Source organism: Molothrus aeneus, chromosome 5 (assembly GCF_037042795.1).
Source record: "Molothrus aeneus isolate 106 chromosome 5, BPBGC_Maene_1.0, whole genome shotgun sequence".
NCBI classification, from domain to species: Eukaryota; Metazoa; Chordata; class Aves; order Passeriformes; family Icteridae; genus Molothrus; species Molothrus aeneus.
Genome location: NC_089650.1, coordinates 11,831,922 through 11,961,984, shown reverse-complemented (window position 1 = coordinate 11,961,984; position 130,063 = coordinate 11,831,922). Strand labels below are relative to the sequence as shown.

The following is a 130,063-nucleotide window of genomic DNA, read 5'->3' as shown; positions in this document are numbered from 1 at the left end:
TTCAGAGGAGAGAGACTCTTGCTGCCATCCTCAGCAGCAATCAAGACCACAAGGACAGTAACTGGATCTCTTAGATAGCCCTCTTTCTTGCTATTATTTCATGCAATGGATTGATATCAAGTGCCTTCTGGTCAAGTGGAGTCCCATGGCAGGTCTCCAGGCAGTCAGATCACTGTGATCCACACCTTCAGGTCAGGGCTTTCAAGGAGTGATAGAGTGAGCCAGATCCCCTACACCTGGTGTTACTGATCAGAAGAGAAGCACTCCAGGAAGAAAAGTCTCCAGTGTTGGCATGCTTGCCCATCACACCAGGCTGTCGTGCTCTGTTCATGCAGAGAGCCAGCAGAGTGGGACTCAACATTTTATGTTAGTCTGGACAGGGCTTCTCCCTTCCTGACTCCCTGAGCACAAGAGTCAACCTTTTCAAGTCTTCTCTTGCTCAAAGCCATTTGACTCAGGGCCCAGACCTGCACCTCCTCCCGAGTCAGATGAGAAAAACCAGAAGCTTTGTTGCTCACACTGCTTCATGATCATGGATGATGTAAATTGCCCCCAAAGCAATTAATTTCGGGAAGCATCCTCTTGCCCACTGAGTCAGGAACACAACCACTAAACAAGACATAAAGATACACATCACAGCCCATTATTTCACTAATCTCAGAAGAGCTGCAGTAGCATGTCTTACTTGTGAGTCACAAACCCACATTGTTTGGATGCTACCTGGTAACTTAAAGCCTTGAAATGCTGTCCCGGGTTTCTCTTCTGGATCAGCTCAGGACTTGCATCCTGGAAAATTGCAGCCTCAAGTCTCCAAGGGGGTTCAGCATCTCAACCACTGATAGTTCCAAGTCAGAGCAGTCAGCCCACAGGAGATTTAGAAGATTTAGGGAAGGTGCTGACTGACTGTAATGAGGCTTGGGCAAAGTGGAGGTGCCCAGGTAAAAAGCTGACCTTGTAAAGGAGGGGCCTCATTAGCAACTGACAGGACACACTTGGATAGTTTCTGTGGAGAAACATGAAACAACATATGAATCATTAACAAAAGGAAGTGTTCTGTGGCAGGCTGCTTTCCCCTCACCTCTACCTGCCAGGCAGGAGAAAAGCTGGAATTCTGCTGCTCAAACTGCCCCTAACTAGTGCTACCACACCTTCCTGCTGCCTCCTCAGTCTTCCTGAACTGTCAGGACCCAGGCCCTCCCTCTGGCTCTCCTGAGCAGCCAAGACCCCTGCCAGGGGTCTCAGAGACCCTGGCATAGAGCCCAAGATTATGACCCGTGGAGCAAGTTGCCAACCTTAGATGAAGATCTGCAAGCCAAAATAAGTAGAATGATAGTGAATTTATCACAAGGTGAAAAAGTAGATTTTGGGGTTTTTAGAATGGGGATTCAGGGGGGCAAGATGGAGGGGTCTGGGCTTGTCCAGCCTTTCTTCTTCTTCTTCTTGGCTTCCATCTTCTGCTGTGATGTTGGCACTTACAGATTGGTTTAGAGTAGAAGCTCACTGTCTAACATAGGTGATAGGTATTGGAAAGTAATTGTAAACATTGTATATGTAGTTTTAGTATAAAGACATAACACCACCCTGGGGGCTGGCAGCGTGCCCTGGACTGTCCTGCTGGATGGACCTCGGCAGGACAGGAGAAAGAATTTTACAGATAAGATACAATAAACAACCTTGAGACCAAGAAATGAAGAGCTCTGACTCCTTCTTCAAGCACTGGGCTGGGAAAAGAGACTTTCTAACACATCTTGGGGTCATTCTGACCAACTAGAGACCCCAACACTGAACCAGCCTTAGAGGAAGGAAACAGAAAAAGCATCTAAGAGGGAGTGTGCCTCAGCTGTGCAGGTTTCAGCTGCTCCAGATGTGGGATGGGAATAGGGCTGCAGGTCTCCAAGTGCCACCCTCAGGAAGGTGCTCTCCTTGCTCCAAGGCTGCTGAGTGCACAGGAGGTAAAAGCTCAGGGTGGGGTCACAATGTTGACACATTTGGTCTGTGCCATATGTGCTCAGCCAGGAACTGACTGACTGGGTTTCACTCCCTGGCTCCTTTGTCTGCGGCTGTGATTGCTGCAAACCACAGCTGGCCAACTGAACTCCAGTCTGGAAAGGCACACCTATCCTTTATTTTGGTTTAAATGGATTGCTCCTTTTTTTTCACAGGTTATTTCCATTGGAAGTCTCTCTGGTGCATTACTGCAGCCACAGAGAAATCAGTGCATCTCTTGGGGCTTTAGCTGGTCAGAGTGACCCCAAGATTTGTTAGAAAGTCTCTTTTCCCAGCCTGGTGGTCGAAGAACGAGTCAGAACTCTTCAGTTCTCATTCTCAAGGTTGTTTATTGTTTCTTATCAATAAAATTCTTTCTCCTGGCTAGCCAAGGTCTGCTCAGCAGGTCAGATAGAGGCACTCTGTCTGCCCCTGGGGTGGTGTTATCTTTTTATACTAAAACGATGTGTACAATATTTACAATTACTTTCCAATACCTATCACCTATGTTAGACAGTGAGCTTCTACTCTAAACCAGTCTAAAAGTGCCAACATCACAGCAGAAGATGGAGGCCAAGAAGAAGAAGGAGAAAGGCTAGACACGCCCAGATTCCTCCATCTTGCCCCCTGAATCCCCAAAAATCTACTTTTTCACCCCATAATAAATTCAGTATCCTTCTACTTAAACTGCCGTGGCTTGCAGATCTTCATCTAAGGTTGGCAACTTGCTCCACGGGACATAATCAAAACCACAGGCATCTTGGGCTCTGTGCCAGGGGCTCTGAGCCCCCTGGCAGGGCTCCTGGCAATCCAGGACAGCCAGAGGGATGGCCTGAATTCCAACATGCATCCATGTGAATTCCCAGCTGTACAGGAAACAGAGGGGAGTGTTGCCCCATCCTGCCAGCCCCAACCCAGCCCCAGCTCTTCCCTGCTGCTGGGACTATCCCAGGATGTTTTCTGGAAGCCAGCCCAGGGCTGTAACAAAGGGAAGGCATTGGCCCATGCCTGGGCAGTGCCAGCACAGCCCCTCTGGTGACTCACCTGGCACTGCCACCTGGGCAGGTGAGGGTTTATTAAGTGGGAAATGATTTCCAGGGCAGTCACTGATGCCAGGATCCAGCCTCGCTGCAGGGACCTTGCACTGCTGCCACCTCAGCGTGGCAGGATGGCTGCAGCAGGGCCAGGTGCAAGGGAACAGCAACGTGGGGCACATCAAAGCCTCTGCTCTGCTGTGCCCTGGCTCCCCAGCAGCAAGGTGGAAGAGGAGGCACAGCTTCAGAAACCCTGATAAAGTTCCAATTAGGATTTATAAGAAAAGAGGAACCATCTCATTTTAAGGAGGGGAAAAAAAGGCATTTTGGACATACTGAACATAGTATTTCCTACTTCTAGATTTTACTTTTTCTTTTGTGAAAAGGGAAGTGGAGGACACAAATAAATAAAATGCACCAGAGACCCACAGAAGTCTCTAGTGATCTCAGAGATAACTCAGCCCAAAGTTGAGAGATCCCCAGCAAACCCTTTGCCCCTCTGTGGTATTTTCAGGGTCCCCTGTCATGGGGAGGAAAGATGAATCTGACTCCATGTTCTTAGAAGGCTAATTTATATTATATTATATTATATTATATTATATTATATTATATTATATTATATTATATTATATTATATTATATTATATTATATTATATTATATTATATTATATTATATTATATTATATTATATTATATTATATTATGCTATAATAAAACTATACTAAAGAAGAGAGAAAAGATACTTACAGAAGGCTTAACAAGATATTAATGAAAAACTCGTGACTCCTTCCAGAGTCCCAACACACCCTGACTGCAATTGGTCATTAAGTAAAAACAGTTCCCATGAACCAATCAAACAACCACTTGTTGGATAAAAAATCTCTAAACCACAGTCCAAAGCAGCAAAACACAGGAGAAGCAAATTGTTCATAGCGAGAGATCATATTGTTTCTCTTTTTCTCTGCGGCTTCTCAGCTTCCCAGGAGAAGAATCCTGGGCAAAGAGGATTTTTCAGAAAATATGATGGTGACACCCCTCACCTACCCAAAGAGCTCACAGGTGTAACATAACTGTTCCAGGAGCAATTTGCCAGGAGCCATCAGTCAGAATTCCTGTACTGGTGAATAGCAAATTTCCAGAGATAATTGCTTCCTCCCCATGCCTCATCCCAGGAAAAACTCAAGGCCAGGTTGCATGGGGCTCACAGCAATATGATCTAGCTGAAGGATCTGCTCATTGCAGTGGGATCAGACTGGATGGCTTTTGAAAGGTCCCTTCCAACCCAAAGCTTTCTGTGAGTCTCATTAAATCCTTTTGGTTAAAAACGTTCTAATAACCCCACCCTTTCTAGTAAATCCTAAGGGTGAACTCATGTGCTTTCCTAATCACCAACATATTAATCACTTTTCCAGGAATTCTGCAAGAGGAGACTTTGCAACATAAAGCAGATTTAAAAGCAGATTTAGTTAACATAAGCTGGAGCCAAGAGCATTTTGATATCAAGGTTAGCAGCCTTGACATAACAGAATTAAACTATTAAACTATTAAAAGCATTTAGGGTGTGGAGGTAACTCGAAGCAAATTTAGGAAATCAAACCCAACAGGCTACCACATAACAAGTTAAGAGCATTGTTTTGGAATCTTGTAGGGCCCCTGATTCTGATAAGAAGGCATCCAAGTAAAACAAGAAGAATTATGAGAGTAAAATCAATGTATACCCATCAAAGTTTAAGACCTATTTCCTCCAGTTTCATGTGCAAGCACTCTTATTCCAGCTGTGAAAAGAATCTTTTTTTTTTTTTAAGCCTGATGAGGTAAACACACTTTTAACTAAATACTCATTCCTTTTCATCATACACCACCTTTGATAGGTGAAATTCCTCCATGACAGGATTATTGGATGGTGTGCAGCAAGTGAGACCCTGTGGGGAAAAAGAAAAAGTTTTTGGGATCAGAGAAGCTGCTCTTGGAACATGCTGTGGTTTCCTACAAAAGAAGCATGCACAAATGACAAGAGGAAGGAATTAAGCCAGAAAAAGTCACTTTTGGCCCAGTTGCTCTATTTAACTTGCAATACTACTGCTGAAGTATGGGTTTCTCTGGGTCTTGATTGAAGGCACTTGAGACAGTATTTCATATTTGCACTCAAGTGTTGATTATTTCTTATCAGTAACACAGTCTCATTACTGTGAGTTTGGCAGCTTTTCTTTAGAAGGCACAAAATGGCCAACAATCTTTTGTTACAAGGTCTTTTCAGACTAAACTATCCAATTAAGACCTGACACCTGGATTATTTCCCTTTTAACCCAATAACTGATCCTAAAGAGCTGCAATGCAGACTTTTCTGCCCAATTACAAAATGACACCCAAACCCATGAAGAAGAAGGAAGAAGCATGAAGAAGAAACCCAGGATGACACCCTGTGCCCTCCATCTTGCTTCCATCCACAACATACTAAAAATCCCAAAACCTGAATTTCTCACCAAGTGATAGACCTACACTACTCTCTATGATCTATTTCACACTTTAGTGGATTCCAGTCTATCTTGAAGTCTGGGAACTTTCTCCATGAATGAGGGTCAAAGTCAGTGCTCCCCTGGGGGTCAGGGCACCCCAGAGCAGACAGAGAAATATTCCCTGTGCCCTGGGTTTCCACGCTGAAGAAGTAAAAGCAGTTTAATTACAAACTCCATGTATGCCAACAACTGTGCTTTCAAAGGCATGATTGCAGTGCCTTGTATGGCTCCCTGAGAGTCTCTTTGTAGTCACCTCATATTGGGAAACCAACAGACAAGTGCTCAAACCATGGAAAAGGAGTAGCCAAAGAGTTACTGGGAAGGGCATCACTCCCAGCACAAGTGCTGTAATGTCTTCTGAGACAGAAGAAAAATAAATCACATTTCAGATGACAGGAATGCTGTAAAAAAACCCAACAAGAACAACCAAAACCACCAAAACAAACAAACAAACAAAGGCAGTAACATGGAAGGCTAAGTAGGGATCTGCCTGATTAGCACTCCACAAGTGTGAGAGGAGAGCTTGAGGCTGGGCCCTTCACCAGCAGTCCTGAAGCCATGAATTTCTGGTGCTTAAAGGATAACACTCCTGGGGGTCACCCAGACAGGAGACCTGGGAAGAAGCAAAGTGCTAAAATGAAAACCTCACATTCCATTAAAAATCTCCCTCTGCAGTTGTTCCCTCTGTGCCTCAGACTGAACTGCATTTCTGTATTTTTACCAAGTAGCTTTTCCTGTATCATATATCTTCAGGGTTAGCCAGACAAAGGGGAAGTAATAAATTGGAGCATATAGAACAAGATAATAAAATGCAGAAGTTTTTTACTGCTGGCCCATCAGCCTGAGAAAATATATGAGATCTTGGCTCGAGCAATGATCAAGAAACACATTAAGGAGCATTCATTCCTCTCAAGTGCTTTCTTGAAAAACAACTTCTCTTATCTTAGCCCCAAAGTTACCTCTGTCCCTTGCAAATTTCTGCCTTAATTCCAGCAGAAGGATGGCTATGATTGCAGTAGTAAAAAATTATTTGCAGAGATAACAAACCTATCGTAACTGAAATGACTGATGGACCCACTAATCTCAAAGGGAGGAAATTCACAGAACTTAAATTTCCCATTTTATTCATTTTTATGCATCTCTTCAGCAGTTCAGCCCACATTAGCAGTGACAGGGGGATCACAACAAGTTCAAGGCACACTTACACCATTACCTGAACAAGGTTTTTTGTGCTGTGAAATCTTATTTCCTATCTGGGTTACAGGAGGAAACATGACCTGTGCTTCTAAAACTGGTTTTATGTGGAGCCAAATAAATGATTTATCTATCTTTGACTTAATCAAAAAGGTATTTCCACAAAGGGCTAGCCTCTGCCTCTTCTGGTTGAAACATCTGGGCTATAACATCCTGCAAGAAAGTCTGTTCCACTGCCAAAATTTCAGCCAGATAGGCACAAACAGGCATTGAGTGAGGGTCCTGGGTGTGATTTGTGTCAGGGGAGTGTCACTGTCAGTGCCAGAGCTAACTTGATGGAAGCTGAAGTTCTGCCCTGCCATGAACCCGCTGAGAAACTGCTGTGGTATTTTCAGGGTCCCCTGTCGTGGGGAGGAAATATGAATCTGACTCCATGTTCTTAGAAGGCTATATTCTATTCTATTCTATTCTATTCTGCTATACTAAAGAATAGAGAAAGATACTTATAGAAGTTTTAACAAGATAATAATGAAAAACTCATTACCCTCTCCAGAGCCTTGACACAGCTGGCTGTGATTCTGTGATTGGTCATTAAGTCAAAACAATTCACATGAAACCAATGAAACAATGACCAGATGGTAAACAATGTCCAAACCACATTCCAAAGCAGCAAAACACAGGAGAAGCAATCAGATAATTATGGTTTTCATTTTTCTTTGAAGCTTCCCAGCTTCCCAGGAGAAGAAATCCTGGCAAAGGGATTTTTCAGAAAATATGACAGTGACAAACTGCTGCTGGCTCTGAGCCCCAGCACACTTTAGCTCCTCAAGGGCCAGCACAAGGACTATGGAAGGCCAGAAAGAGCAGCATTAGGCTTTTTACAATGCAGTGTGCACATACAGCCTGTCCTGAACACCCCTCCACAAAAAAAGAGCAAGGCAGGGGCAACCCATCAGCTCTGTTGGCTCCCCTAAATTGTTCCCTAAACTGGGCTCCATTTATTGCAAGGAGCTGGCTGGCAGGTCAGGGCTTCCAGGGCTGATTCTGGCATCCTGTAAAAATCACATTCCTACAGAGCTCAGACAATGAGATCCATGGTTTTAATACAATGAAATGAAAATTCCAGTTTTCACTCTCTCAAGGCCTGTGTGAAACCAAGCAGGCAGTAAAAAGACTGTTTGCATGGGGCACTGTACACACTTAAAAACTAACTGTATCTTCAATACTGAAAATTGATATAGATTTAATTTGCCTTTTTTGCTGTACTTGAGAAACAGTAATGGGACACCCCACAGGGCTAATTTAATATAGTTTTGTGAACAAAGCATCTGCTTCACATCTCCAAGCAAATGAGTTTGAAGTCTTATACAGAGTGGATTGCATTAACCTTTCTAATTATTTTTCTCCTGAGAAAGCACTTCCAGATTTCTTCTGACAAAACATATTTCACTCCTGAAGTGTATTTACTGCCAATAATTAAAATAAAAACCGAGCTAACACACACACACTCTTGTAAAGCAGGCAGCCCAAGAGCAGAACCACAAATGCTAAAGAGCCTTACAGCTCCACAAAGCCTTGGAGCAGCCTGTAAACACAGCTGATAACAAATTCCACCCAGCACAAAATGTGTGCCAGCCACAGATTAAATAACCAAACCCCTGGAAGTTAAGGTCTGACACCAGCAGTGTGTTCAGTCCTCTCATTAAAAATGTTTGTGTTAAATGCAGAGGCTTGACATGCTCCAGCAGAACGTGTCTGTGCATTCAAGCACAGCAAAGGATCAATATTTAAACATCAAAACAAGCCCAGGAACATCCATGGGGTTGTTAAATGACAGACAGCAGAACGTGTGTCCTCCCTCTCTCTCCCTACCCCAAACTGTGAATTGTGCACAGCTCTGTGTGATGCTGCTCCACAGGGCAGCTGAGACACTGCATGGTGCCTTCCTGTGATAAATAGGCACATTTATTGGGAACTCAGCACATTCAGGAAAACGAACTGAACCAAAGCAAAAGCGCAGTGAATCACCAGTGGCTGGTTCCTTTGAAGGGCAATGGGAATTGGAGATGGCACACTGGAAAAGATCACCTTTCCTCTGCCTCTGTCAATGCCATTTACATGCCACTTCCATTTTTAGCTCAAATCTACAAAGGAAAAAATTCTTTCATAATGGCTGCATTGAGCTGACAAACAATGGAAAATTGCTGATTTGATTCTATTTAAAAGAAGCACAGAATTATTTTGGACTAGGCACAGTAGCACTGAGTTCTGTTTTAACTCGGTATAATTACAACTGGCCATTCATATGCTGAACTGACATCAAAGAACAATTTATTTTGAGTAATAGCCCATAACTCACCCTAACATATGTAATTAGAAATGAAGTTTAATATGTGCCCAGGCTATTGAGAGAGAATGGGAAGTGCAGACTTTTGAATTCATACTGTGTAGGAACTGCTTAATAATATGACAGCTAAAGATTAATCACCCAGCACAGTGCAAAAGATCAGGTAATATTAAACAACCAAACAAAAATCGAGCTGCTGAGCACAAAGGAAACACATTATAAACACTGTGGAAATTATACATGCCAAAGCTAAATTAATTTATGGTATAACCCAACCATTATGAGAAGAATATTTGCACAGAGTGGTTTGTCCTGGTTCAGGGCAAATTTGGGAGATAAAAGCATCATATAATCAACCCAGGACATGGCCATAGTCCTTTAGGTAAGCACTGAAGGACCATACCATAATGTACCAGGCAGGCAACAAAAATAATAAATAATCTGGAAATGCTGACGTGGAAACCTCTATGTAAACAGGAAAGGGTGAGTGAAGTACAAATGTGCAAAAAGGCTTTCAACTGTTAAATTGCTGTCTTATGAAAAAACCTGCTGCCTGTGAAATACAGTGAGTTATCTGCTTCAAATAAAAGAAATGAAGTAGAAAAGTCACTGTGATAAAACATCTATATTAGGTAGCACATGGGGAACAGGTACAGCTCATGGCTAATAACTCCCCACCTTTCTAGCACTTTGTCCCTGTAGCTGCTGCACATTTTCTTGAGCTGGTGTCTCACTGAAGCTTTTGTAACTGACTGATAGTCCAATAATTCTGATTGCATTTAATGGATTTTGCATTTAAATCTCTTTTATCCTGATCATTTCTCAATGTATTCTGTGATTCTGCTTTGCTCTCACATCACCTTGCTATCCACCCCCTGAGACAAAAATGCTGTTTTACTGAGGCATTCAGGCAAAGGAGTACAGTGAACAGGAAGATTTCCCTTTGGGTTTAAATGTTGGGTTTGAGGGTTTTTTGGCTTGGCTCTTCTGCACTCTTCCCATTCTCCAGCTCTGAACTTGTTGGTTCCCAGGACTTGTCACCAGCTCAAGCTGAAACAATACCTTGTGGAGGGCACCTTGGGACAGGAGTTTTGGGGTGGAAAGCTCCAAAGAACCAAATGCAGTAAGTCACAAAAGGTAAAAAGGAGGACTTAAAATGTTTCTCAGTCCCTAGTAAATATCTCAATATATTTTGGAGGTAACCAGCAGTTGCTCTGGATTATTGAGCTTTCTGTAGCACTCAAAGTTCCATCAGAGAAGCTGCCAAAGCCGCCTGTGCTGACTGTAGGGACCACACTTGTGGGTTTTTTGGTGTGGTTTATTTTAAAAAGTTGGCTTCTGAAGTTACCTCTGCTCTTCCTCTTTATTCAAATGCATTTGACCAAACAAATGTCAGCAGACAAAAATCTAATTCAGTGGAAGACAGAGAGCAAGAGCCAGCTGAATTGGTTTTAGCCAGCTGGGAAGGTCTCCAACAGCCAGGGTGACTTCCCTGCTTTTTGCTCTTCCTTCTTCACATGAGTTTCTGCGAGCTTTAACAGGACTACAGGGCTGTATTCATGTATATGTACATATTTTATATATATATATATATATATATATATATATATATATATATATATATATATATATTATTCTTATATACACTTTAAAATTAATCCCATATATGTGTGTAGAGGTATAACCTGCAATCCAATCATAGGTTATATAGTAATATATAGTATAGGTTATATAGCAATCATGGTTAACCCTAATAAATGTTAATAATGATCCACTGGTTGTACATAAACACAATACCAAGGCCACACACACAAGAGGCTCCTTTACCTACCACTGTTAATGAAAGTGTTATTTATAGAAACCATGTTTGTTTGTGTGCTCATGATAAAGACTGAGTAATGAATTCCTCAGGGTTATTTCAGGTTCACACACACACAAAAATTTGAAGTGCTTACACAGCTGCACCTGGACTTCTTCCCTTCTGTTTGGCAGCCAGGAGTTATCCTGGGCTCTGAAATAGTTTGTCTTGTTTAATATTAACATTAAGCAATGCAAACAGCTAACAATATCCCACAGTTAGCCATGATGCTAAGATACACATAGCACTGAGGAACCCTCACTCTCCTTATTGCAAAGACAATTAAGCATTGTAGACAGGGATATACAGGGCCATTGTTTGCCTGGTTTTTAGGTCACTGGAGTCCCGCATAAATAAGGAAGACTGGCCATTGCCAGATCCATTTCAACAGGCTGAGGAAATCTCTTAAGTCTCCATCACCCAAATCATGACTGAGAGGCTTCAATTTCCATGGACATCTCTCAGCCTGCAGCTGCTAAACAGGGATGGCAAAGAGAAGGCAAATAATGGAGCAAACCCCACCACTTAACATCTCTGGGGACATGTGGGACCACAGACACACTTTCAGCTGATAATGAGAATGAGCATTAGGCTGATCTAATGCTCTTTAGCAGACCATCCAGTTCACTCCTGCATGGATTGAACCACCATGGAGTGTGGTGTTGTGAGGTCCCCAGGACAGGGTGAGAGATGAGAACTAGACTCCAAGTTCTCAGAAGGCTATTATATTATATTATATTATATTATATTATATTATATTATATTATATTATATTATATTATATTATATTATATTATATTATATTATATTATATTATATTATATTATTAGCCATACTGAATTTGTACTAAAGAAAGAGAAAGGATACAGCAGAAGGCTAGAAAAGAATGAATAAAAACCTGTGACTGACCAGAGTCCCAACACAACTGGCTGTGATTGGCCATTAATTAAAAACAATTCACATGTTTGGATAAACAATCTCCAGACCTCATTCCAGAGAAATGCAAAACATGGAGAAGCTGAGGCCTCTCCTCTTCCCAGGAGAAGAAATCCTGGCAAAGGAATTTTTCAGAAAATATCACGGTGACAATGGAGAAGGTGCTATTTCAGACTGCTCTTCCATCTCTGCTGGTTTGGCCTGCCCAACATTGTAATTTCACTTCTAGAACACTTCTGGGCTGACAGCAACTTCACCCAGACTCTGACTGCAGCTCCCAGCCAGCAAAAGCCACTGCTTCTTGCAAAGCTCAAGATTCTGGGCTGTCAGTTTTTAGCAGTGTCACATGGAAGGGCAGAAGTGTCCCTGCAGTGCTCATATCCTCAGCTGCAATGCAGCTGACCTTGTGAGCTGCAGGTGAAGGTAGGCACTTTTCAGAAGAGACAAGAAAATAAAGCCCACCCTTCAGAGTCACCTGGCATCCCCAGATATCCTGTGTCTCACTGATAGACCTGCCTTTCCTATACATAACCCTGTGGTGCCCCAGGAGAGGGGACAAGCAGGGGGACAACAGACCTCTGCCACACCGGGTACATCAAGGAATGAGCCAGGACCAGGGGGTTCAACAGGAGCAAAAGGAGGCCAGGCAGGGCTACCCCTAAAAGTAGCCAGAAGAGGTGTTCTGGGCTGTAACAGGGTCCTGGACCTTGGATAAGGTGGAGATGCTCCAGGGCAGGGCTTGTTTCTTCATATTCAATGGCTGTTTGTACCAACTACTGCTTTACTCTGTATTTAAACTACAAACGCATCTGGGCACAGGTCAAAGTTATTCTCCCTGTTTGCAAATGGGTCTTGTAACAAAGCATTTCTGGTAACAGAAGGAACAAATGTTTTTTCTCTTAGAAATCTTCTAAAGCAGGTTTCAGTTTCTTACAAACCTAGCAGAAACATTAATTTTAAGGTTTCTCCTCCTCCTGAATTCCATGCAGCCTGACAACTCCATGATGGCTGAGAAGCCAGACCAGATATGATAGCACCTCAATAGACAGCAAATCTCTAAACATGATTAGGTTGGAGTACCCTGAAATGTCTTTGGGAGCTGATATCATCCCCTCCTCAACAACCATTCACTAACCAACTACTTGCCCACATTGTTTATAGGTATTTCAAACAGCACTGATCTTAACATTGATCTGTAAAGGATTCCAGTTGGTAATCCCCCTCTATTGTGAAAAACAAACATTTTTCTCTATCTTTTATCAGTATTTGCAGCTTGCCTTATCACATATCTGAAGAAATCTGTGACATGTTGGGGGAACTCCCACAGGCCTTGAAGATTTCAGGCAGAATCCCACTCTGTAATTCCCCTTTATCACATAAGAATACACAAGACATGAACAGCCTGAACCAAGTGCATTGACTAATGATTCCTGGCAAGAAAGTGCAAGCTTCTCCCTTCCAGGAACAGAGCAGGAATATAAATTATTAGCTTTCAGACCACAAAGCCATCAAATTAATAATCTGTGAACATCAATAACATATATATATATATAGATATATATAGATATATATATATATATGGAAAACAACCACCAACCCGGAATGAACACTGACACTGTTGTCTATGTCAGGGGACATCATTTCATGTCTTGCTTAAGTGGTCTTAACCTTCTGTTAGGTTTAAATATATACTAAACACCTTAAATCAGAATCAGAAATGAGCAATACAACAAATGTTCAGTATCCATTTCAAGATAAACATGAGAAAAACAAACTACATGATGAGAGAAGACACAGCACTGTCATCATTTGTTTTTCTGGAAGTATATGGTGTGTGGCCTCTCTCTTTAGCACTATACTTTCAGGCTAGTGGTCACATTCTTCTCCTCTTTTCCCTTTCAAATTCCCCCCTCCCACAGGCACATGCTATTCTGTACAGTCATAGCTATCAGGGTAACATCCAAAACCCATGGATGAATAGAAGTATGAAATTACCTTCGTCATTTGACACTGCAGAACAATTTAGGTGGACAGAAATATTATCCTATCAGCTCAACACTGAGTTATCCTTCTGCTGCTACAACCAGTTCCTTATTATCCCTGAAAATGGCTCCCACTGGGATCAGTGTCCAGCATCTTGCTCCCAGGCTGGTGATTATAACTGGAGAAAGCTGCAAGGGAAAAGCAGTAGCCATCCAGTTCCTCAAGCATCATGTCCCAAAGCTCACTTTCATTTCTTCAATCACCAGCCAGCTCCTCAAAGCTTTTCTTTATGTAACCTGCCAGAAGCATGGCCTGAGGCTGTGCAGTATCTGAGCAAGAAAGCTGAGACTGCATACAAACAACCTCAAGAAAGAGAAGAGGCTTTGAGGATTGTGCATGTTTTCTCAGGGGAAATCTGTTGTTATCAGCTTTGAAGACAAAGTTTATTTATCAACTGCCTAAGCAGGCTGCTTGATGTTAACAGAGAGGGTTAGAGATCCTTTTGAAAGGCACCTGGGCTGTGGTGTATCTGCTCCTGCCAAACACAGGTCTTCATTTCTGCAATTCCTGTCAACTGTTAAATCCCACGGTCAGCACTGTGCAGAGGGCAAATCAGCCAATTCAGTTCCTTCAAGCTTTAATAGTTGTGAATCTTGAATTCTGAGGGCACAAGGGCACACGAGGGCCAGTGCCCCTGGTCCAGCAAAGTGCCCAAACTGAGAGGAGCTATCACTGCCCGTGCAGAAGAGCTTTGTGTTATTCAAAATACAAGGCATACCCAGCATCTGTGCCCACAGCACTTCTGACACACTGAACACCCAACTCACAGGCAGAATCTTATCTCAAATCTTTCTTAGGGAAGTTCCCTTCTCAAAAGTTATTTACTCTTTCAAGACTTCCTACTATGCTCCTCTCCTTACATTGCTATTTATTTCCTAAACCACAAACTTGCATGTACTTGAAAGACATATTTGCTAACAGACTTCACAGTGCATTGTCTGATTGAAAGTAAGATTTCCCATAAAGTACTGAGAGGAAAACTCTTTCCATGTCAGGAAACGACAGTAGCAGGCTGTTAACACTTTCATGTGAAATAACAAAATGCACATCCATAATTTCTCTACGTTCAAATAAACACTGTGGTGAATTTAGTGACATGAGACATCTGCCAGGTCCACAATACATTTCTTGTGCTAGAAGCTTTTTCATCTATCTGAATGAGAAAACAGAGAACTCCACCTTCTGAAAAGCTGTAGCACTGACTGCTACTGAAAGAGCTAATGTCAAAATAAAAAATGTCTTAAAATACTTTCTCCATTACAGTGGGTGGAAAACTAGTCCTTGAAAGTACAGAGATATTATTACTTTCCCTAATGCCTGAAAATGACAAGAAAAGATGAAAAAGACTGGGAATTAACTATTTCCACCAGACACCAGTGTTGAATGCTCTTATAAGGCAGAAAAGCAAGCATCAGCCCTGATGAGAAGTGAATGAAAAAGACTGGATGGAAAAGGCAGATGTTAACGTTGTGAAGCAATTACATCTGGAATTCCACACATGTGAGGTGTTCAGGTTTCCTTGGCCTTCAGGAAGGTCAGAAGTTAAAGCCAGGAGAAAACTCCCAGTGGGACAGCTGTATGTTACCAGTGCATCCCCTTTCTTAAGAGATTTTGCTTGAGTTCACAGCTGAGTTCCTCACACAACATCTCTCATCCACTACTGAGCCACTTAAATAAAGATATCAATTATTAGCCACATAAAAGGCTTCAATCATTGATCCAGAAAATCAGCTTAGTCTCCCTTGGCTGTTGCATGAAGTCAATTATGCAGATGCGGGGCACTGGCAGAGAAAGCCAAACTCTGCAGAAACACTGCAGTAAATATATTTACTTAGCTAATACCCCAAAGCTTCCCCGGCACGAATAGCACCAAAATTGAGCATATCGAGCTCTTGTATTGCCACCTGGTGGCTGCTGCACGTATAACTTGGCTTTACCGGCAGGAGAGTGGATCAGGGATTCCTTCTATTGCACAAGGGAATAAATCGAAATAAACGATTTCGAAGCAGAGTTTTAAAGTCAGTTACATTGAATAATGATACCTTGCAATGGAACGAGGATCTTCTCTGAAAGAAGAATAGGAATCAAATACCGGGTGGAAATTCAGGCATGAAGTGGAAGCTTCAGCAAACACCTCACCCACGATGTGCCAGCTCTGCAGTCCCTCAGCCTGGACTCTTCCTGAGGGGGACACAAAAGACAACGGCGCCACCTACAAGTGACTTCAAAATATTTCCAGTTAGGTAACCTGGCTGGGAAATTCTTTTAATCGTTTCCAAGACCCCAGCTGATTTGATATTCAATTGACACAGAGAGAGTTGTGGTTTCTAGGAAATGTTACCTTTCTTTGGGAATGACATCCCACAATACTGTAAGGGCTGACTTTGATTATATCTGCATCTGCCTGAGAATAGTGAAGGGCAAGGGAGCCATGGGCTCAGTGAAGAACAAGGAGGAAAATACAAGTGGAGGGGTGCCTAGCACTGGAAGTGACATCAACTACTGCCCAGAGAACTGTGTGGGTGCTCCCCAGGCTCCACCCAGGCCTTTCATACCAGCATTTTATACTTACTCTAATTTCACATAGCACTTCCCTGAACTGTCCAAGTAATTTCCTTCAAACCACCAGGAAGTTTATACACCTGCAGTGGCAAGCAGAGGGAGTTTCAGCTTTCATATTTATTTTTATATTCTGAAAGCAGAAGGGTTTTCTCTTTTCCATCAGCATCATCCAGAATACTAAATCAGCCAGGATAAAGGATTCATTCTCAACAACTGAATTAGAAAAAGAAACATTCTTATTCTCATTATTATGTCTTGTTAGTTCTTGTTCTAATCTGTGTTATTTTTCAAAGTACATTGCCATGAAAATAATGATCCTTTCATGACTATTTTATTTATCATAATGGAAGCTAAGCCTTTACTATCAGTTCTGGATTTCCTTGTGTGAAAATGCTTTCAAAATGCACGAAAAAAAATTTGCTTACAAGACTACAATAAATTGCTTTATGATTTATAGGAAGACAATCACACCTAAAGACTGATGATTTATAATGGAAAGACTAAGCACCTTAATCATCTCTAACAGCATCCACATTTCTTCTACTTAGGCTTAGCCTGTCTCCTAATGGGATTTAGTCCTGAACACTTCCTACTTTCCCTGGTTACATTACTGGTATCCCATTATAGAGCCAAGAGAGATCACCCTTGCCTTTGCCTTAATCTTTTAAGAGAATAGTTCTCAGAATGAATAATTTGACCATCACAGTATGGCAGGGTGGCAAAATAGTCACAAAAAGTTTTTTCAGTTGTGTCACAAGCAAATACTTTGTTAGTGAGTGATGCCAACCCATAAGCTTTGGGGAAAAGATCCCGTGTGCCAATACACATTGTGTAATTACTTAAATTCCATGGGACATGCAGAACTTTCTTCCCAATACTTTTATTTTATTTGCAAATTAACTCTGTACATGACTGTTTGTGGAGAATGGAGAGATTTTGGACTTGGGATAGTGTCATATCTAAAAAAGTGTGTAAAAAAAGAATAATTGCTGAACACTAACAAGCCACAGATAATAACATTGTCACAACAGTATTTTAAAAATGAAGAGGATTTTTAGACTTGATTCTGGGTTTGGGGTTGTCTTAGAAAAACCCAATATTGAAACTGAATTTGATGGAGTCTAAAATCAAGGACAAAAGCAGCTGTCAGCACCATAGTCTGCAAATCCCTGGGTCATTGTAAAGTCAAAAAATTATTTAGCATGGACAAATATGAAAACATATTCCATATTAATTGGTCTGGTGTTTGAAGGATGGATATTAAATCTAAACCGAGATCAATATGGCACAAAGACCAATTAAAAACTGCTATGCACCTATCAGAGGACATATAAAGAGGTCCATGAAAAAGTAACAAAATTAAACCAATTATAGCAGAGAAAGAGAGGAGAAGAAAGGAACACACAAGCACCAAATACCCCTGGGTGGAGAGAGGCGAGGAAACAGGGAACAAGTTAATTTTCAGCTGAAAAAGATGACAAGAAAAAAAATTAGATATACTGAAAAATAAGAAGATCAAATGAAATAAAATAAACATGAGGGAGGGAAAAGAAAACTATTTGTCAAAGGAAAACTATTTGTTCAAATGCTCTAACTAATCTGAGAGATAAAAGCTGCAGAGGGATTAAGGACTGCAGAAAATAACAACTGTCCTCTTGCCTACAGACACCACAGAGCCAGGCTACCCCTTAGATGTACATTGAGAGCAAAAGCTTTTCCCATCCCTCATAAAGAAAAAAACCCTCAGAGTACAGCATAAGCAATAATAAGAAAAGAGGTGTATTGGTATGCTCTGGAAGGCAGTGGGCACAGCCAGAGCATCTGCCACCACAAAGTGATTATCCCAGCACCAGGGAATTTACTGGAGGGGCTGGGAGAGGTGGATGATAAAGCTCCTGCTGATGTTGTGGAGCTTTATGTTCACCATCCCAGCAGCCACAGGCTGGCCCTGTGAAATGAAAGCAGAAGCACAGGAGACATGAATAAAGAACAAAATGGCAAAAATTAGCTCTGTAACAGAATTAACTGGTTCACTGTTGGTAACACAACACAGCATCTCAGAGATTTCAAAGAAGTAAATTCCTGGTCCTTCTCCCTTCTCTGGACACGCTCCAGCACCTCAGTGTCTTCTGTGTCAAGGGCCCAAAACTGGACACAGGATTTGGGGTGGGGCCTCACCAGTGCTGAGCAGAGGGACAATCACTGCCCTGGCCCCCTCTTGCTGACAGAGGCCAGGATGCCATTGGGTTTCTTGGCTGTCTGGGCCCACTGCTGGCTCGGGTTCAGCTGCCCCCAGCCAGCAGCCCCAGGCTGATTTTCCCCAGGCATCTTTCCTGTAGCATGGCAGGGGGTTGTTGTGAGCCAACAAGGGAAGAAAAAGGGATTATGTGAAGCCACTGGCCCCTTCCAGCACAAAGGAATCAAACCATCTGCTCCAGCTGGGCATTTACCTGAACCTACAGCAAGGAAGAATTGCCATAGTCATTGCTTTTGCTAGCACTTAAATAGGAATAGAGAGTGCTAGAGAATAGGAATTTCAGCTGAGTGTGAAAGTGGTGCATGGAGAACCAGGCTCATTATGAGACAATGGCTAGCTCTTGGAATCTAGTGTGTCAGAATTACTCTTCTTGTCAGTATTGTTTGGAGAGTTAATAATCCCAGCTTTTCCAAGTCTGCATATTTCCATTTATCGATCTTCCTGTTGTATTATCACTTCTAACACAGAATGGCAAAGATCTTGACAATGTCTACCAAGTGCTTGCCATTGTCTCAAAGGTAACCAATGACCAACTGAGCCCCTTTTCCAGTCAGTGGGAACCTCACCAGTCTGCCACAGCTCCTCAAACATGATGGAGAGTGGCTCAGACATTTCACCCAACCATCCCCTCAGGTCCTGTGAAAGCATCCCATCATGTCCTAGGACTCGTGCACTCCCAGGTGTGATGGTGTTCGCAGGGGTCTTAGGATGAGGGAAGAGACAAGGATAGACTTTATGTTTCAAAAGGCTTGATTTATTATTTTGTGATATATATTATATTAAAACTATACTAAAAGAATAGAAGAAAGGATTTCATAGGCAGGCTAGCTAAGAATAGAAAAGCAAGAATGATAACAAAAGCTTGTGTCTCGGACAGAGTCCAAGCCAGCTCACTGTGATTGGTCATTAATTAGAAACAACCAACATGGACCAATCAAAGATGCACCTGCTGCATTCCCCAACAGCAAATAATCATTGTTTACATTTTGTTCCTGAGGCTTCTCAGCTTCTCAGGAGAAGAAATCCTAAGGAAAGGATTTTTCAGAAAATATCATGCTACACCCAGGTTCCCTACACAGGCTCAAACCTCATCTTCTCCTGCAGGAGGTGGTTCATTCTCCTCACCCTTACCTTTCCTTCTGCAACTCTGCCGGGGTGCTTGAACACCTGCCAGTGAAGACTGAAGCAAAACCCATTGCATACCTCAGCATTCTCCATATCCCAGGTGCTCCACTCCCCTGCAGAGGGCACATGTTTCCTCAGCATTCCTTTTATCACCCAGAGCTGCACACCTCTTCCCAAGCAGATATGTAACATAGCTAAAAATGTCTAGGAATATAGCTAATCAATTCTAGTAACATAGCTAATAAATTCTAGGGTCTGTAAATTCTAAAGCCCCGCTGTGAGCAACTCAGGCACGCGGTACCCGCTCTGCCAGGCCGATTCCCACCGCCTGAACTCCCGGTACTCCGGGTTGAGAGAAATGCAGCGGAGCAGGAGCCAACACACGCCGGTTTTGTCGCATCTTTAAAGTGGCGGAGAAGAACCGCCAGCCGGCGCAAAGCCGACGGCAGCCCCGCCGTCCCCCGGGCCTTCCCGAGCCGCTTTCCCCGCCCGACCTGGGCGGTTCCGGGGCGGTCCCGGCGCAGCGGCCCCGCCCTCCCGGCGCTCCCGGCGTGCCCCGCGCACGATGGCGGCGCCCGCGCTGTGCCGGCGCTGCGGGCGGGCGGCGGGGCCGTGGGGCCTGCGCCGGGCCCCGCTCCCGCCGCCGCTCCGCCGCCGGGCCCACGAGCAGGCGCGGCGGGCGCGGGGCGCGGCGGGGCTGCTGGCGGCGCAGTGCGAGCGCGGGCTGTTCCAGGAGGTGTTCCCGGCGCAGAGCGCGGAGGAGCAGCTGCCGGCGCTGCTGGAGCCGGGCCGGCCGCCGCTGGCCGCCTACTGCGGCTTCGACCCCACGGCGGACTCGCTGCACGTGGGGCACCTGCTGCCCGTCATGGCGCTGCTGCACTTCCAGCGCGCCGGCCACGACGTCATCGCCGTGGTGGGCGGGGCCACGGCGCGGCTCGGGGACCCCAGCGGGCGGGAGCGCGCGCGGGAGCCGCTGCCGGCGGGGCGGGTGCGCGCGCAGGCGCGGGCGCTGCGCGCGGGGCTGGAGCGGCTGTTCGGGAACCACCGGGAGCTGTTCTGGGAGCCGGGGGCCGGGCGGCTCGGCCGCGCCGCCCTGCTGGACAACGCCCGCTGGCTCGGCCGGGAGCCGCTGCTCCGCTTCCTGGGCGGCGCCGGCGGGCGGCTCCGCATGGGCACGCTGCTGAGCCGGCAGAGCTGCCAGGCGCGGCTGCGCAGCGCCGAGGGCATGAGCCTGGCCGAGTTCCTGTACCCCGCGCTGCAGGCCTACGACTTCCTGCACCTCCACCGGCACCACGGCTGCCGCATCCAGCTCGGCGGGCACGACCAGATGGGAAACATCATGTCCGGATACGAGCTCGTCACCAAGTACGGAGGAGCGCGGGGCGGGAAGGGATGGGCAAGGTGTGGGCAGCGGGACCGGGGATGGCATTGTCACCCTGTGCTGGGCACGGGTGAGGCCGCAGCTCGAGTGCTGTGTCAGTCCTGGGCCCCTCAGTCAGGAGGACTTTGAGGTGCTGGAGCAAGTCTGGAGAAGGGCAGCGATGGAATGGACTGCGCAGGGAGGAGTGAAGTCGCTGTCCCTGGCGATGTGTAAGGAAAGATGCCCTTAGCACTTAGTCTGGCCATGCTCCAGGTGACATGACAGGAATGGACTGCCCAGGAAGGGGGTGGAGTTTCTGTCCCTGGCACTTAGTGCCATGCTCCAGGTGACATGGTGATGTTCAGTCACAGGGTGGACTCGACGGTCTCAGAGGTCTTGCCCAACCTCACCAGTTCTGTGATTCCATGACAGAATGCTGTGCAACTTGGTGCTCAGTCTCTAAAGCAACGAGAGGTTTGGCCACACACAAATCCCTGTGATTTGAGAGGAGTAATTAGTTTGTCTGACCATAAGCTTGGTACATGTGTACATTTTGACCAGGTTTATATGAATTTTTAAGAAAAATAATAGGTTCTTGTATTAGTGAATCCAAGAACCAAAATCAAACACCCTGAAGCATGGGACAAAATTAGGAAAAGTCTGCCAGCATGCACATCCTGGTGTAATCACACCAAATATGATTATGAGATAGTTGCAGTATATAACTCCTTAAAGGACATAAATGTCTTTGATACATACAAAAAAACTTAAAAACTTATGGTGCTGATTTTTCCCTAAAGCTCTCCTTCACACAGCAGTGTTCTGGCATCTTTTTGCCCATCACCCCCAGCTTTATATCAAGGATAGAATCTTGCAGAATGCTTGTATTTTAGTCAGCTTTACCAAGATATGATTTCTTTTTCTTAACATGCAGTGACTCTTCTTTCTCAGGATGACAGGAGCAGAGGTGTTTGGAATTACTGTACCTCTTATTACAAGTACTACTGGTGATAAACTGGGAAAGACTGCTGGAAATGCAGTTTGGCTGAACAGGGAGAAGACTTCTCCTTTTGAGCTCTATCAATTTTTTGTCAGACAGCAAGATAACGTGGTTGAAAAGTAAGTGTTTCTCCATCTTGCTTTTTGCCCTTGTTTATAAAACCTGATTCTAACTGTTCACTGTAACTGTTTCATTTAATTATGTGCAACGCAAGCTCCATGTAGAAGTATGTGTTAATTATAAGTGTTCATGAAATAAACAGGCATGACTGGTTCTTAAGTAGACAGGATAGTGGAACTTCCATATGCTGAAATATGCATCAGAAAATTAGAAGGGGGATGACAGAGGAGTGAATAACACATTTTGTTCTGCCAGTGGGTTGACTCTCTTATATGGCATGTTAGTTTCAGTACTGTAGAGTCACAGTTTTTTTCAGTACACTACATTGGTACATTGATTTTAATAAGTTGCTCTGTGTTCTTTTCTAAATCTGTTTTACTTTAAACATCAGTGGCACTGTTAAATCTGAGCTACTTCCTTTTCATATTGGGACCTGCCTTATAACTTACTTACCTCTCTGAAAGGTTTATCCCCTGATAATTCAAATCCATGTTCTAATCCCAAACACCTTTCAGACTGAAAAGAAGGGTATGTGGACTAAAATCTTTCAGCCCTTCAGACTTTTTACCAGTAAAGGTACCTTTAATACACTGCATGGGACTGACAGTTCATTAAAATGGACTTTAAAGAGTAGGCTTAGGGTGCTTCTTTAAATTCTTGATTATCCTAAATAATCTTCCTGCTGAGATACTTGCTAATACAAGTATGCTTCTGTCCCATGATGGCCACAGACTGGCAGTGGGATTTTGCATTTTATTTATCCTAGGAGATCCATATTGTGGATCTACTAGGATAAATACAGAACCTTGTTAGTTGACACACGATTCCAATAAATCCTATAAAAGCTTCAAGAGAAAATGAAGTTGTTGACTGGAGTACAAGCTTCATAAAAGCATCTGACACTATCTTATGCCTGAAGACTTGACCTTAGGCAGAATATTAGGTAAAATACGAGTTTTAAAGATTTGATTGAAAGCACAGAGCATCTTAATAATTGACTAAGAATCATTTTCATGCAGTTGCTGAAGTTTGAATGACAAAGGCAGGAGATCTATGATGATGGCTATATAGACAAAGTATTTTTTCCCTGCTCATAGATACCTGAAACTATTCACCTTCCTTCCTCTTGAGGAGATTGCCCACATCATGGAAATGCATGCTAAAGAACCTGAGAAATGGGGCCCTCAGAAACGACTGGCTGCTGAAGTAACTAAGCTTGTCCATGGTAGAGAGGGGCTGGAATCTGCTAAAAGGTAAAGTTTGATTTATCAAGCAGTTTGGTTTCAGATTTCTATGGGAATTCTCCATAGCTTTTCAGGAACTATTTTCATCTATTAAGTTGTTGCCTAGATGTTAAAGGAAAAAATTGCAATAATCCTATAGACTTAAAAATACACAGAAAATATTTAAAAACCTTGCAGGGCAGTAGGGTACAATAAAAAAATGGGGTTGTATTTAAAGTATTTCTCTTTGTTTGTGGACTCCCAAAAGAAAGTGGGGAGGGGAATCTGATGAGTAGCACTTTGTGTGAAGAGAAGACTAGCTCTGTATTTTGAATGCTCTTTGTTCTCACAGGTGCACTAAGGCCCTTTATTACAGCAGTGTGGAGGCACTGGAAGAAATGTCTGACCAAGAGCTACAGGAACTTTTCAGACAAGCTACTTCTGCTGAACTGCTGCTTGAACCTGGCATGACTGTTCTTGACTTGTGTCGCAAAGCAAATGCCATTCCAGATGGACCTAGTGGGTGAGTTCTCACTTGTGCTTGTGGGTAATTCTTAAAAGAGTATTTACCCTTCTCAGATGGTGTAATAGTAGAGGCTAAGGGTAATTTCAGTCACTGCTGACCTGGACTGGAAATGAAGTGCAGAAGAATTAAAATGTATTCAATTATGCATCCAACATCAACAAAAAAAAAACCCACACAAAAAAAAAAAGCCCCAAATGAACTTTCATTTCTTAATAAATACCTTTCTCTTGCAAGTAACAGTTGTTTCTGTTTTGTTTTTAAGGTACCGGAAAATTACAGATGGAGGAGTTTCAATAAATGGGAATCGTGTAACTAATCCTGAGACTGTTCTTATTCTGGGACAGCATATTCTGAAGAATGGAGTATCATTACTTAGGGTTGGAAAGAAAAATTACTACATTATAAAATGGCTGCAGTTGTGACAACAGAGTATCTCCCTAAAAGGACAGGTCTTTGACTCTGCTGCTTGAAGAGGTACTTGAAGATTTTTCTGTACTGGTCATTATGACACAGCTCACAGACTGCCCAACACTTCTTGTTCAAAATGCACCAGAGTTCAAATAAAGGAGCTGAGTTATACCACTGAAGAGATTGTGGATACTCTGCCTTATACAAAGCACCATTCATAAGGATCTGCATAAGAAGAAAATGAAAAGATTCATTTCAAAGTCCAGCGATGGAGATGTGCTTCCCTTCCTGTAACAGCCCTCTGTGTTGTAGAGGAACAGTGGCCAGTTATTCCACAGGATAACCCACAGGAAAATGAGCCAAAGCAAACTCAAACCCACTCCTTCTTACAGCCAGTGTGTGCTCATCTAACCAAGAAACTTTGCTGGGGGCAAAGACAACCAACCTGTGGTCATGTTTCCCTGAACAGGTTTGCTTGGAAGGAAGCTGCAGAAAATTCATAATAAAGATTCATGATAAATGATTAGGCACTAATGTAAGTTGGTTCTTGGTTGTGTATGGGGACACTTTGCACCAAAGTTTTCCAGCCTTCCTGTGGGAATACATAGCAAATTCACTTCTGAAATCTCAAAGTACAGAGCCTTTCAAAGCTTAAATCAACCCAATGAATCCCTTTTAGGCCTTCTGTGTGCATAGTATGACTTACAAGGGGAGTGGCAGTTGTTCCACTTCTTTGGTCCTATGAATGACATCCATGCTATCCAGCACTCCTTGCTGAAGAAATATCCTGGTACTAGTTCTGTAGGCTCTGCAGCCAGCTGGAAGATAGTACATTATACCAGAAGATTTGGAGCATGTACATGAAAGGGTTTGTTTTAATTTTAACTGCCCAGGAGTTGTGGTGAACAGCACCACAAGGACCTCTGGACCAGGAAACACATGAGGGAAGCTGAAGTGCTTTGCAGTGTTGCTTTCAAGGATCAGGCCTCACTCTGAGGCCATAGAGAATAATTTCCTGGTCCATGAAATCTCCAATAGAAATTTGCAGTGACAGCAGCCACAAGGGGTAAAGCCTTAATCTTAGCTTCTGGAATGTGGTTATGTATTCTAGAGTTGGGTGGGGAGTTTGTTACTGTTTCAGATATCTTTTTTATGTTTCTTTTTACTTGATAAATTTCATGCTGATTTCATTTGCACCATGACTCAAGATTTCAGCAGTAAAAAAATATAGTGGCTTGCTTGTTATAGATGACAGTTTCTTCTGGCCATGGAACTGAAATAATGGCACTTTCAAAAGCTCAGCATGTTCTTAGTGTTAATTTCAGTTTCCAGATCCTACTTATCTGTCTCATAATGAAACATCTCTAGCTTAATCTCTATTCCATAACAAAGGAAAGTAATTGAGTCATTTCTACCTCAAAGAAACTACATAGAAGAAAAGGGAGAAGGGAAGGGGAAAGGGAAAGTCCATCCACCTAACACAGCCACCTTGTTCCTTAAATGACAGAAGCATTGGAGCAAATCAGAAACATGCACCTGGGACCAAAATGCTCCAGTACACACCCATCCATGTTCACCTCCAGAGAAATACAACAGAGCCCATTTGAGAGTTTCTGGTAACAGGAAAAACTTCCAGGATTAAGTAGTGTTTCATGTCTGATCTCTTTCCTGCCTGTTTTCTGTCATCATCGAATGGTACAGACACATATATATATATCCATTTCTAATAAGATTCACTAACCCAAATAAATTTAGTCCATGCTTGCCTTTGACCAACTCCTAGGACTCCAAACCCTTCTCTGACTCTTGCAGAGAAACAGCTGGATACCAGCACTACTTGCCATGAGCACAGAGGGCCATCACAACTGAGCATTTGAACACTTGGGTCAAGGATGACTGGAAAAAATCAACAATTCTTTCTTAGCCTGGTCTTAATTCTTATATACAGGCACATTCAGACAATCAGAAAGAAATTGTCCGAACTTGTTCAAATGTGAATAAGGAGTAATTAATATTAAAGTATTTAACATGGTCACAGATGCATGATTTAAAAGTGCAAAAAGAAAAGTAATTATTTGGGCAAGATATTTAAAAAAACCTAAAACCAACAAACTAAAAAAGCTCCACCAAAAACATTTGTACAGCACAACCTGGAAGACTTGAATTTAACCTTATTGTGGCACCTACCAGTTAAGAGGTAAAGGGTGAAAGGGCATGCAGCAGGTAAACTCAAAACTATGGGAGCATGAAAGCACCTTCACTAGTTTTAAAGAGTGTCCTTGAGCACAAAAGCATATCCAAGCGGTATTAAACTTTGAGGAATCAATCCTCTGCCTCTCACTTCAAAGCAGTGTTTAATTAGCAACAAAAAGAGGATGCAGTGGAGATCCTCAGTGACTACAGGAAACACCAGCTACCCACTGCTCTCACAGCTGAAGGAGAAAACTAGAGAATAAAAATTACCCATGACAATTCCATTCAAGTTCCCAATAGGGGCACAACAAAGTGGCAAGTTGTTTCTTTCCCCTGCCCTGGTCCATAAAGCAGGGATCTGAGTCTGCCATATCCAATCTGGCATCTGTCATTCATCCACACAGCAATGAACAAAGGCAGGTTTTACACAACATCTGCTCCATTTACTTCAGAGTAAGGTCTGAAGCACAAAGACACCACCACCCCTTCTACCCATCTGCTTCACCAAGTAAAATTTGAACCTGACTACTGAACAGAAACTGTTCACATCAGGAGGATACTGAGTTTTAGTTACAGCAGGACTACAACAGCTCAGGTATCTGTCAGACATTTACTAATCTGAACTTGGCTACAGGGGGTTTTCCCCTCCATGATTCTCTCCCCACTGGAGAGCAAGTTAGCTAAAACTTGTGCACTAGTGACAACATTTTTTCAAGTTTAAATTAAGTAAGGTGATTAGAAGACAGTATGTAAACCATCATTCTAATCTGGGAATTTTTCAGTTGCTGCCCTCATTAGGCTTTTTTCCACAGCTTCCCCATAATTTCTTTTAATGCTGGCAGTAATAGTGGCATTTGAAGTATTTTAGCTCAGTTCCAGAACACAGCTTGTTTCAAACCTATCAGTAGGCATGAGCAGCCTGTCTACATTATGAGTTATGGAACTATTCAAGAATGCAGAATTGAGTGAGAACAAGAGAAATCATCATTAAGGTTGTACACATATAGGTACTTACACTACTAACTTATAAGTGCATGTAAGTCCTGCCACCAGAACTACGAGTCAGTCCAAAACTATTTCTGGAGTAATTAATTTTGTGTATTATCTGTTTATTAAATAACAGGATTGTTACAGCATGGACCTTCAAAGTCTTGCATTAAGGATTACAAATCAAGTTCATTTCTTGGCACTCAAACATTACCAAATTGAAACTTTTTGTGAAACTTAAACAAAAAAAGTCATAACATTTCAGAAACCAAATTAATACTGGAAATTCCACATAACATTACAGAGCCAGGTATCACTTGCCAGAATTTCTTCAATAAATGAAATTCATTTGCTTTGTGCAGCATTTCAAAACTTTACAAATCAGAGTATTTCTTCACAAAGAGACTGTTGACTGAACTTTGAGAGTTAAAGCTTAGGAAGCAGATCACTTATGGACGGCACTACCTTGTTGAAAACTTCTTGGATGTTGAAAGCAAAAGGGAGAGAAGTATCAAACAGAAATGTAACACTTTTGACAAAACTTAAAAAGCTTTCACTGATCACCAAATTGATTTAAAAAGTGGTTTGCACTTCAGTCATATTTCTTAAATGTGAGAACTACCATCCCTGGATACAATGCAAGATAAAAGTACCTCCTTTGTATTCATTACATGTAATGCATACACCATGACTTTTTAGGCTGTTTAAAAATACACCATATGTATTTCTGTGTTCTGCACCAATTACCTCAGATCATACATGAAGTATCCAAAAGTTGCATCTGTCAGACTTAACTCCTTGTGCTCATATTGATGCCGAACTGAAGATTACCATGAGAAAAATACGTTTTTAAACAGAGCTTCTTGTAAACTGAATTTTTAAATTTTCAATCTTTAGCAGCTTACCATAGGAATTCCTTTTTTGCTAACTGATTTCAGGGGGAAGGAACTGCATATGGTAATGAAAACCTCAATATCGTGGCCCAATACCATAAAATCAAGCCATGGAGGTTAACAGCAGTGTCCTATTTTTCATGCAAGTTGTGTTAAAGAAAAAGTATCAGCAACACTATAGTAAACATTTTCACTTTATACAAAAAGAGTGAATCTGCTTGAAAAGTACATGCAAGTATGCTGGCTGGAGTTTAAATAAATTTTTATTCATAAAAATTAAAATGTTTACTTTTTCAAGGCTAGTGTGATCAATAGTCATCTGTATGAATTATAATCAAAACAAAAAAAGAAACCTCATCAACTCAATTTCCAACCTACAATTTAATAATTTTACGATTGTCCTCAAAAAAAAAAGCTACTTACAGCATAATAAAATTTCCTCAAAAGCAACTGTAATCTCTGATATAAATATTCCAATTCCACAGACTTTCTTTCATACTGTCATACATTCCAAAATTTGCAGAATTTGTGGGCATCCCCTTCTCCCTGGCCAACTTCATCTGTTTTTAAAAGAAACGCTTACTATCCCATGACAGTTTTGAAATCCAGTTTTATTTTTCAGTTCTGCCAGAGCAAATTTACTATCAGATGGTCCAGGGGCTTGGTCCCAGGGGGGAGGAAGGGGAAGGTGTCCTTGTGCCTGATTATAAACTCCAACATTCATACACAAGCTCCAGTGCACGTTAATAACTCTGCAGCCACTTTTTAGTAGGCTGTTCTTGTTCACAAGCTCCAGGCTAATTCTTCCTACATGATACTCCACGAAATCAAGTCTGAAGTTTTGTCTGCCATTGAAACATTTGGGGACAAAGAGAAAAAAAAAAAGGGAACACACATACATAGTAATACGCTCGACATCTCTACTGTGCTATAAAATGGAGACCTCCATCTGCCACAGTGCATGCAATATATTCATGAAAGAAAATACTCGGTGCTCTCTTGTCTTCACAGTATTGAAACTTCTACTGGAAAAGCAGCTTAAAACTATGCCACAAGACTACACTGGCTGTCTTAACCACAGGCAACCTGTTCAGCAAGTCAGGCACTGGAACTTGAATGTTTTTCCCCAAGTTCAAATGAGACTGTCACTGAGACAGAAGACTTGGTCTGCTTTAATTTGCACCAGAAACCTGGTAAGGAAACATTTAGAGCCATTTATTATATGGATTAAATACGACTTCTTTTGCAAAATACAGCATGTTTATCTGTTTGCAAATCAAACCAACTGTCTTTACATGAGCAGATTTACACAGTTGCAGTACACAGATAAGAAGAGTTCATAAATAAAAATTCTACTCCGTATACCATGCCTAGCAATTGTCAAGCCAATGTAACCTCCAATGCATATAAATAGTGTGGCTGATACAGTCTTCACCAAAGATGTGTCTCTCGGATCTCTGCAATGATCTGGCTGGCTCGCTGCAGGGCCTGCACACAGGAACACACAAAAGCCAGAGTTAGCTATGCTGCAGAGATTTCCCAGGGACAAAACAGCAGCAGTCTGGGAAGTGCAAAGCTGAAAATCAAACCAAAGCTAATCAGTGTCATTACAAAATGTCCTGGATTGTCAGGCAAATAGTATTCTATTTGCCATCTGTATGGCAGTTGTCTTCTGTTAAGTGGGCAGTTTTCCTTTAATCTTCCACAACCACTCCTCCCTCTGGGGAGACATCTGCTGATAACAGCTATTGAATGTCACTGCTGTAATAAGAATTACAGCATCCCATCGTGAGCTGCTCTGCCCAGAGGGAGGAGCCAAGCATTCCTACCCAGATATAATCTGGAGATTCTGGAACACCAGCACGGCTTCTCTATTGGATTTCCCAGAGGAACAGCTGCCTCTTCCACTGGTACTTCAGAGGAAGACTGCACCCTTTTCTACAGGATCCCTGCTCCAGCAGAACCACACCTGACACTCCAGGAGGGCTGCAGCCACATTTCCAATTGGACTGCTACCAGCACCCTGACCAACAGGGTGGCAGGTTGTGTTCTTTGTCAGTGTTGTTTTGGTTTACTGCACTGTTTATTTTATCCTTTATTTTCTTCCCTGATAAAGAACTGTTATTCCTGCTCCCATATTTTTGCCTGAGAGCCCCTTAATTTAAAGTTTATAACAATTTGGAGGGGGCGGTTTACATTCTCCATTTCAGGGGAGGCTCCTGCCTTCCTTAGCAGGCACCTGTCTTTCCAAAGCAAGACACAAAACAAGTGGCAACCCATTAAATTCTCAAGAAGGGCAGACTTCTTCACCATACACAATTTTAAAAGCCTGCCATAAAAGAGAAACTGCACCTACTTTCTATCCAGCCTGCTAAACTTCAGGTTTAAAAGCTCATATGTAACCCTTTCTGGTCATGTATTGCTTTTAATTCCTCTAGCAGAGAAAAGCAATACACTGGCACAGTCTTAAAAAACAGTAAAGAAAAAAGGAAAACAAGTCTTCAAAAAGCCTCCAACTGATATGGTGAACTGCTCCCAGGAGATCCTGATGTCCTCATTACCTTGAGCATGTCAGCTGCCTCTTTCCTGCGCTGTGCCATGTCCTCAGACTCTGTGAGAAGGTCATCCAACAACAGGGATTTGTACAGCTGGCCCACCAGCTCACTCTGGAGAGTGTCCTTCACGTGGTTCACCAGAAAATGCATCACTGCCTTTGGCACACTGCAAGCACATCAAGATTGTTTCTTTAAAATAATTGTTGAAAACCAGGTCTGGTCCAGATGAAGAATGCACAATGAGGGCAAGCAGCTACACACAGCATTGGCTCAGACTGCCAGGAATCTATCACTACTATAAATAAAAACTCTCTCAAGTAAAAGCATCATGTACAATATCAGAGTAGAACTAATTCATATAAACTTAATTTCTTCCAAATAGAAATGCTGCATTGTAAAAAACATGAACAGTGTAAAACACAAAATGAGAATAAATAACTTTGCTCATTACAAACCAACCTATCTCTACTGTGCATGGGATGACACACATATAAGTATGTCAACCCTAACACCAAATTTTATGTGTAAATGGGAAGAGAAAGAGGCAAAGAAATAATTCACATCTCTGATATTACATAGTACAAAGAGTGCAGTAAAGTTAAGGTAAACAAAGCACTCCCCTGCCATGAAATACTAAAAAATATAATGAAGATATCAGTTTACTGGATAGACTAAAACACCTATAAGTCTCACTAACCTGCTCTAAAATTTGGTTTCCAGATTCCTGTACTTCCCTCCAGACTTCCCATATACATAAAAATTATATATGAAGTTAGACCTTTCCACAAAGACATAAGCAAAAAAAGTTTTATAGAATTCCTTATTAAAAAAAAGTATGACTTTTCTACAGCAGAAAGAACTTTTTTTATGCCATTACCACCCTTATAGCTAAGTGCTAGAAAACTGAGCCACACACACTAGCTCCTATTAATTGACCTTCCCATTTGAAACTACAGGATGGGAAAGCTAAATTCTGTCAGGATACACAGCACCTAGAGTTTATTCCAGTTATTTGCTGCAAATCTTCCATCTGAATTGAAGCATCCTCCAGAAAAGCAGGCATCTCCTAAATAATTAAACCTTTTACTTAATAATATACAGAACTTGAAACCATTAGAGGAAACAAGTGCTTCTTCAAACTGCTTCATTCTGTGAAGGGTCAAATTTTACTGCTGCTGTCGCTTCTAAAAAATAAATTTATTTTCTCTCTTCTTACAAACATAAGAACATGATAAAAATAACATGATATGATTCTTGAAATATCACAATATTTGCATGGTTTAAATATTTCAAGGAAGTTTGGGTTTACCTGTCCTGAATGTTCTTCCTGACAATAAGGAAGTAAGATTTAATAAGTCGTTCAATCACTTCACAATCTCGTTGCTCACGGGCAGAAAGTTTGCGTGCAACAGGTACAGGCTGTGTGAAAAAAACAAAACCCTCAGCTTACCAATTCTGCTCATTTGCATTTGTTTGCATTACAACTCAAAACTCTAAGTACTGCTCTTTTAGCCCGAGTTTGATAGATGTAATCTGTCTTGCAACAAACCTATAATTCTTCAGAATTAAAACTAGAGACATATCAAAATCCCCATATGTGAAACAAAGGTCAGAGGGCACCACTACATTTTTTCTAAATGTCTCCAAATACTTCAAATATCTCCATCTGTTTTTAACTTAAGTGGGTTTTGTCTTTAATGGTTCTTCTCCTTTAATATAAACACTAAAATTCAGCACAAGAAGAGCAGGAATTTGAGTTGAGCTAAGATTTGCTTCTGTACCATCAGCTATCTAGCCAAGGAGCTCACCTGCACAGGAATTTCTGAAAGGAAGCCAGTTATCCCAATCATAGCCTGAAACTGGAGCAGGCAGGGAGGTTGCAGGGAGATTGGAATCAGGCAAGGAGCAAAGCAGAAGAGACTGGCTGGAGCTCCTTGTTGCAATAGTGGTAATTATTTACAAAGAGACCACATATTAGCAGCAAAGTTACAAGAGCTGGAATTGAGATGTTTTCTTTCCTGAGACTGAACTACAAAGAAAAGGAATTTGTCTTCCAAGACTCACCACATCTAATAGGTTTACAGCATGTCCTTTTTGAGGACTAGCAGGTAGGGCTGCAGCTGGCTTGGATTTTTCCTCTGCTGATACCTCTTCTGCTTTGGAGGGTTTCAGCATTCCTCTCCAGTTGCCTGTTCCAGACTCCTGAGGTGCATCTGCTCCTACAGCAGGATTCTGCACAAACAGCACATTGAAAAAACATGGCAGAATTAGAACCTGGCCACTACAGAGAAGCATCTGATCAAATCACTACAGGTAAAACTCACTAAAAATAAGATTTTCATAGGTATATTCCTTCATTCTGTTCTTCCCATTCCCCACATTTATTGTCTCTTCGCTGGTTACAGCTCACAAAAGGTACCAGTAAAATGAAAGCTTTTAAAACTCATACTGTCCCTAATAAAGGGTATGAAAATGTCTCACCTGGAGAAGTTCTACAGCATTTTAAGGGTCTACAAATCACTTCTGAAATATGGGGTGGTCTCTAAGTCATTTGGCTTTGACCACACATCCTATACTATCAGGATCATTCTGAAAATATATTTTGAAGATCACCACAGCTCTTGCAATACTTGAATTTAAATACTTAAGTTTTATTTAAATACAAACTTAAGTTTCTTACAGTAACAGCTCAAAAATATGCACATTTCTGTTTTGAGGTAGCACAGCTATGATCATATTTGTGCTGTCAGAATTTACAGAAGGCTTTTTTATAACAAATCAAAACAAAAATCTTCATCCTCTCAAAGTGAAGATCAGAGATTCTGGGGAGTTTCAGACAAAGAATGACTCATGAATCTTCTGAGAAAAAGATGTAACACCCAACTCTCAAACATTAGGAATCACTGAACAAAAGAAATATTAGTGGATGGTATCCACCATATGTTAATTACTATTAAAAAACCCAAAGTTTATTTTGATGTAGAATAGGGGCAATTTTTATTTTATACCTTTCCACAAGCCTAATATCTCTTCTATTTACTGTGTGCTTTAAAATCTAGTCCTGTTTGAAAAAGGTCATTGAAGGCTTTGTACTTGTCTTGCTTCAGATATAGGAGGAAAAAAGCTAAATTTATCTATTGTGTTTACAATGAAACACCACAGGTTGATCTTAAATCTAAAAAAAAAGTGAGGAACAAAGCATAGCAAGTAGAATACAAGCAGCAGCATACAGGAGGAAACTCAGCTAGGCTGCACACATCAAAAATTTTATTTAAATTGCTCAGAGGCATTGTACAACACATTAGGAATTCAAATCAAACTCTGCTAATAAGAGAAAATTATTGTTAAGGAAAGCTCCACTGCATGATTTCTGATTGCAAGACAGCTGTTCAAAATGACAAAAATGCCACTCTCATTCTGCATTGCTGTGGAGACTGCTTTACCTCCAAAGCAGTTTCAGAAACAAAGTCACAAAGGCAGAGTGTGAAATGTATCACCTCACAGAGGACAAGTTTTATGGAAAATGCAAACCAAATCTGGCAGCTTCCTGCTACTTCCTAAGTCACAACACTATCTTCACAGTGGCTCTTGGTTTCTTTTTAAATTTTGCAGCATATCAAAGCCTCTAAAACACTGATAAAAATAATAGTTAAAATTCTATTATTTACTAGATTTGTCTTGAACCACTTTGCTCAGGACAGAAATGGAAGCTTTGCATTAAAATCTGAATGTGCAATAAAGCAGAAAGCCTGAGTCCCCTTGGTACCCCTAATACACAAACTTGTGACTGACCATCTTTTCTGACTCCTAGCAAGAGCAATTAGCAGAAAAGCCTTCAGAGGAATAATGAGCTGTTATTTTAACACATGAGACAGCACACCTGACATGTAAAAAACACTGCAGAACACATTTCACAAATATAAGTAAACAAGGGATTCAACAATTATGCAAAACAACACAAAGGAGGTTCAGTTTGAACAAAGCCTGTAAAGATTCCCTGCAGGAAGCAGGAAACTCACATTTTAGCCTATCTTCTGTCCTCCTTCTTTAACTGTCAACACAATAAAAACATGCAGTTTAACAGCCATGCTCTAGACTTTTGGTTACAGTACTGTTGCACCCAACCATCTATGGACAGTTTGAGGCAAATTAGGTGCATATTTGCACCACAACATATTGCAAACAAGAGTTCAAAGAGAAAGCAGTGACTTGGCCACCTCACGGCATGTCTTGACATGCCACTGCACATAAAACCAGTGGTGCCAAGTAATCCACACTGGGGAGGACATCCAGACTGGGTAGGACACACTGTTGGTGACAGAACACCAGGGACAAACTGCTTTCCTTACACCTGGGGTGCACCACAACAGAAACGTGCATGCAGTGCTTAGAGGAGAAATCAAGACAGACCTTGCCATCAGCCTCAGCAGAAGCAGCAGTAACAGTCTCCTGGGAAGCAGGTGCCAATGCACCTGGAGCTTTAGTAGACTAAGGAAGGTAAAAAATGCAGGGAGAGGGAAAAAAAATTCAACTGAAGACCACCAAATTTACCTAGCAAATTGTAAACACTTTTACCTACTAGCATCTTTCAAAATCCAGAAAAGAAATATTTTGAATTTGCAAGAAAAAAAAGTAATAGAAGCAGAAAAAAAAAAGAAGAAAAAAAGAAGAAAGAAAAGAGAAGGAAAAAAAAATAAAAAGCATCTCCAAGACAGTTATTTTGGATTATCTAACCTTCAATTTCATTTAAGCTCCTACACTGATGATTTAACTATGAAATCAATAAAACGAAGGATCAAAGAGCACTGAAAGCAATCTCTAGACAGCTACCTTAAATTTCCAGTTCATCCATCAGTTGTCTTAGACTGATTAAAGGCAACAGAATTAGATCTACTCTGGGACTTTGTCTCACTTTTTAAGGTAATGAACTTAGTGAACAGATTTCGATCAACTGTAGAAACTCCTGTTACAACCTGATGAGGATCCTAAACTATGGTCTCTATCTTTGAATTCTTAGTAATTCACAAAGTATTAAATAACTGTCTAAAATTCCAGCTTGTTGTCAGACTGTTATTTTCTACAGCCAGACAGTGTTTTCCATGACATTTGGTTGGTTCTTTCACTCCTGCCATTGCACTAATCCCCAAACCTGATTAAATTAACCAAGCTCCAGAGACAGAATACATGAACAACTGAAAATGTCACCTCCAACATCTGCTGCCAAAGAAAGTAAGACTGCAATAAACGGCAGTTTTAAGAGTGACTTAACAAAAACCAACCATAAGTCACTATGTTGGCACTGGACATTTTAAATTACTTGTTTATCTTTTAAAATCAGTGTGTCTCAGCTACAAATTTAAGCATGAAAGTTCTGAGTTCATCTCCAACATCTGCAGGCGTATTACACCTTACCTGAGATGACAAAATTCAAGTAATAAGTGTATTATTAAATTTATAGACAAGTCTTCTGAAATACCAGATTTAAAACCTCCCAAAAATTGCATCTTTAAGAAAATTATAGAAGAAAAAAGAAAAGAAAATTATATTCCACTTCTATCTTATGAAACTGAAAAGAAAAAACTCAATACCTGGAAGCTCCCAAGACTGTTACTAGAGCAGCGTATGAAAATTTCCAATACTTAGATTGGATCTAGGAGAAAGCATTCAGCTTTATGTAAAAAATAAAATCAAACATTTACTTACCTTGTCTCGTGGCACAGCAGAAGGCAGTTCCCGGGTTAACCTGTTCCGCCTTTGCTCCTTTAAAAACAATCCAGCAAGACCTCAGTTATGTACTACTCTGTATCAACACACAGGCAAGATCCACATTTTACAGATGACTTCCATTTTAGACACAAACCTGAGTAATTTCATCTCATCCAGTGCCATGCTAATGCTGTGGGGTCTATAAAACCCTTGATTATTTGGATGCTTTGATTACCTGGTCAAAACTAAATTCTAAATATAAGAAGTTTTGCTAAGTTTTTTTGCACCATGCTCCCTAATTAAAGCCTGAGCATTTAAAAAACAATATCAAAGCTCCACAATTTGGCTCACCACAGATACTCTACAGCCCTCATTAAGTTGTAAATCCTCCAAGAAATCTAAAGGATTTGATTCTGTGACCAGCACATGATTAGCCCAAAATGAAGGAGGCAGCAGAATTTGCTTCATAGCAAAATAGAATTTGAAGCAATTAGGACAAAGAAATGTCTGAATTTGCTTGAAATTAACAATTGATTGTCCACCGAATAAGGCTTGGGTTTACGTGGTTTGGTTCTTTAAAAATGTCAATGTCCTGTTTAGGAAAACATTAGGAAAGAACTACTTTAAGTAACACACAATGATACAATTTTGTATGTTCAGCTTCACAAAGTCATAATTTCTGTACTCACAGCAGTTTCCATACACATTGTTTTTGAACTAGATTAAAGAGCAGTCTACCAATCAAATTGAAATGCATGCCTAGTCAGTACAGAATATATGTACAGAAGGAAGAAACTTTATAGATTATAGAAGAAATTGCATAGAGTAGAAATTTTAATGTAAGCATTTAAAAAATAAATACTACAAGAGCATATAGTGACAGGACAAGGGGGAATGGCTTCAAACTGAAAGAGAGTAGGTTTAAATTACATATTCCATAGGAAGAAATTCTTTACTGTGAGGGTGGTGAGGCACTGGAACAGGTTGCCCAGAGAAGCTGTGGCTGCCCCATCCTTGGAAGTGTCCAGGTTGGATGGGACTTTGAGCAACCTGGTCTAGAGGAATGTGTCTCTGCATATGGCAGCAGGGTTGGAATAAGATGACCTTCCAAGCCAAGCCATTCTATGATTCTGTGATGAATGAAAATGATGTGTTGGATAAACACAAGGGTATTAATGAGCTCTTATTAATGAGATTGCAAAAACACCAGATTGGCTCTTCCAATCTAACAGAGCAGAGCAGAGCAGATTGGTTGCTGAACTGCTTCCACAGGATGATGGCAGCAACAAGTATTATCAGCTTTGGACTTGAAAACACAAGATTACTGACGGGAGACTGAGAGAATGTCTCAGGGAGGCTGAAGTGTGGTAAACAGAGATTCAAGAACAAAACCAAAAGCAAGCAGAAATTAGAACCTGAACAGAGGAAACAATACTTGTGTTATCCTTTCATGAATGAGAGGAACATTATTGATACATTGTGTCAAAGACAAAATGCAGTTAGTTCAACATGAACACCATTTCACAACTACATATTTAAAGTTGGCCTTAAAAAATTTCATTTCATAGGTAATACTCAATTAGATGCCCATCTTATTTTCCAGGCTGAAAAACAGAGAGAATCCTTTTGGTGAAGTACCAACCAGTGATCCTAAATGTAATATGCAATAGAAATTAACAAATCCACAGATCACTAGAGTATACACCATATTCATAATTCAACACATTTCTCATGCCTCAAAATGTAGAAATGTGCTTCAAGGAAAGAAGCTGAAGTATTTGTTATTTTATGAATTTCACCTTCACTTAAAGAGACAAGAAACTTTTTAACAGAACATACTTTCTTACCTCTATGTTGTTATTCATTAACCCACAGGCATCAGCAAAGTCTGGATGTTTGGTATTGATATAAGCTAACTCAATGGCCACCAGATTATGAACCTGTAATGCAAAATATTCCCAGATCAAAAATTCAGGGAGTAAACCTAATGCCAGTGCAGAGCAATGACCTACAATACTGGCAAGCACAGCCATAGCAAAGATCAAACTGCCCATAGCAAAGATCACTCAGTCACAAACCACCTACAATAAGTGAACCAGGGGCAGATGGTTCACTGCGAGGGACAGTGAATATAAAAAACTATTTTTGCTGTTCACATCAAATGCAGAGTCAAATACTGAAACACTCTACTTCCCAACAGGCAGTCCTAATCAGATTTTAATATTAAAACATTTATTTAAAGGTACAAGTTGAACTTTTAGTTTTCACTAGGTAAAGGGCATTACATGCCTCTGAAACACACAGAATAAGGATTACAATTTAATTTTCATCACTGCACCCCAAACTTTACAGTAATTGCACAGCTTCTGTTACAAAGGAGGGAAATAACCTATATGAGGAAGACTAGAAGATGTGAAATTGTAGAATTCTTCTTGGGAAATTGAAACATAGGGGACAACATGCTTCACCCTAACCCCACCCGTTTGTTTTATATGTATCTATACTCTAATATAGAAGAGTGTGTACATATTAAATGTGAACACATCAAAACGTGTACATATTAAATAACTATCAATTTAACAAATAAGTTAAGATTCCTTTAATAACTTGGGTTCCTGTGCAAACAGAAACATCAAGACTCCAGAAAACATGCACTTTTACCAGCAAAATTACAGTAGATGGAAACTTACCATTTCATTTGTGACAGGAAGTCTCCTACGCAAAAGACAAGTTACTACTTCAACTATGGCATCGTGCAATTTAGGAAACCTCAGTAATTCCTAAAAACAAACCCAAATTTTACTGGTGAGACTTCCAGAAGTTTTTAAGCAAGTAATCACACACCCACACACAGGCCATGATTACAATCCCAGCTGCAGAGCATGCATTTTTACCTGTGTACTGTAATTACTACAGTGCTGGATAATCCTCTGCATTTCCTCATGAACCAGCTCCACACAGCGCAAGCTCGGTTCTTCCAAACGTTTGATTTGCCTTTTTACCAGCAACTCAAAGGAAACCTCAGGAACAAACAAGGCAGGACGGGGACCCTGGTTCAAAAGGAGGGAAAAAGCTGCTAAATTGTTTATAAAACATGAAGCATTTTTAAGAAGTAGCATTTAATGAGGCCCAGAATAAATCAGGTCACACTGATACCCAGAGGAAATCTCAAGTATATGTAAAAATAAAAGCTGTAAGTTCCTATCTTTAAGACAAAATGTATTAAACAATGATTAACTAGCATCCTTATACAATCTCAGAGATTTCTACATACTCATGTCACTTTAGGCTTACAAATCTGAACAATGCTTCTGCACATCTGAGGATCCAAATTTTGAAGAAATATATTATAAAGACAAAGACATTTTCTTTCTAATTTCAGAGAGAGAAACTGCCATTATTTATTGGACAGTCTTGGACAACTAATGCCATACCAACAAGATAGGTGAATTTCAGTGTTTGGAGTAATTTCATTTATGACCCCACAGACCAATGCTTAGTTACACATATAACATCTTTGACCTGAAATATGACATCTTTCCTGTTACTAAATCCTGTTTTTACATTTTACATTTACAGGAGGATAGGAACATACACACAGATCATTGCTATGAAGTACCTCATGCTCCAAGACCATGCAGAAACCTGCCTGTCTGTCCACACACAACAGACACAGTACAAAAGCAGACTGACATGTCTGACATTCAAAGTCAAGCTTGAAGGAGTGAACATTTTATTATATACTGCAAAATTTAAAAGTGGCCTTACTCCGTTAATTCTCAGCAACACCAATCCCCATATTAGCAAGAAACCAAATCTGCCAGGAAAACACTGAACCATCTCAAAGTTGTGCCTCTTATATAGAATTAAACCTTAGCTTCCTATCTAACATACAGCCACAACACTCAGAAATACAGAAGAACACTCACAGTGGCATTTCTAATGGCAGTCAGAATGTCAATTGTGTTAAGGCCACCCAGAGGGTCAACAGATTCTAAAGTTCTTCCAAAAGTCTCATGAAAAATATAACAGATTCTGGCTCCACCACATCTGAAAGAAGAAAATAATAACTGAAGTAGCAAATAAGAAGAAGAAAGCTCTCATTGAAAACCTTTTTTACAGTTGCTTGGATTCCAACTTTTTTGAATATGTTATGGTCCAGTGTAGTAATACTGCCAGTGAGAGCCAGTAAGAGCCATTGGGTGAACCAAACCACTCAGTCAATATTGCAGGAAATCATCTGTACTTACAGCTCTGAAGTCTCTATGTATTTTGCCGTTCCTTCAATAGTATTACAATATTCTGTGGCAAATTTGGTGATCAGCTGCAATAAAGTAGCACTTTTGTCTTCAACAGGTTCCCCATAGCTGTTCAGTAGAGACTGGTACTGGGCAGCTAAAACATTAATTCTGGTTTTCAGTTCTGGCAAGCAATCCCTGATATGATGCATCAGCAATCTAAAAATAGAAAACAGTCCCTCATTAGAAGGGAGGAAAGTCTCAGCTTTATCATCTCCATCAAAACAGAGAAAAGACACAAAATAACCACCAAAGGAAAACATTTACTTGGGAAAATTACAGTAAATTCAGAAATTGAGAGAACCAGAGCTTGCAACCAGAGTTTTCTTTAATGCATTACTGTACAGCACCAAAAGAGACACTAAGGGCAAAAAGAAAGGTCTGCACATATGTCTAACCCATCAGTTTATGTCTTCAAGGAATACCTGTTCAGTGTTCTAGCAAGATACTTGGTTCCATTTCTATTGGCAAGGGAAGGATATTTCTTCTGAAGAAACCCATACTCATCACGAATGGAATCAGCCACACTCTTCTTATTGTTAATATCCAACTGACTCCTGAAGGTAAAAGGCAAAGTTGCACACTAGTTACTGGATGCAAAGTAAAAGTAAGTTACACTTCTGCTTGTCTGGACAGAACATTTACAACTGGGTTTTGCTTTACACACATAACTCACCTTCCTTAGACTTTAAAGGTTTTTATTTGTTTCTCCATGCAGCATAGTCAACAAATTTGTATTGGTAGCAACTATACACAGAGTAAGCAATGCTCTTACCAAAACTACATGAGATTTGACCTAAGTAAGGTAAAAAAATACAGCAAACAGAACCACAGTCATATGCAGTTAGGACTAATATTTACAGGACCTGTGCTGGATCAGAGCTAATGTGAACAGCTGACCAGAGCACCTCTCAAGCTGAAGGACAACAGCAGAAGTGGTGACACTACAGTTCTTCTAGAAGTGTCTCTACTCCTGTCTACATTAGCAGTTGGTTGAGTGGAAGAACAAAGGCTTTGAGAAGTGAGCAACAAGTTTCTCACTTGCTTATTCAGAAGTTTATTTCAACATTGTCACCTTATTTTTAAAGCTATATTCATGGCTAAAAAAGCAGAAGCATTACTTCATATTAACAGAGTTTTAAAAATAGCACCACTGTGCCCACACAGACCTATTCACTACTCCAATGATGCCAAGTTTCACTGGAATCACTCTTCCCATGAGCACATCCATAGCATCAGTGCCAGCATCCATGAGATCCAGCTTTGTGATAACAGCAAGGGTTCTTCGACCTACCAAAAGGAAAACACTCACAGGGATGTTCTGATTTCATCAGAGTACCTAAAACTCATAATTCAGCAAATGGAGAATTAGTGACCTAAATTCATTAAATAGGGAAATATTGCCCATCTAAACCAGTAGGTTAACACACACAGGATTTGTCTGGGACCTCAATATTTCGCAAGCTCTTGCTCTGAAAAAAAAAACGTGCCAAGAACCTTTTCTTTAAAATATAACACACTTTTTGAGTCTAAAAAAATAAACCAGCATCTCAGTAAAATCAGTAAATTCTTGAGTCTTGAAACTTTCATGTGAGTGTAGCTACTTTAGTACTGTAGTTCTTACTATATAGCATTACTCCTGAAGAACCTGCAACATGATCTGCCACTCCAGACCTTTAAGTTTCAGAATTTTGGGAAGTGATCCAAAAGACACTGTCAATCATTTTACAGGAGTAAAATAAAAGGGATATCTTGAACCAGGATGGTTTAACTGAGCAGACTGCCAGAAGAGGCTTTCCCTCAAGGTTATGTGGCAGACAAGTCAAAGCAGACTCAGAGTTTGAAAACAATCAAGAAATGTTACGTTTTATGGAAAGAAAAATTTGAGGGTACCAACACTAAATTTTAGCCTAATTTCTGTATGCTAATTTTCCAAGTGTATTAATCCATGTTCTTTCAAATCACACAATGCCATTTGTTAGTCAAGGGTACTGACAGCACTTTGCAAAAGCAAGAAGCAGGCAGGCAGTAGCTTCAGATCTGTTTCAAAGTCCTTAGGTAAATTTAAATTATAATCTTCCTATTCCATTAAATCAGTGAGTTCTCCCACATAAATACAGGGCACAGAATTCATCTTATCCTTACCAGAAGTCACTAAACTAACAGACAGTCAATTACTTAGGTGGGGGTGGCATATTTTCTCTACCAAAGGAAACAATGTTAGACAATAAAGCATGAAGTTGCCCTAAGAGACACTGCCCTAAGAGACCACTGTGAACTACTAAAACTCTGGAAACCCCGACCATTCTTAACACCATTTTGCTGCTGTGGAAACAGAAGTGACTTCATGACTATTAGAACAGTTACTTGGCCTGCTGGCAAGCCAGAAATCTATCAGTTATTGATTCATCCCAGCAGCCTCTTGAGTTGCAGAGACTGCAGCAAGAAATCTTTAAGCAAATATCAAACTTCTATTTTCTAGGAAATGTGGTGACATTTACTTTTCTTACTATATTTTGCTCAAACAACGTCAGTTTTATTTTAGGATTGAGTTTTAAAAAGCAGTTGAATTACAGCATCCAGCTAGCCTTGGTGCTTACCATCTGGGTCCACCTCCCGAGCTATTTTCAGGGCTTCAGAAGTGGCCATGTCTGTGTTGGCAGCTGTGACTGCCAGGATAATGGAATTAGGGTTGCTGATGAACTGAAGGATGAGCTCTCTTATTTGAAGTTCAATGTCTTTAGGCTGATCACCAACAGGCACCTAGAGAAAAAACCAAGATGGAACTGTTCAAAATTGTGTCTGTGTACCTGCATGAGGCTTGGTGTCCAAGAACCACGTGCACAACTGGCAGAGTGGGGTGGGGATGTGTGCATGGGCAGGGAAGGAAGTCATCTTGTCATCTTCATGTCTCAGAAAATTATTCTATCTGTAACCCGAACAAGCAGGATCTGAATATTTCTCTTAGGATACCCTCACTTTATACAGCCTCTTACACAAAATACACACAGCCACTCCTGGAGAAGCAATGTGGAAGAGACCTTCCAAGTTGCCAAATACTCATCTATCTGCAGGTACAGCTCTGAGACCTGCAGTGCTACTACTTCTATGGCAAGGAACATGCAGCCCACACACCTACCATCACTTAGATGTAGAAAGAGGAAAAACATAAGCAAATCTATCTCTGACATCAGCAAAGTGCAGCAGAAACCCAAATCTTACCCCAGAAGACAGTGACATGTCAAATTTACATAACACTACTTAACCCCAGGAAAGCAGTTTATCTGGCAATGCAGAACAAAGACAAAGAGTGAACAGGCACACCTTGTTCAAAAATACACACTGAGTCAGAAGAGGAGCATTCTGCACCTTACCTTTGTCATTCCAGGTAAGTCCACAAGAGTCAGATTTACAACATTAGCTGAAAAAATCTTAAGATGAATGGGTTCAGGACTGATCCCCTAGAAATACATTAATAAGAAGTAATAATTACTGCCCTGGATTATTTAAATTCATCACATGAAATCCAAAGGCTATAGTTTCATACTACAATGACTTTCTTTCACCACATACCTTAAAACACATAGCAAGGAAAAAAAGCCAACCATCTGTCAACCAATTCTTTTGTCTTTGTCAGCTGCCAGTTTTATAATTACATAAAGCCAGGTATGTAGAAAAACTAAAGCAAGTTTAACTGAAAGTTTATTTTTTGCACTTTTATTACAGAATCTTGAAGTAAAGCAACAATTCTATGTCTTTCAGCTGAAGTAATTGTTCTCATGAACACAGTGAAAAAAATCTCAAGATAGCAAGAAGTATTCCCATGTTCTTCATTAGAACAGTTAGGTGCTTTTCACTCCCAGCTGTTGAAACTCTTTAAGAAAGGTTTAAGCAGCAAGAAAATCAATAGCAAGACAACAGATGGACAGTACAGGATTTACCTTATTGTTTCCTGAAATCCTCTCTGTTTCATTTTCTATTTCCTGACGAATTTCATCAAAATCTGTATAGATCTGAAGGAAGAAAAAAGACGTTTAAAAATCAAAGACAGCATTCACTTACTTAACTGCAAAATAATGTTCTCCAAGGGATGGTGAAAAACTCTCCAAGTATACAGAATATTTTAAAAATATGTAAGAATTACTTGTAGTCCTTAAATTGATGTAAACAGGAATGATCAGTGCTAAAAATTACAGAAATTGGTATTTAATCTGTTGACTAATTCTGTGAGATGGCAGTTATTAGCACTTATGACCAATATCAGACACAAGTTGTTAATTTGTGTCCACCTACAGAGAACTCCAAATACTTAATTCCATTTTGAGTCTAGTTGTAATCCTTTGAAGTTAATAAGCAACATGTAGCCCAAATCCCTTCTCATAGTGAAGAGCACAAAGGGCAGTTTCATTTTCAGATTTTTCCACTCTTGTAAAAACTGTTCTCCTGCCACTGACCTAAAAAGGTTAGCACAGAGCTATCCTTCCACTGATGTCCTCTCTATTCCTCTCTAACTTTACTTCAATTCCTAGCACTGCCTAGAAGGTGAGAAAATCACTTGAAAATAATAAACACTTGTATCATTTATCTGCCAACAAAAATATTACTGTCTTCAAGCAAGAATGAAGCTTTGAGTCTTCCTGAGGTGCTAGGTCGTCTCAATTTGTGCTCCTTCACCCTGATGCACATGAGGCTCTTTTTTCTCTTTCTCACAGCTTTCTAACAAACCTCTGAAGTAGTCAATTCTTCAGTGGACTGAAATGACTTGTGCTTACATCTGTCCTTGTCTTTTTGACATCCATTCTGACTTGGGCAATGCACAAAATAGAATAAACAACAAAATAACCCAAAAAGGACTGGGATAACTCAGCAGAATCAATGACCCACACAACAGATATTTTAACATTTTATGTTTTCAAAAGTTTTCTACTCATGAAAAGCAAAACAAATTCTTCAATACTCTGCCATACAGTACAGCAGGTATAATAATACCAATAAACATCTTCTCTTCAGGAAAGTCAAGGGAAGAGATAACAGAATTAAGTGTGTATCTGTTAACATATTTATGACACTGCTACTTCAGCAAGAGAGTAAACATACCTTATTTTTGGTATGAAGAAATTTACCCCATTCTGCAGCATCTACCTCTGGAAACAAAAATAGATACATGAGAAAAAAGTAGATTTTTTACTAACATTTTTTCCAAGGCCTGGTCATTGAAAACCATGAGATTTTTTTTTTTCAAGCAGCAAAAGAAAAATTAGTTAGCTTTCTACAATTAGGTTTTAAATAGCTCAGTATAAATAGATTTATGATTCTGGCTATTGAAACATTGCACCTCACTACTATGTCTAATTTGTCTTACACAAGGTCCACCTTCCTACCTACGACTGAGCTAATCACCTACCCTGCAATCTTTCAGAAATGGCCTTGTTCACTAAATATCAGCTTGTAACAGAAAACAAAAGAATTATTAGCAATAGCTTAAAAACCTGGGAAAGAAAAGACTAGCATTTAGCATCTTTTTTTCTAAACCATGCAAGTGAGATCAAATTACAGCTGAAAGAAAAAGTTAGAAAAACCTGTAGAACTAAAAGCAAGCAAACAGAAAATACGTAAGAATTCTGCATAACGAAGAAGCCTTAGGAGAACATGTCTCTTCCCAAATCTGTCAAGGACCAAACATCTTCACTCTTGTCAGTCCCCACTGAGGTCCAGAATTACTTGGGGACTATGCAAGAGCAGTCCCAGAAACAGCAAAGAAGGTTTTGTTCAATTCCTGCTTTGTAGCGCAGGCAGCAATTTGCATCACACTGCAAGATATTCACATTTTCACTATTAGGTTTCCAAGTATTAGAGGCAAGTTCCATTTCCAATTTTTAGTTTGGGGTAATTTCCTCTGAGCTCCCTGACACAGCAATCTGCTCTACAAGAACTGTCTACAAGAAATCTGGCCCTTTGGCAAACACATGGTTTACCTACAATCGAGTAATCTTTTTCAAAACATTTTTTTCACTTAAGTTGAAATTTAAGAAAGTTGATCAACAAAGGTTTTTTTTTAAGGATTTGGGAATTAAAAGTGCAGGAAGTTCTATGAAGCAGCAACGGCACAGAAGAAAAGCAAAAATTATCTCATTCTAATGCAACAAGGTCAGAAAGCTGAAAATCAATCAGATCACAAGACAGCAAAATAATCACCACAGTAGCTGAAGTGTAAAAGGAAAAGTGTAATCAATCAACAATCAATCATGTGGCATGAAATGTATGTGATTAGTGTATATAAGCATGCACTTCAGGTGTAGGGAGAAAAAGCAAGTGGATAAAGGCAACCTTTAGCAAGGTGTCTTGAATTTTTCCATGTAGCAGGGTCTGCAGTTAAAGAGAAACAGCATTGAATGGTGTTTAACATTTTTAATCATATTTAATATAGCATTTTATTCACTTTCAGTACCAGATACAATTATAAAGAGCACAAATGCATGCAGACAGATGTGCATGCTATTCTAGTATTGATGAGAGTGTGTAACATATTAGCAATATGCACAGAAATAAGACCTTAACTAAACACATATAAATGAGGCCTATTAATCAGATACTCTGTATAACAAAGTTGACTTGATGATGCTTATTATTGCCATACACCTAATGCCAACAGCTCAATGTATTTTCTAATCTGAACACAGAAAACAGCACCACTGAGCTCCACAGAGCTGAACTTCTTTGGCAAAATATATTTCTCATAATTTACTCATAGGAAGAACCAGAAAGAGTAAAGAAACCTTTCTAATGTCATTGGAAGTAGTGTTATTGTATGGGAAGGAAATTTGATGCTGTGCATCAATATTTTGAGACTCAATTAAAGAATAACATCAGTTCTGAGACAGATTTAAGAAGAGACAACATATGCATTATCCTTCTCAACTTTTAATTTTTCAAAGTAGCTACGGAAATTTCGTTACAAAAAAACACCCAACTTCTTACTGAGGGGCTGATGAATTTAAAACTCTATTTTCCTGTGATGTCTGTACAACACCCTGAATGACGACAAAATGGTAAAGATATTTTTGGTTTGGTTTGGTACAAAATTCAGGTGGTACAATAATAATCAACTCATCTGTTTGAAAAGCTTATCTGGAGAGTTGATGTTTTGCTCAGTCAAAGGTGTGTGTGTCATCAATAGAAGTATGATTTTTATGGACTGGATCTGTTAAGGAAAAATTTTTAAAACCAGACTTTCACCCCTACTCTTCTGCAGGCACAAGAGCTATGAAGGAAACATCATCAGGAAAAAGCTTTTGTTTGTATTGGTTGGCCAATAGGCAAAATGACATACCAGTCTCCAAAGTAAGTGCAAAATTAAAGGGTTTCTACATTCCAGGTTATTAAACAGGTTTTATTTACTGTTCAGAGGAAACAAAATAAAATGCACATAGAGGAAGAAACTACAATATGTTCGGTATTGTATTGCTCATATCCTCTTGAAAATTAAATCTAAGGGAGTAAAGAGAGGCCTTAAGCCAGGAAGAAAAATAAACAGCAAGATACTGCCAAGTGTTACATTTGAAAGATATGGACCGAGCACTCTTTGGTTATGTCCCTCCTTGGGAGATGATTTCCTTCTCAGACACTGTTTTAGTCTTAAATGATTCTCCTTCTGGTGGCATAGGAATCTGCACTCAGGTACTAGGCTTAGTTCTACGTATAAATAATTTTTTTTCAGTATTATCTATAAGCTTCTTAAAATAAATATTTAATAGACACACTCAGGTCAGAGACACTGCATTTCAACTTGCTAACACCTATGGAAAAGTTTCCCAATAGATCCAATTTAATGGAAAGGAGTTTTTAGGAAAGGAGGAAGGATTTGCATTTCTCTAAAGGTAAAAATGCTCAAGGCAAGGAGAAAGTGCTTTAGCTAGCCTACATTTAGCAACCCACTTTTCTGGTTTCCACGAAGAATGTTTTTTTATCACTCATTTAACTGGTAAATCAGTCTTCCCTCAGTTATGTTACTTTTTGGAAGCTTTTCAGGCAATATCTTCAGAAGAATTAACCACCTGATTATACTAAAGATTAAATGCTAGATAAAGGTGTGACAAAATGACACTTTGGTCATGATGAAATCCAGTATTACACACTGTAAGAAATTACTAAAACAGCAGCTATTAAGAACAAACAGATCCTGCTTTTCAAAAAAAAAAAACAAAAAAAAAAACCCACCATATCTCATGAATAAAGCAAGAGTCTGTATTTTTCTGGTTTTCCATATCCTGTAGTAAGACCTGCAAACCTTAGTTAATTCCCAGGAAAAGCACATACATTACTTGACTTTTCTCAGGACTGCCCTCCACCAAATTGTACTTGTTATGTCCTACTCTATAACACTCCTTTAAGAAGTTCAATAAAATACAGAGATTACTGACTTCAGTTATTCAAGTATCTCCTCTCTAAAGCAATAGAAATGTTACTCACTTCCAATGGGAGAAGCTGCTGGGAGTCATAAAAGGCCACCACCAGAGAGGATTTCCAGCAGCATGGCAATGAGAACTTCCCAAATACTAACTGTTGTACAATTTTCCCATCCTTGACACCAGCTAGACTGCAAGCACTTTTGAGGGAAAGCTCTTCCTCTCTAGTGCTTCTACAAAGCCAAGCCCAGTGAAGCAGGCAGGCCACACTGTTTGGGAGCTAGGGGTAAGAGATTCCTATCTGAAGGAGAGAGCAAAAGGCTACCAAAACAATACTGATTTATCAAGCAATGGATCTGTATTAATTATTCCTGTGTTCTGGATCAATTCTGTCCACTCAGAATTTGAACAATGTTCAGTTTCCTCTCTTGGAACAAATGAAAAAAAAGGAACCTATAAGCATTTACCACTTGGCCACTGGTATGTTCTCTCTGAGTTTCCATTTCTGAACTACCATTATAGGTCTTCACTGCAAGGCCAATTTAATAATTCACAAGACCAGGCCCAGTTCTCTGATAAGTGTTGCTTCTCTTGCAATTTGATCAGAGAACACCACAGTGTGGTATCATCACATCAAACACACCATATGTGCTGAATCACTAGAGGCCAACAATAAACAGCAAAAGCATGATGAGAACATTTCCTTCCCATCAAATTACACACATTCTCTGTAGAATATACAGATCAGCCTGCTATAAAAATACAGAACTTCCCATTTAATGGAAAATTTATCTTTGGTATTTTCTGACTCTTATTTATTGCAGTGATCACAGTACAAAGGGTATTACTTGTCCCTCCCTAAGTGAACAGCAGAGCAGTCAAAAGTGCTTTGTGTTAAAAACTGGGAAGCTTTCTGGATGCCAACACTACAACAGAGGTAAAATTAAAGCTTGTAAGAACCACAGAGTAGCAGCTATTTTGAAATGGCTGTGTTAATATACAATACCAGTAGAGCAAGGATTATGATGGACACAGGAGACAATCACAAAACAGAAGTCAAAAGAGAAGAGAGAGTTGTACAAAACTCTTTGTGTGCACAGAGAGTTCAATGCCAGCATTCAGAAAGCAGCATGCCAAGACTGATCTCTCTTGTCCAATATTCAACTTGTAAAGAAATTCCTCATCTGGATAAAATCCTTTTCTGCAAGACTATTTTCCTCTGGGAAATCCCAAATCCCTCTTCAACCCTACCTCAACATCCACCTCATTACAGATAAAATTACCTCTAAAAATAGACCTCTAATGGCACTTCTTACAACACAGCACAGCCAGGATAAGAGGTTGTCATCTTTTTTCTTTCCAAGCTACTTGATCCCATCTTCTCAGATGTAACACCACAAACTGAACATAAGCTAGACCAAATCAGTGACAACACTATTTAGACCACAATTTGCCTGAATTTTGGAGAGAAGACATTTCAAATTCAATTGGTAAATCATAATTTCTGTTCTTATCAAATCCCTGTTCTTAGCAAACAAGCCCACATCTCTCTCAGAAGAACAAGAGGAGATTATAACATTAATACCATACGTATTGATCATTTTCCCCAAAAAAATCTAAGTGGGCATCATAAATAATAATTTAGCCCAACATCCCTATTAATTTTTAATTTAAAATCCAAATCCCCAAATGAAATGCAACCTAAAACAAAATGGCTCTGCCCTGACTCAGAATACTCCAATTACAAAACCTCCTTTTACACCTGTAAAGTAGCAAAGAAGAGCAAAATAATATTTTACCCTGCAACTCAGACTCCAAGCATTCTGAGAAGTTCTAGAAATACAAACTATACACTGTACAGTACAAGCAATGTAAAACTGCATTTAAAGACATCAAATGTGCCATTTCTAAAACTTGCAAAGAGATTGAATTCTCCATTCTTCAAGGTTTTAAGAACCAAGCAGATACAGACCAAAGAAACCTGGTCTGGGCTTCAGAGTTGGCCCTATTTTGAGGAGATTGAGCTAGAGGTCTCCTGAAATAATTTCCAGCCTGAATCATCCCTAAAATTTCTCACATGGTTTGCAGGCTAATTGTTATGAACCCTAACTGTGTTCTCTGCTTGTGACAGTAATGAAGATTGGAGCTTAAACCTTTCAAACAGCACAATACAAGGAAGTGTCCTTCAGAAATCAAAGGCCATAAATATTACAGGAAAATAAATGCTGTAAAGAACACCTGATACCTTGACTTACTATTGGTAAAAACAAATTAAGAAAAAATTTAACACAATGAGAATTAATATTTATAGTCCCAAGTTTATCATGCCAACAAAAGCCTGTGCAGTTGTTAGAGTCTACATAAAAAAACCCTTAAGATTTATCTTACAATCAGAAGGTGGTTATGCCCCTGCTGCTCCTAATCAGGAGCATTAGTTGGTATAAAATGAGCATTGAAACTCCCAAGGGACAACTGAGATCACTTTCTTGATCTGCTGAAGGATAAAATAGAAGCAGTACAGAAGACAAGCTTCAAAGTAAAAACCACAGAACATTTAAAATGCCCTGCTTGATGCACTTGAAGTCTCTCAGTGCAGCCCAGTAGGGTGGCATGTGTAAGCTACAGAACTTGTCAGTTCAACTCTGTTTGCATCTACTACAAGTTTGTTTTTGTTTCTCCAGAACTCACTTATTTCCTACCCTCCTTCTAAAAACTCTTGTACTCGTCACCCTCTCAATGAAATATCTTATATAAACTGCAAAAGGGGAGGGGATGAAAAACACACATAAGAAAATCATGTTCTCTACACTCCAGACAATTATCTTTACAACTGAAATGCCTGTTTTTCTCAAAAGAAATTCCCAAGAACAGGAAAGCTTAAAAAATTAAAGGTATTTTGACTATCCAAAAGATTTTGACTTCATGACATTTGCTAAATGGAAAAAACAGATGTGACAACAGCTGTGTTTTCTTCCAAGCAAATTTTAAAAAGCATACTAGAGTTTTAAGATTACAGCAACTGATTTTTTGTTGCAAAGGACAGGAAAGACTTGAATAAAAAGGCAAAACACATTCTTGGATCACACTTACCATTTTCATCTCCAGCTCCTTTCCGACCATCCTCTGGGGAAACGTGCACCAGCTGCAGAATAAGGGGTCTCCGGGTGACAACTCCAGTACCTCGTGGGAGCAGATCCCTCCCCACAAGACTTTCCAACACAGAACTTTTTCCACTGCTCTGAAAAGTGGAATACAGCTACATTACTTTTTGAAACATAAAAATGCTGTGATGTTTTAGTTTGCTTTCATCTGTCTTGTCCTCTGCTACAGAGTGCCTGAAGGAGCTGTGACAGACTCCCTGCAGACAGAGCAGTGCCACTGCACAGGCACTGGGGACACAGGTCTGCTACAAGCCAGGGACTGTCTAAACCTGCTTGGGATACTCAGAGCAGGTTTCTGTTTACATGGTTTGTCCCATGGTTTTTATCTCTTAAAGTCAAACTAAACTCATAGTAGGTTTCACAAAAATTAATCTCCTATTGAACATTTTCTGCCACAAGTATCAAACTCTCCAGAAACATTTTTGGGAAAAAATGCTTTTCTTTATAAAGCTCAGAAAGAAATTTGATGTCTTGTACTATGTCACGTTCTAACATCTTGAAGTAAAACTGCTGGGTAAACCGAGGAATTTAACCCTGGTTAGTATTTGTTAGAACTAACAAGGGCTGGCTGTATTGACACCAGCAGCAGCCATTACACAAACATATATTAACAATGTTTACCTGAGTACACAGGCTGCTACAATGTTATACTGCTTTCTGTTTGAGGTTTGCTTGGATGGGGGGGTTTGTTTGGGTTTTTTTGGTTGGTTGGTTTTTGGGGTTGTTTGTTTTGGTTTTTGTTGGGTTTTTTTGGTTGGTTAGTTTTTGGGTTTGTTTGTTTTGTTGGGGTTTTTTTTGGTATAACGCATTGTATCAGATTGATAAGTACAGACATTGTTTTATACCCTAAACAGAGAAATAAACATTGTTTCATGGCATCCCACTCTCTCTCCCTCTGTATATATTTAAGTATTTTCATAACAAACTGTAAAAAGTTGTGAAATACTTAAAGGCTGTGTAATTACAAATATTCTTTGAGAGACTACATTTAAAATATTCTCCTGCAGGACTTTTGTGTAAGATTCACAACCAGTCCAACAGCAGCTGTGAAAACCTGGGTCTTAAAAGTGATTCCAAATAAATACCATGTTAAAACTAAGAATAACAAATAGACACAGATATGCCAACATAATACTCAATCTGATTGAGGAGATTTTGTCTTTTTAATAACATTGTATTGAACTCTCCCAATTTTCTACAACTCTAAGTCTACGTAGTGATGCCATGAGAAAACCAGCTCTGACAGTCGTTGCCACCATCTAGGAAATATTTCTGTATTAATGCAACTACCAAACAATTCTCTTGTCAAAAAACAAAAAAACAAGAAAACAAAACCAAAAAAGGAAACCAACAGATGCTTCTGACAGCTGGAATGTGCATTATGTAACTGCTACAGAACCTCCACTCAGTCTACCAGTTCTGAAGCAACAGATTTGAGACTTCAAGCAAATTATACCACCTAGCATAACATGATATAAAAAAAGCGATGAATATCCTTAAATCTCACAAATTTAGTGACATTAGGTGACTTTTCTAAAACTGAAAAATAGATCAGAGGTCAACCAACATGTTACTCTCAGACAGTACATTTCTACTAGTGCAGTAAAACAAGACACAAATATATTATATGAGAGCTTTAAAAACTACTGAAATAGGGCTTGTATGCAAAATGACAAAATAGATATTAAAATACAAGGCAAAACCCCTATAAAGTTTGAACAGCAACAAACGAAAGCCTTCTTTTATTGTACCACTTTATTGTATAGGCTTTATGGCCCAGAAAAAAAAGATATTTTATCAAAAATATCATTTGTCTCAACAGGCAAATAATACACCAACACAGATTATGTGTATTATTCAAAATAAATCTAAATCACATTTGACAGCAGTGAGATCAATGATTTAGAAATACTTGGGAAAAGAGCAGGGTCAAGCAGAAATACAGCCTTATTAAGATTTGTTTTTCCTTCAAAAGACTCCTCTAGAAAGTTATTAATAATTTTCTTCAACTGTCCTTCTCCAAATCAGCTTTGGACACCTTCCCTGCAAGCAGCTCACAACAGACCATTGGGCACTGAACTCTTACCAAATAACTTAAGAACCTGACCAAAGCATGAACTAGGTCTGCAAGCCTCCCTGAGCAAGTTCCTGTTCTGGCCCACTTTTGAAGAGCTACTGATATTAGAGACTGAGAAAAAACAAACTTCACAGAGACAAATAACAAACCACCTCTCAACAAACTTACTTAAAAAAAGTGAAATGCCTAACCAAAAAAATGAGAGATGATAAAGGCTCATCTTCTGCATTGGAAAAAAAACCCAAAAACAAAACAAAACACAAAGACCAGTGCTTCATTTATTAAAAATATTCCAAATATTACAAGGCATCTGGATGTGGTACTTGGGGATATGGCTTAGGGATGATTATTCTGGGTTGATGGTTGGACTAGATGATCTTGAAGGTCTCTTCCAATCTTGGGGATTCTGTGGTCTCTTGAGCAAGATTTTCTTAGGCATGGGAAAAATGATGACTCAGTCTCACAAGGCTGGAGATCAGACTTAGATGAAGTAGCTTCTCATGAACACATAATCCAAGCACATAAGGGATAGTAACAAATAGCAGGAATCCTTATCAACAACCTCACCATGAAAGGAAACCAAAATCCATGAGACGAGCGGCTGCACACTGTTGCTCTTTAGTCATTCCAAAGGAGGGGGACTGCAGGAAGCTAAAATGGGTACACCAAGCTACGTATAGAAGCAAACCACTGTGTCTTACACCACTCCCAGTTACCTCTGGATGGGGAAGGAACAATCTGGATCCTCTGCAAACACACTAAATGAAACATTACAGTGCTCCATGCATCAGGAAATTCTTTCAAATTGCATTACACTCCCAACTAAAGCAATCTGCTGTTGGAATACAATTATCTAATGACGCACTTCTTAATCTGGACTCCTCAGCATCCATTACCAAGAACTGTCTGGGAACACGGCGCAGGAAGCAGTAAACACAAAGCTGATCTTGTTCTGCCAATGAGGGGGAAGCAAGGGATATGGGTCTGTTAAGAATACAAAGTCAGTTCAGCCACTCCTTCACAGAATAGATGTAGACAGACACTAACTCTGATAACCAAAGGAAATTTAAGGAACGAGTCTGCAGAAGTATCACACTTGTTTTGTCATCTCATTAAAATGCTCGTCGCAATTTGAAGCGTGAACTGAAATGAATTCATTTCATGATGGGTCAAAAAAAGCATTAACAAACTCTAGCTTTTCATAGGTGATCAGGCAGATTTTCCCTCTGGACCCTAATATCTGATCCTAACTTGAAATATCTACTAGTTGTGCTATCTAGAGGAACTTAATAGATGTTGCTCATAAAATAGCAGGGAGGCAAATACAGGAACATCTTGTGTCACTCCTTTAACCTTTGTGTCAAACTACCATGGCTGAGTGCATTACACTCTGCTCTGCCAACCACCATTTATTGCACAGAGAAACACCTGTGTCTGGTGGATGGTGAAACCATTTTCCCCTGAAGTACTAAGATAAAAAGACATGATGCACACAGGACTTCAGTATTTTACATTGTATGTACTGTCAGAGTGTGTTGAAACCATATCAGCACTCTCACTGCCTCTGTAACACCTGTTACATACACCTGCGCATGTTCATCTTTGGCTTGATTAATCTGAAGATGATGTTGACAATCAAGGATGAAGGGCAGTCACTGGGAAACAATTGTGCACTTATGCTCCCAAATTAAAAAGCTGTGAGCTGTAAGAATTGTGATACACTCCAAATAACCAGCACCTCTACTTTTAACAGTCCTCATGAGGTTGCTTTGCTTTCCATCCTTCATTTCTTCTTTACTTGTCCCTGCATGTTTCAACTGTGCACACTTAAGTATCAAAAGGCATTTGCTCCCATCCATTACACTAATTCTTTAGAGAAAATGTAGGTTACAATCTGCTGCATTACAAACCACAGTTTTAGGAATTCAGAAGCAGCACACAGCAAGTGCATGATTTTATAATTGTCCAGCTTCATTAACAGCCAGAGATGTTACTTCCAAAAGCACTTTAGGGCCTTTGACAAGTCAGATGGAAGAGACTCCATCTCAAAAATGCTGAAGTAACACTCTGAACAACCATTCAAATTCACCCTATCCCATTTACTTCACTGGCTTTCTTATTCTATTTCCAAATCCTCGTTAGTGTTTCTATTTTAAGAGTTTTCTTCCCTACACCAAACAGAATGCAAAGATGTTTTCTCCATATCAAAAAAAAAGAACCCTGACCCAATCCTCTTGCAGCACTGAGCTATTCTCCATTTTTAACCCTGCCTAAAGGGCCAAAGGCCTAGAAGACCCTAGAAGGGCAAAGAAAGGATCCAGCGCCTCAGCCTTGTCCATATTCACTGTCCCTGCATCACCTGTCACAGACAGCAGGAAGCCTTTATTTCCCTATTTCTCCTTTTCCTTAACTCCTGATCCAGTGCTGGAAGTTCCTGCCACCTTTGATGCCCTTACCACTAACAGTGGCTTTCTCAATACCATCTCTGCCTATGCAGGCAGGATTTTTATATCCCTGAGCGAGCGTGTCCTTGTTTCCACCTCCTGCACGAGTGTGCTGTGCTGAGCCTGAGCCATGAGTTCCCTCAATTCTGTCTCCCTAGACCTACACTCATTTTCCCAAGCAAGTGGATGGACTATTGCTTTGTGCTCCATGGGGCTGTCCTTAAAGGAATGCCAGGTCCCTTGTGATTCACTGCCCTTTAGCTCACAGGGCCTCACCAATTAGCTCAGTAAATAAACAAAGTCTGACCTTACTCTTATGAAGTCCATGAAGCAAGAAGGCAAATTAACACAAGGCTCACCTGGAGTCTCACTGATGCACAAGAACCATCAAATGTCTTACAGTCACATGCTTGGATAGGTGACTGTTGGGTATTTCAAGTATTATTAAATTGATAATGGACTTGAATCAGCTGCAACAAACTTCATCTTACAAAGAAAATCATCTTACAAGAATCTCCTGCCTTCCTTTGTCTATCTTTAGACTCCATAAAGTCTTTGTGGAGCCAATGCACAATACATCACCTGTGGGGAAAAAGCCTTGTTGAGGAAACATGTCCAATAAACTACTGGGAAACTTCCAAACCAAAAATTAGTTGAAAGGAGTGTAAAATTTAGCTCATTGCTTTAGAACAGGGCAAACTGGTAAGTTTTCTATTTCATCCAATAGGGAAAAAAATGCAAAGAACTCCTGCAACACAACACAGACTTTTTATAGGAGAGCACAAGAAAATAGAGGCAGTGATGTCAGAATTCCCTATGACTTTTGGAGTGGCACAATACAAACATTCAAGAATGACAGTAAGGAGCTGTGAAGCAAGAGACACTTCTCAATGAGACATACTAACTGCTGAGGAGTTCTATTAAGGAAAGCAATGTATCTGGCTTTGACATCTGAGATGAAATGGTGGCAGTTCTGCACTTTCTGTCATACAAAAAGTACAAAAGTCCTGATGGTAAATCCTGCTCTTGGCAATCTGTACAAATGGAATTTTCTAAATTTTCATTTTATCATTGGGAAATAAAAGCTAATAAAAGCACTTGTGCTGGGATGTCATCCACAGGAATATTACCCACATTGATGCTTTAAAAAGTTACTTGAAGTAGCCAGTCTAGAAGAGTTCAGCCTGGTATACCTAAAGAACAGAAGTATTTCTTTTTCTTTCCTTATTTTGCAAATACAAATTATTCTGGAATAAAAGGTGAGTACACATGCAGTTTCAGAGTTCCACAAAGGAATTGCTTTAGTTGGAACAGATAACAAAATTTTCCTATTCAAACTAGGAATGCCCCAAGCTAGGCTGGCTCTAAACAGGTAACAAATTTAAAAATTTATTTACTAATCAAAAAAGAATGTTAAAGCTATAAGCAGGCCAAATGGATTATTTTAAGACATTGTTTGAAACAAAATAACACTTCTAAAAGATGCAGAAGAAACAACAGGCTGATCCCAACTTGAGAAAGCAGTAAAACCAGCATAATGCACTGCTCATTGTTGCAAAATACATGCAAGATCTTGTCCAGACAACAAGACTCTTGTTCCTGCAGGGCATTCCCTATTTACTTGAAAAGAGAACTCTCCTGAATAAGTCAGGGGGAGACTCAAAGTCACAGGAACTACCTCCACATAAAACAGCTTATGTACCAGCCGTAAAGAACTGGCACAGCTCAGGCCAAACTCTACAGAAATCCTGCATTTACACCATATCTACCTGCAGACAAGTGCCAAACAACTGCAAATACAGCAATGATTAGCAGATGTTTTCTTCCTCAGTACATCAATTCCCAAAGCCCTCCAATAATTCATTTAAGAAAGATTGCCTAATCTAAGTAGAAACAAGTTACAGACTCTCAGTTACATCATGGAACTGTGGTATTTGAAGAGTCACATTTGCAAGCCAGATATCCTGACCTCACACAGTACTGTGCATACTGCTATATTCATAACTTGCAGTAAAGTAAATCAAAACAAAACCAACTTGCATATTCAAATTTTAAAAGTTCTAAACAACAGCACTATTAAAACAAACCCAAACCCCAAATCTCCAATTTAGTCAACCTTCTGGCTACTACACAAACAAATCTTTTCCAAGAACTACCTACACAGGCATTTTCTCTCCAGATTGTGAAAATCAAATGCCTGTGCTGTTTTAATTCTCTTCCCCTCCATCTTCCTGATAATATGTTTTCTTTGCAATGTGCCTCCTGGACAACATACAAAATTCACCTGGTCTAATTAAAACACCAGTTTTCCAAGGAAAACAACTGCCAATCACAAGATGAACACAACAGGGCCCTTGCAGTAAAGCACCAAAACAAAACAAAGCACACAAACAAACAAGAAAAGAGAAGCACAAGACTTCTTTATCCACATCCTTCTACAACTGTGAATTCTGTGCAGACTCTCCACTCTTCCAAAATAACCAGGCATTTGCAAACAATGAAATTAATATCTTCTAAATGGTGTTTAATAATGTTCTCATATTAAGAATCATAAAATGCTAAAATGCAGGATCAAGTTATTAGACCTATAATTTCATTTTAATTCATATGAAGTCTGCAGATAGAAACTGTGAAAATGCCACCCTTTTAATCAAAGAAACCTTCAGCACCCAAAAAGTTCAGCTGTTCAGAAACACAGGGAGCCCATGAGAGAAAAGAAACAGCACAACACTAAACGTTGCTTGCACTATATCATATCAGCAGCAACATTTCCATTATGTCTGGTAAATGCAAATAGCTAATTAATGTCAGCCTCACTTTGCTGCTTGTCTGAAACAAACACAACAGTCAGGGCATGACTTGACAGGAGCAAAAGATGGCAAAAAAAGGAAAACAGTTACACCCAAAACCAGAGACTGTAAATGTCAGATATGGAAACAAAGGAAAAAAAAACAAAACCAAATGAAATCAGGAAGTTTGCAAAACATTTGGGAGAAAAAACAAACTGTCCCCAGCCAGCATGGAAGCAATGCTCTGGTTACATCCTCTATTCAAATGTAGATACAAATGGGGTTTTTGCATCTGTTTGAATTGCTTGAAAGATCCTTGGACAAAACAACAAAAACAAAACCCCACAAAAATCAAACCAACCACCCAGCAAGAGAGGAAGGAGGAAGACATAGCTGTGCCTGGCATGGGGCTTTCCTTGTTGCTTGGTACAAATTGGAGCTTCCTTCACCTCCAACTGGCTTTTTGCCAACACAATGTAGGCTACACTGAATGAGCTAAGGGGCTTGAATTTCTGTTCCCCTGCCAGGGAGAGTCACAGAAGCTCTGCAAGAACACCTGAAGTTCCAGACAAAGGTGCCAGTCCCTCTCAGACAGGATGCTTTGAGAGCACCTGCTGGATTCATCTCCTCATCCCACTAGCCAGGACTTCATCACCTTCCCATTGCTGTCAACTTCCTAACAGCCAAATTTAGCATTCTTCCAACTACTTATCTTACCAGGACATCAATTTATACACATCCACGTGCTCAGGCTGTGACCTCAGAACAAGAAACCTTCCACCTTACAATCAAAAAGTGGTTTAGCATTAGCATCAAGCATACTTACACCAAACAGTAAAAAAAAAAAAATAAAGGAATAAATGTAATGCTTTTCTGTGAGCCAATCCCAGGGGAACATCCAAGAGAATGGATTTTTTAATTAATAAATACTGTAAACTACACCTCCCCATTTAGTCTCAAAATGGCATTGGCAGAAGACTGAGCAAAAGTCAGTCCCTAAATGTACACAAGAAAGGTCACTCAAAAAATCTCACTTGTCAATTCCATCACTTGCTGCATCAATTTCACTACAATGTCTGTACTTCAATTAACACTACCAAGTGCAAAAAAAGCCCAAAAGGTGTTTTTATAATGTCAGTATTAGAAGAATTTTGCTACAAAGCTGACACTAAAGTTTGTATAAAACTAAGATGATGACTACTAAAAACCCCAAACATAGTCCAGGAATTAATGGCACAAAAAATAAAGACAATTCATTGTTACCTACTTCTAGGCAGGTATTTTGTTGTCTGGCTGGTTTTCTTGAATTTATTCTAAATCTTATGATCACTTTGGTAGTGTAGGCAATTAATTTTTGTGATACCACCTATCCACACAAAGGCCATAATTAACTAAATTACTTTTCTTCCCCTTGCCTCCTTTACTGTAGTCTTAATGTGTTTAGTTGAGGCACTTCAATACCACCCTGTTATCCCTTAAAATATAGAGCATAAAGCATTTGTATAAACCAGAACACTGGGTATTACAACATCACTGAACTAATATTTTTATATCATATTACTAACCTGGACACTTTTCTTTTTTTGCAATTCAGTCATACAGTTCTAAAAATGGAACTGGAATACTGAATTGGGGAAAAAAATAGAACACCTATCTGGAAATGGCAGAAAAACCCTAAAACAGTGAAGAAAAATTGGCAGTCTGAAGGTGTCCTCTGAGTTCTACCAGCACAGTCCCCAGTTTTCTTAAATGCCCCTGTACTAGGATACAGAAATAACTCACACAATATTTATGGGGAGAATGAGAAGGAATTCTCATATGACTGAATGGCAGGAAAACCACTACAAGTGCAAGAGCCCATCTAGATGGGCAAAATTTACTGAGAAACAATTCACAATTAGCACTAAAATGTATCTAGAAAGAGGAAAAATTAAAACATTTCAATTGCTAAGGGCACAAGGGAGGTAGGAAACAAATCCCAAACAACAGAGGTGGGGGAAAGGGAACATGGGAAACGGAATTAAGGCTTATGAACAGCTTCTAGTCCTAAATACTCTAGAAAATAAAGAATTAACTTAATGCACAGAATGAGAAGCAGAGAAAGGCATAAGCACAAATAAACAAAAGGGTAGAGGAGAGAAAAATAAACAAAAAACTACTTCAAAAAGCATTTTTCCTCTCCTTGCTGAATATGTAAAAAGGTCATTTAAAAAAAGCAAGTGGCAAATTGGAAGCAAGAAAGCATAACTCAATTAACAGAGAATTACAGCAACCTTAAATGGCAGCATTTGCTTCCTGCAAGAAAAATAGAGGTGAAAAATTCAAGACTGTTTATTGTGAATATTACTCAAAGACAGCAAAGCAAAGACAGCATATACCAGTGGGCTACAGACACACCAGCTGTGTGAACAAACTTAAAGGCCACACAGCACTTCACAAAGAAACAAGACTGTCTAAAAGGCACACATTAAAAAAAAGGAAAAAAGCTACCAGCAGCAAAACTACCAGCTCTAATGCCATATCTGACACATCTCTAGAAATCTGGTCTCCAATAAGCTAACTCCAAATTAATAGACTAATAATATTTTATTTAAACTAAAACTAATTGCATAAAATAACCATCATGGAATTATTATATCAGTAAAGACAATTTTTTCTTCCAACAACGCTGACTAAAACAAAAACACCCCAAGATACAGCTTGCTAGATATTTTGCTAGATATTTTTCTGGAGTCCATAGAGGACTTTGTTTTGGCATGACAGGAAATTTCATGCTAATTCAAGAGGGCTCATAAATATCATGGATACAGCACTGAATAGATATTGATACTGACGGGGAGACTACTGAAGGCAAACAAGTCAATACTGTTTTAACTCTCAGTATTTACTTATGGAAAGTATTTACACCTAGGAGAAGGTAACTGGGACAGAGTTGATAAAAGTATTTTTAAAAAATGCCACTTCCATATATTTCATAAAGTGAAACTGGAAAAAAAACTTTTTTAATCTTACATAGAAAAATGCCATTGCATTTACACATACAGCTGGTGTTTTAAGATATCAATAAAAATCCTGAGTACAGAGTACTTGGTCTTGAAGTCTTTGATGAGCAAGCTACTGTCAAGGAGCACAGCACATTCAATACGCATTTAAATTTCACAGAAACAAAATGAGAGATCCATTTAGCTTCAAATCTTAGCCTCATCTTCTACTCCCTTGTGAGCGCCGCAGTTCTGGTCAGGCATATTCAGCTGCCAAAAGTTCTGCTGTAGAGCAGCATCCCATTTGAAGAGATAGGAGAGGCTCTGAGCTATCTCCGAGCCCAGGAGCATTACCAGGCTCACACGCACGTGTTGCAACTGTTGCAGCCAACAGTCGCCGGCCTCGCCTGTCGCCTTCACTCCCCGGCACCGGCTAAGACAAAGAGTCCAAACGGCACAAGAACTCGGGGCAAAGGAAAGGAAAGGACAGCCATCCACGCCCGCAAGATGCCGTCCCGCTAGCACATCCCTTCCGTCCGCCCTCGCTGCACGGCCGCTGTCGAAGAAGGGAAGCCACTGACCGGGCGCGATGGCGGTCACGCTGACGCACCGGGGCGGCTGCCGCTCCCCGGGTCCCCGACACCACCCGCATCCCCTCGGTTCGGGCCGGAGCCACGGGGTCCGGGGGCACCGGCCCTGCCCGCAGCCCCGCGGAGCTCCCCGGCCCCTCCAAGCGCTCCGGAGCGGCGCCCAAGGGCGGGCGGGCGGCGGCGCACGAGGCGCTCCCGGTGCACCCGGGGCTGAGGCAGCGGAGCCGCCGAGGGCGTGCGGGGGGAACGCGGGCACCGAGGGCGCCCCACCCACCCTCGCCCGCCGCGTCCCCCCGTGCCCTTGGCGGAGGCAGCCGCGGCTCCGCGGCGGCGGAAGCGCGATGGACACCCCGAGCTCGCCCTCGGGGCGGGGAACGCCCGCGCCCCCGGCCCGGCCCGCCTCACCTGCGTGCCCACCACCACGATCTGCGGCAGTTGGATGATGTCGGCCCCCACCGTGTTGAACACGTCCTGCAGCTTGTTGATGACGGGGATCAGCGCCTCCATAGCGGCGGGGGAAGGGACGGGGCGGGCGAGGCGTCGGCGGTCGACGGACGGGACAGGCACCGGCGGCTCCCTCAGCCGCCCCCTGCGCCTGCCGCCATCGGCGCCGGCCCCCGCGCACGGCCCGGCCCCCGGCAGCCCCTGCGCGGCCGCCGCGCGCACCGCCGCCGCCGCCGGGCACCATGGGAGTTGTAGGCCGTGGGGCTGAGGGGCCCCGCCCGGGCCGCGCCCTGCTCGGACAGCGCCGGGGGCGCGGGCGCCGTGCTGTTGTTGTGTCGCAAAAACTGCCGGGTTTTATTACACAGAATCAGAGAGGCTGGAAAAGACCTCTGGGATATTTGGGTCCAGCCTGTGATTGAACGCCTGCATGTCAACTAGACCGAGGCGCTGAGTGCCACCTTCCTCAAACAGTCCCAGGGACGGTGACTCCAGCACCTCCCATTCCAATGCATCTCCCAATGCACAATCACTCCTTCTGTGAACAAATTCATCCTAATGTGAAAAGTGCAGATTATATGGCTCTACGCAGATATTTACTATATGTATTGTGTTGTATTGATTAGTAGTGCTGTATTAACATTTTAATAGTATGGTAAATGTAGTTTTGTACTTAAAATGGAACTTTTGTAGTTAAAATAGAAACTGTGTTTGTGGGATATTTTTTTTAAGAAAGGAATGAGGTACTCGCACTGAGATAGCAGCCACAGGACACCTAAATCTTTCAGAGAAAAAGAATTTATTGCTCCATTATCAGAAGAAACCAACTTCTTCCTGCCTCACTCAGCCATGAAGATTCTGTCAGGATTCAGAGGAACAAGCTGACACTGACCAGACAGAATCCTGTGTTTGAATGGAATTTATGCATCATGTATGAGATGTATGAATATGCAACAGGCTATTGTTTTTAAGGGTTAATCCTTTGTTAACGTGGATCCTTTTCCAGGTTTATTTTGCCCAGAAAGAAATACCTGGACTGTCTGTAATTCTTTGTTTTTATTGTTTTGTATTGTCCTAACCTAATTGTTCAAATTTTTATGACTCCAATTATATTACTATTTTTATAACCATTTTATTACTATTAAACTTTTAAAATTTTAAAAACAAGTGATTGGCGTTTTTCACAAGTTATAATGGAGGTCATTTCTGGGGAAGAACAGAACTGGAGATCTGCTCCTACGAACTGCACAGTGAAAGGAATATTCTTCCATTTCTGTTCACATATTGAGCGTTGCAATGGACACACGTGGAACAGCTATATTTATTCTGTTTGCTTTCTTAGGGATGTTTTCTGTTTTGCTGCGAGGCTCCTGGATAATCATGTGAAATTCTGTAACCTAGATCTGTAATAATAGGTTAGGTTGAGGTGTCTTAGGAAGTGGGAAACTGTGTGAGATCTAATCCTCAACTGTGTTATAAAAAGAGAGAATGAAGCCAGAGGATGACTTGTGATGATGTGAGATCACAACAAATAAGCCATGTCATCTTCAAATGTCTTTCCTTTGAGTGCATTTTCTGAAAGATAAATTATGAATATGCTGGCACTGAGTTAATTTGGACTTTGTTCTTTCTTGTAAGCAACAGAGTAAAAAGGCTTCTGAAAGTTTCAAGTTTTGGATGACATTAGAATTCTTATTCTTGTTCAATACAAATTAGTCTTTTGCAGTCTTCACATCTTGAAACACTCAAATGTCAACAGAAAGAACAAGGATATGTGTTCTCTTCTTTTCAACAAAGTTTCTCTTTCTTGGCCAAGGAATTTCACAGTGTCTGTCAGAGGGATAATATTTTGTGATAAAAGCATAAAGATGGCTAAGCAAATTGAAACACTCCCAAATTCAATGTATTCAGCACAGAGAGAAGCAGTTAATGCATGTAAAATTTTGGGAAGAAGGTCCTGAATGACTGGTGAGGGCTTCTTGTCACACAAACATTATCCAATGATTTCACTCATTAGCTCTCTTAGCTTCCCACAGCTGATGGCTCCCAGAGATCATTAATACCAAAGAGTCATTTGGCATCCACCTCTCCAGCTTCCAGGACAAAAGGAAGTGTTTCCCTGACACAGCAAATAATCTTTTTAAAAGATTAGCTGATCCCTGTCAAGGCTGATCTCCTCTCCTTCCTTGAGTCTCTGGTAGGAAAAGAAGGAAGGAAAAGAAAAGAAAAGAAGAAAGGTAAGAAAAGTAAAAAAGCATCCCAGTTGTGCAGGACAAGAAGCTGCTGGCTCCCAATGAAGTGGATAACACCAGCTTATTTCTCTATGCAAATCTCTTTTCTCCTACCACTTTTATTTTGCTATATGACTTCAGGGACACCCCTGTGAAATGGAGAAAGTGAAACCTGGTTTATGTCTTAATTTAGACCAGAAGTGGGACATCTCAGCAAGAGTGTAAAACTGGAAGAGAGTCATAGAAGAACAACAAGGTTGATGAAAGGTGTGGAACAGCTTTTATATCAAGACCAACTAAGAAAGCCAGGAGTCTTCACTCTACAAAAAAAATGGCACAAGGTAGCAAGGACCAGAGGTCTGTGTAATCATTAGCAACCTGGAGTGGGTGAAAGAGAATCAAGTTTCTTTACTCTCCCTTCCAGTAGACAGATTTTGGGAACATCTAAAAAAATAAAAACCAGCTCAGAACAAAACACAGTAGCTCCATACAGCTGCTTTGGTGACCTTTTGAGCCCCTTGCCAAAGGATGCTCAAGACAGTAAAACTTTAAATTGGTTCAGATGTTGCAAGGGTTAGTTTAAGAAGGAGAAATGCATTGCATGTATAAAAGCAGCCCTGCAGGGATCAGATCTAGCTGGGGCTGTTTCTGAGCTGGCACTGTTTGGGAGCTGGGGGAGCAGCATGCAGAAGCAGTGTGTGCTCTCACCCTTTAGCCTGCCCCACTATGGCTATTCTTAGAATTTTATCAGTGTAATATTTCAAGGAGCACACAGAGGAAATATCAGTTGCTGAACCAAGCTGAGAGAAGCCAGCTTGCCCAGCAGAGATGTGGAAAGGCCTGTCGAGGGCTGGATGCATCAACGGAGAAGCACAGTGGAGATGGAGGAAGTGAATTAAGGAATGCAAGAAGAAAGTACTAAAGAAGATATAAAGCTAAGAAACATCAGAATGCTATGTTTAACACATTTTACATTTCTGGCTAAAAAGTGAGAGCCAGAAATACCTCTGCTATGAAGTTTCATGGCCTGCACCAACAGTTACCTCAGCCCTGTTGAGGACTGTGCCAAAGCAATAAATATTTTAACAAGCAATGGTTGTGTGGAGCTTTAACTCTAAATTTCCATGGCTGACTTGCTGAGCAAGAAACTCAAAGTTCTGATAGAGAAAATAGTAGTCAGACTGGTTATTGAAGTTAATTGACATGAGGACACAGGAACTGCCACACCAAATGTGACCTGATATCAATCTACTTCAGGACCTCACCTAAGACCTTCCAGCATTAGCCCTCTAGGGAAAATATAAAAATGCAGTAATAAGATCATTCTAAAACTATATGTTAAATTATTTTGATATTGCTGTAAGATCTGAAGTTCAATATTTCTTCCATGTCACTGCAAACTAGATTGCTTTATTTAACATATAATAGGGTTTTGCCCCATCACACTAAATTCTTGGTTCCAATGACAACCTCTGGTGGTAAATTTCTTTATCTAATTATATATAATGCAAAAATTCAATTGATATGAGTTTTGTATTTGTCATCTTCTAATTTCCATATAAGCCTCCTTGGTTTTATGTTTGACATCAGGAGAACATTTCCAGACTTTCTTCTCCATGATATTAATTTCTTTTTAGTTTTGCATCATCATTTGCTTCAATTTTTCTTAGACAGCTGAGTCTTTTCTATTGGCATACTGACAGTAATGGACAAGTCATTTGCCATTTACTTCATTTGTGCCAGACAAGGAAACCACAAACTAGCACCTCAGCAAAGCTTTTTTCCTGACATCCTCTTTTGTCTAGAGAATTACTACTGGCATATATCAAGTATGTAACGTAGCATTTGTGCCTCATACACTCATACTGCTTTATGCTGCAAAAACACCACTAGCGAAGTATTTCTATAAATTATCCCTTACTAATGTCACCTTTTGGAACCATGCAGTACAGCAATTATATGGGTCTGCAGAGATCAGATTTTATGTGAAGTCAAATTGAAGGGTGTTTCTGTTTTCTCCAGAGCAACCTTGTCACAGATGAAACTGTAACAGTTTCTTACACCAGGCACCATTAGAAGATGAGATAAATAAATTCCTGAAATCCCTTGACAGAATGACCCTTTGTTTGGCTGCTCTACACAGATTTCCCAGGCTGAGAGATTCAAAATCTTGCTTTTTTTTTTTTTCTTTTTCCAGAAGCAACAGAAGTCAGAGTCAGAAATCCATATTTCATGAATTCTGCTGAGTTGGCAAAGCAGGCTCTCTTACATGCTTTGGCTGGCTATAAGAAATCACAGTGCTGATAGGAATTCCTGAGTGTGAGGAGCATTTACCTGTGCTGACACCCAGTCTCTGGCAAAACAAACTTACCCTGGGGCAGGGATGCAACTTTGCTGGACAATATGAACTAAAAAACTGAGAGTTCCTTATATTCTCTTAATCTGAACACTGGGAAGTTTTCTATGAAAATCCACTGGCTATTTGGGGTGTCAGAGAACTTCTGGTAAAACTTGTTTGTGAAACTGGAAGCAGGTTTCAAGTTAAGGGAGGGAAGAGCAGAGGTCAAGAGCCACAAGGCAAGCACAGCAGTTGAACCTCATAAATCAGTAACAAAGCCCAAGCACTTTGGCATGTGGAAGACATCAGCTTTTCTCACAGGGCCAATAGAGATAAAAACTTAGGCTGGAGATGAAAGTAAAATCTGTATCCTTGTGGATTCCTGTACAGCAATGCTCCCTCCTTGCTGCAACTGAGGTGGTCACTTGAAATAACAAACACAATACTGAAACAGTTGCTTCAGTAAAAATTTTCACCACCCCAATGGTTTGCAGTTCAGTTTTCAGGTGAGGACTCTTTATGTTAAAGGACCAAGGTTTTGGGAATAAAAGCAATAACCTCCTGTCTGCTATCAAGTGAGTAACTTTTATTGCTAAACAAAATGCACACTTAGCATTCAACTTAGCATTCAACATAAACAGAAAAGAAAAAATCTTATCCCAACCAAACCTTACCTCAACCAAAACTTGCTGGTATTCAGGAGGAATTGAGCTTGTGTCTTCTACTTCTGGATCTAGTAGTTAAAGAAGACAATCTATCTTCTGTAGTCTTTTTAAGGTAAAATATTGTGCCAAGAGGAGCATTTCTTATTCTTGTGATACACATTTCTTGTGCTTATGATTGGCATAATTTTAAGTAGGCAAGGTAACAATTGAGCATATGGGATTTCCAACATCCCACCCTGCTTATAAGAGTAATGACAGCAGGCACTTCATGTCTCACCTGCCATGCTTTGCTTTGCACTGCAGATGCATCTTGAGGCATAGGGATGCATCTTTCCATGTGAAACACAACTGCAGGATGCATCTCAGCACCTAAAGGGCATTCAGTTCATAGGACCAACTTAGTGCTAGTCTGAGATCAGCTTCCAAAATGCAGCATAGATAAGGTGGCAGGCTTTTTGCAAATGCTGTGTCCCAGAGCCTTGGGCTGTGATATTTGGATTTACTTTGCAAGAAATATTCAAGTAAGACAAAAGAGGTAATGCAGGTGGTTCTACATGCTAGGCAGTACATCGAAACAGAGCTAAAATTAAATCCTGTCTTCTTCCATCACAGGCTCATTAATTTAATTTCACACTGAGAGAAGGCTCCCCTGGTCAGTAGCAGTCAGAGTCTAAAACCCATTTCCCTAAAGGAGGAAATTCCCCTTACCTAGAGTTTGGAAAAGTGAGTCACACATACGATGTTAAAATGTTCAAAAGAGAGCACAAACCTCCAGCCTTGTTTCCAAACACAAGCTCACAGAATCAGAGGCACAAGTTGAGTGTCCAGTGAACCCAAGAGAAAGTTCATTTCCATGTTCTCCATGCAAGAGTGCTGCAACTGCCTGGCTCCCAGACAGGAGGAGGAAGGGGCAGGAGAGAACAGGAGGCTACTAGTAGCTAAAGAGAGAGTAATCCCAGATTCTGCTCCCAGAACAATCTCCATTTATTCAGCCATGTGTTATTTTAATGTTACATTTGCATAAATCAAAGCCAGAAACCTTTAGAATCTGTAAGTTAAATAAGGTAGTATTCAGTAAAATTAGTATGGAGATGTTTTGGGATCCAGAAATTCATCTTTCCATATCTTCCCAGTTAAGGATCTATTCCATAAGGAAATGCTTCTGACAGTAGTAATTTCCTACATTTAGCAAACAAAAAAAAAAAAAACCATTAAAATTTGGCAGTTAAAAAGTATTAATGAATTTTCTTGATAAGATCCTGATGGTTGGAGGCTATGTCAACTCTGACTGGGGCAGGCAGCACATCCTGCTCATGACACCAGAGCATTGTGCTTTTGACACAGAAACACAATGGCCAGACTTTGGAGTGTGAAATCATCTCTGGAGAAGATCACAAGAGAAACTTTCTCTTTTTGAATAAATGTATATATCCCAAACAAAGGAGTGTAAATGCCTTGCTAACATTCCACCATTGGTATACAGATGTTACAAATCATGTTTATATTCATGAATATTCATTGCCTAAACAGTAGCAGGCATGAGAAAGTTTGAATGGGAAGCTTAATAGGAAAAGTCTTACTTATTATTATTATTTATTATTTTTAAAGTGATTTAATTTTAAAAGTGACCAGCACCATGCAACACAGACGTGGTGTTCCTCAAGGAACCAAACACAAGAACTGGATCTGGTGAGGCTAAATATTGCCATGGCTGCCTGGTACACAGGGCCAAGAAGGCAAGGGGTGAGCAGCTCCCAAATAAAATGGTCACAATCATAAGGATCCCTCTGCTTGTCCATTAGAGACACCACCCTAAGCCTAACCAGCTCCAAATACTGTGTTTACCAAAGGCTGGTCTGCCACTTCTCTCGTGTTAGGAAGTTCATGCAATGCCAAGAACAATTCCGTGGTAATGGGGCAGTGTTAGTCAGGCTCTTCAGGAAAGCCAGAGGAGGCAACACCTACCACTTCCTCACCAGCTTGATGGGCTCTGGCCAATTTGCAGCCACATAGAAATATCAGTGCTTATTAACCCTGCTGATTTAAAGGAAGTGATTAGGACCTGTGGTGCCCCATTTCCTGTAGTTTGAGTTTTATAATTTTGTTCTCTTATTAAAGCACATTTTTAGGGTTAATGCTATTATTTTCGTCTCCATGCAGAAGGCATTGCATTGTGCTTAATAGGGAAAATGAGGTTTGGAACAGAGTACAGTACAAAAGAAATCAGAAAAATCAGTAAGTTGGATAAACAGAAAGGGAGGCATTAGTCTCTGTGGTTAATCAGTGCTTATTTCACACCATATGGTGTGTGCAAAGAGAAGATAATGTAGAAATGAAAAAAAAAATCTTGTATGCAATTCTTTCTAATCAGGAACTACCAAGTACTACAGTAACTTTTCCTCTGCTTTGTTTCTGTGTTTTCTGCAACACTGTGCTCACCTGCAGAAGAATACCAAGAATAAATCAGATACAATCAAAACAGGTTTAATGTGTGCAGATGATGGAAATCACAGGCAACTGCAACCAGGTTTGGACTCTTAAAGGACAGATCCAGCTAATTACCTGATCATTTTTTTGCTTTGCAGCACCACTTTAGTTCAGTGCATGAGATCATGCTGATAATTTAGTATTGAGTAATACTAATAAAGATTTGAGGCTCTGCTGAACAATTTCCTTTATTTTTGCACTTTTCTATGGGGATGGTGGCACAGAAATCCATAAAGCACTCACATAACATCCTGCTCACATTCCCATTACAGAAATCTGGACCAAACTGTGCAGTTATCGTTTATCTTTCTCACCTAGGATGTCATAGCATTAAATACACACTTTATAAACTCAGAATACACCTTTCACCAACTTAGCAGTACTTGTAAGTAACCAGCACTTCAGCAAAACTGGTCCTCACTGTCACATACAACAAGAAATACAGCTTAAAGATTTTATCAGCAAAATGGGTAGGTGGACAAAAAAAAAATCAAACAGCAATACTTATTTAATGATGTTTTTATTTTACAGGATACAAATTTCTGTTCTTTTTAAGTACTCAACATGAATTAAAGTGCTTAATTTTTACAACTCTCCACCCACCTTAGGATCAAATATACATATATTACAAAAAATATGTACAATATCTTCAACATTTTTACATTCATATATTTCTTAACCATAAAAATGACGACTTACATTTGCACAACTTACAATGGCATTTGTATTTCACCTTTTTAATATTATTCACTTTATTGCAAAACCAAAACAAATTTACAATTCTTCCACTTATTTTTTTTAGAAAATCTTTTTGCAATTAAAATCAGAAATGCTTCCATAATGAAGGGAAATGGACATGTATAGCCTGTAATTCTGATGTCAAACATTACAGCTGATACAGCTCCCACTAAAATTACTGTATTAATCTGCCTTAACAGCTGCAGAATAGAAAATACACTAGATAGAAGAAAATAATATTTCTATTGCAAACTGTTCTCTACATGCAACAAATTTGGCTTAAAAATACCAGGGCACATAGATGCAAAAATTCTTTGATATAGTTCCCTCTTTTCTGAATGTTTCCACCATAAATACTTAATGAATCTACGAGGACGAACTATAAACAGAAGTAGGTTGGTGTTGTGCAGTGGCTGAAAACATGTTTTATTCAAAGAAATCTGCTTGAGGATTTGGGGACAAAAGCACATTCTACATTCACTAGGAATGTAGAAGGAATGTGCTAGGAAGAGGAAGGGGTGAAACAAAATACCATAGTTTATTCTAGGAAGAAATTTAATCACAAGGTTTCAAAGGAAGCTGATTGAAATGCCTCACTGGAATTAGCATGTTTGTGAGGGCTTCTGTGTTTGTTTTTATAGGCTGAAATAGTAAACATGCCACAATAGCAGATCTACCTCCATCTTTTTCTGGAAAGCATACTCAACACAATCATTATACATTCTATTTTGAATGCAGCACAGTGTATTTTTTTTTTTTTGATTGTAAAATACTGCTTGAAAACAAGTCATCTGAATAATAGTCTCAAATATATAAATACACATATATACATATACACACATACATATGCATATGTGTATATACACACACATATGTAATCATTAAATTAATGTTATCATCTGTTAAAGGAAAAGGATTTAGGAAACAATCTGACTAGCAGATTAAAACTCCTATCTGAGGAACATACTACAGTCCCATGGGTCAGAACCAGCTAGATAAATTCCTCACACCAACAGGGCCACAGACTAGAGCAAAAAACATTAACCCCATGTATTTAATTTCAGATTTCAAATAACAGTACACCACAGAGACTAAGAATGATGCCCATTTCACCAATGGATTTACCTTAAGGGTAGTCAGTTCTGCCACAAAATTACTTCTCTCCAGTCATTTATTTTGGATATATATTTCCAGTTGTTTACATTCACCCCTACATCCATTACCTCCATCTGAAGTTCACCTGAGCTGTGTGAGTCCAGGTGAGACCTGGTAGCTCATCAGCTCCCTAACTGGTAGAAGTTTCATCTTCCACAAGTGTCCTTATAAAATGCAAGGCAGATTCTATGTGAATTTCAATCACTGAAGGTACAATAGCTCCAGCAGCCCATGCTAGTTTATACCAGCTATATGGAGAAAGACCTTTTGTTATTGCTTAGGATTATTTCTACATGGAATGTTTATTTATTTCCAGAAAGCCTTTCCTTCAGTACAAGAAATAACTATCCTGTCTTAATTTTATTTAATCTTTCCTTGAAATGAAAAGCTGATGATTTTTTTATGCTAGCTATGTGGTGAGGAACCCAAACAACATGTCAAGTGTTTCCACATCTTTCCCACTTGTTTTAATATATGTATTCTTTTTCCTTCTGACTCCAGTTGGAAGTCTGTGGAGCATACTTCTATAATCTCATCTAAACTTTAATTAGGTGGTAGTGTATTTACTCTATATTTAATCAGTGCCTTGCCTTCATCCATAACTTAAAAACATGAGCAATAAAATTTTTCTTTTCATTGAAAAAGAGTTAGAATCTTTGAGGAGATTTATAAAGCACTTTGAGATGGTTTTGCATAAAAAGGTGCTACTATATATACATGCAATTAAAGTAGTTTAATATTCTATTCCAAATAGAAGAGAATGTTTTGTACTCTCAATATCTTTTTTGCACATATAAGTTAAATACACTTAGAAATAAACAGAACTACTTGGCATAAAGGGATTTGAAATACTGCATAATACAGGTTTTATAGCAGCTCTTGAACCAAGCAGGAGTACCTGATACCAAAAATGAATTTTTAGAGGGCCTGGAGGAATGGTGCAGACATGCAGATATCACAATATACTATTTTCCCATGGTAGGGGGAAAAAATAAGTAATTTCAAAAATATATTGCTATGATCCAAAAATATGAATGATAAATTTAAGTCTTGTTCTGGTTGAACACAGATAAAACCACTAAAATAACTTTTGATCTGCTTTAAATCACACAGAAGAGTGATCACTTTTAAAGTGAGAAACAAGCATTACTTGAACACAAGAGTTGCAAAACTTAAATAATTCAGCAGAGCCATTCACATGCATTCATGCATTATGAATGAATGCTTAGTTACAGTTTATTCCTTACACACAGAGCTTTATGATCACAAATTTAATGCCTTTTTTCTTTTCCTTGAAGAATTTAAGAATTTATCTCAAATGGGAACAGCTTTTACCTTGTTAGAATGATGGTTTTAATTTCACTGCTTTCTTCATAATTCTTAAGCCACAGCAGCTACAACTTTGTATTTGTTCCTCTGCAGTCATAATTTACAGCTAAAAGCGAAAGTTTGGGATGCTGTTGTTAGAAGGGCTTGTCTATGGAGAATGAAGGCAACAGGGTGGTTAAATTTAGAATTTCTCCATCTTCTGATGTCCTTTAATATTGGTAATACACACTTTTCCTACAAAATACACACACAACCATGTATTTGAATGCCAAGGCATTCTGACTCAGAAGAGAACAATTCTGACCAAGCAATTGATTATGAGAACATGAAACTGGTTTCACTGGGGTAAATAAAATATCCTGTGCTGTATTAAATTTAATGGCTGAGAGCAAACGTGTGGCTACCATCCAAACAAACAACTCCCATTTCAAACTGCTTGTGCCCAGATGCTGGGCTTCATCTGGGAGATGCTGCCATCCAAGTAGCTTCAACTGCTCAACACCACTATAACAATAGGCAGCACAGACACTGCTACTTCTAATCCCTTAACTGGAATGGGCTTAGGATGAGATTTGCAGGAGGAAACAAAATGTACTACACAGCACCAAGCTGGGTAGGATGCTGACCTGCCGGAGGGCAGGAAGGCTCTGCAGTGAGATCCAGACAGGCTGGATCAATGGGCCAAGCCAGCTCCAAGAGGTTCAACGAGGCCAAGTGCTGGGTCCTGTTCCTGGGTCACAACAAGCCCTGCAGCACTACAGGCTTGGGGAAGAAAGGCTGGAAAGCTGCCTGGTGGACAAGGACCTGGGAGTGCTGGTTTGACAGCAGCTGGACAAGAGCCAGCAATGGGCCCAGGTGGGCAAGAAGGCTAAGGGTGTCCTGGCCTGTACCAGCAACAGCGTGGCCAGCAGGACCCGGGCAGCGATTGTCCCCTGTACTTGGCATGGGCAAGGCCGTGCCTCAAATGCCATGTCCAGTTCTGGGACATGAAAGACAGGAGAAAAAGGACATGGAAGTGCTGGAGTGGGCCCAGAGAAAGGCAAGAGAGCTGGTGAAGGGTCTGGAGCACAAATCCTGTGAGAGGTGGCTGAGGGAGCTGGGGGTGTTCAGCCTGGAGAAAAGAAGGCTCAGGAGGGACCTTATCACTCTACAACTCCCTGGAAGGAGATGATGGCAAGGAGAGGATTGGTCTCTTCTCCCAGGAAACAAGCAATAGCACAAGATGAAATGGCCTCAAGTTGCACCAGGGGAGTTTTAGATTGGATTTTAGAAAATATTTTGTCACCAAAACAGAGGTGAAGCATTGGAACAGGCTGCCCAGGGAAAAGGTTGAGTTGCCATCCCTGAAGGTGTTTAAAAGGTGTGTAGATGTGGCACTTAGGGACATGTTTAGTGGTGAACTTGGCAGTGCTGGGCAATGGTTGGGCTCAGTGATCTTAGAGGGCTTTTCCAACCTAATTGACTCTATAGTCACATCATCATATTTTCACTGTAGTTCAGTCCTTCCTATCTGAGAACTCCTTTAAAGCAACTTCTTCCTTTACACTCCACACCTTGACCATGGGAAACTGTTTTTATACATTGGGATGTGAGAAGACAACTCTCCATATCCCACAATTGCACTTGAGGCTCTTGTAGAAGATACCCACTCTTGGGAGATGGCCATGAAGGAAAGACAGCCACCAAGAGTTCTGCTTGCTTACCTGAATGTTCCCCCATCCCTTGCCAAGGTATATGTAAGATTACATGTATTAGCTAGGGAGATCTTCTATTACCTTGGCAAAAATCTGATGGTATTCACCAACATGAATCAAACCAGGCTTGAGCTGCCCATTGCTAAAGGTAAACACAGCTGCCAGTAGAAGTAACTTGAAATCTCAAAGAGAGTTACAGAAGAGCTTGCACATCAGATAAAAGTTATAGCAGAGTTATATCCAGAACAATCTGGACCCAGGGAGCACCCAAGGAAGAGAATTCAGAATGGACATGCACCAAGTCAGCTGGAGAGTTAGTACCATACCATGTCCTGATCATTATTAACACTGGTGTAAAGCTGTGGAATCTAAAGGATACGGTAGATCCTGGATCTGTGCAGGTGAGAGCAAAATCCATCCCACTAACGTTAACTTACATGACATTTTTATGAAGGAATGATGACACTGCATGGTCATGTGTGCCTGACGCTACAAACAGGTACAAATCCCTTGCTAAACGCAAAATGAGCTGGGTTTTTTTTTTCCCTATAATGTTGCAGAAAGAGTAAAGCAGGAGTAGGAGTTCAGTGGATAGTTTGCTTGGCACACTCATTATAAAAACCCAACAATTTCAATCTGTCATGTTACTAACAAAATTGAACCTGAGCTCTTCAGCTTGACATGATTTAAAATACAGATTGCAGATTTATTGAGAAGTAAGACTTCTGAATGTTCTTATGACAAGCTGATTGTAGAAGTTACGTATTTTCCTTCCTTAAAGGGTTTCAAAAAGGAAAGACAGCAATGATTTTAATTGATAGTCAATCACTACCTTTGAGTTTGCCATATTTCACTCAAGGATATTACAGTAAAAATTTTATGCAAGTCATTTGTCTCTATGTATAAAAACTCTTGAAGGAATGGAAGTTCATAAGGAACTTAATATTGTAAAGCCAGTGAGTCCTTATACCCAGAAGCAGAAAACAAATAATGTTAGTTCATAAAATTTCAGATTTGTAAGCTCAGACTTCATACTAATTTTTTATAAATCAGGCTCCACTTTAAAACAAGAATCCTTGAAGATTGTTGTCATAAATAAGCATTACAATACCTAATCTTCTACAAAAATTAAAAAACTTAAGTTCAAATTGTTCTTTTGCTCCAATAACCATAATAGCAAAAACACACATTCCCAGAAGGTTACTAGAATCTGTTGCTTTTCTCAAACCACATACTGCATTTGAGCAACAAACTACTGCACTCTTAAAAGCTAACAGTGATAGGACACTGAAGAAAAGCGACTACTTGTTTAAATACAACTGGAACTCATTTGTCCATTGCATGCCACTTACATTACTGCTAATTTTTTGATGCATAAAAATATCAAGATCATTAAGTGTCAGCTATTAAAACAAATCATTGAACAGTATTTTTCAATTTAGGACTGTGTTTAATTTCAAATAGAAAACATGCTTTTTAAAAAATAAATTATTCACTAATAAGAACCCAGTATCATGAAATCAAAGCAATAATCAAGTATTGTACATTTTTAATACTGTACATATAATATATATAGTTTTCTCATATTTTAGGTATTTATTTCTACATTGAAAACCATTAGATTGTTTCCTAGATAAATTGAAACCTTAAAAGCCAATATACCTGTGAAAGCAATTTGCATTACTTTAATTAAAAAGATACAAGTGAATACAACATATGTACAGAACTGTGGAAATCAATCTATAAACTACATACATTGAACCAAACTGTCCCTGCATATTTAAGTACAGATCTATTTTGGCAATGTGGAGGTATATCTTTTATCCTGTTGCAAGTCCTAACATGTAAGTAGGAGGCTTCAAATATTTGCATTCTTAAATGTTAACTGAAGAGCAACTGGATTTAAAAAAAATTGCATTACAACGAACAAGTAGTACAGTAAAGTTAGTAAGTATTTTAATAGCATTCACATTTTTTTAAAAAAGTCTCTGAAATGGACCTGTACATCACTTTTATTGACAGAACATAAATATAAGAAAAAGATCCCTAAAAAGACCAGAATTCTTTCCCAAACATAAAGTGCCAAGATGTGTATGGTAGTAAGAACTTTCTTTTTCTTTTTCCTTGATTGAGCAAAGAAAGGTTAACACAAAGGTTAACCACAATTTCAACTAAAATTTTTAAAAAATGCCATGTGTTCCTGTGCTTCAGCATTCAGATCTTTTAGAAGATTCAGGCTGCTCTTCTAAATTCACTTGCAGTTCATTTTGACATTCTGGTGTCTCACCTTTGACAGCTAAATGGATAACTTTTAGCCACTTCTGTTTCAGTTCCTCATTGTCTGCAGCAAAGCTGTGCACTGACTTGGACTGGGTCAGTTTGAAGCTGTGGGGGAGGTCAGCACTTTTTGGAGTGTCATCCACTGTGTAGCCCAGAAGAGGAATTGTAGCTAGAGCTTTCACATCCTAAGAAGGAGAAGTTCTTTATTTAGAACAGACAACTAACCATTACTTCTCATTTGCTGTAGAGTTTGGTGAAAGCACATGGATCTTTCCTCCACTCCCAAGCTATTTGCTCTCCCTTCCTCAAATACCAGTGACAATAATTAACTAAAATCTTTCCCATTTCCCCTGTACATACCTGTGGAGCACCATACATGTAGAGCACAAGAGCCTCCTGTTTGGGTATGACACACCATGCCTTCTGCCAGGGCTTGGACTTCTCCATGTACTGAAGAAAGCTACATATGACACTATTTCCAGATACTTCTGCAGATTCAATCTAGGAGACAGTGGAAAGCATAAAAAGGAAACTAAATTTTCCTTCAATAAAGACTAAAAACAGAAAGAACAGAAAAGCAGGAAATACATTGCCATTCACATCAGCTCTTGGACAGTATCTGCAGAAAGGCTTCAGGAAATACCCAAGAAAGATTATGAAGGACTGGATTTATGGAGAACATATATATATATATATATATATATATATATATATAACATATGCAATTACAACACACATTCCCTTAGCACATGTAATATGTTCCTTTTTCCATCAGTAACTTTGGTTTATAGACTCCTATATCACTCCAATTTTCATTTTGCCACCACAGCCTGCCTTTGTCTGTATCTGAGTATCTACAAAAATGTCTGATTTCCAAAATAGCACCATGTTAGGCACTGAAGTGCCACTAACTATCCCACATGACAACTTATCTACTTTGGCAGTCAAAATATTACGACAGAATCAAGTTCAAGCACATTTTTAAGAATAACATAAGTATTCAAGCACTAATCCTAGAGAAAAGATTAGATTAATTGCTTAAAACCTGTAGACAGAGTAAAATGCTACTCAAATTAAATAGTAAACTTGAGATGATAAGAAAGAACACAAAATAATTATGTGCTAAAATTTCCATTGACCTTAACTTTTCAGATGCCAAAAGCTGAGGACAACCTGACAACTTAAAGGCCCACTTTATACACTGATCAAAACACTATCCTACTACTCTGAAGGAAGAGGAAAACTCTCCCCCATTCTCATTGTTTTCATCCCCAGTTCTTTCAGTCTGGGTACATATTTTTGAAAACCAACTGATAGCAGTGGGGTTTGGTGTGATGAAAGCTTAAGTGCAGAAGAAGAAAACTGAAAATTTATAAGGGAAGGTTACATTTTGTCACAGGAGCTGATGTAACTGAGAGAAGCAAACAAGCTCTAAGGTTTATAATTCCCTTAAGAATGTAAAGTTGCAAAAAACAAAGCACTTTCGCAAAGGTGAGTACTGGAAACCAAAATGTATGGAATGATATGAAATTGGTCCATGTACTTTTTATTTCTCAAAGAGAAAATAAACTCTGCAAGAATGCTACCATTTTTCACCTACTGACGAACCAAAAGGATTGCAGCAATACATATACAGTATTTTTGAATTACATACCTCCAAGATGCCCTTCCTCTTCTTTTCTTCACTGTCTGTACAACCAATTATAACATGATAGCAATCCTTACAGACTTTGTTCAATTTATTGCCATCATATTCGAGATGTGCTTTGTAATCAGAACATTTCCAGCAAACCACCTTAGAAAAAAAATACATATAATATTTAAGTATTCATAGAAGTTTATTAAAATAGAAATAAAAATTAGTATTAAAGTATTTTGTAGTATATTTTTAATTATACAGAACAAGAAAGATGTCTTTATAATATGTCAGCAATAACTTATTTGAAAATAATGATTTTCCAAATTTGTGCCACTACTTCTTAACTAGAAGCACTTCTTCCTATTTATCTGATGGAAATTCTGTACTTTGCATAAAATCACATTTAGCTTTTAATTATATCTGTAGTTTCAAGTTAGGTATAGAATGAGAATATAGCCCAAGCCATGCTGGCAGTTTCATTATGCCAATATATGCCAATCTGAAAAGGTACATTCACCACCTGGTTTTCTATGTAACCAGAATGAAATTATCAGATTAAAAAAAACCTACAATTGAGATGATCTTTTAATGATATAAGGCTGATAAAATCAGAAATGGCTACTTTTTTTACTTGTCAAGAAATATTAGCATGTTTACATCTGTAGATATACACCTATATATATAAAATTTACAATTTTAAAATCAAATCATAAATACACAGACTAAATAAGCCAATATCCATTGATTTTTCCTGATTTTTCTTCTCAGTATTTCAACTTTGATATCTCATATCAAAGAGAGATATCAAAGTTGTTTCATTAGAACTGATTTTCCACAGAATTTTTCTTTCACATGAATAAAAGATGGCCTGAATAAAACATATGAGTGATGTTATTTCAAGAAAGAAAGGTAGATAAATGGACTTGAACCATTAACACATCTGAACAAAATTTTGTTGTGGACCAAGGCTTTGCAGTGCTAATCCAGATCACCACCTTCAGCTTGTAGCTCTAGACAATCCTAGTTAAGTATTCCAAATTAGTCACTTCTTGAAAGCCATCACTGCTATCCAAAATTACCTCCCATGAAAAAAGTCTTTTGAAAATAAAGCACAAGGAGATCTGATAGAACTATAATAGAAGGAAGTAGTTAGGAGTCTAAACAAAAAGAGAAATAAAAACAGAGGGTGTGCTTTCAACATTAACAGAATTTTAAGACAAAAAGATCTGGGGGAAGATCTCTATGACAACTGTAAACTCAATAATTTAGAGCATCCGAAAAAGTCTCTAGTGTCCTGCAAAGCACAAAAGCAGCACTATGAATGCAGCAACCCCTCATACCACTTAAAACATAAGAAAGAAATCTGACAATACACCCTGTACCACAAATATTAAACCTGAGCTTGTACTACCATCTGGTGGAGACAGGCAGAGCTGCTAGGTGGCAAGAAAGAAAGCACAGTGTGTTTGCTGTTTTTTTGTTACCTTCTGAAAACTCACAAGTCATACTACTATTGCCTGATGGCTGCTTTCAAGCTGGATGTGTTACTGTAGTATCCCACATGGAAAGCAGCAGCAAAATTCTCTCCCCACCCTTACATTCCCTCCTTCTCTGATTCTTTGCACATGTTCACACTTACACACTGAACCCAGCTGGGAGCAGCTCTAAGTTAACCTAATGAAAAACTGCAAGGTTTTATGGTTTTTGGTGGAGCCAACCAGTGCTGCCTGAAATAATGCTGGGTTATGCCATCTTAATATGGTCTTGAAACTCTTCATATTAGTAGAATTCTCTCAAAATTAACAATATACTGTGTGCAGTGCCTTGGGACATTATACACGAATATATGTTTCTAAAGACTAGAGTAGGCAGAGGGTCCTTGGTGGTGTGCAGAGCTGCTTCTTGCAGCTACAAGTGCAGCAGCAAACTCCACAGCACTGGCCAGGCTGCCCAGGGAAGCTGTGGATGAATGCCCCATCCCTGGAGGGGTTCAAGGCCAGGCTGGATGGGAGTCTGAGCAGCCTGGTCTGCTGGAAGGTCCCTGCCCACAGCACTGGGGTTGGGACTTGTCACTGTGATATTTTGTGAAAACTCCCTTAGCCAGGATTTCTTCTCTTGGCAAGATGAGAAGCCTCAGCTTCTCCATGTTTTGCTCCTTTGGAATGTGATTTGGAGAATTGTTTACCCAGCATGTGAATTGTTTTAACCTAATGACCAATCCCAGTCCAGCTGTGTCAGGACTCTGGTCAGTCAGGAGTTTTTATTATTCATTCTTGTCTAGCCTTCTCTTTCTTTAGTATAGTTTTAGTATATAATTTTCTTTTAATATAATATCATATCATAATATAATAAATCAGCCTTCTGAGAAGGAGCCAATTCTCATCTCTCATCATTCTCTGACTTGGAGTCAATTCTCATCTCTCACCTCGTCCTGGGGACCCCCACAACACCGCAACATTTGGTGACCACAGGGACTGGGTGATGTTTAAAGTCCCTTCCAACCAAGCCATTCTAAGACAGTATGATGACAAGGAGCCATGAGAAGCCAGGCAGGTGCCTGGAGACCCTGGCAGCAATGCTGAGCAGCTGCAGCAGGAGGATGTGCACTCACATGTCCACACGCTCGGCAGTGGTGCCTCCTCCTCGTCAGCGCGTTGAAGGGCTCCTTGCACTTCATGCACATGGTGACCTCGTTGTCCCGGATCCACCTCGGCGCCCTCTTCCCAAGCTCAGCATTCTAAAGGAGGGCCAGGAGGAGGAGAAAAGAATTTTAAAAGCCTAGTAAAAAACTGCACAGTACTTGAAATAGGGAAAATAGTTATTCTCATCTGTAGCAGGCCCAGAGCCTGTAAGACTTCCCTGGCGGTCAGAAATCCAAGATAGGAAATGCCAGGTCATGGTGACTGGACTAGAAGCCCCTCTCTTCTGCCTTCAGACCCCTTGCTTATCTCTCTGTAAGACTATAGGTCACTTTCCTTTAACCCTTGCTACTGGACAATTTCCAAAACCCCTGTACCCTATATAAAGAGCTGCTTTTGCCCAGCTCGGGCAGAAGAGCTGTCACTGGGAACCTTTGCAGAAGATTCAATAAAGACATCCCTGTGGAACCTCACATAGCCTTCTCCTCTCTCTCCCTGCATCTGCCTGCCTAGGCACCTAGCAAGCTGAAGGGCTGAAATCACAATGAGCTGATAATCACTAAAGAGCTGATAACACTTAAGCTTGCAAAGGTTGCCTGCAGCTAAGAACGGGAGCTCGGACAGCTGTGCCGAGCAGGTCAGAGCTATCCCAGACCCGTTGTTACTCATCCTCTGGAAAGGAAATGACAAAACATAGCTCAAGATGCATTTTGAAATCTAGAAAAGAAATAATAAAGAACCCAGTCAAAAATCGTGATGCATCACTGAAAGGGGGCTCTGTAACGTGTTTCAAGAAAGAAAGAGGCTTGTTTACAAGATTTGGCATTTTGAAGAAAAATAATTACCAATAAGATGACTGCTTTGTGATTACTCTGCTTTAAGAAAGATGAGCTTGAAAACAAAGTTTCTGCCAAACTTTTTCCACTTATTGAAGAACACAATGGGTATTAAGAAGGTTACAAAGGAATAAGAGCAGCTTACAGAGACTTCAACAGGCATGTCTTCATATTCTTTAGCAATAGCATTTCTGAAAGTTTCATTCCTCTGCTGAAAAGCTTCAATAGTACTCTGAAGTGCCTAAGGAAACAGTGGAGAAATTCCTCAGACATGGTAAAATTTAAAACACACTCTGCATTCTGACCAGTTATTGATCAGCAGAGAGAAGGTAGAGACAGAAAACATTAATATTACTTTTCTGATTGCTTGAGTGGCAAAATGTTCAAGAAAATAAAGAATGTAGATGAATTTACCTTTATCCATTCTTCTTTATCCTGTTCAGAACTAAAAGAAATATTTGACACATTAGTTTGAGACTAGTTTAGGAAACATTATCTTACTATCAACAAGTTCTTGCAAAAGCCAAGTAACTCTTCAGTAAATGTCAAGAATTTAAACAATACTAATTTTTAACTGTCCAACTTTAAAAAAAAAAGCAAACAAACCAAAAAAAAACCCCAAACAAACCAAACCAGAAGAAAAAAGTTAGAAACATAACACTTCAGTGTATCTGGCTCTCCAAGAGTTGCCTCCTCCTTGGGTAATGTGTTGGGAAAAAACCCTAATGCACCATGTAATACCAGTCATACAAAAATTAATTTTTCTATGGATTACTCTGAAGGATGCCAAAGAGAACCTTTACAACATCTCAATTAAAACTGCTCCCCACTTGTTGTTTTGCAGTATTAGCAGAAGTTTCAAGCTGGCTGAAACCTAAACTACTGTTGGCCCTTCCCACCTACCATCTGCACATGAGGAAAAAGAAACCTGTCCAAGCAGCCAAAATTATTCTTCCTACCTGCTTACAATAAAAACAAAATGCTGGGCTATTAAGCGTAGTACCTGACCAGCAGCCTTCCAAAGAAATAATCTACCAGCTGTTTAAAGACAGTAATTGAAAATGTACTCCAATAAGAGTTTGAAAAATAAATATAATCCTCCTACTAAAGAATATGCCAAGAGTAAATTAAAAATTATTACAGTGTTAATACAAGCACATGAATTAAGGACATTAAGGTGTAGGGTACATTCACTACTCACACATTGATAAAGATTTTTCTAATATAATTGAATAAGAGCTTTGTGGCATCTATTCCTTCAGAGTTTTTTACAGACTTCATGTATTCTAACAATGATCACAAAGCAAAAGATAAAAATCTGTGCTTCCCTCACCTAAAATAAACTGATGCAATAAACTTTCTCCGACAGGTAATGTAGGAAAGCTAACAAAATAAACTTACTTTGCTGTATCAGTTTTCTTCCAATTGAAACATGCTTCAGGAATGGTATAGCAAGATGCCACCTTTCACCATTGAAATAGGTGCATGGCATAACAATTTACAAAATATTTAGCAAGATATCAGACAGTAATTTACAGCACATATGACTGATAGCCAAAAACTCATCCCAGAAATCTTGCAGATCTTAGTGGAAAGGGTTTTTTTGTGCCATTTTTCAAAGTATATATTTAATTTGAAATTGAATGAAAGTGTAGGTAAATACCTATATGCTGTTATATTTGCACATTCTCTGCTGTAACTCTCATTAAATATTACAGGTTTTCCATAAAGGAAAGAAGCTTGCAAGTTCATTGGCTAGCAAGCTATGGTTTGTCCCCAAATACTTGGTGCCAACGCAGAACTATACCCACCATCGACATTTTCCTGCTAATTTAATCCTTGCCTCTCTGCAATGAAACCCTGACTGCTAAGAATAGGATTTTTAAGCAGGACCAAAGGAGAGAAGGAGCATCTCACTTTATTTGAGTCTAGACAGGGGCAATTTAGCCTAGGCAATGCAAAAAAGTGAGAGGAAGGTAACTCAGCAAAAGGAGGATACAAGGACTAATAAATTGGAGAGCAGAAAAAGTGCCAGTCAGAAGAGTGCATCTGGAGGAAAAGGACCCAAGAACTAAGAGGAGAGCTTGCCTTCCAGGAGGAGGTTAATATTTGGGACTGGAAGAAAACAAGTAGATGGGAAATGGGGCTGAGGAACAGAGGAAAGCAGATGCTCAGCTACTTCTGCAGAAAACTGTTCTGTGTGCAGGTAAACCCACTGGGAGGAAGAGCTTTGTTTGTTGGACCTGCCCTGAGGTGAACAGACTCGCTGGTACCAAGGCAGCTCAGATCCCAGAGGCAGCAGTGATTATCACACCCAGTGTCCTAAAACACCTCAGTCAGACAGGCTGCCTTAGCACTGCTCTCAAATCCCCAGCCAGCCCATTCACAGCTATCTTGGGCATTTCTGCAAGGTTAGCCAATGTGCTACGCATCCTAGATGCATCTTCTGCTCAGGGAGATTCTTGGACTGAAAATTCATGATTTTTTGGCAACCTAGGCTATTTCCAAAACACCAATATTAAGATGAAATCCGCTGCCTCGTTCTTCAAATCTATTAATCCACTCTTCTGTATGTATATATTTGGTCTCAAGGAACTGGCTAAAAAGACTGCTTACCTGGCCTGCAACTCCAGTGTCCTCTCTTTTCCAGACACTTGGAAAGTGTGAGGATATTCTTCATTATGGGTTTCTATAATCTTCATGCCATCTATGCCAACTCTGGTTCGAACCGAGAACTTGGATCCTACCAGGCTGAATTTGGGGACGCAGTAGAGCAACATATTGTTAAACTGGGGGGAAAAATAAACACGAGGTTTTGCACTAAGAAAAACACAGATAAAACCACAGTTTGTCCACTGAGAGCTGGACAATATCACAAAGCTGGACTTGGTGGGTGAGAAAGCAGGTTCTTTCCTGATCAGCTGACACATGAGAAGGCCAAAGCTCTAATGCAAGACAACTTCTCTTTCTTATTTCTTTAGGAATAAAATTCAAGGACAGCTTCAGTGAATTTAAGAATAATTGTTCTGCATGTGCAGCAGTCTTCATAATATTTATTATCAAACTATACTCAGACCAGATGTTCTATGCCAATGTGAAGCTTTTCTAACTAAATCTGTTCTTATGCCCCAATTCTGCCAAACCTACTGTAAACTGTAGAATAAGGACTTTTCCTTTCAGTGCATACATTTATATTTATCCTGTACCAAAATAATTTTGTTTTGTACAAGTTCTAATTAATGTTATTCAAAGACATTATTTATCATTTCTCCAAGACAAAAGAACATTTCTTACAGTTTTTATTCCCTGAAACCCTCCATATCACGAGGGGAAAAAATAGTACAGAGAGCAGGACAAAGATATATTCCTTTACTAAAGTAGAACTTCAAATAATGTTTAAATGTCTAAAGCCACAGCCTAGAAGTACAGTTATTAAATCAGATATAAAGTGTTTAATTTTCTCACTTTTTCCCTCTCTCATTCTTCTCAAAATTAATTATTGAAAAGAAAAATTCACTTCAGTTGAAAAGTCACTTCAGTTCAATCCTATTTCATAGAAATCCTGACTAGACTATTGCCTAGTCTGTATCAGAGACACAGCACATTTGAGCTTGTCACCTCTCATAGGAAGAGAACATCATTTAAGTCAGCTGTCTGGCCCCAGCTGAAGTCTTTCTATTGTATGATTTCTTCTTTTGTTTGAAGCACAGATAAGGAGGAGCTGTGCCTGTCACTACCCTTTATTAACCAGAAGAGGGGCCATGCCAGAGACCCCTGAGCAAAAATATACCAGCAATTTTCAATGCATGGGAAGCAACAAACTCCACCAAACCTCTTCCACAGGAGTTGTAAGGGAGCATGGCTGTGCTTTTCAAACTGCAGCTGAGAGGATGACCTGCCACGACGAAAAGCTCCCACAGAACCATGAGACTTACTTACTGGGACCTCAACACCCAATCCATCAGGGCAAAGATCCTAAGCTTTTACATTTCAGTTTAATGAGGGTTTCAAAGTTCTCAGCAGCAGCAGCAGCAGCAGCCACCACACTCACCAGGAAAAGGTAGCGCTCTTGGGCAGACGTGTTGCGAGCAGCCAGTTTAAGGATCTGCCCTTCTTTGATCAGCTCATTTGAAGGGTTCACGATGTCTTCCTCTTCTCCCAGCATCTCATAGATCTCCAACAACTTCTTTAGATTCTCCTTAATGGTGAAAACACAATTATAAAAGTTATTAATTGAAAACACAGGTCTTGATGCAGTTTAAATTAAATGATGGGAGCTGGCATAAATCGGGAGACTGTTGAGATTTGGAAAATATATTTATACCCAGCATGTGTGGTCTGACTGATTAATTTAGTTGACAAAGCTAGAAATACTTTTAGAAATGTTATATCCTTAGTAATTTTTAAAATTTGTTTTTAAATTGTTTATACAGTCTGCATTATTTCTTGCCCAAAACATCTCACATTTCAATTAAGATCCTATCATTCCAGCCCAGTCAGGCAGAGAAACAGTAACTGCTCTTTACAAACATTGTCCTGCACTCACAGGAACAGATGAAACATGGGTAAGGGTTCAGTGCAGTATCAGGGATTTGAGCCAGGAGAATAACTAAGTATGTCCCATTTTCCACTTCAGAGAATTTGTTGCAATGACAGATTTTGTCTATTATTTCCAGGAACTGTATATATACGTTAAATAGGAACAATCACTTCGACCCAAGAAACCAATTCTTGCCATTTTAGGGAAGATTTGCAATTCACTCTCCTAGCTTGACCAAATATTGAAATATACTGAAAAGTGATCAGGAAAATAAGGATCAATTACCATCTTTCTTATTGCACTGTTTGAGTGACTTGCTGCAGTGGATATAATTTCCAGGGATTCTAGACAGAAGAAAAATACAGTAAGTAAAACCAAAAAGCTGTACTTTTACTTATTTATGTACTACACAGGGGGGGAAAGGGGGGGGGGGCACTGTGGTAATTCTACAAAAATGTTTGTTGTTTTTACGTAAATTACAAAGTACAATAAATTTCTTCAGTTAGCAATAAAAAGAAAACAAGGTAAAGTTGAAGGCATTAAAAAAGTCAGGTACCAAATAGAAACAATAATATGGAAAGAAGAAGAGAATTATTGCAGTTTACTCTAGCACTTCAGTACTTAGAATCACATTTTTCTGTGAAAAGAACAGTCTTGGTTCTCTCCCTCCTTTTCTCAAAGTAGTTCACAAAGTCAAACTATATTTTTTCAGTTGAAACAGCTCATCTTACAAGTGTTTACTGTAATGGTACTAAAAATGAAACATTTAAAAGAATTATCTCGCAAGTGAATTTGAATACTCCATGCAAATACCTTGAACTGTTCCCATGTAAATACAGAGAGGAAGAAATTTAAAAGAGGGCTGTGCTTTTTCCCTGCAGAAGCTTCAAAATACAATGAGCCTAACTTCACTTTTTTACAAATAGCAGTCAAACATTCCAAATGTGCATAAAGCAAACCAAAATGCCAACAAAAATAAATTAAAAAGCCACCACAAGCCCTGATCATCTGCAAAGCAACCAAATCAAAACCTGTGCGCTATTCCAAAACCAAAGTAAAACTTCTGTGCTCCAGGAGAATACTAAAGGCTTTATGGCTTTAAAATTAACTTAAATCCAAACAGATTTTTTTTTTTCAAGGAATGCTATGATTTAACTGATCATTCTTTTCGTGGGTAAGTCTTCACTTGATCTTTCCTGAAAATATCTTTAATTTACAGTATCCTCTTACTAATATCTTATTATAGCTCCTTTAATGGCCTGAAGATATTTACTTTCAGCATCTTTCCAGTCTAGGGAATCCTGAGGCAATTTCCTTAGGTAGTCCTTTAGAAGCATCTCGTAGCGTGGAATGCGTTGGACTGGTTCTAGCATGTGATGTTGCAATGTCAAATTTCCACACACTTTTTCCTTCTAAAAAATTGTAAACATATTTCAATGAAGCAGGCAAAAATGTCATTACAATACCATAAAATAAAAGTTATGGTTGATGAAACAAACAATGTATTTTGAGACATGCATGATAGATCTTCTGAAAAAATACAGAACTATTTTACCAAACCAGATAATCAGAAAATCTTCACCAAAAAAATAACTGCAAAAACTTTTCTAAGTATTTGACAGTCTTACAAAAAAAAAATCTTTTAAACTCGAGTGTATTTTAAAATAGGTTTGTAAAACACTCAAGAGAAATACTCCTAAATTAGTAAGAACAGTTCATGACCACATATATAAACAATCACTCTAATGGGCTACAAAGGTATGTTTTACCTATCTGAGGAGGGAATGCTTTCTTTGAATTTCATTTACAATGTCAACTCCCTCAGCAGTGTCCCTCCCTTGCATCTTAAGGTGTATATTCATTTCCATAATCTTAGATGGAATTAGATTATAAAAACAAAAATTGCATTAAAATCTACATGCTCAGACTGCAGCAGGACACACACCTGCCAATTCCCAGAGACACCCCCAGGGAGCACCAGAGGGTGTGAAACGAGCCTTTGGGAAAGACTGGCATCCCTGGGCTCTTCAGCTGCCTGTGCTCAGCGTTACTGTGAGAAAACACAGTATTACCGAATGCAGTGCAGGGATCTAGGGATGCACTGCCTTTTCACTTCACCCTAAAATGGTATTTACAACAAAATGCACTATTTTTATAATCTTCAGATATTTCAACCTTTACAATTTGCTCTTCTATTTTGCTGGAGAAAAAATCTGGATTTTTGTGGGTGGGTTGTGCACATAGGCAGGAAGGAGTAGGGAAAAACGCAGTGTGAAGTGGATAAAAACAACTACCTTAATTCTAAGGGATTTGGTATGTCATTTCCTCTTTAATCCTTTTTTCATCCACAAACCTATGCATTTTATATATCACTTGAGGATCTCCATTGTTCTCACCATTACCTGAATGTCTTGGATAATGAATTTGAACTGAGGTGACCGTTCAGTCCATGTTTTCACCAGTTCCATCGCGTTGTCGAAATTCTTCACGTACTCGCCGTACATCTTGAGGAAAGGAGCCAACTTCTGCAGAATATCTCCAATCCTAGGGGTGGTGGTCCTGCAAAGTAAGAGGGTGGAATCTCAGAGCAAAATGGAAAGAAAAAAAGTCACTCAAGCTTATAAAATGTTTCAAATGTTTAACAGAGAATCCTTCTGTTTGGGATCGCCTCATATGGAGTTCCAACATAAGCATTAAACCTGAATTCACAAGGGAAGTGTGTTTATATCCCCTTTGATGATGTATGAGCAACACAGGTCATGTAGAGGACTACAATAAGTAAAGCTATAAATTGAAGACGTGAAAGATTTTATTTACAAAACATGGCCTAATTTACTTTACCTGCAGTTCCTTAAAATTCCATTATCTTCTTTTGACCATAATTTAATCCTTAAAATATCTAACCTGTGGTTTAGTTTGAGGGCTAAACCCATTCTGTACAGCTTCCACTCTGTCCCTTGTATAAACATACGTATTAACATTCGGGTTTTAATTACTAATTATCTAAGGAAACATATGAAGGAAAGATAATCCCTTGGATTCCAGTCTTTTGTGAGAACTTTCCCACGTTTTTCCCAACTCCTGATGGCACCTTCAGATAAAACAGAATAGTAAAGTAGCAGATGGAGAGGCTGAGAGAAACTGCACTCCCAGGGCACACAAAAAATGTGGAGCAGCACATAGGCACCTCCAAGAACTACAATAGGAAGCACATTTCATGTCTCATTTTCAGGGACAGACTCAGAAATCACTATCTCAGCATGGATTTCTAAAAGTCTGAAATCAATGTTCTCACAGCAGTCTAAAGTGAAAAATTCTACAGCCCACTCCAACACACCACTTCTCTGAGAGAAAAGCTGTGCAGAACAGAAGAGTTATACTTGAATGGTGAATATTGCAGGACTGTCAAGAACTGGTCCAGCTGCAGCTGCCTCTGCAGGGCAGAGAGTTCCTGAGTAACACCTGGCAGAGGGGCTGGGTGCTGCTGGGGCTGGCAATGAGGGGACAAGACAGGGTGGGAAGCTGGTCTCTAAGTCATGCAGGGCTCTTATGTTATGTCCAAGTACCTGCTACTGGTCATCCTTGGGTCCAGAAGACTCAGGGTATTGTATTTAATTATCTTGTTTGATAGCCTAGTGAAAGGTCTCCCTGCCCATGGAAGGGGAGTTGGAATTAGATGTTCTTTCAGGTCTGTTCCAAGCCCAACCACTTGATGATTCTATGGCATGGGATCACTGCTGTGCTCTGTTACACACTTTTCACGAGAAATATATTGCAACAATGCTGGTTCTGGCGTTTTCAAGCCATATGTTGTAAGAGATACTGAGCTCCAGCTGTTGCTCAACTCATTCAAAATGCAGGTACCAGACAATTTCACTTTCACTTGGTAAGTTTAGATTCACACTGCCTTTTCTTCCAAAAAAGAAATTGCTTTTGATCTGCTTTACATATTTTTACTCTAAGTTTTCAATTTAAACCACAACTCAAGAAAAGGTCAGAAATTTTTATCCAGCTTTTTTTGCTAGATGATAAAGAATAATAGAAGCACATAATGCTACCCATAGAACATACTTAATTTCTTGTGTCTAATGAGAGGAACTTCTGAGAAGACTGTATCTGGCAGAAGCTATTATTCCAGACAATTTCAGAGACCAGTGATGGGGAGAGAAAATTACCCCAGGTTTTACCTTCAGCAATGATCAGAAAAAGCTGTCTTCAACTGCACCCTTTTTTCTAACTCCTCCCAAAAGCACAGTGTTTCAAGGACATTTAAACAGGCTGTCTCAGGTACAGCACAAAGGTTGTTTTCACACAATTCAGAAAAGATAATATCCTTGTGATATCCTTTATTAGCTCTACACAAAGAGTCAAAGCTTATCTGCAAAAGCACTTTTCAACCTTTGAAGCCATATAATTATACACACAATAGTAGTGAGCAGTTTAGCATTCTGCAAATATGTAAAGTAAGGCAACCCATATTCTGTGCTCCATAAAGTGTCTAGAGCAGAATTTTAATATTACACCTTGAATCTCATTTCAAATTACATAGCACTGCCATAATGTGGTGTGAGCTGTTTTTGAAACATCTAAACTGCACTTCTCATGAACATGCACTCTAGTGTAATCCAGGCATTCCTATTTCCTATCAGATTTTTAAAAGAAATGGGTAGTTTTTACTTACTCAAGTCATTCTGCAAGGAACTTCTCATATTTCACAATGCTTACACTTTATTACTTCCTTGCATTATAGACTACCTAGAGGTACCATGTGTTTGTGCATGTGAAGTATTCTATTTTAAGGAACCATCATTTAAAGGGGAATCATCTTACAGAGTCAGAAGATGTACAGCTGCTGTCTAAAGCACCACTGTATGGTCTAAGATTTTCATATATATCACAAAAAAAGGTCTTTCTCCCCTCATTCTTGGTGTGTTTTTTGACAATAAAGGAGCTATATGATAGTGTAGCTGGAAATTATGTATGGACAAACACTTGAATTCCTCATAATAAATTCTAGATAACATAGAATATAGGAGCCAAACAAGTGCTGAGGTGAAATGACTGGATGAAACTGTATTTACAATTTCTTTTTAAATGAGGTTACCCTTTTTCCCAAAGAAGGTAGGGAAGCAGCAATGGTTTGAGACCTTTTCTTTTTTTTTAATTACATAGAAGAGACCAAAAGTGTACGGCTGTGTTTTAATATGTCCAGAATCACACACACACACACACCAAGGCAGGATAAAGATACTACATCTGTACATGAGTATTACACAGTATATTTACACCTGTTCTATCCTTGCTGGCTCCAAATAGAGGTCAAGGAAAGCTGAGGTGAAAATGGCCCTGAAATATATCTAGCATGGATTTTAATTTCAAACAGAAAGCTAAAGCATAGAAGAAGATGATTCTTTCCCACATTATTACAAAAGGCAGTAAAAACAGAGGTTACTGTACTTCAGCATTATCAGAAACCACATATGTGTTATTTACCTCAACTTTGTACTCTGTAAAATAAATTCACCAGGTAGCACATAATTTGAGTCTGAACCCCTAATTTAGCAATATCATGAGCAATCTCACTGGCTTCAGTGAGGTTACTCATGATCCATGTCCTTTATTTTGAGCAAATGATGCCAGTCCTCTGCTGAGTCAGATCCTGAGGAAGAGTGGAAGAGCAGATGTTCTCTTACTCACAGTGGTCCCTGGGCCTGGAGAGCTAATTTGAAGATACTTTCCCTACACCTCAACCCTGCAAGAAAGTTTCTACAGACACAGTTTTAGAAGTGTATTAACCAGTGAATTGCCTCTTACCATTCTTGCATTCTTTTTTCAAGTTCCGGAAGTAAGAATTTACTGTGGAAGGCATTTATTGATGAAATGTTGGAAAAGATTTTATTAATCACTTCAGGTGGAAATGAACCTCTGTTGGCTTCCTCAAGGAGTCTGGAATAGAATACCTGCAATACAGAAAAAGAGCCACAAACTTATCAGCCTATTATATTTAACCAATGGAAGACCACCTATCCACCCCTCCTGCTCCAGCTGAGGCAAGATAAATACTTCAATAATACAGATGGGTAGTGATTCATTCATTCATTGCCTTTGCCTCTCTGGAAGTGAAAAGCTTCTCCTCCCCTTACACCCCCCTTTTGTTCTTGTAAGGCAGGAGAGCACTGCAGGCAGGGCTGACACAAGGAGAGCCAAGCTGAAGCAGTGCCATTTGGGAGCAGCTCCAGACATTTCATCCTGTCTGTTTTAACAGCTACATCATCTCAGCTTTCCCAGTCTTCCAGCAGTATTTTCCACTCTTCTGTTCTTTGCAATTAGCATGATGTCTGATCACCATTAGCCCCACCAATTCCCTTGAATGCTGTATCCCCTTATCCTTTTGAAATCAAAGTAGTTGGCAGACTATGAGTGGTCCCTACGTATCATTTAAAGTACAGAAGATACCCAGTTCTGAGTGGACTATAGTATCTTTTAAAAATAAATATCTTTTTTCTCCTTCAGTGGGCTCAATCTGACTAGGTGCACCTACAAAATGTGCATCTGTTAATATGCACATCACAAAAAAACTGTGCTTTTGGAGAGCTCTTGTCCCTCTGCCACCCTCTCCCATGCTTGAACAGATTGTATATCCCTAGAAAAAGCTTCAAAAGTCTGGGTAAGGACTTGCAAAAGAAGAAAAGAGTCTGAAGACAGCAACTTTGATCACCCCAACTGAGACAGCTGAAGTGTCTTAAAAGAAAAAAAAACATTTTTCTCCACATACACTCTAAAATATGCCCAGTTTGCTGCATTGCCAACAGGACAGTAAGTTCCTTTGAAGACCATAAAGATTACACAACTTTTTAACCAAGTTCAGAAATATAACAGTCCCTTCCTAGTCTTCTGCTTTCCTCTCATTAGCAGCAGTTGAGCAGCTGTGTTTTAAACTCATTTTTCAGGATTTTCTCCAGTTAATATTTGAAAAACAGACATAGCAGTAATGCACTTAAAAAGCCATCAAGGAAAATAATTGTACATTACCCATCAGAAAAATCTATGCAGGAAATAAACATATTTTTTTATTTTTAAAGTTCTCTAAATCACTTTTTTTCCCCTGCAATATTTTGGCTTTAGAAGTTACCATACATCTATCACAATGTAGGTCTGCTGTGTAAATCCACTTTCTTGAGGACAATTACTTAGATCCCCAAGCAGCCTGAACAATTATTGTATCAATTGAGACTTTTTACTTTTCATCAACTGTTTGTACAAAATTTCTGCACTGAATCTGAGAAATTTAAACTGTAGAGTCTGAGAAAAATATGCTGTAGTAAGGCAATGCAAAGCTAGAGGCACCCAAGTAAAGTGTATATGTGTTATGTGGAAAGCAAACAAGACTTAGGAAGGAAAATTCTCAAGCACAGACTTTTACGTTTAAGAAATATCAGCTAGATTGTACAAAGCATGAGAGTCCAACCCTTTCCTTGCAGGAAGAGTAACTTCTGCTTCTAAATTTGTCATGGGAAAACAGAGGATATTCTTTTTGGAATGGGCAATTTCTAGGTTCTTTGGGACTAAAGAAAAATTCTGATTGGGTGGTTCAAATTAGGAGGATTTAGTAATTTTCTAATGAGTGGGTGATTGCAACATTCACTCCAATTCACTGAAAGCCAAAACATGCTTATCCATCCTCCTTGTTGGTTACCAGCATGATTGCTTAAAGTGACATCCCCACACACAGAACATATTGCATTAATAGCCACAAAATTCTAATACTTATTTAAAAATACAGCACTCTTAAATTAGAAGCAAAGGCAAAACCGTGAGGGAACAGAAAATGACTGGCAGGAAAATCAGCAAATTGTGAAAAACATGCCACACCTCATGTAATTTATACCTACACTTATACATAGCCATTTGAGTGAATTCAAGGCAACACAATAAAAGCAAAGTTGAGAAAAATGTACCCCATCTAGGAGGTCCAGTCGGCTAACATAGGCCTTTTCTGTTTGCAGAAGTTCATTGGCAATTTTGTGACGTTTCTGCTCATCTGTCTCCTGGAAAAAAAGAAGAGCAACTCTCAGGATACTGAAGAAAATATAATTAATAATAATAAAAAAATTGAAAATACTTATGACTACCTTATAGTCCAAAAACTGAAATACAAGTTTAACATTTAGTAATAAACACCAACTTTGAAAAATACATAATTTCTCACAGTTTAATCAACACATACAAAAGCCAGAGAATGTTAAAAATCAAATTGTGAAGCAAAATTCAAAGCCTAGAAGATGTAGTATTTTCCAGTTTGTATAGGGATCTTTGCCAAAGCACCAACTCCCTACTCAACAGATCAGCTCACATCCTGGTAACTGAGTACCACTGACCTTTCAGAGCTGGAGGAGCTGATTTACAGAGTAAGAGGGAACAGATGGGAGCACTCAGTGCCCACCCCCGCCCCATTCCAGAACTTATTTGAACTGTACGTTCTTTGCACAGCAAAATTATTGAAAAATGTGGTACAAGATGTTTTATGTTCACCAATACATTCATTGCTGAATAATTATTGACTGCAATTAGAGGACTCCTTCATTAAGTCTTTATGGAAGTAATTTTTGCATTTTAAGGGAAGCTTTCATTTTAAAATATTTTATTCTGCAAAATATATTTCTGATTCTTCTGCTGAACAGAAACTTAAAACATTCACTCAATTTTCAATATTAAACTAAATATGTTAGAATATGTAATTGTAAGTTGCTGGGCAAAATTACTCCACAACAAACAATGAAAGGACAGCCTTCTACAATGTCAAAACATTAGGGAAATGCCTCAGGCTTGCAAGTGTCAGGCTCAACAAACTGACACTTCCATTACAAGGTTCTTTCTCCAGATCTAGTGATAGTCTGTTCACATCTAACAACATCAGAGTCTTCCTGAAATAAATGGCAGTATTATCACAGTACTTATGGGAAACTGGTAATTGCTAGACAAACCATAAAAATTCTTCATAAACAAAAAATAAAGAGGAGAGCTTGAGTGGTTTCTGATTTCAAGCTGCCCACTGCTTCCCACAAGGCTATGAGAAACATTTGCAAGTACCTTTACAAAAATTGTATGAAGAATACAGAATATTAAAGTACAGTCTTATATTTAAAGCAGTTCAGTGCATTTTTTCCCCATTTTGGTATTCAATAAGTATTCCAAATTTCAACGTATTTCAGTTCTAATCTGCAGTGTTCACAGTTGCACTGCTACATGGCAAACCTCCTCCCTAAAAACAGGCTTTCAATAGTGACTTCAAAGCTGTTCATTAAATCTGTTTAAATCAGCATAGCAACCACAGTAACCTGCAGAACAGTGTTTTAAGTGCTGTCAAGAGACATTGCAGGGAGCTGGAGGATTAGCTATTACAGCTACAGCTTGCTGCTTAGTGCAGCCATTTACAAAAGATCTCTCATGTGGACTTGAGGCACAAAACCATGGAGGTTACTGGTTCCTCAGTAATTTTATTTTATTTTTTCTCACCCCAGAACCCCACTTTGTCCCTGAAGCAGTGCTATAGAAGCAATCCAGTTTTTAGAAGGTTACTTGAACTAATTAAGAGAGGGAAAATCATGCATAACAAACGCCAAAAAAAAAAATCACATAAAACGAGCTGAGCCCAGATTTCCAATCCTCTCAGAATCAACCTTAGACATCATCTTAATTCTTGAACCTGCACCTCCTTTCTACATCAATTGCACAACCTGACAGAGGGATCTTCTGTGTGGGGGAAAGATGCACATCACAGATGAGTTATATTTTAATTGCTGTGGCGTGTTCCTATTCCAGCTTAAGAACACACACCTACAGGGTCAGATCAGTGCAAAATAGCAGAAAACTCTACTACTGCTTTTCTTTCATCGTGTCCTCAGTGGGGAAGCAGAGGGTGCTGTTGGGGGGAACTTCAAAGAACAATTATTTCAAGGAACATTTTAAACTTCTGTGACAATCCATAACACGTGGCAACTCAACATATAAAACCAAGCAGAAATGGCTAGTGTGCTATATAGAGAACATTTACATTACACAGGTACATTATTTCATCCCTGGAGCAAAATATCAGCAGTGTGAGAGACCAAGAGTTGCATCAGCAGGGACTGCAAACCTGAATCTCTACTCCAATGCTTACAGTAAATTTGTCAGCTGTAATTTATTACAAAGCTGCACATCCTTAGAATAATTATATTACTATGCAAGAAAGAAATTAAAGTAAGTGATTTTGAACTCTGAAAGTAAGAAGAGGTGTGAAAAATGCTGGTGAAAGTATTAACTTTCTTATTATCCAAACCAAAGAGGAGCCATCTCCTGTCAAGAAAACTGTACCTGCCAACATGACAGTGATGTATATGATTCACTCTTACTCAGGCATAGCCCTTGCCCCGAGGGATTTGAAGGAATATATTAAACAACACAGGCAGGGTGAGAGAAGTAGAGTATGAAGAAATAAAATTTAAATTAGACTGTACTTGTTTCTTGCACAGCAACCAAGAAAGCAGGAAAATTTTGGTATCCCTAAAGTAGTGACTGTTCACAAGAAGATTTATGCATTCATATTGGTTGCTGAAGAGACACACCTTTGTTCCCTGTACTATTCCCAAAGATGACCAAAAACTGTAGAATCAACGAGGTGGTAGAACCTCTCAAGTCTTTCAACAGCAAAACATTTCTTGGCAGAGAATTAACTTTGCAAAACCAAAAATTTTACCCTGGTTAAACTTGTGAAAGTTTACATTTAGAAATCCAGTATCTACACCAGGTTTCTGCATCTGAAACATCAGAGCCCCCAGCACTATCATTAAAAGAAGACATCCTATAAGGACTTGATTAAAAGATGTTCAGTGGATTCTCCCCATCTGTGGCATGCAGGCAGTCTATATCCCTATTTCCTACCAGTCCCACAGCAAACACTGACACATTTGTCCTCTTGTCCTCAGTTAGCTGCAGCAGCAGATTCCCCACAAGATGTTATTCAGGAAGTTAATTGATTGAGATGTTCTTGTACTATTCAGCCTCCGCAGTTTACACAAACCAATTCTTATGACAGGAGGTGTTTCTGCTGCAAGGCAGGAAAGTTTTAACTTTTTAATTGTCTTTTTGCTTGTTATGATTGTGTTTCATTACCTTCAAACTAATTCAGTAAATAAGAGAAATAAAGGATACTCTACTCTGGCTGTTTGGGGAAATTGTTTCAGATCACTGCCAAATATAATAAGTTTTGCTCAACTTTTTCCAGAACCTGCAATAATCTGTCTTTAGTAAGATCTACAGCGACTGGGGCGAGAGGGAGAGGAATAATTGTAAGAGCAACACTGTTTCAAAACAAGCCTTCTTTTCCAAGTCCAAAAAGTAATTTCTGCATTGGTTTTGCACCAGTTGCCAATTTAATTCACCCCTTCCAGCTGTGGATTTAGGATTACTTCTACTGTACATGTACACATTTACAAAGAGGGAGAGCACCACTTTCTGCTCTTTCCTGAACTAAGAAACATGACATGCAAGAGACAAGATACTTTGCATCAGCATCAAAATACATATATCAGACTCAAAGTTTGATTATGACTCACATGCATCTGCTCCTTTTGCTTTTATTCAACTGTACTTACATTTTTAATCAAAAGGGCAGGAGAGTGCTGTTATCCTGTGTGGAGCAACTTCAACTGGACTGCATCCCAGTTTTAATATTCTATAATGACTAAGTAGGCATTTAGCAAAATCACAGATTGTCTAATGCTCTTACTTCTTACCAGTGTGTGCTTGAACACAGAAACAGCTTAAAGCTCCACCAGAACTCTCCTGGTGCTCATCATCCCTCTCCTAATTCAGACAGCATGGCAGCAGTTACTTAGACCACCACAGGACTGATTTTCATCTCCAGGTTGCATTAATCTAAACTAAATCAGTGTTTGACTCTGTAAAGGGTGGCAGACATACTTCTTAACCCCACCAGACTAAAGGGAAAGTCCTTGTTGCACAAGGTATCTCAGGAAGGGTTGCTGTGACCCAGCTCAGTTTTACAGACTCAGTTCTGCATCAGTGCAAGCTTAAAAGTCATCCTGCATGGCTATGTCTTGGTTTTGTACCCTTCAAGCACCAGTGAACAATATACATCTAGGTACACTCACATTACACCTCACAAGCTGACTCAGTGTCAATATAAGACAGATCACATGTGCTGGTCCCAGCAGCTCAAAGACAGGTTTTAATGAGGTTGCTGCCATTAGCATTTGCCCAGTTCCTTCCTGAACTGAAAAAAAAAAACAGAATTGCTTCCCTTTTCAGCTTTTTTTCTTGAAAATGCTCCCAGCACCTTACTGCGTGACTTGGATTCAAGCTTTACATCGTTGCCCACGGAGAATTCAGCACTTCATAGGCACAGAGAGGGGAAACAGGCATTATCCAACAGGAGACAGAAACATTATCACAGGTGTGGCAGGCCAAAAGTGCCTTGGACTGTACCCAGGCTTATGCTTAGGTGGGGATCATAACATTCACTCATTACTGGAAAAAAAACATTACAGAAAAAAAAAACAACCCCTAAAAAAAGAAGAAAACCACACAGCCCATCATTTTCTTATCATTACCCAGGATATTTCATCCACCTTTCCCACTCACAGAATTACAAAATTTCCCTCCAGGCACGTATGTATGTGACCCCCAGCTAACCAAACTCAAGGGTTGCAGTGAGCTGCTGCAGGTGCACACCTGACCAGCAGTGAGGAGCTTTTCCAGCATCAGCTGTTTGGCTCTGTGGTGAAAGGGAACGCTGGGCAGGCTGGGCAAGCTCCCCCTGCCAAACAGGGGATGGCTGGACCAGAACTGTTAATCACATTTACTGCTTTGGTAAAAGGAGGCAAACTCACAAGTAAACTTTCACAAGTGAAAAGTATGCACCATTTTTCAGCAATTAATTTCCCAAGACAGGTTTCCTTCCACCCACTTACTTCGCTTAAGCATTTAAATTCTTCCTCACAAGGGAGTTCAAATTCATCATGATACAAGTTCTCCTTGGTAAAAAGTTGTGTATTTAGTATACCCTGAACATTGCATCTATCTGATCACTAGCAGACTGCCACTGCCTTTCCAGCTTTGACTTGACAACTACATCCAAGTTAGGGATTCACACAACTCTTCTGCCTGAAGCTCTGTCATGACAGTTTACTGCACATGGCATTTTATTTCATATACACCACTAACATGTGTCCCTTGTAGGCTAGCACAGCTGAAGCACGGTGCTAAACAGGCACACGTGTTTGAGTTTCACTTTTTTTTAAACCTCAGATAACTAATGGGGAAAGGGCCAAGGGGATGAGGAGACAAGCAAAGGAGAGGAGAGTGTGGGAAAAAGCAAGCAAGATTTTTTTCTCATCTTTTTTCAGAGGGAAAATAACCAAAATATTTTCAATTTCTGACCTGCTCCTGGAAGCCTATTTTATACATAAAAACCTAGAGAAAATACAAAAAGTAGCGCTATATCAGGAATGAAAGCATTTCTCTCCTTACCTTTATTTCTACAGGTTGATCTTGTTTACTGCTTTCCTCAGCCGGCTCTTCCTTGACATCAGCATCAATTCCTAGAGTTTCATTTTCGGGTGGGAGCAGCGTGTCACTGCTGGGAGTCCTGTGGCAGCTGTTGAGCATCTGCTCCTCACAGGCAGCCACACTTGGCAGGGACTCTGTGTGAGTGCTTTCTCCTTCCCCGTTTGTCAAGCTGCTGTCCGTGGCACCGGCCGGGAGCGGGGTGGATGCGGCCGAGCCGCGCTCCGGCGATCGCCGCTCCTCTTCCTCCTGCGCCGACACGCCGTTGGCCGTGGGCAGCTGTGCAACCTGAGTTCTGTCAGTGTTACTGGTTCCCTGTGTCTGTAGTGAGTGCTGGGAGGGGAGTTTTGGCTGAGGTGATGGTGTGGACCCATATCTTCCTTGAGATTTAGTGATGTGGAGAACGGAGGGATCTTTCTTGAAATCGCTAGGGTTCAGTGAGCTAAAAACACCAAGCAAACAAAGCATTGATGAGAGGAGAGTTAAATATGGACTTATTGAAAATCCTGGTATGGGAAATAGGAGAGTTGCACCATATAACCAATTTCTCCCAAAAAATCTTTTTTTCCTGTGTTAATATTAGGAAGTTCTGAGACCTGAAATGCAATAAAACACTTACAAACAAGCTTCTCTTACCAGAAACCCAGACCTCTGCCCATTATGAGCCATTGCATCCCTGTGTGTCCTGACTCCCATGTGTGTGGGAGATTTATATTGGATATTTGGAAAAAACTCTCCACTGAAAAGGTCATCAGGCATTGGAACACATGGTGGTGTTTGCAGGGGTCTTAGGATGAGGGAAGAGATGAGAATGTTGACTCCATGTTTCAGAAGGCTTGATTTATTATTTTATGATATATATTATATTAAAACTATACTAAAAGAATATAAGAAAGGATTTCATCAGAAGGCTAGCTAAGAATAAAAAAGGAATGATAACAAAATCCTGTGACTGACCGAGACAGTCCAGACAGCTGGACTGTGATTGGCCATTAATTAGAAACAACCACATGAGACCAATCACAGAGCCACCTGTTGCATTCCACAGCAGCAGATAATCATTGTTTACATTTTGTTCCTGAGGCCTCTCTGCTTCTCAGGAGAAAAAATTCTAAGGAAAGGATTTTTCAGAAAATATCACAGGAACAGGGTGTCCAGCAAAGACTTTGAGCCACCATCTCTGGAGGTATTTAAAAGATGTGAAGATGTGGCACTTGAGGACGTGGTTTAGTGGTTTGGCAGTGCTGGGTTAACAGTTGGATTCAGTCATCTTTTGCAACCTAAATTTTTCTATTCTTAGCTCCAAGAAACAGAGCAGGAAACCAAGAAACTGGTAGATGAAGCAACTTGCCCAAAGTGTCCCAGAAGGTTATTGGCAGAAATGGAGCAAGGCTTGTGGTTTCCCAAGTCTTAGTCCACTGCTTAAACTAACAAACAGCTCATTCCCTAACAGCTCTTTAATTATTAAAAATTAATCAAACAAAATCAATCAAGAACATTTAGCATCCCTTTCCTTAGTTCAGAATATTTATTATATGAGGACCTTTAAATTTTTTTCTCATTTATTTTCCAGTTTCCTAAGTTAACAATGTCCTTTTTTCATGCTGCATCTTTTCTGAAGCTCTTTTTTCTGCAAAATTTGTCTCTGCTTTAAACATATTATCTCCTGTTCCTGACTGTCCTCTAACTATTCCTGGTGTGGACTTCCATCTTCTGGAAGGATGAAAACTGATTACAAACTTTACTTTTACTCCTTATTTATAGGATACTTTACACAAATGTTGCAAACGTATTCTGCACTTTTGTGCACACAGATCAAAAATAACTTACACTAGCTTTATCTTCTTCCATCATAAAACAAAAAAAAAGTTTAAATCACTTTTTCTTTAGTTATGTAAAGACTATTTTTTTTAATTAAATAAACTTAACTCCAGGATAAATCTAACATATGTTTTTCAGTTGCCTGCACAAAGAGGTTTAATTAACTTTCTGACATGCCTACAGGCTTGTGGGCTGTACAGACTAATGAAAATAAGTTATTATAGTTGACAATCACAGTTTGCAGTTCATGAACATAGCCATCTCAAGATCCTTAATTAAACTGAAGTTCAGCTTCACAGAAGACATATTTTGTGGGTTTGAGCTCATTCAAAAAACCAGGAATTACCTCCACTGCCAAAGCAGGATAATCCAGAACCCAGCATGCTAATCATAAAAGTTTCTCACAAGCAGAGATCATACACTTGAGTAGAATTTAGTCATTGGACAGGTATTACTGGTGTACCTAATAAATTATGCTGCCCAAAAACAACTCAGCTTCCCATAGCTCACAAAATGTCCCTACTTGTAAAGGTCTATCAACAAGAAAGTTTTATTTCTTTCTTTCTAGTTTCCTTTGATTGCATAATATAGAAGAAGTTCCTGCACAGCACAGCAGGCAGGTCTAGGAGGAAGAAATGTGAGGCTCAGTGCTGCAGGGAACTACAAACCTGAAGAGTTTTCTTTCAGAAAAGATAATTTTTTTTTTTAAGGATACTGCACTGTTTAAAAGCTGGGTGATGCTTTGGAGGAAGACTGGAAAACAGAGTGATAGCAGGATTAGAGACTGGTGCTAAAAGACTTCACAGCACCTCCCGTGCTGCAGTAATCTTGTTTTCCCATCTCTGAGAACCTGTCATCACCAAGTGCAAGTCTCTGCCTAATGACAGAAGTTTCTTGCAGATGAAGCTCTGAAATTATTTCTGTTCCAATGGACAAACATACTTTTGCAATGCTCAGCTGCTTCCATATAAAGGATTAAATTTCACCCAACTTGAGGGGAAATTCTTTCAATGAAAGCCTTTTTAATAACTCTGGCTCCACAGCAGGTCATGCATTCATGTACTCTGTGGTGCATCATTCATTCACTCCCACAGGGGGCATCCCCCTTCTGAGATCCAAAGGATTTCATGTCCCAAGGGAACATGAAAAAACCACATCCAAAACTTGCAATGCACAACTGTCACTGGACAGTTTCTTGAGCTGTTCCTCTGTCATGGGCTTTCTGGAAAGTCACTCTCTTTGTACAGAGCAGATGTATTTGAAACTTCTGTTTCAGAGCTTATAATGCCTCTACTTAGAGATGCATCATGTGCATCTAATTAAAGTCACCCAAGAAACATCATTTTGTGAAAGCAATGTTGCCTGTGGTTCTTTTTTCCCAAAGTTCCAAATGTTTCCCATAAACCACAGAACTGAAACTCAAGAACAATGTTTTTTTTGCACCAAAATCACCAAGTACTACAAAGCAAGCCATACATTTAGGGAATGTATGCCATACCACTACAAACAATTTGTAGAGTTCACCCTCTTCACATGAACAATTGAAGAAGTTAAGACAGTATGAAATTAAAACCAGTATTTCAGGTTTTTCTATTTGTTCATAAAAGTATTTTTTTCTCCTTCAAGAAAAAAAGTATTTAATATTAGCTTCAATATTAAACTTATTTCAAATTGCTGACATTTTTCAGGTTGTTTTTAAAATACTGCAGGTTTCTTTTTTTTTTTCTTTAAAGGAAAATTAGGAATAATGAAAAAGCCTTATGAAAAAACACACCTTGTTAAGCCAAATATACAACTGGCTCTCACTATTTCAAAACACATGCGGTTTTGCCATCAAGTCCTTTAGCAGGGATAGGAGTGAGCTCTACCACAGTACCAATGTTCTTCCTCACAGTGATGCCTCAGGTTTCAGATGTTATATTTTTCAGATTCTGTGCTGTTTTGGTGTGTAGTTCTGAGCTTCATATTAGGGTATGGTGAGCTCTCTTCACAGAGTAGATAGACAAAACAATTCACTCTCTAGCCTGGGCCCAAGGACAAATGATCCAAATTTCAGGCCCAAGAGCATAAACAATGTGGACTGAAGAGAGAAAAACAAGAAGGATGGGACTTCATACGCTGAAGCTCTAATTGGACAATTAAGTCCAATACGCAAATGGACCAGAACTTATAAAAGTGTGAGACCCTGTGCATTTTTGGTGACCATTTTGGGTTCATCTTGGGTGCAACCCTGGCTGGGCTCTTGTGCTGCCCAAGGTGCATCCATTGAGGCCTTCTAATAAATAGCTACTTTATTCTTTAACCCCATCTAGCCTCTGTTCTAGGTCAGCCTTCACAAGGCATCAACAGCTTCAAGTTCCAATAATCCCCCCTCAACACAGAGTTACAAACCAAATCAAATTCTATCACATACCTGCCTCCCTCAAAACGGTTGATGAGATCTGACACTTTACTGGACTTTTCCTTTGTGACACTAGAAACAGCAGCAGGTGTCTCTTCCTCCATTCTTGGTTTCTGATTTGTTAAAGCTTTATGCCTAGGGGTTTGGTATGTTGCCTTCTGCAGATGAATTGGCTTTGGAGGCACTGCAAAGAACAACAACAACAAAAATCAATCACTTTTATTTCTTTGAGTTTCTAGGATACAGAATCATAGAATGGTTTATGTTGGAAGGGACCTTAAAGATCATCTAGTTCCAAACCCCCTGCCATGGTCAGGGATACTTTCTGCAAGACCAGGTTACTCTCACAAATGAGATTATGTCATAAAGAACTCATTGCAGCAATGAAAGAGAGATACTCTTGGCTTTATTCAACCTCAAAGCAGCTTTACAAATACAAGGACTTCATATAATTCTTCATGCACTGTTTGGTATTAGGGATCTTGTTACATTTCTTGACTAAAAGCTGAACCATATGCTACTTTAACAAGCTAGAAAATTGGGGAGTTTTCTTGTTTTATTTCTGCGTGTTTGTTTTCATAGTGTACTGTAGGAAATACATACGAGAAGTTTATGATTGCAGATTTTGTAATAAAAAAGAATTAAGCACAAAGGAAAGAGAAAGGAAATTGCTGCCCCAAAACTCTGGTGCTCTCATTCTTTACCTTATCCCTTGTGACCTCAATAATAATTATCAGTAGAAAAGGTATTTGCCTTCAGCTTTAAAATTCCCTTATTCACTGAACCTTTGTCTAATTATACTGCTGAAAACCTTCCCCCCTGAAAACATTTTTTTATTCTTGCTTTTTCCCCATCCTTACCATAAGTCCTTCTAATTAGATTGTTGATGATCAGCCACTGCTTAATAGAGCAGTGACTAGAACACAAAAGACAAGGTGACACATAAAACTGAAGTCACAGCACTAAAATCTTTAAGCAACCATGCAGCATTTGTGGGCAACAAAAGCACATCACAGACTGGTCCCAAATGCATTCCACACTGGAGCAATGAATGCCCAGCTCCATCAAAAGGAAAGACTTGATGGAAGAGGACCTTAATTCCTGAGAACACTTGTTCCTTCCCCCACACATCCCCAAAACATACTGTGGGAGCAATGAAAGCATTTGACATGAAATTGGAAAAAAATTATTGAAAGGCCAGCATAAATTGGCAGGAGTAGGCAATATCCTGCCAGTGGAACCAGTGGCCCAGGGGCTCAGGCACTGCTCCACAGGCACCACATTCCAGTGGGACACAGCCACTGGCCCTCCAGTAACTATAAAACCTGCCAGTGAGCAAGGGAAGGGAAGGAGGACTTGAACTGCTTTTTCTTTTTACCACTCCTGTGGTAGGGACAAAAGCTCTAGTACAGGATACACAATAGGTGGATGTGGAAAAGCCATGTTCCTTGCATTGCTGATGCCAGAATATCTTCCTAACTTACCCTGGAAAACCCATGCACCACAGGAATGGCCTTAAATCCCATCAACCAACATTTGAAAGGGATGTTAAAAAATTCTTTCAAATATATTAATCATAGATGGTGATAAACTTGAAGAAACACGTGATTAAGGGCAATTTTTCATTTCTTCATTTAATTTATAGGTAATACAGGAGGTAATATTTGTCTGTGTTTCCAACAATCTAATTGCAGTTTAATGGGATTGCAGTGATCACTACAGTCTGAAAAGTACCATGAGAGACTCTATGCAGAAATGAATTTGCCATAAAAAGCTTTAGACTTCAATCACACCAACTGCAAAGGCTGACAGATTAAATAATCAGAGAGAGAAGGAAGACAATTACTGTAGGTCAGATGCTTTTACTGTGCATATGTGCACCCTCAGTCCTCAGAAGCTTTATATTTATTAACACAGGCAAAAAAAGCAAGTTTGGAGAAGGATGCAGTATAGAAGATGACTCAGAACGCTGCTCTTTTGAAATAGTCATTTGCAACCCTGAAACAAGCAGATTATTAAATTGTGCAACTGCTTCAGCTGCAAAAAGTGCAGTCCCTGATGAGAAGCCCCATGCAGTCCTGCTGCAGCTGCAGTGCAGTGGAACAGCTTTCCCCAAATTTCCTCCTCCCAGGGAGCTCGGGCAAGGCCTGGCAGAATGAGGCCAGCGAGCATCCCATAATTGTCCAAGCACTGAATAGCTGCCTGTGCTGACAAAGCCATGGGACAGCTGAGACAAGGAGACCCCAGCAGGCTGGGGAAAAGCAGGACACATCATTGATCATAAGCACTGCCATCCCCTCGGGGAGGAGGTGGACAGCAAAGGGGACATGGAGTGGATTTGCTGACCAGCACCACAGTAATTTGTAGGAACGTTTCTTGCTCTTGCAATGGACTCTGTATAACCCCCAGCCCTGGGAGATCTCTTATGCAATGGACCTGTACAGCTCTCCAATTCTTCTGCACATCTCATGAAATGTTAATATCCTCACAAGGAAATATTAAAACTACTAAACTTGAGGGAATTAACATCTACTGATAAAGCAGAAGGAATTAGTGAGTAGCTATTTTTATACTGGATCCACTGGGACAAAAATCAAATTCTAGGACATTTTGTGGAAGTGTCACAAACTTTTGCAGCTGAAAAACCACAGCTAAGCAGCATTTACGTATGGCAAGCAATGAGGAAACTCTTGTCAAACTGGACAATCCCCATATACTGAAAAACACTTTAATGTCTTCAGAAGGCAACCACAAACCAACCAGCCAATTCACTTAGGCAAAACATTTTATTCCTTACTCCCTATCAGCACCCTACCAGCTGCTGCTGTAGCTACTGTATGGTTCAGAAATAGTGCCGTGGAGAAAGAATAGCCACAAGATCAATGGAAAGAAAAGAATCAGTAGTGCAAAAAAAAAAAAAGCAATCCACAACCCTCAAACCTTCCTGTAAGGTCAGCCTTGTTAACAGGGATTATGGAAAGCAAATTCTATTAATTCTCTCCTCAATGTACTTCTGTAGTGTTTTGTTTTAATCAGATTATTTTTCAGTGTGAGCAGAGCAAGGATCTTAAGGGGAAAAAAGAGAAAAGACTGCCCTATTGTAGTAACCTGTATAATACAGAGCTCTGTTTGAGTCTATAAATACTCTTGCATCTGTACTGCAGAATTTTGAGCTCATTAGGAGATATGAACTGCTTATTCTGCCCAAAGAAAACCCTTCCATATACTGAGGTAGCAGATACTGTACACTGCTAGCCAAAATCAAGATTTATGCTGCAGTGCCTGGCTGTGCATTCAACTTTGCATATATACATAAGGAAATGTCAGGTATTGCTATATAAATGGCTCAAGAGGTACAACCACCTTTGCAGACTCCAAAGCACATCAGCAAAGGTAATTAATCTCTTGTCTTAGAAAGTATAATGTGTTCAATGGTTAAAAATGCTGCTATGCCTTGACTCAATGAAAATGAAGTTAAAAGTTCCTGTGGTAAGCAACTACAGCTCTCCTGGCTGAGTCATCCATCATCACCAGGAATATCAAATGAGCACTGCTGAATAGATGCCAAAGATTTATACTCTTAAGAACAGCATGAAATAACCAGTAACCTAAACACAGCAGAAAGAGAGAAAAAATAATCTTCTCTTTGAGATGTGCGTTTCCACATTTTTGGTTCACGCTACAAGAAGAATCTTTCAACAGTATATCAAGAGAGAAGACCAATAATAATCAGATGTCTTTTGTTCTCTCATTTGTCTTCTTCACAGAGATAATTTGGGGATTTGTTAGTTTTGTTGATAAAAGAGACTTTGTAGCAGGTTTCTTAAAGGACCACCAAGACTGGAGAAGCCTACTTAGGAACAGCTGTCAGTTTTAGTTCAATTCACCTTTCACTGTACAAGTTTAATTTGCCAGGGAATTACAGTCTATATCTCAGACCTCTAAGAAGTCTCTCCTCTTTTTTAAGCCCAGGCCACTGTCAGCTTTTAACCACAGACTATATAATAACTGAGAAAGGAAGGCAGGATTCATGCTACACAGAAGATATGCAGCTAAAATTGAATGCCAAAGTTTAAGTGTTGAATCTGTTACATCATAATCATTTCACAGTAGCACAAACCAGGCCAACTTTTGGAGTGGAAATTCACCTCCAACCCAAACAAAAATGCCTCTTCAGCCTCAGCAGGAGATTCATAAGTACTCCTAGGCTCTCATTAGAAAAATTTAAATGAGCAACTGATGCACAGTCTTGAACTGACGAGGCACTTCACTACTTTGAAGAAGTGCTGGCATTTCCACATATTTTGCATCCTTCAATAAAACTGCCTGGTACAGACAGCAGTTTCAATGCCCAGTATTTAGCGATTTGAGATCATAAAAGAACTGATGCAAGAGAATCAAAGAGCAAGGAATAGAAGAAACTAGGGGGAGAAAAAGTCAAGTTTTACATGTCACTCTATATGAACTCTGCTATTGCAAGGTTCAAATATTTGAAGGTAAGGGCAAATTTCAAATTATTTAACCATTTGCTTCTCTCTTGTGGATTCATATGTAGTAGCATATTTTGCTATTTCCACTGACTGCCTCCAGTGTCGATTAGTCCACTTTTTCAGGGAATGCACTGCATTGGTGCAAAGGCAAAGCAGCACATCTCACAGCTGGTACAGACACACAGACTCTGACTGCTTTGCTCTGCAGCCCTGATTCCTTTGCTCAACTCCCTCATCACCTTTTCAGCCAGTTTCAGGCTTTGCTCCAAATTTGTTCCGAAGATTTTCCTGAATCAAACTCTGCTCCAGACAGAAATCTGATACATTAATTGCTGACTTGTTGATGGAAGGAATTATTAGAGAACAAAAATTCTGCTATTACTGACAGTGTATCAGACAGGTCTTTTACTCCTTGAAATGCCAGGGGGAAAAAATTAAAATGAAAATAAAGAATTTTATATTGGATTGCGTGCACAGACTTGACCTAGCTACCCTAAGTGAACTGTTTCCAAATACTTGAACTACTTCTCAGAGACCAAGTACAGACAAAAGTACAGGGTTCACTTGAAGTGCAAGATTTTGAACATTTTTCCTCAATGTTACAGCTCTATTTCCCTTAATAAAGCAAATTTTACTGAAAATGGCTGTACCACACTTACAACACAACCTCAAAGCCATGTTTATATCTCTTATTTTAATTATTTTGGTAGGTCAGATGAAGGTCATTTTGCAGTTAGCTCCTCCACAACCAAATACATTGGCATTACAATTCAGGTCTGTCATCTTGTTTCCTTTCACTATTAAAGGCCACTTAGTATTTGCATGACTAGAATAATCATATGGAAAAATGTTTCCTGCTGCTATAAACCAAAAACATTTTTGTACCTCTGCATGAAAGCTCTTTAAAAAAATAGTGGCCACTTTTAAACCAATAAGCCAGAGCAGCCTAGTTTGCTTAGAACATTTAGTCTCCCAAATGCATCTCTCACTAGTTCTGGTTTCTTTTGCTTCAATTCAATAAAAAGCCAAACAAAAGATATAGTATAAAACTTCCATCTGGTGCACATACTTAATATTAATAAATGGAGAGTGAGCCATGAACAAAGGAGACACAAAATACTATTTACAACAGTATTATTGAATTTTGTCTACACAGCTGCATTTCTTAGACTACAACACTATTCCTGGCTGTGGCACATTTTGGAGTACACAGTATTGACAAACAAAAGGAAACATGGCTAGGAAAGATCAACAACAGCTGTGTAACTTGAATGAATGGGGTCCAATAGTATAAAACTCCTAATTTATCTAATAGCTAAAATTTTATAATAAGTGTGTTTGCCCTGTTTTTGAAAGGCTTTAAATCTTTTTATTGATAGCACATTTCTATTTATCCATTAATGACTTCTAAAATATTTTTCTTAGGAAGAACACATGTTCCCTTTGCTGTAGAGAATTAATTCCAGAGACCTAGGAAATGGTGCAGAAAGGCTCCTCAGATAAGTAATGTTTACATATGACTGGCAAAAAGTCTTAGTTTAGTTAACAATACTGGCAAATGTTCTGTAAAAACAAATAACAAACAGAAAACCAGCTTTATTTTGCTCTCATTCTCCTGAAGGAAACAAAACTTTCTTGACACCTCTGAGAATTTCCTCCTGCCCTTAACTCTAAGACAAACTCAGGACTGATGCAAAATTCTTCAATGTGCATTTTCCCACTCAGTGATACAGATATTTTTGACTCCACTACATGATGAGTCTGTGTAATTCTAGTTTCTGTATTTGATTTAGATGTGCTCTATTACTGGGTTTGTGCAACCAGCTTTTGGTAGCTGGGGGGGACTACAGAAGTGGCTTCTGTGAGAAGCTGCCAGAAGCTTCCTCCATGTCCAACAGAGCCAACACCAGCCAGCTCCAGGAGGGACCCACCACTGGCCAAGGCTGAGTAATCAGAGAAGGGAGTGACACCTCTCTGATAACACATTTGAGAGGGGAAAAAAGTTATTGTACAGACATGACTGTGCTAAGAGAGGAGTGACAAAATGTGGGAGGAACAACTTTGCAGACACCAAGGCCAGTACAGAAGGGGGGCAGGAGGTGCTCCAGGTGCTGGAGCTGGGATTCCCCCACAGCCCATGGTGAGGCAGCTGTGCCCCTGCAGCCCATGGAGGTCCATGGGGTTGCAGAGATCCACCATGGAGGAGACCCACGGTGGAGCATAGGGAAGGATGCCTGAGAGGAGGCTCTGACCCCATGGGAAGCCCACACTGGAGCAGGCTCCAGGCAGGGACCTGCAGACCCAGAGAGAGAGAAGCCCACTCTGGAGCAGGTTTTCTGCCTGGGTTTGTGACCTGGTGGGGGACCCATGCTGGAGCAGGCTGTGCCTGAAAGGCTGCACCCTCCACTCATGCTGGTGCAGCTCATGAAGAGCTGTAGCACACAGAAGGACACAGGCTGGAGAAGCTCATGGAGAACTGAACTCTCTCCCATGGCGGGCAGCCTGAGCTGGAGCAGGGGAGGGACTCCTCTGCCTGAGCAGTGGCACAAACAACCTGTGCTGAGCTGACCAGAACCCCCCTTCCCATCTCCCTCTGCCCCTGGGGAAAGGACACAGAACCTGGGGATGATGTTTTAAAGATTTGTTTTGCTTACCATTTTCCTGTTCTGATTTTGGTTAATAATAAATTCAACACTTTCAGCATGACAGTAATCAGTTTGTGATCTTCCCCCCCGTCCTTACCTCAACTCATAAGCCTTTTGTTATATTTTCTCTCCCCTGTCCATTTGAAGATGGGAGTGACAGAACACCTTTGGTGGGTACCTAGCATTCAGCCGGGGTCAGCTCTCCACATCTGGTTTTCCATAGGTAATTCTCATTTCTGTCTTATGAGCACTATGTCTCAGGATCCAATGCACTGAGCAGCATTGTGATTTATGTTTTCAAAACTCACTTTTTTTTAAACTTCTAAAACAATCAAAGTTCCCATTGTCACCTCTAAAAGATATCAGTCCAGATTTGATTTGAAATCAAGATTTCTGTAACGTAGTGACTCTTAGCTGTGATCAGCCACAGCAGAATCAACAATATTACTGAGAAGACCACATAAAAATGGTTTGAGTCAATATAAATAGTGATTTCATATATGTATGATTATACATATATGCATATAAAGTGTGCACATATACTCTATATATACATATATATAGGTATATATAAATACTATTGTACTATATATATACACACAGTATTTACTATATACTATTATACTATTTACTATATACTATTTTGCTTTTAAAAGTAAAGATATTTATGGACAGAAACAGAGAGAAAGGAGATCTAATTCTAGTCTGTGTACATTACTGTCAGCTTTTGGTGCACAAACATGAAGTTCCCATCTTTCCACATACTCCTGCAGGAAGGCTTCTCTCAATCTCTGCTAGAACTCCAAAGACCCTGAATATCTTCCCACCACACTTGCCTTGAAGCCAGACTGTCAAACACTCCAGTTTAAAAATAGTGTCCAAACCTCCCAGCTCAAATACAGCAAGACTTTTGAAAAATAAGCCAGGAATTACAGAATCACAAGGCATTTACAGAACATTTGTATTTCAGCAGCCAGCTTATGCCCCATGGTTTTCTCTCTTTCAAATACAATTCTCTCAAGGTGCTCTGCTGCTCTCAGAAGTTCAAGAGAACAACTTCCCTAAGAAAAATATTGGAGACCACTTACCTTGTGGCTTTGGACTTGCAGCTGAGCGTGGGGACTGTTTGAGTGGCACACTTCCATTTATTCCCTGAGCCGCTTCGTAGCGTACATTCTGCTCCACAAGCCTGGCTGTGGCACCCGCTGCACAAGCTCTGGACAGTATCAAGGGCTTTGGACAGATGCTGCTGCCTGGAAAACAAATACACACAAGTAGGTATATATAAAATAAGTATAATTAAATAAAAGTATAAATACACACAAAAGTAAGAAACAGGATTGAGTATAGGCTAGAATGACTACAAGAACATTTATTAGAATGCTAACAACTCCCTACAGAGACTATTAAAATATTTAAAGTGTCTCATCCTAAAAACCCTCTTTGCGTTTCACTGAAATTTGTTCTGTTGTTTAAACCTTGAAGGGTTGGATATGAGGAATATATTTCCACCATGATTAGCCTAAGCTCTTCTATAGGAACATGACAATATCCAACAGACATTTTTCCCATTTGAATTTTTGCTTGTTCAACAGAACTGGATCAGTTCTGGTTTTTGTTCATCTATTCTATTTCTGTATTCAAAATGTGTATGAAATGCTATATATTCAGAACACTTATTTAATTACTTGGTGGAAGGATCCAAAAGTCAGCTAAACTAATTGTGTCTTTTTTGGTAGTAAAGGGCCCTATTATAAGCATTAAAAAAAGAAAAAAAAAAGAAAAAAAAAAAAAAAAAGAGCACAGCACAAAGCCAGAGAGAAATTCTTTCTTAGCAGACTGGAATTTATTCTCATTCATAGGATCAATATGCTGTTATTGATAAGAAATGTGGAAGAAAATATAAAGTAAAACATATTCAAACAATGGAAAATGTAATAAAAGCACTTATTACAGTAAGTAATGTGAATTACGGAAGCCAAAACCATGCACTCTAGTTTTCTGGCTTAAAAGAAATTGGTTCTCTCAACACAATCAAAAACCTGAAAGGATAGTATGAAGGACTTTGAGATGTCACTTAGGTCAATATTCATTTACCTCTGAATCCAAAATACTCCAGAACATTTTTGTGGGAGGAGCAAGGAAAAGGAGGAAAGCCCATTTATCAATTATTGTGGTGTTGTCATAATTATTTTCATTTTAAAAAAATATTAGGGTAGAGTTTCTGCATCTCTATTTCCTGTTGCTGTTTACCACCCTTTCTATTTTCTTGCCTTTGCTGGGTTTTTTTTTTTTTTTGCATGTTTCCGTAAAAAGCAAATCCAAAACCCACTCAACCATTTCATAAGGTGATCCTCCTATATCTTCTGAACAACAACTCCTCTGCAGAGTTTGGACCCTCTGGTCCCATCCAACTTCCTCTCCCACTGCAAAGTCCACCCACCCCTAGCTACAGCCAAGCCTGTAGAATTAGAATTAGAACAGCAAAGGAAAAGGATACTACAACTACTGCTCTATGCTGCTTAATGATTCTTCAGCATTTTCTGGATTCCAACAGTACTTTCAAGTATTTATTCTTTATTTCCTGGAAGCCTATTTTTCCTGTTGAACACCGAGCCTTGCACCCAGAGGCTGCCTCTACCAACACAGATTCCTGCAGAGGTCCACGGTGAGATCAACAATCCGTGCTACCAAAGCCCCAGTACTCGGTGACAACACACGCACAACACCCACAGCAGCAGCACAGCATCTTCCCCTCTTCTAGTTCATCCAAGCAGCAAGGGATCTCCCCAGAACATAAAGGGGGCTGTTCCAGAGTGATGAGGATAATCTAACAGGTCCCCCACTCTACAGCAGCAAGGTCTCAGATGCCTGTACTCTCAGGCAGAGATTGCTTGACTCTGTTTCCTTTGGTGTCACTCCCATCCACAAAAAGTTGTGTTGTACTGCAGCAGTGAGAGCTCTGTCCCACAGCATTCCCCAAAGCCCAGCAAGTATAGGCTGTATCTGAGCCATATCTGTCTCTCCTGGGGGTGGGAGTTCTGAAAGCTCTTAGAAAGACCAAGCTGATGGTACAGGGAGTTGGACCAGCAAGTTTTCCTTGTCTCCACTTAAGAGCTGACAGGCTAGATTTCCCTTTCTTACAGAATCCCATACAAATACTGCTACAAATGTTGCAGTTTGCAATCTAAATGGACAATTCTAAATTCAGAAACAAATTTAAGAGTAACTCCTGTGGGGTCAGTAGGTTGTATAAATTGGGTAGGCAATTGCACACAATTTATAAATCTATATTCAGATCGGTTATAAGATTGCAATGAGGGTCAAAGTGTGAAAGCTTAGACTTTACTAAAAATTGATTGGTTTGCAGATTTGTCAGCCAACATGCTGCAAAATCCACAGCTCCCAGAGTGCAGCTCAGTAAGGGCCACTGCTATGTCAACTGCTCAGGCCAAGGCTAAAAATCTCCATCAAAATATTACCTTATTTATTATAAGGATTTCCTAAGAAAATGAGGTTCTGCTGTGGCCAGAATGGGAATTTGCTTTGCACGCACATCTTTATCAAGGCATTCACACCTGTTGAAGGTTATCACTCACAATCACATAACGCCCAGTCAAACAGAGCTGCTGCTGAGAATAGAGCTGCTCTGTGGTCAGCCACGGTCCCCCCTCCTTGTCACCTTCTGCCCCAGCTTCTGCTTCTGGCTACTCCTTCCCCTGGGCCAGCACCAGCCCTTGTTGCACTGCACTGTGAGATGAGCAGCAGAAATGGGGCAGGTGGAAGCTGGAATGCATTTTGGGTGGGTTTGACCTCACAGCTGCCCCAGCACTGCTGCTTGCACAAGGGAACAGCTGGGAATATGGCTGGAAAGGGACAGGACAGCTCCTCTCAGCAGCAGCAGCCCTTCTTTAGACCTGCCTGATAAGATCATTTCAGCACAACCCCAGTTCCTCAAGCAGCTGTTCAGACTTTCATTCTACTTGGTTTACACATGCACACACACTGCCTTAATGCAAAGTCCAGCAAAAACATCAACAGCTGAAAAAAAATCTTTAATGCAAAAATAGTAGGTGGCCTTAAGAACCAATTTTGTTGTCAGCATCACATGGTCCCCACTAGACTCGCCAATATTGCATTCAGTGGGCAAAAGCCATTTTGTAAAGGTCGTCCACTGTAAGACAGAACAGTACCACAAGCAACAGAAAAGAGCGCTTCTCTAGAATGGGATTTTTGCAACTCTTTACAGGAAACAAAAGCTACAAGAAGTGTTCTCATTCAAGATGTGCTCTGTCTTCACACCAACAACTCAGCACATGGGGCTGTGGGGAAATAGAGTGACTTCAAATTTGTTATCATTGTACAAGCCATTAAACAAATCCTCCTTCCCCTCTGGGAGCCATGTTTGCTCAAGATGGACATGCTGCAGACATTTAACACATATTTCAAACTAGTGATTTTGTTAATTGTGTCACATCCTCAAGCCATGTAAAGCGGAATGGTAAAAGGCAACTGATCTATCCACAGCATATTTCTATGCAAAACTGAAAATTCTCTGGGCAAAGCATATCCTGTAAGACCTGTGGAAATCTGAGCTCTAGTTTCCAGGCAATGATAATGAACAATATATGAACAATGATGAACAATAGCACCTTCCAGGTGATGCAGACAATAAAATTGTGGCAGAAACACACACTTGTGGTGAAAATTCCTTCATCTAGTGTATTGTATTCAAGTGTATATACAATGATACATTTTGTCACAACAAAAGCCCAAAACAGCCCAAATACTTGCTCCACAATCAGCAGCATGCATTTCAGTAGGGCTGCTCAATTCTCGAGGCTTAAGTAAGCAGTTTGCCTTTTTAAAATACAGTTGTTGCCCCGTAAATAAAATGTAAAGTCCCATTAGATATGCAAAAATGCAGACATGCTGCAAAAGCCTGCACCTTTTACAGGGCTGAAGTAGAACCCCATCATGATTATTTCTGACCTGATTAAAGAAATGCTTGTGCACTTCTGCTACTCTCATGAATTATAAAAACTGAGAAATTTTACCTGAAGTAAGAAATGCCATGCATGACCAAATACTACCAGCCACTTGCTGTGTTGACTGGTACATGATTAAACCCCCTCTCTTATAATCAGGAATAATTAAATACACTGAAGAGGAGAGAAAAGTGGGGAAAGATTTAAGAAGTGTAAGGGAGAAAGAGGTAATAATAGCTAATAGAAAAGAGAAATAAACAGTGCAAATTTGATAAGCACTTAATTACTTTGCTTATCATCTGCAAGGAAATGAGAAGCTAGAATGCTTGCAAACATGCTTGCATCTGCAAGTATGTTTGAAGCTAGGTGATGCATTATATATTTTTTTCAGGGCATTTTAATTAGAAATAACTTGGATCCATGAACATTTAGACAAACAGCCAGCCAGCTTGAAGTGCCAGTAAGATTAAAAAATGGCCTATTTATATTCAGGAAGATTACACTAATGTCTTAGTATTTGATGGGTCCTCCATCAGCAGTTCCATAAGCCAATCTCAAAACCATTAACTCTTCTGTTATGTTTATTTTCATTCCCACTTGCAAGCACATAGTGCTTCTCTGCTGCTGCAGCACTAATTTTTACTGCCACTGTGATCCCACTCTTGTTCATACATTCTGAATGAAAGAAATGCAGTGGTTCTGGATGTAAAAAAAAAAAATCAATGGGGGAAGTATTAATCTCTTATGACAAGAGGGAAAATTAAAGGATGAAAATGACTTCTCTTAAATTATATAGTTATGCATGCCCCATGTGTTAAGTCCCAAGGGCACCTACCCCAGTGGCTGTGGCTGTTCTACTGCTGGATCTTTTCATGTAACATCAATGCAAAGCCTCACAATTCCTGCCAGCCTTGGACAGAAATGGGTGTTCGGCACATAGACCCTGCCAAGGCACTGGTTCGGGCACAGCAACCAAACCAGACATTCTCCTGACCTGCTCAGAGGAGTGCTAAGTGGCACTGACACTACCAGAGACTACTCCAACCCACCCACCTACTCACCAAACACTACAGGAGCTGGCAAGGGCAGAGCAAGAGTGAGCAGCAGCTCCCTGGTCACGAACAAGAAGGCACAAAGCAGCTTCTCACTTACAGCACCCCATGTTGAGGCTGAGCCAGACATCCAGTACATGAGGTCACAGATTCTGCACACAGTTGTGTCCAAGCCTGCCCTCAAACCTAAGTCTCAAGTAACCTGCTACTTCCCCTTCACAGATTTATCCTTTCTGTGAGAGGAGCTCACATGCTTCTGAGAGGCTTCTACTGCTGAAGCATACCCAATGTCAATAACAACTGGACTAAGCTCAAATTATCTGAGAATTATTAGGAGTGTGAAGGAGGAGAGTAGGAAGTCTGGAAGTCAACATTTCTCTCATGAAAAAAAAAAAAAAAATCTTCCTTCCTCCAATTCCTATTAAAAGCTATCATTCTGAGTTAATGACACAGTTGTGCTTTGATACATCCTCACCTCTCCCACTGCAGTGGTGATAGAATTGTGAATGTTTTCAGCTGCAGAATAGTGCAGAAACTCCACATTGATATTCTGCTCTGTGCAGATGAGCTATAAAGGTTAAACGTCAGGCCAGCCTTTACTGTGGCGAGACACTGCTGAAATATTGTAAATAGCTGACAACCAAACACTGCAAAAAGAGAAAAAAATAACTTTTGCTGAAGTCAGGAGGGCTGTCTCACCAAATAAATTAGTTTTCTTCCTGCAAGAAGGTGCTGGCCAGAAAAATAAATAGCAAATAACAGATGGTTTAGAATTATCTTTGAAAAATGGAATCTTGGCAAAGTATAGGGGGCAGATCAGGTTCTTTTAAAGGATTAGTTCAGATACCTATGCTGACAAAATGCAAAAATGTTGGGTTTTTTCCTTGCAGGGCTATTCCTCAGACACAGGCAAAAATATTCTTAGTTCAACAGAAGAAGGTAGACCATTTTCTGGGAGTAAAAAAGATTTAAACTATATAAAACTATATCTCACTGCATACAAACATTAATAGAACTACCAAACCAATATTACCTGCCTCTCACAGCTTTTTTTTGGATGGAGTAAATAAATCTTCAAGTGAATATGGTAGATATAAATTGTAGATTACAAAAAGTATATAAATACTGCTGCTCTTGTAGTTTAATGACCCCTGTGAATGCACTTGTAACATGTGACAGTGAAGTTAAACAGGAAACCTTACTGAATTTCAAACTGTCAGACCAAATACTTGCTATATGATACTTGCCAAGAACCAGAAAATATTTAACTTCTTGGTAGATACAGTACCTTACTTAGTAACAGAGAGCAAAGATTTCCAGACTGTGGTATGCACAACAGTGTGTGAACCACTGGCAACAAATACACAGAGCAGCAATACAGAAGGAAAAGTGAAAGAAACTTCAGCAAGAACTACAGCAAGTGTGGACAACACCCAAATTATTTTAAAAGAAGAAACAACTTCTGAAATAGTTTCATTTTTAATAAACTGAGGAGGGTTGTGCAGAGCATCAGTGACAGAACCCAATACCAAATGTTCCCATACCTACTTGGTCTAAGAGGAGACATTACTGCATCAGTTTGATTTGCAGGTGTGTAGGAGACTTGCTCATTCCATGCTGCTTTTCCCATGTTTTGCCAAGCATTACAGTTGTTTTGGTTGGAAGAAAGCATGCATCTATCTGATGGCAACTTTCATTTCTAGACTGAAATAGAACTTTCAGTAATTTCTACCAAAAAGATGGAGTTGCTATGGATGCCACCACTTTTAAGTAGAATACATATTTAAAGTAACAAATTCAAGATTATCAAGTCCAAGCTTTAAGATGAAGTACCAAAATATTAACTAAATAAGATTTATCAGTAATCCCTTGATCTCAGTCTCAGCATGCAGTGAATCACACAGAGCAATGAACTGAATGGTGAATTCACAGTCACTACAAATGTCCTGCCAATGCTGGCTACAGGAGGCAGACTCAGTGTCCTTCACTTTGTTGTCCTGTCTGGCTGCAATCTTTGTTCTTTTGGCTCTGATAATCATTTCCTTGCAGGCCAACCTGCTTATCTGCTGGGAGTCTTATTAAAATGAGTCAACAATTAATGGGATTACCTTTCAGCATTTGTTTCAATTTCGGATTAGCACAATAATATAACATGCACCGCTGATGCTATTCCAATAAAACAAAAAGCACTGTACAGAACTTCAAATTATTGTAGTTTGGAAGTAGAAGCTTATATGACTGAGGTCCTCTGCCAAACAACACCATTGCTTCACTGAGGTTTTTATTATTCACCTACACTTGTACACACTGTGACAATGGTTTTGCTCATGGTGGAATAGTTCATCAGCTATTTAATGAATAATGGGGGTTTCTTAAGTACACAGAGATAATAAATGTTCAAACCACATCTCCAGAAACACATGACTGAAGGGAGAGTTCTGAGTGCAAGGAGTTCTATTCAGAGGAATAAATTACTCCTCTTCCACATACTTAGTTCCTGTATTACAATATGTTCCCTCAAAGCCTTGTTTTCACTTTAGCCTTTGAAAACATATTATCAAGCACAAAGTCTAGAGAGAAAATATGCAATAGTATTCTTTTACCTGTAGAGACTTTTCATGGTTTGTGTTTCATGAAATAATGTCAAAATCTTTCAGCAGATTTGGACAATATTTTTTCTTTGCTTTTATTACGATGACAAGTCTTACAAGCGAATACAGCTCCTGCCCCTACAGCCATGTACCATGAACTTCATGTAGCTAAGAACCACAGGATCCAAAGCCACAAAGCAAGAAAGAAAATGGGTACAACGAGAAACATCAGCTCCATCACTCCAGGAATAGGCAGGGCAAGTTGTCCCTGTAGCCCAAATCAGCTGCCCTGCTGTTACTGTCTCATTTCTGCATCAGGAAACTTCAGGTAATTCCTCCCTCCTTGCCAGCACTGCCTTTTGCCAGTGCCATAATTCATGTTGGAAACTTTCAGCTCCAGAGCTGCTTCTCACATGACTGCCTTTCACAAAGTTGCAGCAGTGTCCTGACTACATCTGTCAACCTCTTCCCCCATGAGGTAATGGGAGCACTGGAGAGTTCTGTATCTGGGGGGCACTTCCCCCCTATCCCATGCTCTCTTTACAGATTCCTTCATGTTCGATGAGGAAGGGCTTGAGCAAGTTTTGTGTGGCTCTCTGGAGTTCCTACTGCATTAATAGTCATTTTGATTATGAACCCTACCGCAAGAAAAGATTGACAGGATACGCCTCCTCCACATTTTCCCAGAATTATTTTTTCACTTTAGTTCTCTCCACAGAGCTGCATGAGGTGAGCAGTATCTGCTCAACTATTATTTTATGCAACAATGAAAATTTTCACTAAGTTTTTGTCACCAGCATATTCTGCACAGATGGCAATCATCACTTACTAAGTGCCCCAAGCTCCTATTTACTAAACAAGACACCCCATTTGTAAAAACAGATTTACTGATCACAGAAGTATCACTTGTCTGGGCAAGGGTTGTTACATTGAACCTGGTGGTTTTTTTCACTTTATTTGTCGACTTTTAGGATGATTTATTTTCTTCTTTCTTTTATTATATATCAGATAAACAGTACGACACCATGTTGGGCAGCCCAATTTAACTTCATATTAAGGAAAGCACCTGCAATACTGGGGTCAGCTGAAGGGAAAATACATCTGACTATCTCATACAAATCACTGGAATAATTCAAGAGGATTCATTAGCATATACTTACCAGGCAAGTGCAGGGATTACTCAGACAGTGACAGAAAGACATCCTCTTCTATAATTCATAAGCCATTATAAAATATCAGTGTGCTTAGAGAAATTTGAGCTAACTACAAATTTCATGATTTTGCACAGTATTCATTGCTTCTAAACTTCTCTAACAAGTCACTGACACTTCAATCTTGTTCTCTGCCCAGTTATCTGAGAAGTTATTTCATCTTGACTCAGAGCTATTTTGGAAACTATCCATATGCTTTGAGACATGAAATCAGCTATTTCTGTAGATAAAAGGACTAAAAGAAAGCATTTTTAGAAACAGGATGCTAAACAAGCCCAAGCAAAAAGCCCCCACAGACCCAAAGGGGAAAAAAATAAAGTATCTAATTCCAGAAGATTGTAACTGATGTATTATTGCAGAAGATCTGGGCAGAAGTTGTAAAATACAGGCACATTGAAGTAATTTAAAGAAATAAATACATAATAGAGTACATCCAAAATGCAGAACAGGCAAAGATCCAGAAAGAAGTCAATTACTCAATACAAGTTAATAAAATTATCACTGATAGATGGAAACTGTTTCCCTGATCCAGCTGCTGAGGCAGTCCCTGTGTCCTGCCAGCGTCTGACAGCGCAGGGCTCATCCAGCAGCCAGCTGTCACGGACACAAGTTGTTCCACCCACTCCCCTCCCTCCCTCCTCCTGGCTGCCCGCTCCCACCACTTTGTGTGCACCAGTGTTGGCACCCATCTAGCCTCAGGATGTGGTCCGGGAAAGTTAAGCCATCAGAAATGTAACCCTGCCCAAAAAATAAAGCAGCCAGTTCCATGCTTTCATTCACCTTAGATGCACTGGAGCTTGGGCAAAGACGCAAATTTACTGATAGGGAAAGGAATACAAGATTCTCTTTCCAGAAGCAAGTAGCCACTAGGCAATACTGATTTTATTGAATCACATCTCAGTGTGGTTGGAGAAAGCAGTAGGGATAGAAAGGGAAAACAATAATAAAAACAAACATTATCTAAAAACGGATGGCTTGAAATATGCTCTAATTATAGAACAGGCAGCAGGGTATTAACTGCACAATAGCACTACAAGAGGCCACCAGGCACTGCTTCCTGTTACATGAAAGGTTACAAGTGAATGTACACCCGTGAACTTTATGATAAAGAGGAAGGTGGGGATGCTGAGAAGCCCTGGGGCCCCAGCGGTGCAGCACCACGGCCGCCCCATGGCCGCTGCCTTCGTCCCCAAGCCCGGCTCCCCAGGGGCTCCAGCCTCCCTGCCAAGTCATTAACAACCATCAGCTCCCAAACAAGCGGCTCCCAGGGAATGCTCGCTGCACCAAACCAGAAATATAAAGAACCCGAAGCTGGACACTTCACAAGAATTCAAGTGCTTCCTGCTTTTGACCTGGTTGAGGGGAAAAAAGTGAAGAATAGCTACAAAAAGCCTCGTTTAAGTGCATTTAGAGCCTTCCTGTGTAATCATTCAGGAAGGACCTTCCTTGTCCAGTCTCTTTAAAGCCTACCACAATTATGCCAGCTTTTACATCACCCTCTTTCCGTAAGGAACAAGAAACCAATCACCACTTCACAGTAACCCACTGGCTCATGATCATCCTTATGTAAGGAAGCCAAATACAAGTTGCCTGGAATCCAAATGGAGAAAAAAAATCCCTTAGCCCTTAATTGCCAGAAATGAGCTCTCTTTGTACAGAATTCACTCCAGGTTAACAGACCTGCACATGAATGCATTTGCCTCTTGAACATTATACAGATTGAAACAGCTTTACACTTCATGCTCTGAACAGGCTGAGAGATTAAAATTCAAAAGTATTCTATTGTTTAGTTGTCTCTCCTCTCTTTTCTAGACCTCCATTTAAAATCTTATATGTTAAATAAAAAATAAGAAAAACAACAACTGTATGATGAATTTTGAATGTCATTTCTTAAAACTTATAAAAAGCTGGAGAATTCAAACATCTTGTTTCCATACAGACTTGAAAATTTATCATACTGTTCCAAAAAGCTTAATATTCCTATGAATATTTATCTTTGAGTGTGCAAATGGATAGAAAAATGCTATTAAAAAAAAGTAATGTAATGTAAAAAATACACTAAGCCCAACTAGACTTCAAGAAGACAAATAATTTTGAAATGGCTGAAGTTTTGTCCAAAACACCTCAAGGATGTGCAACCTTTCAAAACGTAAATGTTCGAAGGCCCCAGGGCAGACCAAAAAAAGGCTGTTCCCACCCAAACTGCAGCTATCCCAGAGTGAGCAGCCCCCACCAAGATGAGAAGTTCCATCCTTCCCATCCCACCACATCCCTGGAATTCCCACTGCTCCCTTCTTACCCACCCCAGAGCTCGCTGGGTTTCTCTCCAGGTCAGGGTAAGCCCACACAGCTCCCAGGCGAGCAGATGCGGCTTTTACACCAGAGTTTTGTACAGTGGGAGAGAGCTGAGCTGGCTCTGGGTGAGCCCAAGAGCTCCAGGAAGGGACCTGGCAGCCTCCTGGCAGCAGCTGCCCACTGGATCACTGAGCTGCTCTCAAAACTGCAGCCCAACAGAATGTTGCTCACTCCTATGTAATATTTAGTGCTGTCCTTAGAGCCTCAGCTCTTGGCATCAGCAGAAAGTGCATTGTAATGGCCACTAATAAAAGTGGACGGTTTGCATGATGGGGAAAAAAGTTTTCCAAAACAGAGAGCAAATAAACTCTACGAAATTACTCATAAAAGTAACATTTGTTTAAGGTTAAGCATTTAATTTCTTTTTGAACACAAGGTTTGGCAATACTCCAATCCCTCTCCACCTCACATGACGTAAACCAGCTGTTGCCTCCCCTTCTTTTTGTTTCCTTTTTTTATAGTGGCGGGTCATGACTGCAGGGGTTTTTCACAGGCAAGCAAGAGTAATCATAATGCATTACATATCTTATGGCAATGTAAAGGAAAGATTGTTTTTCCTGACCACCTGTCCTTCTCAAGGTCAAGCATTACCTGTCAAACTGTAAGAAATACACGGGCATTAAAATTCCAAACTCTTAACACCGAAGAAACTTACTTCTTTGTTTTATAATATTTATAAACCCAGGGCAGAAGGAGAGAGATAGAGGAGAATTGCATAAATATTTTGAATTTTTAGTAAAGACTCAACAAATACACTGGATTTACAAGCATTGGTGTAAACCAACAGACATTTTCTGTTTTACAGCACGTATCACGTAAAAGACTAACATAAGATTCAGTGCTGCAGGCACAAAGAAAAGCATAATGGCGGCACTAATGAAAACACTGGAGCCCCTGTTGACTTCTGAGTCATGGTATCAATGACCCTTTGAAAAGGCATGGCTTGAAATCCGTTTTTTCCCTTATAGTGAATGCTACTACTAAAAGAATATAAGTCTATAAAGTTTGAGTCTTCAAAAACATCAATACTCCAGGAAAGGTACATTCTACATATTTGTTGTGGCCTTTAGTGCTTGGAAAAACTGCTTTGCTCAGGTACCTGCAGACACTCAACAGCCCAAACTGCCCATGGTGATAACAATGAATGAACTGCTATGTGAGTTTATACTTCCTGTAGGTACCGGCCCTCCTTTTGCCCTCTCACCCAGTCCTAGCAGTCAGCACTGGAAGGATTTCTTTGTGTTTCAAACTGGAGGCGGCCAACGCTTCAGCAAGAGAATCACTGCTTCTCTGGCACTGTTTAGGGGGATACAGGGATATCTGTCCATTTGATTTAAAACCCACACAGACTGGAATTATTTGCTGTCACCCTTTCTCTGTGCACTGTCTATATCCCCATAGGTCTCCTACACCTGATAGTATAATTTACGTCACCTTAAATCTTGTAAAAATTTATTTGTGTATCACATAGTTAATCTCAAAAAAACCCCAAATGTCACAGCTTCACCACTCTATTTGACCTTCAGACTGCCACAGTTACATGTAAGATTCTGTAGGCCTAGGCCTTTGCAGACTGAAAGCAAGCCAAAGGGAAAGAGGAAATAGTGGTTATAACACCACATTATCCTTCCTGAAAGATCCGTAAGGTTCCTGTTACATTTACAGGAAAAGGATACACATTAGAAAACAGTTCTTAAGGGAAAGATCAGGGAAAGACCAGGGAAATAAAGTTTCCTAGATCCACATGTAAATTCTTCTCTGGATACAACAAAATGGTATTTAAGGAGTGGGAGGAAAGCTGTGATTCCCATCCTTTTAGTTGATTATTAAATGCTAGAGGGGAAAGGGCAGTTTCAAACTTGCTCATAAAAGATAAGAAGCAAATACAATTTTTTAAAACAAGCGTTCTTTGTACCCCCCTAAAAAAGGAGATACCCACAAGTACTGAAATCAGGAGAAATGGGTAGAACTATTTGCATCTACTCTGAGCTTCTCTAGCAAATCTCAAACTCACTCTGCCAGTAACTTCCTTCCCTCTCTTTAGCCTCAGAGGGCTTTCCAGAGAGGGAGACTGGCATGCTAAACCCAAAGCTTCCACAGATCAGCTTCACCCATCTCTCTGTGAAAAACCTAATTTAGAATATTTGCTGTTTTACATTAAGTGTTAGGGTTGGGTATACCTTTTGACTGAACTTACCCCAAGCTGAATTTTTCTCAGAACTGAAAAATGCACTCAGAAGTAAAGCAGTATTTTTAATAGTATTCTTTAAAACCCATTTACAAGCATACAATGGAAAAAATCCAAACCTTTCACTGGATGGTGCAATAAAAGTGGTTTTTTTTTAATTCTGGAAGCAAATTCTGTATATTAAGTGTAGCATAAGTATCAGTTAAATGGATTATTGAGAGATTATAGGTGAAAAGCTGGGTATAAGTCATGAGTCTACACCTACTTCCTAAAACAAGGATATAAATCTTAAGCAGGATATAAATCTTAAAGGTAATAAGATATCTATAATTCTTATAGATATGTCCTATAGAAACCTTACAGTTATGAACATAGCTCAGTGAATCTGGCAAATGAACCAGGAACTGAAACCACTTAGAAACACCAAAAAACAGACTGGCTTTTAAGAAAGTCCTGAACGGGTGAAAGCAGCAGCAAAACAAGCCCAAAGCAGCGGGGTTATTGGTGTGGCAGATGTATCAGGCAGTCAGTTCAGGAGACTTCAAGCTCATTTACTGCAAATAGGAGGAAAAATCCACCAGAGCATTCCAGCTGTATTGCATCACAAGGCAGCTGATGTTCACCGGTTTATTTGCCTCAGACGAGAGAGTTTAACTCTTGGTGTCTCTGGACACAAACACAGCCCAAGCCTTGAAGAGAATAAAGTTTGCCAGGAGCATCCCGGTCAGCCTTACCTGGTTCAGAAGACATTGTTTGCAAACGTAATCCAGTACCACTGCACGAGGAACTGCTTTTGCAATGGCAACGACCCTACCAGAGGCTCACATTTATCCCATTGACAAGCCCTACAAGTTGCCAGAAAGGAGTTCTCCCCAGATGCTCGGTTTGTGCTCACAGTTCACATGCTGGGGCTCAGGCACACGATGCTCCTCCTCTCGGAGGGCCAGCCTGTGCTGGGGGGAGAGGCGTAAGCAAACCAGTCTGCTTAGAGAAAAGAGTGAAGTCTGTTCACGAGGAAAGAGGAAAAACAAAGAAATCTGCTTATGTAACGTACAAACTGCTGGAGAGAGGAGGAGGAGGAGGAAAAGGAGGGACTGCTGTAAGTTGTTTTGTCTAATACCTCAGCCACTATGAAAGTTTTGTTACTATTCATTGTGTTGCTGTTTGAAACTAAAGCAGCATCAAGGTTAAAGGACAAGTTAGCACATTTTTCTGTTTGGTGCTTTGTTCTCCCTTTATAATGCATGGTGCTCATGTCAAATCCTCTGCATTTACTAATCTCTCTTTAAATTTATGCCAAGAATTAAGTATATAGGACACACAGGATACCAGAGCACTGACCAAAAGAATCAACATTAAAGAATTGTTATGAAACATTAGTTTATTTTGCATTGCTTGAAATTGATTAGAATAATTTAAAATCTGTTTTTAAATTACATAAACTACATATCGTGCTCCAGGGCACAATACAAAGCTATTAGAATGAATTATTAACTGAAGAAATACACTGTTTCAAAAAGCAAAAGGATTAACTGGAAAGGGAAGTTACCCCGAGTAACTTTCTTTTATTGTTCAGAGCTCCCACACCATGTGATCCCCAGCTGGCACACATTCATCTCAGCAGGAGGAAAACCGTGGGACTTAAATGCAGCCCTGCCAATTCTGATAATATGAATCAGAATATAGCAGCCAGATGAGATCATTTTCAACCTCTGCACTGGTCCAAACCACAGCTCCCTGCAGCCCCTTCCGTCTCCAGCCGCTCGCAGTCCCCACGCTCACAGCACTGCAGAGCTGCTTGGAGGGGTGAGCACCAAGGGTTACAGGGAACACACTTGCAAAACAATCCCTGAGAATGTGTTTGTCACTGAGGGGACAGCCCTCTGGGCAGCTAATTGTTTCCTTTCTATTACAGATGTTGTACGGCAGAGGGATATTGCCAAAACCAGCACAAAAACAACTTTCCTCCAGCCATTTCAACATTTTGGTGCCTTATTCGTTTTGAGATGAGCAGATGCAAGCTCCACACATATGGATTTGAAACCTAAATGGAACACATTTTTAGCACCTTGGCCAAGATTTACCAGTTTTCTTTCTGAGTATTTAAACTGCTGAGCTAGGAAGTTGCATTTCCTCATCCCTGATATTTCTAGCAAGTAACCCCA

The 130,063-nt window shown here is 39.8% G+C and overlaps 3 protein-coding genes across 6 annotated transcripts; 1 reads left to right on the top strand and 2 right to left on the bottom strand.

Moving 5' to 3' along the window:
- The first annotated feature begins 20,409 nt into the window (after positions 1 to 20,409).
- YARS2 (tyrosyl-tRNA synthetase 2) lies at positions 20,410 to 25,019 on the top strand. Its single transcript, XM_066549891.1, has 5 exons — positions 20,410 to 21,224; positions 22,171 to 22,338; positions 23,437 to 23,592; positions 23,915 to 24,085; positions 24,351 to 25,019. Exons 1-5 carry the CDS (start codon positions 20,425 to 20,427, stop codon positions 24,508 to 24,510), a joined length of 1,455 nt encoding a protein of 484 aa, XP_066405988.1. The 5' UTR covers positions 20,410 to 20,424; the 3' UTR covers positions 24,511 to 25,019.
- Positions 25,020 to 27,777: 2,758 nt separating this feature from the next.
- DNM1L (dynamin 1 like) lies at positions 27,778 to 64,197 on the bottom strand. Of its 4 annotated transcripts, XM_066549564.1 has the most exons (20): positions 63,981 to 64,197; positions 52,624 to 52,771; positions 47,456 to 47,494; positions 46,226 to 46,272; positions 45,070 to 45,141; positions 44,503 to 44,589; positions 43,729 to 43,891; positions 42,298 to 42,418; positions 41,554 to 41,685; positions 41,081 to 41,287; positions 40,760 to 40,880; positions 39,725 to 39,880; positions 39,521 to 39,610; positions 38,678 to 38,770; positions 36,828 to 36,884; positions 35,535 to 35,612; positions 33,189 to 33,356; positions 32,434 to 32,543; positions 31,131 to 31,290; positions 27,778 to 30,057 (listed from the first exon to the last, which is right to left on the bottom strand). In XM_066549564.1, the coding sequence occupies exons 1-20, from the start codon at positions 64,080 to 64,082 to the stop codon at positions 30,001 to 30,003; spliced, it is 2,208 nt and encodes a 735-aa protein (XP_066405661.1). In that variant the 5' UTR covers positions 64,083 to 64,197; the 3' UTR covers positions 27,778 to 30,000. The 4 variants fall into 4 exon arrangements, with proteins under 4 accessions (XP_066405661.1, XP_066405663.1, XP_066405662.1 ...); XM_066549566.1 differs by lacking the exon at positions 35,535 to 35,612; XM_066549565.1 differs by lacking the exon at positions 47,456 to 47,494.
- An 8,043-nt stretch (positions 64,198 to 72,240) lies between these two features.
- FGD4 (FYVE, RhoGEF and PH domain containing 4) lies at positions 72,241 to 128,715 on the bottom strand. Its single transcript, XM_066549643.1, has 17 exons — positions 128,633 to 128,715; positions 114,602 to 114,766; positions 106,391 to 106,562; positions 102,121 to 102,598; positions 96,546 to 96,635; positions 94,402 to 94,547; positions 90,990 to 91,146; positions 89,861 to 89,999; positions 88,873 to 88,931; positions 88,099 to 88,245; positions 86,664 to 86,836; positions 84,462 to 84,492; positions 84,193 to 84,288; positions 83,184 to 83,309; positions 80,588 to 80,728; positions 79,294 to 79,434; positions 72,241 to 79,118 (listed from the first exon to the last, which is right to left on the bottom strand). Exons 1-17 carry the CDS (start codon positions 128,646 to 128,648, stop codon positions 78,861 to 78,863), a joined length of 2,535 nt encoding a protein of 844 aa, XP_066405740.1. The 5' UTR covers positions 128,649 to 128,715; the 3' UTR covers positions 72,241 to 78,860.
- Positions 128,716 to 130,063: the final 1,348 nt, after the last annotated feature.

Excerpts from the sequence above, each read along its gene's own strand:
- YARS2 (XM_066549891.1), top strand. The coding sequence starts at position 20,425 with ATGGCGGCGCCCGCGCTGTGCCGGCGCTGCGGGCGGGCGGCGGGGCCG. Across the intron at positions 23,593-23,914 it reads GGGCTGGAATCTGCTAAAAG|GTGCACTAAGGCCCTTTATT; the intron begins GTAAAGTTTGAT and ends TTGTTCTCACAG. Across the intron at positions 24,086-24,350 it reads ATTCCAGATGGACCTAGTGG|GTACCGGAAAATTACAGATG; the intron begins GTGAGTTCTCAC and ends TTTGTTTTTAAG.
- DNM1L (XM_066549564.1), bottom strand. The coding sequence starts at position 64,082 with ATGGAGGCGCTGATCCCCGTCATCAACAAGCTGCAGGACGTGTTCAAC. Across the intron at positions 38,771-39,520 it reads TTCCTGTCACAAATGAAATG|GTTCATAATCTGGTGGCCAT; the intron begins GTAAGTTTCCAT and ends TTTGCATTACAG. Across the intron at positions 35,613-36,827 it reads CTGCTGTGCCACGAGACAAG|TCTACTAAAGCTCCAGGTGC; the intron begins GTAAGTAAATGT and ends TACCTTCCTTAG.
- FGD4 (XM_066549643.1), bottom strand. Across the intron at positions 102,599-106,390 it reads AACCGTTTTGAGGGAGGCAG|CTCACTGAACCCTAGCGATT; the intron begins GTATGTGATAGA and ends TGGTGTTTTTAG. Across the intron at positions 84,493-86,663 it reads ACACTGGAGTTGCAGGCCAG|TTCTGAACAGGATAAAGAAG; the intron begins GTAAGCAGTCTT and ends TATTTCTTTTAG.